The 120,895-nt window shown below is 44.3% G+C and overlaps 1 protein-coding gene across 5 annotated transcripts; it reads left to right on the top strand.

Moving 5' to 3' along the window:
• The first annotated feature begins 11,862 nt into the window (after positions 1 to 11,862).
• Positions 11,863 to 110,864, top strand: GPATCH1 (G-patch domain containing 1). Of its 5 annotated transcripts, none has more exons than XM_033942070.1 (20): positions 11,885 to 12,221; positions 17,258 to 17,392; positions 17,692 to 17,777; positions 20,785 to 20,945; positions 26,302 to 26,402; positions 26,523 to 26,581; positions 36,083 to 36,319; positions 36,790 to 36,937; positions 56,170 to 56,249; positions 74,696 to 74,900; positions 85,454 to 85,747; positions 87,268 to 87,446; positions 90,379 to 90,506; positions 93,437 to 93,573; positions 95,058 to 95,218; positions 98,869 to 99,082; positions 99,715 to 99,825; positions 105,636 to 105,751; positions 106,592 to 106,737; positions 110,601 to 110,864. In XM_033942070.1, the coding sequence occupies exons 1-20, from the start codon at positions 12,146 to 12,148 to the stop codon at positions 110,623 to 110,625; spliced, it is 2,799 nt and encodes a 932-aa protein (XP_033797961.1). In that variant the 5' UTR covers positions 11,885 to 12,145; the 3' UTR covers positions 110,626 to 110,864. The 5 variants fall into 5 exon arrangements, with proteins under 5 accessions (XP_033797963.1, XP_033797962.1, XP_033797961.1 ...); XM_033942068.1 differs by having other exon boundaries at positions 11,894 to 12,221; positions 99,712 to 99,825; XM_033942069.1 differs by having other exon boundaries at positions 11,896 to 12,221; positions 26,305 to 26,402; positions 99,712 to 99,825.
• Positions 110,865 to 120,895: the final 10,031 nt, after the last annotated feature.

Here is a 120,895-nt window from a genome sequence, read left to right as displayed (position 1 = left end):
CAAAGATAGAAAAAAAAATTTGATTTATTTCTTTTCTTTTTTTTCTTTAGGATAAAGTAGTAAGCTGTGTTTATAAAAATTTATAAACAAAGCCCTGCCAGCTGAACATCTCTTTCTCTAGTTCAACAGCCAGAACTTTGATTTATAAGGAAGCAATAAGCTAAATATTGCAGTACTAAGGCTTGTATGGATGCTGCGGGGTCAGGGACGTGGCGGGGACAATGGTCGCAGGGACAAGGTGGTGACAGGGACGGTGGTCACGAGGACGGGGCGGTGACGGGGACAAATGTTTTCCCCATGTCATTCTCTAAATTAAAACAATAAATTTATTTTACCTATGACTAATGTGTACGAGATTCTCACAACATATTTCATATATTATATATTTTCAAATAACATTGAAATTTTTTTAAATTAAATATTCTAATAAATGTTATAGCAGAAAATTCTGCCATCCTAATGAGAAACAAAGTTGTCTTACCTTCCAGAATTTTTTGGCAGTACTCACATGTGAAGTGAGGTGCTTGAGGTTTGTTTTGATCCCCAACTGGCATGCCCAAATATGCCTTGTGGGCACCACATATCTTAGCAGATGCTTCTATGGAATACTTTTTCCCTCTTGTCTTGATAAATTGGCTGCATTCATAGCAAAATGCATCTGCCGGATGTTTGCAATCTCTGGATGCCATCTAAAACAATGCAGATATATAGCACCACTTAGGTAGTTGGAAGTGAACTGAGCTGGTGGGTTCAAGAGCTCTATGCTTATACTGTACTACTATTTATATTGATGGAACATTCTAGAAAGTTCTTGAAGTTACTACAAGGGGCCCTTTTACTAAGGCCTATTGCCCAAATTAGTGCAATAGGTGTCTGCCACCTGCAAAAATGGTAAATTTCAAAATATCAATGTCATGGTCACAAAAAGTTTGAGGGGGAATGATAGCCATTTTCTATATTTTTATGTCAAAGGCAATTAAGAAAGAACACTTACTACCCAGTGTTCATAGTCTGTACTATAAGTAATATACGTATTCCTTATTCTGATGTCAATAGTTGCTAAGCAGAGTACTACTCAGCATTTAGATTATCCAGTTTCTTCCAGAAGGGAGGATCTAGCATAGTGGCATGACAAAAAGGAAGAGGGAGCTGTTTGTTGTAGCACTCCTCCCCCTTCCTCCAAAGTATAAAAATCTTGTTGCATGTTTGCATCACTGTCTTTGGTTGTTGAGCTTTCAGCCTCTAACCATATACATAAGGGAAAAGACTTCTAGAACAGTCTTTGCCATATAGACCAAAGAGTCTTATATTATAAGGCCTCATCTGGGGCAGCCTCCTTGGAGCGGCTGGGGCACGGGCAGTGTGTCTGGGAGGGAATGCATGGATGGGAGAACATCTCAGGGGAGGAGACATAGGCATCCTGGGACTGTCGGCCAAGTCTCTTCCCTGAAGAAGCCCTTTCTGGAAACGTCAATCGCTCCTCCTAAACTTACTTGCTCCACTTCATCATGCTTCTATTCCTTTCTCTCCTCTCTTCTACCTTCCAAAGTATTTAGATCAATGCTGTCTTGTTAAAATGTTTATTTTATTTTTATTTTTCCTCTAACTCTACTTTTCACTTCTCTATTACCCTCTAGGTACTTTAGTTAGATTGTGAGCCTTCGGGACAGTAAGGGAATTTTTCAAGTACCTTTCTTATTTCTAATCTTAATGTATATTTTCTGTAAACCGCTTAGAACCTAACGGATATAGCGGTATATAAGAAATAAATTACATTACATTACATATTATAATTATATTATGGTATTATAGGTCAATAAGTAATCCAAGAGCACACAAGAAAATTGACGTAATTTAAGCATTTGCCCTGTCTTGTGTCTTGAAGGAACAAAAATCTACATATCATCTATACTCAGATATAAACTTAGGTGACCTCCCCCCACCACTAACAGGAGGAAAAAAAGGTTGACTCAAATATAACCTGAGATTAGATATTTGGGTGATCCTGGTAAGAAAGACTACAAAGACCTTGCCATAAGTTTTTACACAATTTTTTTAACTTTAAATGTTTTTATTAGTGCAAAACCATAAAACATTTACAACAGCAGCAGTTTAAACAATATGGGGCTCATTTTCAAAAAAGATAGACATTCAAAAGACAGCATAAACCAGCACTTGGACATCTTACTAGACAACTAGTCAAAATTGATTTTCTGGATGTCTAGCAGGACTTCTAACCCACTATGTGTCCAGAGTAGAAATGGGTGTGTTGGGAGGTGGGGAATAGGCGGGATTTGAGCGGGCTTAAACTTGGATATTCTGCAGTTATAATCAAACCTTTCCCTGGCTATCTTGGATGGAACTTTAGATGTGTCACCTAGATCTGTTTGAGAAGCATCTAAGTGCCAAAAGGGTATCCAAACTGACCAGATCACCACTGGAGGGATTAAGCAATGACCCCCATACACTCCCTCAGTGGTCAATAACCCCCTCCCACCCCAAAAATCTTTGAATAAAACAGTACATACCTGGCTCTAGAACAGCAGCACGTGGTAAGGGAAAACCTAGCAGAGCATCACATAAGTGTCTTAATTAGTCAGGTGGGTGGGCTAGTGAACCATAGAGAGGAGGAGCTAGGCCCATAATCCACTCTAAACTACTACATTTATGGTGGACAGTGTGAGCCCACCAAACCCCTACAATACTGCTGTATAGGTGCCACTTACAGCCATAAGGGCTTTTGGGGTGGTGGATAGGTGGGTATATTAGGTTTTAGGGGAGTTTTGCAGGGCTCACCATACATTAGAAGGGGTTATGGCAGAGGTGGGCAACTCGAGGGCCGGAATCCAGTCAGATTTTCAGGATTTCCCCAATGAATATGTATTGAAAGCAGTGCATGCAAATAGATCTTATGCATATTGGGGAAATCCTGAAAACCCAACTGGATTCCAGCCCTTGAGGACCGGAGTTGCCCACCCCTGGGTTATGGTATGGTGAGATGTACTTCTGGCACTGTTTATGTGAAGTTCACAGCAGTGCCTTCTAGTGTGGCCCAATGTTCTGTTGGCATATCTGTATGGCCATTCCATTAGAAGATTGACCTCTCTCATGTACAAATGGCTTCATTTGGAAGTTTTCAACTTAGATAGTTTTGTGATCAAAAATGGGGTATAAAGTTAGACGTTCTGGTGGACAAGATGTCCAACTAGAGTCACTAGATGATTAAAAAAAAAAAAAAATTGGACATCCAGCATTTTCGAAAATGGACAGTTCTGGAGTCCAATTTTGGACATCTAGTCGGACTTAGAGTAAATGCTCCTCCACCTATTTAAACAATCCCTCCCACCATAATCCTCCTGTTCCCTACTCCCTATGTCCCCTTCCCAAGTTTTATTAACTTCACAGTATAGCTTTTAGTACCTCCAGTGCTTAATTACTTTTTATACAGGTTGGGAAATTGAACTCCCAGTTCAGGGATGGAATGACTAGCTCATCTTTCTGGGATTTTTAATCTACGATGCTTATCAGCCATCTCCCCAAGCCTAGGAAGCCTGTTTGCAGTGGTCTACTTCAGTCTGGGGACAACTAAGTTCAGGAATCCCATTTTCAGAACTATGCTGTTACAGCACCACATACCCAAACTAGGCCAGAAATGCAAGTCAATTTTATTTCACTCCTGAATGAGTAATTAAAACACAGGTGTCGGCAAGGGGGTTAGTAGCTAACCTCAGCAGCAACTACGGAGATAAGAGTATAAACAGTAAGCAAATTCTAACTTTTTCAAATGCCTATCACCTGGGCACCCTAGACAAACTTTCAATCTTGCACCTCATCCTCCTAATAACTTTCAGATCTCTATCTCTACCTACTCCAATTTTAACCCCCCTCCGCTTTTCTAAGCTATGGTAGAGGTTTCTACTGTGGCCCAGAGCGCTAAATGCTCCGACGCTAATAGGAATTCTATGAGCGTTGAAGCAGTGTTGGAGCATTTAGAGCTCTGGGCCATGGTAGAAACATCTACCACTGCTTAGTAAAAGAGGGCCTTTGTAATTAAACTCAGCTACCTGTAGGACTGTGCCAGAAGAATTTGGTACAATTTAAGCATTTGTTGAAAAGGCATTTACTACTACTATGTATTATTTCTATAGCACTACCAGACAAAGCGATGGGGCCAGATGGTGTACACCCTAGGATGCTGAAGGAACTTAGGAAAGTTGACTGACCTTTTCAACAAGGCTCTAGAGTTGGGAGTGGTACCGGAGGACTGGAGAAGGGCGGATGTGGTCCCTCTCCACAAAAGTGGAAGTAAGGAAGAAGTAGGGAATTACAGATTGGTAAGGCTGACTTCTATGGTAAGCACTTTTAAAACAGAGAATGGTCAAGTTTCTGGAATCCTGTGGATTACAGGACTGGAGGCAACATGGATTCACTAGAGGTAGGCCTTGTCAGATAAATCTGATCAATTTCTTTGACTGGGTGACCAGAGAATTTGATAGAGGATGTGCACTAGATGTGGTGTATTTAGATTTTAGCAAAGCCTTTGACAGTGTTCCACACAGACGTCTAATAAATAAACTGAGTGCCCTTGGGATAGGTCCCAAAGTGACGGGCTGGGTCAAGAACTGGTTGAGTGGAAGGCGACAGAGGGTAGTGATCAATGGAGATTGCTCTGAGGAAAGGGATGTTACCAGTGGTGTGCCTCAAGGTTCTGTTCTTGGGCCTGCTCTTTTTAACATTTTTATAAACGATATTGTTGAAGGGTTGTTGGTTAAGATTTGCCTCTTTGCAGATGATAACCAAAATATGCAATAGAGTAGACACGCTGGATGGTGTGAATAACATGAAGAAAGGCTTGGTGAAGCTTGAAGAATGGTCTGAAATTTGGCAGTTAAAATTTAATGCTAAGAAATGCAAGGTCATGCATTTGGGCTGCAAAAACCCGAGGGAACTGTACAATTTAGTGAATGAAGAACTTATGTGCATGACAGAAGAGCAGGACTTGAGTGTGATTGTATGTGATGATCTTAAGGTGGCCAAACAGGTTGAAAAGGTGACGGTGAAAACTAGAAGGATGCTAGGTTGCATATGGAGAGGTATGGCCAGTAGAAAAAGCACAGTTACTTACCGTAACAGGTCCAGGGACAGCAGGCAGATATTCTCAACATGTGGGTGATGTTATCCACGGAGCCCCGTTGCGGACAGCTTTTCAAGCAAACTTGATTGAAGATCTCAAAGTTTGTTAGTGCTGCCCACGCATGCGTGTGCCTGCTCCACTAGAGGGCGCATCCCCTCCTCGTGGTCTTCAGTTCAGATAGCCAGCAAAGAAGCCAACCTCGGGGAGGTGGGAGGGTTGCGAGAATATCTGCCTGCTGTCCCTGGATAACACCTGTTACGGTAAGTAACTGTGCTTTATCCCAGGACAAGCAGGCAGCATATTCTCAATATGTGGGTGACCTGCAAGCTAACCAAAAAAGGGACCTTGCAGTGAGAGACCAGCCTGAGCGTAGCAAAAGGAAATACAAGCAGCCAACCAGTTGGATAAGGTGCGCTTGGAAACAGGACGGCCCAACCGATTAGGATCAAAAGAGATGAAAAGTTGAGGAGCCGCCGATGAGACTCGGTGCGTTGCAAGTAAAAGGCCAACGCCCTCTTACAGTCAAGATTGTGAAGCGCCACCTCCCCAGGATGATAGTGGGGCTTCGGAAAAAACACCGGAAGAACAATGGACTGGTTGAGATGGAAATCCGAAACCACCTTAGGCAAGAACTTAGGATGAGTACGAAGGACCACCTTGTCATGATGAAATACAGTAAAAGGCGGGTCCGCAACCAGAGCTTGCAGCTCACTGACTCTGCGGACAGACGTGAGAGCAACCAGGAACACCACCTTCCAAGTGAGATACTTCAGATGAGCCTTATCAATGGGTTCAAACGGAGGTTTCATCAATTGAGCCAGAACCACATTAAGATCCCAAACCACCGGGGGGAAGGGGCTTGAGGGGAGGATGAACAGTGAAGAGACCCTTCATAAAGCGGGAAACCACCGGATGGACAGAGAGCGGTTTCCCATCAAGCAGCTGATGAAAGGCAGCAATCGCACTGAGGTGGACTCGAATAGATGTCGATTTGAGCCCAGACCGAGACAAGTGGAACAGATAATCCAGCACGGAAGACAAGGAGGCAGAAGAGTGGATCCATGCGGTGTTCAGCACATCACACAGCAAATCTGGTCCATTTCTGGGAATAGCATTGTCGAGTAGAGCTCTTCCTAGAGGCCTCGAGAACATGCCTCACCGACTGAGAGAACCCTAAGGAGGAAGGCACGTGGAGAGGAGCCAAGCTGTTAAGTGTAGAGACTGCAGATTGGGATTCAACAGTGAACCCCGACTCTGAGACAGCAGAGAAGGAAAAACATGTAGAAGCAGAGGCTCCCTGACACTGAGCTGGAGGAGGAGGGAGAACCACGGCTGCCAGGGCCACCGAGGAGCTATTAAGATCATAGTGGCTTGGACCGACTTGAGGTGCACCAGTGTTCTGAGAATCAGAGGAAAGAAAGGGAACGCATAGAGGAATCTGCCTGTCCAATTGAGAAGGAAAGCATCCGCCTTGAGACGATCTGGGGAGCAGAATCGAGGCAACTTGTGATTGAGGGGCAAAGCGAACAGATCTACCTGTGGAGTACCCCACTGAACAAACAATTGCCGCAGAGTGTGAGAATGGAGCGACCATTCATGCGGCTGAAGAAGGCGACTCAACTTGTCTGCCAGACAATTCTGCTCGCCCTGGATACACACCGCCCGAAGAAAGATGTTGTGGCATAACGCCCACTGCCAAAGACGAAGGGCTTCCCTGCAAAGCGACAGGGAACCCGTACCCCCTTGTTTGTTCACATAATACATCGCCACCTGGTTGTCCGTACGCACCAGGACCACGCAATCCTGCAGCAAATGACGAAAAGCCACCACTACATTGTAAATGGTCCGGAGCTCCAGAAGGTTGATGTGGCAGCGACGGTCCGCACTCGACCAAAGATCCTGAGTCCGAAGGCCGTCGAGGTGCGCTCCCCAAGCGTATGCCGAGGAGTCCATCGTCAGAACCTTCTGATGCAGGGGAACGAGAAAGAGCAAACCTCTGGACAGATTGGAAGAGCTGGCCCACCAACGGAGCGAGCGTTTCAAGGAGGGAGTCACTGCAATGAGCTGAGAAGCGGGGTCCCGATCCTGCCATCACTGAGACACCAGAGTCCACTGAGGAACACGAAGATGTAACCGGGCAAACAGCGTGACGTGAACGGTGGAGGCCATGTGCCCCAGGAGGATCATCATCTGCTTGGCTGAGACCGAAGACCTCTGAGACACCAGCTGACTCAGCCACAGGAGGGCGGCCTGCCGAGGCAGAGGTAAAAATGACCGGAGGCGGACCGTGTCCAGCACAGCCCCAATAAACTGCAGGGACAGAGAGGGGCACAATTGAGACTTGGGGAAGTTTATCTCGAACCCCAGACGCTGAAGGAAGATAATAGTCTGACGGGTCACTGAAATAATCCCCTCCCTCAACAGGGCTTTGATAAGCCAATCGTCGAGGTAGGGGAAAACCTGAAGGCCCTGCGACCGCAAGGCCGCTGTGACCAGCACTAGGCACTTCGTGAAGACCCATGGGGACGAAGCGAGCCCGAATGGGAGGACCTGATACTGCAAATGAAGGTCCCCCACCCGAAAGTGGAGAAACCGTCAAGAAGCCTGGTGGATTGGAATGTGAGTGTAGGTTTCCTTCAGGTCCAGGGAACACAACCAGTCCCCCGCATCCATCAAGGGATACAAAATGAGAAGCGAAAGCATGCGGTACTTCTCCCGAACTAGGAACTTATTCAGCTTCCGCAGATCCAGGATAGGGCGAAGGTCCCCGATATTTTTGGGAACCAGGAAGTACCGGGAATAAAACCAGTTGACAAGCCCCGTTGACAAGGGGGAACCACCACCACTGCCCGCAGGCGAAGGAGGGCCTGCGCTTCCAGAAGTAGTAAGGGAAGCTGCACTCCGTCGGAAAGAGACTCTCCTGGAGGCCTGTCTGGCGGAAAAGCCCGGAAGTTGAGGGAGTACCCCTCCCGAATGACGGAGAGGACCCAAGAGTCCGCAGTAATCTCCGCCCAATGCTGATAAAAGGCGCGGAGACGTCCCCCGATAGGCAGAGGGGGAACACCTAGGGAGGAGGAGGCCAGCCCCCTCCCACTGGGCCAGTCAAAAAGACGGCTGCTTAGGCGCAGCAGGGGTCTGAGGCTTAGTAGGAGCCCTCTGCTGCTGCGGACACCGAGGAGGAGGGCGAGGAAACGCCGGCGTGGACTACTGCGGATATCGCCGGGGAGGCAGCCTGTAGGACTTGGGCGGAGCGGGCTTCGCCTTAGCCCGGACCAAGGAAGCAAAGGAGCGTTCGTGTTCAGAGAAGTGTTTCGTGGCAGCTTCGATGGAATCATTGAACAGCTCATTCCCCAAGCACGGAAGATTGGCCAACTGGTCCTGCAGGTTGGGGTCCATGTCAACAATGTGGAGATACACCAGGCGACGCATGGCCACCGTGAAGGCCGAGACCCTGGACGACAACTCAAACGCATCATAGGAGGCCTGAAATATGTACAGCCGAAGCTGCGACAGAGTATCCACAAGTCTGCGAAATTCCGCACAGCGCTTGGCAGGCAAATCATTCTCGAAAGAAGGGACTTGATACACCACTTGAGATAGGACATGAAAGTAAAGTTGTAATTCAGGACTCTGTTCGCCATCATGGAGTTCTTATATAGGCGTCTCCCAAACTTATCCATAGTCCTGCCCTTCCGGCCCTGCGGGACAGCGGTCCAGGGAACACGGACGGGTCACACTTCTTGAGGGTAGACTCCACCACCAAGGACTAGTGAGAAAGCTGCGCCTTCTCAGACCCTTTGCAGGGCACCGTCCGGTACCGAGACTCCATTTTGGATGGAATAGCCAGGATAGCGTAGGGAGTCTCCAGATTGCGAAAGAAAGTCTGCTGCAACACCGGATTCAGGGGTAGCCGTAAGGACTCCATAGGAGGGTAGGGGAGCTCCATCTCTTTCCAAAACTCCTTGGTATACTTGGAATCTGACTGGAGGTCCAAGTTTCAAGTTCAAGTTTTATTAGGATTTTATATACCGCCTATCAAAGTTATCTAAGCGGTTTTACAATCAGGTACTCAAACATTTTCCCTATCTGTCCCTATCTGTCCCAGGGCTCACAATCTATCTAACGTACCTGGGGCTATGGAGGATTAAGTGACTTACCCAGGATCACAAGGAGCAGCGCGGGGTGTGAACCCACTACCCCAGGGTGCTGAGGCTGTAGCTTCAACCACTGCGCCACACACTCCTCCAAGTTTAAGGCCTTTCCCATATCCTGAACAAATCTAGTAAAGGAAGAGGGCCTGCTCTCAGAATGCCCCTCAAGGGGAGTGGTGGAACGAGACTGCAAGGCAGCTGAAAAGGAGGGAGAAGCCTCCCTGGAATACTGCGCCGGCACATCCGTATCCACAAGCATGGACGCCAAGGAAGCCCCGCTAAAAGAACGGGGAGGGGTCGACGAGAGCTTGTGCTTAGAAGTCCCCAGAGGGGAGAACCCCAGGGTCCGGGCTGCTGAGGTCCGATGACACCGCCTCAAAGAACCCCGGCCCGAAGACAAACCTCGGGAAAAGGAAGCAGGGTCCCCTGAGGTCGGCTCCTCTTGTATCGGGGTCCCCAACCGGACAGGCAACCTCAGCAGACTCGGGTTGGACAAGGTGAGGTCCGAGGTTTTAATGTAGTGTGCGTGTAGTGTGTAGTGCGAGGACCCAGGGACCTCCCCGCCTCGGGGGGGGGGGGAGTCCTGGGGGCACTTCGCAAGTTGCCTAGCCGAGGCCGGTTTGAGGGAGAAGCGTGCCTCGATGGAAGAGGCAAGGAGTCAGACGAGGATAAAAGGAGGTATTGATGCCCCTGTATCAGACTTTGGTGAGATCTCATTTAGAATATTGTGTACAATTCTGGAGGCCACACCTTCAAAAAGATATAAAAAGGATGGAGCCAGTCCAGAGGAAGGCTACTAAAATGGTATGTGGTTTTCATCATAAAGTGTATGGGGACAGACTTAAAGATCTCAATCTGTATACTTTGGAGGAAAGGCGGGAGAGGGGAGATACGATGGAGACGTTTAAATACCTATGTAATGTAAGTGCACATAAGTCAAGTAACATACATAGCAACATAGTAGATGATGGCAGATAAAGACCCGAATGACCCATCCAGTCTGCCCAACCTGATTCAATTAAAATTTTTTAAATTTTTTCTTCTTAGTTATTTCTGGGCAAGAATCCAAAGCTCTACCCGGTACTGTGCTTGGGTTCCTACTGCCGAAATCTCCGTTAAAACCTGAAAAATAAAAAATGAAAGTCTCTTTCATTTGAAAGGAAACTCTGCAATGAGAGGGCATAGGATGAAGTTAAGTCCAGAGTAATCTAAGGAAATACTTTTTTACAGAAAGGATGGTATATGCATGGAACAGTCTCCCAGAAGAGGTGATGGAGACAGAGACTGTGTCTGAATTCAAAAGGGCCTGGGATAGGCACCTGGGATCTCTTGGAGAGAGAAAGAGATAATGGTTACTGCGGATGGGCCAACTAGATGGGCCATTTGGCCTTTATCTGCCATCATGTTTCTATATTTCACATAGTGCTGTACATTAAAGGTTAGAGCCATTTGAACCACTAAACAATCTAATTTGACAAATCACCTCACGAAATGGTCACTGATCTTAAGAGTCATTTTTGTTCTTTCATTAGAAACAACAGGGTAGGATAAGATGCTGGGAAAATGGTAATACGTCTGGAGAAAGGATATCTGAAAATGAAAACCAGAGAATTTAGAAAAGCCATTTTGGACACACAAAAAAACAAAACAAAAATGGGGTATTAGACCAGGAAACGCAGCTATAAATGGCAACCATAAAACTGTAAGAAGCTGTCCAGCTAAGAACTCTACAGTCATTCTGAGGGCTTATATACAGATACTTTTTCTGTCCCTAGTGGGCTCACACTCTAAGGCAGTGGTCTCAAACTCGCAGCCTGGGGGGGCCACATGCAGCCCACCAGGTACTATTTTGAGGCCCTCGGTATGTTTATCATAATCACAAAAGTAAAATATAACAGTTTCTTGATCATATGTCTCTTTAGCTATAAATGACAATATTATTATTAAGACTTAGTCAAAAGGAAAGATTTATAAACTAAAAAGTTTTATCTCATGCAAAATTGTCATTTCTTTAATAAGACATTAACTATTTTTTTCTATGGCTCTCCAAGTACCTACAAATCCAAAATGTGGCCCCCACAAAGGGTTTGAGTTTGAGACCACTGCTCTAAGGGACCCTTTTACTAAGCAGCAGTTGCACCATGTGCTTACCACCAGTTAAAATCTTTGGCCACGGGGTGTGCTCAGGATGTCATGTGCTATTTTGGGTCATTTTTGGTGACAGAGAGTAAGTGTGCCTTAATCGATTAGCACATGGGCATTGGTCAACCATTTAGCAAGGGAATTCTTACACAAAATAGGTGGCGGTAAGGGCTCATGCGCTAATGGCTACACGTTAATTTCAAAATGAGCACAAGGATATTTTAGAGCTGCGCTAAAAAGTAGCCTCAGTGTGCAGGAAACCCATGCACTAAAAATAGCACAGGCCACTTTTTAGCACGGATTTGTAAAGGGACCCCTGGCCTACGGATTTTTTTTGTGTGTGTGCCTGCAGCATGGAAGGTTAAATGACTTTGCCCAGGGTCACAAGGAGCTGCAGAGGGAATCAAGCCCAATTCTCTAGGTTCTCAGGCCACTGCGCTAACCATTAGGCTCTTTCTCCTACATCTTTAAAGTAAACTAAATTAAACTTGGAAGAAAAAAGGAATAGTAATTCTAAATGACGGTATTCATTCAAGATAAATAATAGGAAGAAACACAGGCCGCCATTCCGTTTGCGCCAGGCTCCTTCTCTGGCTGTAAGAAATGAACAGCTCTAGTCAAGCCCAGCAAGGGTAATAGGAGGAGGACAGAAGGGGGATAACAATGCGCGAGCGGAAGCCATTTGAGCTAAAGCGGCCACCGTAGTTGAGCGAAAACAATGGCCGCGCTAGGAAGCGATAGTGACGAGGAGGACTTTGTCAACTATGGGACTCCTCTGGAACCGCTAGCGGAGGGTGAGTCGGTCGCGAGTGTTGTTGGCGTACCATGGGGTATGAAGGGGTGCAATTGAAGACCTGTTTACGTGAGCTCTTATCGCTACTTTGTTGTCTATACGTACTAAAGTGGTTTTCTGTGGGCGACTGAAAATAAAACTTGGTACGTCTAACCCTAGGTGCCCAATAGGTCCCCATCGTGGTATCGCTGAATCGTTGCTGGTGAAGTATGAGGGGCAGCCGCTTTTTACTCTAGACACCTTCCAGGGAATATCTTTGAGAAATGTACGATTAAGGAAGGTGACTATATCTAATGTGCTGTCGTCCTCTACCTGGAAATGTTTATTAAATAAAAATACGTGAATGCACTCATACGCGTGTTTTGAAAAACAGGCCAGATTAAGCTTCACTACAAAGTCATTATATACAGGACTTGGTGTTAAGACATGGGCCCAGGACAGAAATGTGAAAGAGGGCTTCTAAAATCCACCAGCAGGCTCTGTCTCCTTCGGTTTCAGTCGATTGGGAATCCCCTGTGCGTAAGGTGGGTTGCCAGATAGCCAAATATTTTCCAGCCAAACTCATGGCAAAAGTAGCCTAACTTGTGCTTGGAGTAGCCCATAAAAGTAGCTGCTGGAAACCTCTCTAATCCATCAAACAAATGCTTCATATAAATACAAATGTTTACTTATACACTGCACAGTCCATAATGGTTTTACAAAAGACCAAAACTCAAATACAAAACATTCAGGAAAAGCAAGCACTTAAGGTAAAACGGAGAGCTGTGACTGACTGACAGGCTAAAAATCAACATTTTCAAGCTCATTTTCTGAGGTACTGTAGATGTCCGATGAAAAACGTCACAACATTGATGCAGATGGCTCAAAATTGTTGCAGCACAAGTTGTGTTGAGACATGAATGCATGGATGTTCAATATTGATTCTAATAGTTCTTGATACATTCTGTTCCTGAGTTTAATCTTGAGATCATGTCCGTTCCATAGCTATGTTACTGAACGGGAGAGCCAACAAGGATAAGGCAAACTTCCCTATTTCATTGAACTTGCACTCGCCAGCTGCTTCTGTAGAATTGATAACATCCACCCAGAATTGTTCAACATCAACATCTTCCATGTTAGGCCAGGAAACAATATTAAGTTTGTTCCATTGTTGCTCAAGAACTCTGAGATTTCCTTTTCCTGTATTTAGTGGCAAAAACGAGAGCTGAGACAACATGGGCTTTTTTTATTCCAAGAACGACCGATGGACAGGCAGAGCTTCAGATGCATGGACAATGGTGCAGGGAGGAGGGTTTTAGATTTGTTAGGAACTGGACGACATACTGGGGAAAGGGGAGCCTTTTCCACAAAGATGGGCTCCACCTTAACCAGGTTGAAACCAGGCTGCTGATGGTTGATACTGTTTATTTGGATTTTCAAAAGGCATTTGACAAAGTACTTCATGAAAGACTTCTGGGGAAATTAGAAAGTCATGGCATAGGAGGTAGTGTCCCTTTTATGGATTGAGAACTGGTTGAAAGGCAGAAAACAGAGTGGGTTTACATGGTCAATATTTTCAATGGAGAAAGGTAAATAGTGGGGTTCCCCAGGGGTCTGTGCTGGAACTGCTGCTTTTTAACATATTTATCAATGATCTAGAGATGGGAATAACTAGTGAGAATTAAATTTGCTGATGACACAAAGTTATTAAATTGCAAGAGGACCTTGTGAAACTGGAAGACTGGGCATCAAAATGGCAGATGATATTTAATGTGGGCAATTGCAAAGTGATGCATGTAGGAAACAGGAATCTGAACAATAGCTATGTGATGCAGGGTTCCATGTTAGAAGGATCTAGGTGTCATCGTTGAGGATACTTTGAAACCCTCAGCTCAATGTGTGGCAGCAGGTAAGAAGCAAATAGAATGTTAGGAATTAGCAGGAAAGGAATGGAAAGCAAAGATGAGAATGTTATAATGCCCTTGTATTGCTCTTTGGAACGGCCATACCTCGAATACTGTGTGCATTTCTGGTTACTGTATCTCAAAAAAGATATAGCGGAATTAGAAAAGGTACAAACATGGGTGACAAACATGATAAAAGGGATGGGATGACTTCCCTATGAGGAAAGGCTAAAGCAACTAGGGCTCTTCAGCTTGGAGAAGAGATAGATATGATAGAGGTCTATAAAATACTGAGTGGAATGGAAAGGGTAGATGTGAATCATTTATTTACTCTTTCCAAAAATTCTAGGACTAGGGGACATGAGATGAAGCTTCTAAGTAGTAGATTTAAAACAAACCGGAGAAAATATTTATTCACACAACGTGTAAACTCTGGAATTTGTTGCAAGAGAATGTGGTGAAATCACAGGGTTTAAAAAAGGTTTGGATAATTTCCTAAAAGAGAAGTCCATAGGCCTTTATTGAGACGGCTTGGGGAAATCCACTGCTTATTCCTAAGATAAGCAGCCTAGAATCTGTTTTGCTACTTGGAATCTAGCTAGGTGCTTGGGATCTGGGTTGGCCACTGTTGAAAACAGGATACTGGGCTTGATGGACTTTTGGTCTGTCTCAGTATGGCAATTCTTATGTTTTTATTTACTCTTGCATTCTTCAGGCCACTGGCAGCATGAAATAAGCACACTGTCTTTGGCAGTCTAGAATTTTTTCCCTCTGCTACTGCTTCGCTCCTAAGTGGGGACAGGAAGCAGTAGCAGAGGGAAAGCTTCCAAGCAGCCATAAGCAGCATGTTTACTTCAGTGATGCTGCTGGTGGGCTAAAAAGTGTGAAAGAGCAGCTGCAGCAAAATGGGTCCCCCAGCCTCACCCTCTCTCCTTTTCTCAACTACTCTTTCATCCAACATCTCTCTCCCTCCTTCCCCACCACTCCAGGGTCCACCATCTCTCCCTTTCTCTTCCCAACTTTCCTCCTGTCTAGTATCTCTGTACCCCCCCACACCACCCCCTCAGTCCAAATTCTCCCTCTTTCTTTTCTCTCCATCCCATTGTCCACCATCTTTCTCGCTCTCCTCTGTTTCCAGGCCATTATTTCTTCCCCTTCACACCCCCATATTCCCTTCTTTTTGCATCCCCCTCTCTCCCCCCCCCCCCATGTACTTCAAGAAGGGTCTTTAGGGCAATCAGAGCAGTTGTCTTCAGCCCTGTGGTTTTAGGGCCGCTGCCCCTCCCTCCCCCCAAGACTGGCATGGTTCTTCCATGTTTCCGCCTTCATCCAGCATCTCCCTGGCTTCCTGGCCTAATAGAAGTTAATTACCGTCTGAAGAGGACTGCTAGCACTGGAGCATTTCTAACAGCTTCCGAATCCTCTCACCTCCTTCTGTTCACTGCAGTGCTCACACTGAAACAGGCTGCTGAATCCTCTAACCTCGTCCTGCCTGCCGATGCCATGCTCAGCAAAGGCTTTCCCGCCGGACCGGTCTTGTCAGTTTTCATTGGTTCAGTTGGGGCATAATGGACCAATCACAAACAACCTCAGAGTCCCTAAGGTCATTTGTGATTGGCCCGTTGTGCTGCAGCAGAACCAATGAAAAAAATCAGAAGTTTGCCAGCAAATCCATTACCCACCCAAAATATTTCAAATTCCAGAATAAAGTAGCCCAAAACCTGCCACCTGCTCAAGCCCTTTATTTCCACCGTGGGGCTTAAAAACTAGTCCAATGTAGCGGGAAAACTGCCGAACTGGCCACACTGGTGGGGCCCAAGATATTTGAAGGTAGTGTACCATATTTATGAAGACAAAAATAAAAGACACATGACCCCACCCACAGCCCTGCCACATACCACCCATTTCCTTGGTCCCCCTTCATATCCTCTGAGAGTCTGTTCTCTTTTAGTGCTTCTCTCTCTCCTCTTACTCCTTTCCTCCAACCCTCCTCCCTCACAGGTGCTTCTCTCTTTATCCTTCTAATCTCCTGCTCCTGTGGTGCCTTTCATTCATTCGTTCATTCTCTTCCAACGTCTTCTGGTGTTTCTGTCTCTCTCCTCCCATCCAGTACTACCCTACTCCATGCTCTTTTCTCCAGCATTCTCCTTTCCATAATGAATTTCCCTCCCTCCCTTCAGGTTTTTCTGGACAACTTTAATGCTACTATATGGATAATTAGTGTTGCTGAATATTCATGTAGTATATAGTGTGTTACTGGCTTACTACAGTTAGCACCTGCTATTCAGCAGGCATAAATTACATAGATAAGTTATCCATTTAGGCCTGGATTCTAAAAAAGGCACTGAAAGTTAGCCACCCGGCAACTAACTTAAAGGTTTAATTGGTTCTAAATGGTGTGATAATTGGTTACACCATCAAAACCCAATTAAAACCTAATAAAAAAAGTAGACAATGCTAGTTGGTTTCCGGGAAAGGCGTCTAGGTCCATGGCGCCTAGCATTGCCTAGTGACGTTGAAGCCCGGAAATGGGCAGGTTTAGGGGCGATGCCGGGTTTTGGTGCCACTAGGCAACACAAGCTGCAATTCAACAAGGACCTGAGGCACCATAAATGTAGACCTATAAAACTCTGGCCTACATTTCTGGTTCCTAAGGTCCTTGGGAGCCGCGATTCTAAAAGCCAGTCAGCCTGTCAGTGATTGACAGGCGGCAGGTGCCCATTTTGTAGGCACCTGCTGTGGCATGCGATGCTTTCAGAATCGGAGTTTTAGTGGCAGTATATTTCTGTTAAATGGATAGTACTAAGGGCCACCTCCGTAACTTAATCCATAATTATAGAGATAGCATTTGGTTGTTATTGATTTAAAGAACCCAATATTATTATTTTATTAATATTGATTTGTTGTGTTGGCTAATCAGTGATTAATTCATAACTCCCATTGAATATTGGGTGGTAAGTGATTTGATAACACCATTAAAAAATTAATTTTCATAAGCTGACATTTTTTTCCCAAAAATTTAGAAACTTCGGTCCTGATCATGCCTTAAATTAATGTTTTCATGATTTACTAAACTGAGCCTAAGAAATGGTGAAAGTCTTTTTAATCATGGAAATGTTTTTCTGTGTACATAACTTTTTAAATTTATTTTTAGGAGAGTCAATTAAGAGACCAATTCCTATTCAAGAACAGTCAGTCAAGGATGAGAAGGGAAGGTACAAACGTTTTCATGGAGCATTCACTGGCGGCTTTTCTGCGGGGTACTTTAACACTGTTGGTTCTAAGGAAGGTATGTTAGCTTCTGTACTTCTTTCTTCCAGTCTGAGTTTCTGCTGAATCAATAGCATATGGAAATTGGCATTAACTGGGATCACTAGAAAGAAAAGCTTTGCTCTAATGTAAAAAAGCTTCTTTCAGTTACAGTAGATATTACTTTTGTAATTGCTGCCTAGGTTTTTATCCAGTAGCCTACAATACCTGTTCAACACACCTTGAAACTCTCTTTATTGGATTTGTAATTAGTTTTCTATTTGATATTGGAATTTTGAGCAGTAATTTAAATATCTTCTTGGGGTGGGGTCTCTCTAGGATGGACACCTTCTACTTTTATATCATCACGTCAGGGGAGGGCAGACAGACAGGTGCTCAGGCCAGAAGACTTTATGGATGAAGAGGTAAGTTTTCTAAGTAGTACCATATAGATGCAGCATTCATTACTCCTGAGCATTCTAAAATACAAACATTTTTATGATTTTATGTATTTAATGTTACTTTTAATGTGTCTTAGCCTAGGATCATCCAAGGCAATGTATGTGAAAATTTGATAAATCATTAAAATAATTTTTGAAATACAGCTATATAGCTATTGTAGATACTGTAAAACTTTTAAAGTCAAAAAGAGGTGTTCTGTCACCTGATATATTTTCTCATACATCAGTAGAATTTGTCATTGATTTTCTTTTCCTTCTTTCCCATATATTTATTAATCCGACAGTCATAAGTTTTCCCCCCCCCCCATTCTTCCTGGCCACTTTCTCTAGATTAGATAAGGGCAACTCTGTTCCTCCAAGGCTGTAAAACTGGTTTACAGTAGTGCTGCCCGATTCACGATTCGAATCAGTTCATCGATTCACTTCAGGTGAATCGATTCGAAACAAAAAAAAATCAGTTCCCGATTCGGCTGACCCTCGCCCCCTAAAGCAGAAGCCAACTCTTACTGGCTGGCTGCTGCCACACTGGCTTTAGAGGGCGAGGGGGGAGGGTCAGTTGGGAAGTGCTGCTATCTGGCTTCCCCCCTGGCATCCTTTTCCCTCCACTGGCGTTTGGCTTCCCACCCTTGGCCTCCCGCTTCCCCCCAGGCCTCCCCGCATCGTTTACCATTGAGAAACAGCCTGCAGATAAGATCACGATGCTAGCAATCTTTCCACTGCTTCGGAGCTGTTTCCTCCCTGATCCTGCCTCTGATGTCAGAGGAGGGGCGGGACCGCGGCAGAGGAAGCAGCTCCGAAGCAGTGGAAAGATTGCTAGCATCGTGATCTTATCTGCAGGCTGTTCCTCACAGGTAAACGGTGCGGGGAGGCCAAGGGAAAAGCCGGACACCAGAGAAGGCCAGGGGGAACACACAGGCCTTCCGGGGTGGGGTGGGGGGGTGAGCAGTCCTTCGGGGTGGGGGGTGGGACAGGCCTTCAAGGGGAGCAGGCAGGCAGGCCTTTAAGGGGGGGATAGGCCTTCAAGGGGGGGGAAACAGGCCAGGGGGGACAGACCTTCAAGGGGGGGGACAGGCAGGCAGACCTTCAAGGGGGGGGACAGGCCTTCGGGGGGTGCAGGTCTTCAAGGGGGGAGGACAGGCTTTCAAGGGGGGGACAGGCAGGCCTTCAGGGGTGGGACGCAGGCCTTTAAGGGGAGGGAAAGCCTTCAAGGAGGAAGCAGGCCTTCAGGGATGGTGGCACATGCCTTCAGGGGGGACAGGCAGGCCTTTAGGGGTGGGGTGCAGGCCTTCAGGGGGAGGTGCAGACCTTCAGGGGGGAACAGACCTTCAGGGGATGGGGGCCCTAGTGTAGAAGTACACGGAGGGAGGGAGGGAAGGGGGTGTTCAAAGTGATGTGCATATGCTGGACTTTGGGGGGGAAGAAATAATGGGTCTGAAAATAGAGGAGAGGGAGAGAGATGATGGACAATGGTATTTAGGGAGGGAAGGAACAAAAAGGGAGAGAAGTTGGACACAAGGGATGGTGTGGAGGGGGGATAGAGATACTGGATAGGAGAGTAGTTGGGAAAAGAAAGGGAGAGATGGTGGACCCTGGGGTGGTGGGGAAGGAGGGAGATATGCTGGATGAAAGGGTAGTTGAGAAAAGGTGGATCTGTGGATGGAGACGGAAAAAAGGAAAGATGCCAGACCTCCTGGGGAGGGGAGGACAGAGATAGAAGATGGATGGTTAGCATGGAGAAAGAAGAAAGAAGGAGACCCTGGCAAGCAAAATATCAGGAAACAACCAGAGCCTGGGACCAACAAGATTTGAATAATGACCAGACAACAAAAGGTAGAAAAACTAATTTTATTTTCTGTTTTGTGATTACAATATGTCAGATTTGAAAAGTGTATCCTGCCAGAGCTGGTGTTAGACCACAAACGTGAGCTAGGATTTAACAGAGACAGGAAAAGTATTTTTTGTTCGTTTATTTTGTTTACACCACAGCACCAGTGTGGTTAGGAGAAGGCAAAGGGGGTGAAGAGGCTATAAAATAAACCCACCAGGATGTTTGAAAACCCCTCAAAACAAAACACCCAATTGGGCAGGAAAGGGGGCACTCGGAGAAATTAAAAGGGGGCAGGTTTAGAACAAACGCTAGGAAGTTCTTTTTCACCCAGAAGGTGGTGGACACGGGGAACGTGCTTCCGGAGGCCGTGATAGGACAGAGCACGTTACAGGGCTTCAAAGAAGGTTTGGATAGGTTCCTAGATGATAAGGGGATTGAGAAGTACAGATAGGAGTTGAGGTAGGTTATAGGAATAGTCAGGGACCACAGCACAGGTGATAGACTTGAAGGGCCGCCGCAGAGGCGGACCGCTGGGCAGGATGGACCTCTGGTCTGACCCGGCGGAGGCAAATTCTTATGTTCTTAAAATCAAATCAAAAAACCAATTCAATAGGCTGAATCGAATCAAATTTTTTTTTCCTGAATTGGGCATCACTAGTTTACAGCATATCATCAATTGATATTCATGAGATATTAGCATTTACCTTAATAAAATACCCTGGTTACAGTGCATCTTTTGGTTTTGAAAACCAGATCTAAATGGAGTTGCCATCATCTGTTGTTAATGAGGGAAAGGAGAGTAAGAGAACTTGAGAAACAAACGGAGACAAGTATTTCTTACTATGAGTAACTCTGCTTTTGGGGACTTTTAATTTGAAAAGAGATGTATGGGAACCTTATCTAAATGATATTTTCCATTCTCAATTGAAGTTATGTAGATTGAATATGAACTCATATGTGCTTAATAATGTGATCAATTTATGCATTCCATAGAATGATATTTTCCATTCTCAATTGAAGTTATGTAGATTGAATATGCACTCATATGTGCTTAATAATGTGATCAATTTATGCATTCCATAGAATTTTATTTTCCAATCCAATTTAAAATTATTTATTCACAAGTTTTAATATTTTTTTCAGGATCTTGGTGAACATGGGATAGCACCCAAGGAAATTATGACTACAGACGACTTTACTTCCAAAACCAAAGACCGAATAAAAGAAAAAGCTAAATTGCTAGCAGCAGTGACTGCTCCTATTCCTGGAGCTTCCATCCTAGAAGATCTAATTGCACCTGCAAAGTACGCTCTTAATGCTGTGTTAATAGAATGGCATTGGCATGATTATTGCAGATATACGAGGGTGGTTTGAAAAATTTGGTAAAAAAGCAAGTTAAACAACGTAGTCTCCATCGAGGGACTATAAACTTAGTCCAGTGAGCTTCAGTTTTTTGGGTTTTTTTTTTTTGTATCGTAGGAAAACTAGCTTTTGTCAAACTCTGCAAAATACTTATTGATGACGTTGATTACTTAATGGATTGTGGTGTCAACTCATGGAAATTTACCAAACTTCAAACCACCCTAGTACATGCATGTCTGTTGTTTATTTATTTATATCCCATCCTCCCAAAAGAGCTCAGAATGGGTTAAAAGTTACATACATAATAAAACATAACTTTTAATATTATATTTGAATGATGCAGGGCTAGATTCAATAAATTGCACTCCAACATAGGCACCAGTATTCTATAAAAGGCATTGTGTGGAGCATCCTTTATAGCATGTGTCAAACACAAGGCCTGTGGGGTGAATCTGGCTCGCCTGGCCGTTTTATGTGGCCTGCTGTGACTGCCGCAGCACAGGGCTGGCGTTAAGGGGGAGCTTACAGGGCAGTTGCCCTGAGCCCCAGGGCTCTGGGGGGCCCCTACTGGGTCAGCATGTCCACCCCCTTTTATCCATGCCGATCCAACGTCTTCCTCTCCTGCTCTTGCAGGCACATCCATTTTTGTTACAGGGGGTTTGCCGTCCCTGGTATCGATTCTCAACTGCTACTTGCGGCTCCTCTCTGTTCTTTCCTTTTGCCATACTTCATCCAGACGGAAACAGGAAGTTGCGTCATTGGGGACTGACCGCGGCAGAAGGAAAGCACTGAAAGGTGCCACATGTGACTTGAGAATTGCTGCCAAGGCTGGCGGTCTCCTGTAACCAAAATGGTTGTGTCTGCAAGACTGAAAGTGAGGACGACGTTGGACCAGCGTGGATAGAAAGGGGAGGAAATGCCAAGCCAAGAACCCCCTGGACAGCTTCTTAAGTAGAATGGGGGAAGCTGGGGTGGGAGAGAGGTGAAGAACTTATGATGTCAGAAACAGAAGGGAGAGAGATAGTGGGCAACAGTGCAGAGCAGGAATGGAAGGGGAGGATGGGATAGAGAGACTGTGAGGAGAGAGCAGACCATGGGAAGGAGGCAAATGGACCACGGGAAGAGGGAGAGAAGGAGGGAAGGGAAGAAGATGAGAGAGAGAGAGATGCCAGACTGTGGGAAGGAGAAGAGAGTGATACCAGATCAGGGAAGGGAGGATGGAAGGAGAGAGATGTCAGACCACAAGAAGGGGGTGGGAAGGAGGAGAGAGAGATGCCAGACCACAGTAGGGGGAAGGAGGGAAAGGAAGAAAGGGATAGAGATGCCAAACTGTGGGAAGGAGAGAAAAAATATGCCAGACCATAGGAAGGGAGAAAACAGAGATGTCAGAACACAGGAGGGGAGAGAGAGTGAGGAGATGATGCACAGGGATGGGAGGAATGAGGAAGGGAAAAGAGATGGAAGAAATATTGTTTAGGATTAATGGGGTTGGGGGAAAAGGAGGGAGGAAATGGTGCACATGTATGAAGAGGAGGGGAAGACATGGAAAAATAGATTGAGAAGGAAGCAGGAAAATGGAAGAAAGTTGAATGTTAAAAGGTTAATATCAAAGATGGATGTAGGGCAGAAAGTAAAGGAGAGAAAATCAGCAAATGGATAAGAAGGTCTTGGAAACAGAGTTAAGAGCACAGACAAAAGGAAGTTCAGCCAGAGACTGGTAAAAGATGATTAAAAAATAAAATCACCAGACAACAAAGGTAGGAAAATAATTTTTTCAATTCAGTGATTGAAATATGTTAGTTTTGAAAATTTACATCTGCTGTCTATATTTTGCACTTTTCAGGAAGAAATTAATTTGTTTCTATTTCTCTGGTGTTGTACTGCATGCGCTAGATGTGGTGTATTTAAATTTTAGCAAAGCCTTTGATAGTATTCCACACAGACCTCTAATAAATAAATTTGAGTGCCCTCGGGATGGGCCCCAAAATGACAGATTGAGTTAGGAACTGGTTGAGTGGAAGATGACAGAGGGTAGTGGTTAATGGAGATTGCTCTGAGGAACATGAGAATGTAAGAAGAGCCATACTGGGTCAGACCAATGGGCTTATCTAACCCAGAATCCTTCTACTAAGACTAAGTATCTTAAAAAAATATTCAGCCCGCTATTTAGCCTGTATTTTAGATTTTGGCCTCTTATGTGATTGAGTTTGAGACCCCTACTTTATAGAATACCAGTTTAATGGGCATTTTGCTCCTAATGCGAGCACTAATGCCTTCCAATGCTTTCTAAAGGCTTGTGTAAATGCTCTCACCCAACTTAGGGCAATTAGGTGCGCAAATGCAAGTATTCTGTAACATTGTTCTTAAATTCCTCCCATGGCCACACCCCCATTGGTGTTGCATGCTGTGAAATTTATGTGCCCATGGGGCTCATTTTCAAAGCATATAGACATCTCAAAATGGCCAAAAAAAGTCCATCTGCCCAAAACATACAAATTATGATTTTGGAACCGCAGAATTTGGATGTTCTGCACTCCAGCTCGTCCAAATAGCAAGAATGTGTTTTGGGTGGGCCTAGGGAGGGCCCAAAATTAGGATATCCTAGCAGTGATAAATAAAAAGAAATGTCCAAAAAGGATGTTTTTATTTAGATCTGTTTTCATCTTGTCCAGAGTACAAAAAAGTGCTCTAATTGAGCAGCTGACCACTGGAGGGATTAAGGCAGTGTTTTTCAACCTTTTTACACCTGTGGACCGGCAGAAATAAAATAATTATTTTGTGGACCGGCAAAATACTAGGACTAAAATTTAAAAACCCCGTTTCCGCCCCATCTCCGTGAGCTCGGTCACCTCAGTAACTATAGAAAAATAGACAAATATAGTGCAAAATATAGACAGCAGATATAAATTCTCAAAACTGACACGTTTTGATCACTAAATTGAAAATAAAATCATTTTTCCTACCTTTGCTGTCTGGTGATTTCATGAGTCTCTGGTTGCGTTTCCTTCTGTCTGTGTATTCTTTCTTTCATTTCTTTCTTTCTGTACTCAGGCCCAAGAATTGTCCCTTTCTATTCCCCCGGTGTCTCCTTCCCATGTCTTTAGTTCCCCCGGTGCCTCCTTCCCATGTCTTTAGTGCTCCCAGTGCCTCCTCCCCATGTCTTTAGTGCCCCCAGTGCCTCCTTCCTATATCCCTCTCACTGCCTTCCACACTTTGTCCCACCCCTACCCCCAGCCTGCCTGCCTATTTACCTCTCTCCCTTCCTCCCTGGCCAAAGCCAGCCTGCTTGCCTGCCTACCTCCTTCCCTCCCTGTCGCGCAAAAAAAAAAAAAGAAGCCTTCCTCCTTCCTTTCTCCTGCTCTTACCGCCCTGCCGCTGCTGCTAAAGCCGACAGGAAGTCTTCTTTCCGACGTCAATTCTGACGTCAGAGAGGACGTTCTGGGCCAGCTAGGCAGTGATTTGCTGGCCCAGAACGTCCTCTCCGACGTCAGAATTGACGTTGGAAAGAAGACTTCCTGTCGGCTTTAGCAGCAGTGGCAGGGTGGTAAGAGCAGGGGACCTGGGGAAAGGAAGGACGGAGGGACAGGATGTCTGAAAACAACCTATGGTCACCTTAATCTTGCCGGCCCTGCACGGATTGGCAGAAATTTCCTGCGGACTGGCACCGGTCCGCAGACCGGCGGTTGAAGAACAGTGGATTAAGGCATGACCTCTCACGAATTCTCTAGTATTTGCTGCTGCCCCCTCCCTCCGAAAGTGAAACCAAAAGGAATATCAGGTTCTATGAAACCATCAGATATTATGGACATTCTGAACAAAGCAGAAAGCAAGTCTGAGGAGTAGCTGACTGGTCAGTGCAATAGACTATAAAGGGACTTGGGTTCAATTCCCATGTTGGTTCTTTTTATTTTATTTTTTCTTTGAATTGTGAGCCTGCAGAAATAAACATTATCTGCTATCCTTAAATATTTATGACACCTACAAACTTAAGGCTATTGAAGTTGCATACAGTAGATCTTCCCTGTTCCTGGAGGGTTTATCATTTAAGAGTTGTAGGGTGTTATGAATCTGAGTGCCTTGTTTACAGGCCACTACATTAACCACTAGGCTGCCTGTTTGCTCTGGAAAGATGTCTGTGTGGCCATTTTTGGAGAAAAAAAAAGCTTTTCGATGTTTCTTTGGTGTTTTATCATTTTGATGTTTCAGTTTGTAAAATGGCAGTTAATTTGGGATGTTCTCACATATTTTCAAACAGTATATCCCAATGTATTTCCTGTTCAAAAATGGCTATAAACTGGACAATGTTTTGAGGTGTTATGAGCAAGAAGCCCCAATTCTGACTTGGACATCCTTTTGAAGATTCTCCTCCACATTATAGAATATGGAGTAGGGCAGATCTGCACTTAATTCCTAATTACTGCCAATTAAGTGCTTGTTATCTCCAGTAATTGATTGCTACTATCTAATTGACTAATTTATGTGTGGATTTGGGATCTGCATCCAAATTTGGGCAACCTATACAGAATCCGGGGAATAATATAAAGGGCAATGATCATTTCTCAATAAAAGTTGCACACATTCTTTGCTGACTACATAAAAGTGAAACTGTTAACTCTAAATCTAATAGATGCTGGCACTGTAATCTAGAAGTGGGGACATTGGATCATCTAATTTTTTATTGCCCCTGCATTAGGAATTTTTGGAATTCAATTTGGTCTCAAATTGCTTATTGGAAAATCATGTGGAAATATCATATGATACTGTTCTGTTCGGTATGTCTATGAGGAAAAAAAGTCAATTATCAGCACATAACAATAAGCTTTTGATGATAATGACGGGTGTTGCTATGCAACATATTACTAACAACTGGAAAAATTATAGTAATCTCAATTATACGTTTTAGTGGAATTCCCTGTGTCATATTTACAAGATGGAAAGAGCAATTGCAATACAGAAAGGAAGTTATAAAATTTTTTTTAAAGATATGGAGACCGATGGTTGATTTTTGTAGTGAATAGGCATCATTACATAGGGGGGTGGGGGGATTGGAAGATAAGATGTAGCGAAATTGAAATTTTGAAGGAATATGATAGTTTTAATGATTGTATAGAAAGATGGGAGGGGGAGGGTTTTTATGTAATTTATAATGTATAATATAATGTATGATGTTCAAGTGTTATATGATAGTATTTCATGTTGTTCTTTTTGTGCACTTGATGTAAGTTTGATAAAGAATAAAGAAATTTAAAAAAAAAAAAAGTGAAACTGTATTATGAAATCTGGTTTGTTATTTCCTAGTAGGTTAACTATTGGTGTGGAACTGTTAAGGAAGATGGGCTGGAAGGAAGGACAGGGAGTTGGTCCTCGAACAAAGAGAAAACCATGCAAGCAAAGACCTGGTATTTATAACAGTAATGTCATTGAAAATGGTTTGCTTTAACTTGGTTTGTAAGTGGCCAAAAGGATCATTTTCTAGTGTAGTGTTTTCATGTCTAATTAATCTTTCAATTCCCCTGCAGCTCCAGGTGTGAAGGTATATGGATGTGCTTTACCTCCACAAGGCTCTGAGGGATCTGAGGTAATGAGTAAACATAAATTGAAAACGCATCTTTTCTGAAATACTATGGTTGAGAGAAAGTAATTCCTTAGTGAGTTGTAGAGCTTAGTCCAGGGACTTAGAGTCTGAGTGATATAATACTTTTTATCTAAATCATAAGCCTAGACTACATCTATTCTGATCTGTATTTGTAGTGCAAAGGATTCTGGATGATGTGTCATTTCCCTCTTCCTGCGAACTATTTGCAGAAGGATGTCAATCACATCTTTCAGCTCTGCCTTCTTCCCCAGTGGATTGCACTGCTACCTTCAATTTTTCTTTCTGCAGGTGAGCTGAGAAGGTGTTTTTCTGATCTGCTCTGACAACTTTTATTATTTTGGGGGTTTTATCTCTGACATTTGAGTCTATGTGCTTAGTCACCTTCGATACCTCTAGGGCAGGGGAACTATAGGGGTCTCATTTTTCAGGGAAGAAATCACAGCGGAGCCCGAGAAAGAGCAAGCTGAATCCCTGAAAGGATCCTCTGGGTCTTCTGGAAAGAGCTATACACTATGTTGTGAGCTTAGTGTGTAAAGCCTACTTAAAATTGCCAGGTTCCCCTGGGCTGTCTGCGGGCATGCCAGGAGCTGTGGAAGAGAGTCTTCCCTCGCAGAGTGCTTTCTCCCCAGGAAAGGAGGAGGCTAATCAGGACCCAGAAGCCCAGTCAGATAGAAACTGGGAAGAATGGGGCCCAATTATTGTCCCAGAGTGTGTAGTCATTCCTAAAGTATTCAAGATCTCAGTTGGAGACAGTTGTCAAGGGACGGTTGTGGCCCTTGATAAGGGGGAGGATTCCACAGTGTGGCATCTTTTTAAGTCAGTGACACTGCTGAATATTATTACAGATTTGCTGCGGGAATTGAAGTTGGATTCTCCACAGACCCCGTCTTCTCAGTGCTCAGTTATGAGTGGCTCACTGCTACTCACAGAGCATTGGGACTTCCCAGAGGGCTCCATGCTAAGACTTTGTTGAAGTTTTACTCTATGGCTCCTGACTTTCAGCAGCTCTTTTAACATCCTAAAGTGGATTCAAGTTTCAAGTTTATTAGGTTTTTTATATACTGCCTATCAAGGTTATCTAAGTGGTTTTACAAACAGGTACTCGAGTATTTTTCCCTCTCTATCCTGGTGGGCTCACAATCTATCTAACGTACCTGAGGCTATGGAGGACTGAGTGACTTGCCCAGGGTCACTGTTGGCTCAGATTAACAAGCGTTCTTTCCTGCCTAGTGAAGGCCTCCTTCGTGGCACGCTTCTGCCATACTAGGTTACATCGGATTCCAAATCAGATGATGTCATATGCAACCAGTTTGTGCTGGCGGGAGTGTATTATATGGCAGATGCTCTCTATGATATAATTAAGAGTCCTAAGCAAAGCTTCTGCTTACTTAATTTCTGCCTGCAGAATTCTCTGGATTAGATAATGGGCAAGGGATTCAGCTTCTAAAGTCACATTGATCAGGCTTCCGTTTAAGGGCCAGTGTGGCAGATCATTGCCCTAAGGCCTTGCCAGACAGCAGATCTCAGGCCCCTAGTGGGTCTGATAGGGGTAATTTTCAAGGATCTTGGAGATCTCATCAGTACTATGGAGATTCCTCTGTTCAGACCGTATTAAGGGTCAAGACAGAGATTTGACAGTACTAGACAGCTCCAGGCCTCTGGGTCTCGCACTGCAGCAACCTTCAAGAAAGCTCAATGATACCAGGTCCCTGGCCATACCTCTGCAGGTAGGAGAATGATTATTGGCTTACTGGGATGCTTGGATGCAGATCCACGTGGACTGCTGAGTGCTGGATATTCTTTGGAAGGGTTATTACATTGAGTTCTGTCAACCTCTGCCAGAGACCTCTGTCAAAGGGGTTGCAGAGTTCTGTCAACCCTTTTGAAGACTCTCCAGCTGGACGACCAGAAAGAACGGTCAGGGTCTGGGCGAAGGTAAAAAATCTGTTTGATATTTGAGCCATAGAGCCCATACCTAGCAAAGAATTGGGTTAGGCAGATACTCTGTATACTTCATAGTGCCCAAGAAAGGCTTAGATGGCTGGAGGCCAACTCTGGGTCTGAAGTTGGTAAATACGGAGTTGAGTGTACCTCGCTTCTTCTGCATGGAGATTGGGCAGTCGGTCATTGCGGCAGTGGCATTAGGGAAAGTTCTAGCCTTCCTGGATTGGATGGAGGTCTGTCTTCACATTCCCATATTTCTGGAATGCAGGAAGTACTTGAGATTCCATGTCCTGGAGAGGCATTTGTAGTTCTTCAACCTACCCTTTGGGGTGGCAACAGGATCATGTACATTCACTAAGATGATAGTTCTAGTAGCAGTGCATCTTTGCAGAGTGGAGATGCAGGTGCATCCATACTTGGCCAATTGGCTTAGAGCCAAGTTCAGATCAGAAGGGGAAAAAGTGGTAACCCAAGACCTGGGCTGGATAGTCAGTCTCTGGAAGAATCGCTTGGAACTTGGTGCCTGTAGTATCTAAAGGTCTGTTTTAACATGGCAGAGAGCCATGTTTTCCTTCCAAGCCATGCAAGCAGAAACTCAGGAAACAAATTTCAGACCTTGACGATGTCAGCTCCTATAGCTTAGCACTGCCTACAGGTTCTGGAGTCAACGGTTCCTTGGGTGAGGGCACATATGCGTCCCCTCCAGGATTCCTTATTGTTATGTGCCACCTACTGGCACTCTTAGCAGCTCAAATAGCGGGAACAGAGAGTGCACAAGCCGACTATTTCATCTGGCAGACCTTGGACCCAGGAGAATGTTCGTTGTCTTAGAAGGTGTTCGACCTCATTGTTTGATGTTGAGGACAACCAAAAATGGATCTCTTGGCCTCAAACACAAACAAGAAGGCAGATCACTTCAACAGCCAATGCTTCGAGCCTGGAAACGCTGGATTGGATGCTTTGGTTCAACCATGGCTAGAGGAAGGAATGTTTTGTGTGTTCCCTCCATGGCCCCTGATAGACCGAGTCATCTGCAGAATAGGGAATTACCCAAGGCTGGTGATCCTAGTGGCTCCAAATTGGCCATGTGGATCTAGTTTGTTTCCAAAGGGACAAGAGCTTCAAGTTACAAGTTCATTTGGATCTACTCAGTCAGGGTCCAGTTCCCATAGAGGATGTGGAACACTTCAAGCTTATGGCATGGCTCTTGAACGCAAAGCCTTAGGGAAGAAAGGTTACTCAGTAGTTATTTCTACCCTCCTTAGAGCTAAGAATCCAGCAACGGTCATGGTCTAGGTCAAGGCTTGAAAGATATTTCAGCAATGGTGTATGACAGAGAAGATAGAATCCTTGTGAGCCCTGAGTTCTGTGGTCCTAGCTTTTCTGCAGCCTAGACTTGAAAAGGGGCTGTTGGTTGGTTCTTTTAAGGTGCAAGTGGCAGATATCTTGTGTTTTAGAGCTCATCCAGGTGTGTCCAGTTTCATTATTGTGTTGAAGGGGCTCAAGTAAAGCTCCATATGAGCCGCTACAGGAGGTGTAGCTGCTAGATCCTTCTGTTAAAACAGTGTTTATGGTGGCAGGTGCTTCTGTGAGAAGAGTCTCGGAGTTACAGATACTCTCATATAGTGAGCAGTTTCTTAACACTACAGAAGCGGGAATTGCTTTATGCACGGTTGTTCATTCCACCTAAGTTTTTGAAGCGATTATTATTTGTTATATTTGTTACAGAGCAGAACAGAATTGATTTGTCGAGAAGGTTCCCCATGCCCGTCCTTCATATTTTCTTACATAAGAATTCTTAGTGCTTTGGTACAAACTGAAAGTGACAGTACAGTTCACTGGGGATGGAGGCGGAGCTGAAAGATTTGATTGACATTCTACAAAAGCTTCTTGGGAAGAGGGAGTTAACCTATCATCCATAATCCTGTGCCCTTCTATTACAAAGAAAATTAGCAAGGTAAGAACCTAATTTTCCCATACCACATACTTCCGTACCTTCTTTATGCCTCTGTCATGCTTCATGTTTCTCTCATTTGTATATAAAGGCAGACAACAGCAAGTAAAGAAAACTAATTAGTATTAGGCATGCCTTTCTGCATTAGAAGCTGTTGTATTGAAATCTGGCATTAGCCTAATCATAATAGAAACCTGATGTTTGTAGTTCATTTAATATTTCATATTATAGTGACAGATAATCAGCATTATTTGTTTGGACATATTTTATTACTGTTATTCTAACTTAAGGTTTGGTTGGAGTAGTGTCTCTAAATGGGTTTGTTTTGCATGTGCTCTGACAGGAAAGAACCTTACTTATGAGCCATAATATAAATCTCTCAAAGTTCATTGTTTGTGCTCTTAATACTCGTTGTGCTGAAGAGAGCTTTTTACGGGAGCTCAGTACGACTGGGACCATGTCTTTCTTTCTACCTCTTTTTCATGGTTTCTGATTTGCATTTCTTAGTAAGTGATGGTCTTCCATCTTTCTTAAGCAAATACAGTGAGCAACACTTAAGTACTGAATCCCATCTGCCTCATATTTATCTACTCAATAAACAACTGCAAGGTGTGTTATATATCATTGAGATTTTGGAAAAATGATTTAACAAATTTAATACAATCAAAAATGCCCTTGGGGAGAGGGATGTAATGCTGCACATATTGTTCCCACTTTTATAATCGCGGAAAAAGCACACAATTTCTGACCTCTACATTTGTTCTGAAGATTTGTAAATGTGAACAGAAAGGGCCTGATTTTCAGCCGGCGGAAGGCAGCATGGTTAGCTGCCAATGGTGGCACTGACTCCGGATATTCAATGCCAGGCTGTATCCAGCACCCAACACTGAATATCTGGTTTCAAATTTTGTCTGCGGCAACTTAACTGGTTAAGCTGATATTCAGTGCTATCTGGTTAAGTGCTTAGCGGTTAAAGATAGGCCTGCTATTTAAGTGTCCTATCTTAATCGCTAAAATTAGCCAGTTTAGTGCTGAATATTCATGCTTAACTGGCTAAGTCACATGATAGCCAGTTAACAGCTATCTGCTAATCTCTAATATTCAGTGGAGATAACTGGCTAATTTGTGCTGAATATTAGCAATTATTTGGCTAAGCACTACTTAACCAGACAGGAAGGAATATATCTAAATTTTTAATATTAGTAGAAACAAAACCTAGCTGCTTCTACTGTGACATAGTAACATAGTAGATGACGGCAGATAAAGACCCGAATGGTCCATCCAGTCTGCCCAACCTGATTCAATTTAAATTTTTTTTTTTTTTTTCCTTCTTAGCTATTTCTGGGCGAGAATCCAAAGCTCTACCCGGTACTGTGCCTGAGTTCCAACTGCCAAAATCTCCGTCAAGACCCACTCCAGCCCATCTACACCCTCCCAGCCATTGAAGCCCTCCCCAGCCCATCCTCCACCAAACGGCCATACACAGACACAGACCGTGCAAGTCTGCCCAGTTACTGGCCTAGTTCAATATTTAATATTATTTTCTGATTCTAAATCCTCTGTGTTCATCCCACGCTTCTTTGAACTCAGTCACAGTTTTACTCTCCACCACCTCTCTCGGGAGCGCATTCCAGGCATCCACCACCCTCTCCGTAAAGTAGAATTTCCTAACATTGCCCCTGAATCTACCACCCCTCAACCTCAAATTATGTCCTCTGGTTTTACCATTTTCCTTTCTCTGGAAAAGATTTTGTTCTACGTTAATACCCTTTAAGTATTTGAACGTCTGAATCATATCTCCCCTGTCTCTCCTTTCCTCTAGGGTATACAAATTCAGGTCTTCCAGTCTCTCCTCATACGTCTTCTGGCGCAAGCCTCCTATCATTTTCGTCGCCCTCCTCTGGACCGCCTCAAGTCTTCTTACGTCTTTCGCCAGATACGGTCTCCAAAACTGAACACAATACTCCAAGTGGGGCCTCACCAATGACCTGTACAGGGGCATCAACACCTTCTTCCTTCTACTGACTACGCCTCTCTTTATACAGCCCAGAATCCTTCTGGCAGCAGCCACTGCCTTATTACACTGTTTTTTCGCCTTTAGATCTTCGGACACTATCACCCCAAGGTCCCTCTCTCCGTCCGTGCATATCAGCTTCTCTCCTCCCAGAAAAACAACTGCTTTTACATACAAGCAGCAGCGAGACCTACCGCAACCACCAAGAACCCACAGACCTGATCCTGCCAGGAGTGTGAACTCCTCCCCCTGCAGTCCATTGGAGAGATCAATCTGCCTGCTTTTAAATATCAGCAGCAGTGGAGATCAACTGCTTTTACACCTAAGCAGCAACGAGACCAGCCACAACCACCGAGAGCACACAGACCCGATCCTACCAAGAGTGTGAACTCTTCCCCCCATGCAATCCGCTAAGAAGATCGACTGTCGGCTCCGGGCAGCTTTACCGCAGAGGAGAGAATCCTGCATTCACCGTGGGCCTCATCTGTGGCAGCCTCCTTGGAGCGGCTGGGGCACGGGCAGTGTGTCTGGGAGGGAATGCATGGATGGGAGAACATCGCAGGGGAGGAGACATAGGCATCCTGGGACTGTTTATTTTATTTTTATTTTTCTTCTAACTCTACTTTTCACTTCTCTATTACCCTCCAGGTACTTTAGTTAGATTGTGAGCCTTCGGGACAGTAAGGGAATTTTTCAAGTACCTTTCTTATTTCTAATCTTAATGTATATTTTCTGTAAACCGCTTAGAACCTAACGGATGTAGCGGTATATAAGAAATAAATTACATTACATTACATATACGGTTCCTTCCTATTATTAATCCCCAAATGCATTACTCTGCATTTCTTTGCATTGAATTTTAGTTGCCAGGCATTAGACCATTCCTCTAACTTTTGCAGATCCTTTTTCATATTTTCCACTCCCTCTTCGGTGTCTACTCTGTTACAAATCTTGGTATCATCTGCAAAAAGGCACACTTTTCCTTCTAGCCCTTCAGCAATGTCACTTACATACATATTGAACAGGATTGGCCCCAGCACCGAACCCTGAGGGACTCCACTAGTCACCTTTCCTTCCTTCGAGCGACTTCCATTAACCACCACCCTCTGGCGTCTGTCCGATAGCCAGTTTCTGACCCAGTTCACCACTTTGGGTCCTAACTTCAGCCCTTCAAGTTTGTTCAACAGCCTCCTATGAGGAACTGTATCAAAGGCTTTGCTGAAATCCAAGTAAATTACATCTAGCATATGTCCTTGATCCAGCTCTCTGGTCACCCAATCAAAAAATTCAATCAGGTTCGTTTGGCACGATTTACCTTTTGTAAAGCCATGTTGCCTCGGATCCTGTAACCCATTAGATTCAAGGAAATACACTATCCTTTCTTTCAGCAACACTTCCATTATTTTTCCAACAACTGAAGTGAGGCTCACCGGCCTGTAGTTTCCTGCTTCATCCCTGTGACCACTTTTATGAATAGGGACCACATCCGCTCTCCTCCAATCCCCAGGAATCACTCCCGTCTCCAGAGATTTGTTGAACAAGTCTTTAATAGGACTCGCCAGAACCTCTCTGAGTTCCCTTAGTATCCTGGGATGGATCCCGTCTGGTCCCATCGCTTTGTCCACCTTCAGTTTTTCAAGTTGCTCATAAACACCCTCCTCCGTGAACGGCGCAGAATCTACTCCATTTTCTCGTGTAACTTTGCCGGACAATCTCGGTCCTTCTCCAGGATTTTCTTCTGTGAACACAGAACAGAAGTATTTGTTTAGCACATTTGCTTTCTCCTCATCACTCTCCACATATTTGTTCCCAGCATCTTTTAGCCTAGTAATTCCATTTTTTATCTTCCTCCTTTCACTAATATATCTGAAAAAATTTTTATCTCCCTTTTTTACATTTTTAGCCATTTGTTCTTCCGCCTGTGCCTTCGCTAAACGTATCTCTCTCTTGGCTTCTTTCAGTTTCACCCTGTAGTCCTTTCTGCTCTCCTCTTCTTGGGTTTTTTTATATTTCATGAACGCCAACTCTTTCGCCTTTATTTTCTCAGCCACTAGGTTGGAGAACCATATCGGCTTCCTTTTTCTCTTGTTTTTATTGATTTTCTTCACATAAAGGTCCGTAGCCATTTTTATCGCTCCTTTCAGCTTAGACCACTGTCTTTCCACTTCTCTTATGTCCTCCCATCCTAACAGCTCTTTCTTCAGGTACTTTCCCATTGCATTAAAGTCCGTACGTTTGAAATCTAGGACTTTAAGTATCGTGCGGCCGCTCTCCACTTTAGCCGTTATATCAAACCAAACCGTTTGATGATCGCTACTACCCAGGTGAGCACCCACTCGAACATTAGATATACTCTCTCCATTTGTGAGGACCAGATCCAATATCGCTTTTTCCCTTGTGGGTTCCGTCACCATTTGTCTGAGCAGAGCCTCTTGAAAGGCATCCACAATCTCCCTACTTCTTTCCGATTCCGCAGTCGGAACATTCCAGTCCGCATCCGGCAGGTTGAAATCTCCCAACAGCAGAACCTCCTCTTTCCTTCCAAACTTTTGGATATCCACAATCAGATCCTTATCAATTTGCTGCGATTGAGTCGGAGGTCTGTAGACTACACCCACGTAGATAGAAGTTCCATCTTCTCTTTTCAGAGCAATCCATATCGCTTCTTCCTCTCCCCAGGTCCCTTGCATTTCGGTCGCTTGGATATTGATCTTTACATAGAGAGCTACTCCTCCACCTTTATGACCATCTCTGTCCTTCCTAAAAAGATTATATCCCGGTATGTTTGCATCCCATCCATGTGATTCACTGAACCATGTCTCTGTGATAGCAACAATATCTAGATCTGCCTCTAATATTAGGGCTTGCAGATCATGAACTTTGTTGCTTAGACTGCGAGCATTTGTGGTCATCGCTTTCCAGCTATTTTTCAGCGATAATCTCCTTTTTCGTATGGATTTTTGTGTCGTTTCACTTTCCGCTGCAATACTAAGAAATGAGTTGCTGATATTGCTTTTGTTGCAGCCTTTACTACTATCACATCTTTTCTGTGCATAAGTAAAATCTGACACCAATTAATAAACTATATAATTAAATTATTAGTGTAACTTGTGATGATCTAACCATTATTTAAGTCCTAAAGCATTAGAAAGCAAGAAGCTTCACTCAGGACTAAAAGAACCTCCTTTTTTTAGGATGTTCTTGTACCTGCAGGACATGAAAAAAAAAAATCCCCCACTCCTTTTAGATTCCTCGAGCACAGTGACCTCTTAAGCCTTCTTTTCTTTTGGAAATAAGGCCAAAATAAGTCCTAAATCAAAAGTATGTGACTGATTATTTCTTGCAAAATGAAATGGAAATGAAACCTAAGAAGCTAGAATACATATCACTAATTAAGACGGAAAAAGGCACTTTATTTTTTGAGACCCCTGATGGATGCTCCTTATTTTATACTACTATCCTCTTTCCATGCTGGATCAGACCAATATCCATCATGCCCTGCAGTGTTTAATTTGATTTTGAAGTTCCCAGGTACAGGAAGTGATGTTTTATTCTTGTTTCCTTTTGAAAGGATGACGATGAATATCAGCCGGAAAATGTGACATTTGCTCCCAAGGATGTGATGCCAATAGACTTTACCATTAAAGACAATGTCCATGGCTTTGGCTACAAGGGACTGGATCCATGCCAGGCATTATTTGGAATGCCAGAACACATTAATCCATTCACTAATGAGTCTAAAGAGATGAATAATCTGCTAGGTGATACAGGATATAGTAAAGGAAGGAAACTGGGAATCACTGGTCAGGTAAATACATTTTCTGTGGATTTTGTTCTTAATGTAGAATATGAGTTCTTACTGACTTAATTATTATTTTTTCTTTCAGAGATAAAATAGGTGATGGTGAATTATTAGAAAGTGAATGGTTAGGATGGGACCAGCTATTTTTGTATGTTTTAGTCCCTTTGGAAGGGCAGATTTTGTCTTAGTCAGGATATTTTATGTTTTAGTAATCCTAATCCAGATTTTCCACTGAAAAATTTAAGCATGAATTGGCTGTAGTTGAGTATTTTCTGAATGCCGCAATGTTATCTGCTGCTGAAAAGGAAAGACCACATCCTGAAATCCTGACAATATACTAGTGTTGAAACACAGTGCTTATTGTAGAAATTTGTCTTGAAAGAGTAAACTTAGCTTGTGGTATCTTCAACTATAAAGAACCTGGCTACGCTTAATAATATATCTGTAGTTAGTGCTATCTATTGTACTCTTCAAAGGCCTTTGGTGTTGGAGCTTTGGAGGAGGAGGATGCTGATATTTATACAACTGAGTCTATGTCCAAGTATGATACTGTGATCAGTGAGGAAGATCCTGGAGATGGACTGTTTGGATGGACAGCACCAAAGCAATACAGGAACCAGAAAGGTAGGATTTTTGAAAATGTTTATCCTTTACATCAGTCTGTCTAAGTTCAGCATCATTACTCTGAAAGTATAAGAGCAATTACCTCTGCAATCCAAGGCCAGTAATTCACTGTTCTTTTAGAAATGAGAAGGGGACTTTCAGGCATGTGAGTGCATATCACTAAGGTTTGCTAGGGGAGCTCATCAGCACACACCTGACCCTTTTTATTTATTTATTTAATTTTTGGGTATATTTAAGTTGTGGGGAGAATTTTCAGTAAAGCTGACAGATGTAAATTCTCAACACCAACATAATTTGGTCACTAAACAGGAAAACATTTTTCTAACCTTTGGTAGTCTGGAATAATAAAATCACCAATCATCTTGTTCACAAACTTTGGTTCTGCTTTCCTCTGTGCTCTTAACTTTGTTTCCAGGGCCACCTTTCTATTTGCAACTTTATTTTCTCACTTCCTGCCCTGTATTTGTTTGATTCTGATCTTTCATGCTCAGCTTTCTTCAATTTCTCTGCCTCCTCGAATCTGTCTTATTTTCCCTCTTCTCTCTCCTTTTCCTTTTAAGTGCAGTTGGTATACTCTCTTTCCTTCCCTTCCATTTTCTCCTCTTCCCTTCCCTTTATGGGCAGCCTATCTTCCCTCTCTCACATGTCTAATCTGTTTTCCTACCACAGCTCAGGCCTCTCTTTCCTTTCTGCTCTGATTCTTCAAACTTTTGTGTTGTTGGCAGTTATTAGACCAGGCCTTCCTCTGGTATTCTGGAGGCTTTTCCTGTACTGCATCCCTCCTGTGCGGCAAAAGGAAGCAGTGTTAGAAAGAAGGACCCTGGGGCTGGCCAGAGGAAGACCAGCAACTGTAGAGTTTGAAAAATTGCACTCGGAGAAGAGAGACCTGAGAGGTGGGAGTAGGAAGATCTCATAATACCTATGATTGGGAGGGGATTCCCGGCCTCCCTGTGGCACACCAGTTGAAAAATACTGCTCTGGACAATTGTGTATTTTTTAGCATCCCTCCAGACTGGCACAGAAACAGATGGGTTTACGCTCTTCTGTCACTAACTTTTGGTTACAGTACAAGTGGGCTGTGCAGTCCCTATTACAATCATTCTTTTCTCAGTCTCCAGCAGGTGGAGTGTTAAGCTTGTGCAGTCTGTGCTGAGGTTTGCTTGGGCCTGTTGGATCTGATTTAGTGAATCTTTCTTGTCCCTTTTGCTGTCCTGACAGAGCTTGCGGTCCCTCTCAGGTGTCCTACCAACTTCGGGGGTGCCACACAGAAGGGTCGAGTCTCTCCCCCATTTCCCACACTTCCCCAGGTTTTCTGAATTTAGAGGAGCCATAACTGTACGCTGGCCACCTATTAGGCACAGACTACAGTTTAGAGTGCCAGTTGTGTTTGCTCTTTTGAGACAGCTGGTGAGCTATGAGAAGTTAAAAAAAAAAAAAAAAGTCACAAGAAATAAAAGGAGCATACAGTGGTCCTGAGGTCACCAGTTTTGTACGGCGTTGGTGTTTGTGGGTTTTTGGCGTATTCATTATGATTGCTTCAGAAAAGCAGCACAAGTGCATTTTATTTGGCTCCGAGCGGTGGATGCGGCTGGCGGGTGTACAAAATGTTCCAGCCTCCTTGGGGGGAACTGGCTTTGGGTGTCGGCGTGTCAGGCTCCCCATCGCACGTGCACTGCTCGTTGGCAGGAGGTGGTGGTGGTAACGCCTGGTCTTCACCTGCCACCCATGCTGGGGTTTCCTCATCACCCGGCGGTCTGGCAGATTTGGTGTTGCAGACTGCTGGGGAGGTTGGGGATTCCCTTACCACTGCAGCTGGGGTGGCTATCATTTTTTTTTTGTAGCGGCAGGGTAGAGTTTGTTTTCAGTGCCGCATATTATTTCAGGTGACAGTTTGGCGATGGCCCTTCCCTCTGTTTTGACGGGAAGTGTGTCCATTTTACCCATGGCCTCAGGCAACCTTCCTCCTGTCTTAGAGCGATAGGAACAGGTCTTAAATGTGTCTTCTGCTCCTGCTATGATTTCTGACTTGCCGCCGGAGTTGTTTTACCCTGATTTTGTGTTAGCCATGTGCAAGGCTTATTTATAGGCAGTTGAGGGTCTCGGTGTTGTCTGGGTTTTTTCCCCATTCTACGGCTATCCCCATTCAGTCTCCTGCCTCTATCCAATCCCCTCAGCCATCATCTAAACGGTCGCTGGTGTCTTGGGACGAGGATTCTTTTCTGGCTGATCTGTTTTCACCAGATGAGGACTTGGATCTTGGAGAGGATCTTCCAGATCCTTTAGGGGAGCCTGATGTTTTGGATGGTGAGGATGCTTTGGCTGTGTGCATATTTCATCGGGAAGAGTTGCAGGAGCTCATTCTTCAGGTGTCTTCAGTTTTACACTTTGAAGAGGAAGCTAAGGATACCCTCGTGTTGTGGACCCTCTTCTTAGAGGGATCCAGTCAGCATCGCACTCTTTCCCTATGCATTCGGGATGTAGTGCACGCTCATTGGAAAGTTTCAGATGTGCCTTTTCATTTGACGCGGTCCATGACCAGACTCTACCCCATTCCTGATGGGGATAGAGATACCTTAAGTCTCTTGTGGTAGATTCAGTGGTCTCGGCTATTGCGCGCAGACATACTGTGCTGGTGGAAGTTGGCTCTGCCCTGAGAGACCCTCAGGACCGTAAAATGGAGGCTCTACTTAAACAAAGTTTTGATTTGGCTGCTGTTATGCATATGACTAGGGGGTAATTGAAACTACGTAATATGTCTCCTCAAGTCTGCTTATCTGATCTGGGTGTTGCCAAGACAACATCAAAGGTTTCCACAACAAGTATCTTGACCTTTTTGACCTGGGAGTTGCCCAAACAGCATCAAAAGGAAAACCAGATAGGAAGCTGATTTCTGTAACACCTCCTGGATAACATCAAAGTCTGCTTCTCTGACATCCTGACTTCCTTTTGCCTGCGTGTCTCTCAAATAACATCAGTAAAGCCAGATGGGCCGGTCTTTGCAACACCTCCTTGACCTAGGTGTTGTCAAAACAAAGAACAAAAGACCTGAATCGTAATAGCAGGACCAGCTGTTTATGCTTTTACTATGAACTCCGCAGTTTGCATCCTATATAAGACCGGAATTCTGAACCTAACATTAGAATCCAAGACGTCTCCAGGGATACAGAATCCAAGAAGTCTAAAAGGGATAGTCTCCCGTTTTTCTACCCACCTATCAATTGCAGGGGTTCCCAATTGTGAAGGAGGTCGATGCCTGGAATTACGGTGAAGTTATTTAATTCTTATACAGTGGTGCCTCACACAACGAACTTAATTCGTTCCAGGAGCAAGTTTGTTATGCGAAAAGTTCGTTATGTGAAACGCGTTTTCCCATAACAATACATGTTAAAAAAAATAATTCGTTCTGTAGCATAAAATATGCTAAGGTGACATAAAAAAAGATAAATTTTTGGTTACTATTTTTATTTAGATACATCTAAAAACATAATTGTTTTTTAAAACAACACACATTTTTTAAATTTAAAGACAGACTAAGTAGAGTCTAATTTTACAGTGAGAGAGGGCAGAGTCTCAGCGGCAAAAACTGGGACTTAACTGTTCATTTTTTTTTTTTTTCTACCGTGTTTCCCCGATGATAAGGCAGGGCCATCAAATAAGACAGCCCCCCCTTTTTAGAAAAAAATGTAAAATAAGGCACCCCCCCCGCAAATAAGCCACCCACCGATACCTGCGCTTACCCGAATCGGGTGGTACGGTGGGTGACTCCGTGTGGTCCCTGGCACCCCCGACACGATCGGGGCAAGAGGGAGCTCAAGCCCTCTTGCCCCCCCGACTCCCCGACACGATCGGGGCAAGAGGGAGCTCAAGCCCTCTTGCCCCCCCGACTCCCCGACACGATCGGGGCAAGAGGGAGCTCAAGCCCTCTTGCCCCCCCGACTCCCCGACACGATCGGGGCAAAAGGGAGCTCAAGCCCTCTTGCCCCCCCGACTCCCCGACACGATCGGGGCAAAAGGGAGCCCAAGCCCTCTTGCCCCGCCGATTCCCCAACTCCCCGACAATATCGGGCCAGGAGGGAGCCCAAGTCCTCCTGGCCACGGCGACCCCCTAACCCCACCCTGCACTACATTACGGGCAGGAGGGATCCCAGGCCCTCCTGCCCTCGACGCAAACCCCCCCTCCCCCCAACGACCGCCCCCCCCAAGAACCTCCGACCGCCCCCCCAGCCGACCCGCGACCCCCCTGGCCGACCCCCACGACACCCCCAACCCCCTTCCCCGTCCCTTTCTGTAGTTGGCCGGACAGACGGGAGCCAAACCCGCCTGTCCGGCAGGCAGCCAACGACGGAATGAGGCCGGATTGGCCCATCCGTCCCAAAGCTCCGCCTACTGGTGGGGCCTAAGGCGCCTGGGCCAATCAGAATAGGCCCGGGAGCCTTAGGTCCCTCCTGGGGGCAGGGCCTGAGGCACATGGGCCCAACCCGACCATGTGCCTCAGGCCCTGCCCCCAGGAGGGACCTAAGGCTCCCGGGCCTATTCTGATTGGCCCAGGCGCCTTAGGCCCCACCAGTAGGCGGAGCTTTGGGACGGATGGGCCAATCCGGCCTCATTCCGTCGTTGGCTGCCTGCCGGACAGGCGGGTTTGGCTCCCGTCTGTCCGGCCAACTACAGAAAGGTACGGGGAAGGGGGTTGGGGGTGTCGTGGGGGTCGGCCAGGGGGGTCGCGGGTCGGCTGGGGGGGCGGTCGGAGGTTCTTGGGGGGGGGCGGTCGTTGGGGGGAGGGGGGGTTTGCGTCGAGGGCAGGAGGGCCTGGGATCCCTCCTGCCCGTAATGTAGTGCAGGGTGGGGTTAGGGGGTCGCCGTGGCCAGGAGGACTTGGGCTCCCTCCTGGCCCGATATTGTCGGGGAGTTGGGGAATCGGCGGGGCAAGAGGGCTTGGGCTCCTTTTTGCCCCGATCGTGTCGGGGAGTCGGGGGGGCAAGAGGGAGCCAGGCGGAGAGAGGGCAGTTAAGCGCAGTGCCTGCGCGGAAGGATGCAGCTCAGGCGACTTCGTTGTGTGAAACGAAGTTCGTTGTAGGGAGCAAGACATAAAGTTCGTTGTGCGCAGCGTTCGCTGTGCGAGGCGTTCGTTATGCGAGGCACCACTGTATATATAATAAAGGGTTATTGTTTATGCTTTTATATCGTCTGTGTGCTTTTCTGAGTGTCACTGATCATCCCATCTGTCAGAAATAAGTGGCGGAACAGCTGCCCTGGCTGTCCAGCAGCGATTTGTGGTGGTCTGGTAGGACGGGTTTGTTTCTGGTGTTCTGAGAGAGTTCTTGACCACGAGACGGCTGACTGGTCCTTAGTGGATCAGGAAGTTGCCAAGATTGAGCTGGGAGCTTCTTATCTCTCTGATGCCATGTATGATCTGTTGCGTGCCTCGGCCAAGTCTATGGCTCTCGGTGTAGTGACCCGCCGTACCCTGTGTCTTCGAGGTTGGTCGACGGATGTTACATTTAAGGCTAAGCTCAGTGAGTTTCCCCTTCGGGGCTCCTTTCTCTTCGGGGAGGAGTTAGATAAGCTGGTTCAGGCCTTGAGTGACTCTAAGGTGCCTTGGTTACCGGAGGACTGAACTCGCCAGGTTTCGCGAGGTGGTTCTGCTCGGGGATGTTTGAGTGACTTTCGTAGGTACTGCCCTGGCCGGGGTGCGACCTCTTTTCCTTCCAGAGGACGTTTCTTCCAATGCATGCAGTCCTTTTGGGAGGCCCGCTGGGGGGTGAGGGGTCGCAACTCATCCAGAGGTTCCTCCGCCTGTCCGGCCCAGTGACTCATTGCGGATCCTTCCACTGGTTCCACTCGGAGCTCGGTTGCAGGAGTTTTACCGGGGATGGGCCAAGATCACAACGGATCAGTGGGTCCTAGAGGTGATTCAGGACTATTATGCTCTGGAGTTTTCATGACCTTTGCCAGATCATTTTCTCTCCTTGTTAGGCAACTTGGAAGAGGAAGCTTTTCAGCAGACTCTGTTCAGGTTGCTCGACCTCAAAGCAGTAGTCCCAGTAGCTCCTCGGGAAATTCGCACCACAGGTACTCCATTTATTTTGTGATGCCCAAGAAAGAGGGTTTTTTTTTTTTCCCATTTTGGGTCTCAAAGGTGCCCGTGGTATGCAGTTTTGGTTCATCTGCTAGTGGCAGATTCTCTCCCACTGCTCCTCTTTTTTTTTTTTTTAAATGAAAGGCTTTTATTGAAAAACACTCCAAACATTACCATTTCACAGGAAATGCAATAACAGAAAATACATGGAGCAAAGTACCACACTCCAAAATAACACACAAAGTTAATAACAACAACATCATAGACATGTGCAAGTCCTACAAACTAATAAGAACAAGCTAAAATACCCACCAAAACACAGCTAATACCCCCCCACCCACCCCCCCAGGGACAAAACTCAATGCCTACAGCTCAAAATATGGTTGAGAAACAGTCAATTCCAAACAAAAACCAAAAATTGAAAAAGAATATGGTTATGGGATCCCCCCAAGCATCGCTCATCCATTCCAACTCCAAGGCCAACTCAAAGCCCCTGGCCACCCCTGCCACAAATCCCCATGGAAGCCCGAAAACTACGCCAAATATGAGCATAGCCATGTAGTTTACCATGTCTCAAGGCTGTTAAGTGATAAAGGTTCTGCCAATTAAGCAAACGTTGCTCCACCAGGGCCCACGTGGGAGGGAGCGCCTGATTCCACAAAGAGGCAATGGCTAATCGAGCAGCAGTGAATGCCAACTTACAAAACAAAGAGTCACCCCAAGCCAGATCCAATTGATGCCAAAACAACAAGGCGTGTCGCCAATCGGCGGGTATCTGGACATCCAGGATCCGGGACACCCAAACAAAGACCTCAGTCCAGAATCCACACACCTGCCTACACTGCCACCACATATGAAAGTAGGTACCCACCTCCCCACAGCCCCTCCAACATAGGACACTCGCACCTCCCTGCCAACGAGCCACAACCTGAGGGGTATAGTACCAACGAAAGAGGACCTTGTATCCATTCTCGATCAGCAACGCAGCCACACCCGCCGAGGAAATCTCCGACCAGATGTCACCCCAAGTATCCCAGGAGATAGCAGAACCACAATCACCCTCCCAGGCCCTCATGTAGGGAAGGGGAGCCCCCCGACAATTAAGACACCTGTATACCACAGAGAGAACTCCCTTCCGGAGCACTGGACCCAATAACAGCTCAAAGGGCGTCTTACCACCCCTCAAGTCCCCCAGAAGGCCCGAGGTCCTGATATAATGGAGAACTTGTAGGTAGGGGAACAGATCCCGTACTCCAAACTCAAACTTGCCCCTGAGTTCTGCGAAGGGTCTAATACTGCCCAGAACCGGATCCCACAACTGTCCCACACAGACTAAGCCCCGAGACTCCCAGTCAGCAAACACTCCCCTATCCCTTCCCGGAGGAAAGTCAGGATTATGTCTCAACGGTATGTACCAGGAATGCCGCCTACGCCACAATAAACTGGCTCGGGTCTGATTCCAAACCCTCAGAGAAGTCGCAACCGAGGATACCTCCCCCACTAGTCGCATCCTACCAGGCACCCACGGCCGATGTAACAAAGGCACCCCATCACTTAAGCTTTGCTCAATTTCCACCCACTGTTTCGGCGCCTGCGTCTGCCACTCTAAAAGGGCGCGCAGCTGAGCAGCCTGATAGTATTTTACCACATCAGGGACCCCCAACCCCCCATCCCCTCTCCCCATACATAAGACCTTCCTACTTACTCTGGGCCGCCGACCAGCCCAAATAAAATTAAAGATATGTCTTTGAACCCCCTCCAACGTTCTCCTACCCACCCAAAGAGGCAATACTTGGAATAAGAACAACAGACGAGGCAGAATCATCATCTTCACAATGGCTACCCAACCCAACCAAGAAAAATACAGATCTTTCAAATTGAGCAAATCCTGGCGAATACGCCGAAAGAGCGGAGGAAAATTAAGGTCATATAAATCCACTCCCGGCAGTCCAAAATAAACTCCAAGATATCGCAAAGAGCGCTGAACCCACCGAAACGGATACCGGTCTCGGAGATAGGATACCCGATCATCAGGCAAGTTAATATTAAGGAGCTCTGATTTGCCAACATTGACCCGGAATCCCAACACCTCACCATACATATCCAGCTCCCGTAATATAGCCGGTAGGGAAGTGGTAGGGTCTTCTACCGTAAACAGAATATCATCCGCAAACAAAGCCAACTTATAATCCCTTCCCGGCACCGTAATCCCCTTAATATCCTGATTCATCCGCACTCGCTGCGCCAGGGGTTCCACCGTCAAAGCGAAAAGGAGTGGGGAAAGAGGACACCCCTGGCGTGTACCCCTTGCCAGAGAGAAAGTCTCCGAATAACCTCCATTCACCTTGATACAACTAAGAGGTCCAGTATATAGAACCCGAATCCAATCCCGCATTCATGGACCCAAACCCACCGACTCCAGGACCCGAAATAAGAAAGACCAAGATACCCTATCAAACGCCTTCTCAGCATCGATAGACAAAAACACCGTTTCCCGCACCCCCCCCTGGCCCGGTCATACAAATCATAAACCCGACGAGTATTATCACCCACCTGTCTGCCCACCACAAAACCCGACTGATCTGGATGGATCAGCCGGGGAATCCATCTCATCAATCTGTCCGCCAAAATCCGCGTAAAGATCTTAGTATCAACCCCCAACAAGGATATCGGCCTGTAGGAAGCACATTGAAGGGGATCCTTCCCCTCCTTAGCCAACACTGTCACACCCGCCAAGCGCATGAAATAAGGAAGGGCACCATTCCCTTGTAAAGAGTTAAGAAAACGCAATAGAGGAGGTAGCAACAGATCCTGAAAACGTTTGTAGTACCGAACGGTAAAACCGTCCAACCCAGGTGACCTACCAAGCTTCATAGAACGCAGCGCTCCACGAGCCTCAATCAACGTAAGAGGGCGGTCCAACCACGCCACATCAGCCTGTGCAATCCGGGGCAACGCTGCAGAAGCCAGATAAGCGTCCTGGGCCTGTGAGGGCCCCGGTGCTTCCGGAGTATAGAGTTGGGAATAATATTCCACAAAACGGGCACGGATAGCATCCTCAGTCTGCAACAATTCCCCAGAGGCCGCCCGAAGCGAAAAAATCTGGTTACTTGTCTGTCGGACCTTAAGACGATGGGCAACCAGTCAACTAGCTTTGTTAGAAAACTCAAAATATCTCTGTTGGAGAAGCTGTAAGTTATGGTGCAATCTGTCCAAGTCTAAAGCCTGGAGATCCCGACGTGCCTGAAACAAGCGCTCCCGCAGCTCCGCATCCCAAGGACAACGCTTATGCATACACTCCAACCTACCAATCACACCCAACAGGACCGCCGCATCCTCCCGTCGTTTACGCTGCCGGGCCGACGACAGGGCAATCAATCTGCCCCTAAGGGTTGCCTTCAACCCCTCCCAGACAGCTTCCAAAGAAACTCCACACTCCACATTCACACCCAGATATTCTTGTATCCACCCTTCAATCTGTGTGCCCACCTCCGGGTCATCTAGCAGACTATCATTAAAACGCCAGAATTTCTGTCCCGAGCCTCCACCCACCCCCTGGATCCGCAACCATACCGGGGCATGGTCCGACCACGTAAGGGACTCAATCCCCGCGGACTCCACCCTCCGGAGTAGTCCCCACTCCACAAAAACATAATCAATTCTAGAATATGAGGAATGTATTCCCGAAAAGTAAGTATAGTCCTTAACCGAAGGATGTAGCCACCTCCAGCAATCCACCACATTCAGAGTAGCCAATGCCTCACGCAACAGTTTACGATCCCTTCTTCCATAATGATCCGCCCTCCCTGAGTTATCCAAATGAGGGGTCACTGTAAGATTAAAATCCCCACCAAAAACCAGGGCTCCCCCCTTAAACTTGAGGATCCGAGGGACCAACTCACGGAAGAAGGTCCCCTGACCCTCATTAGGGGCATATACATTTACCAGGGAGTACAAGACCCCCTCAATCAGAGCCTCCAACATAATATATCTGCCCTGAGGATCCCGCACCACCCTACGTACCTCACAACGAATCCCCTTATGGATAAGAATTCCCACCCCACCCCTCTTAGAGGTGCCCACCCGGGAAGCCCAAAAGACCTGCGGGAACCTATGATCCCCGACCAAGGATTCATGGGACTGTAGTAGATGTGTTTCCTGGACAAAGCAGACATCAGCCCTCAAACGGAGCAATTCCCTATAAAAAGCTCTTCTCTTATTGGGGGAATTGAGACCCCTAATATTATAAGAGACCAATCTAAACGCCCCCATATTCCAAATGAAATAAGAACAACACAGACCCAACCCCAGCAGACATGTCCCCACATCCCCCCCTCTCCCCCCCCATCCCTCCCCTCCGCCCCACCTCCCCTAAAGTGAGAGTCCTCGGATCTCCCACCAACATACAAAGAAGTGAACCATCCCCATGGCCTCTGACACATATCCCACAATCAAACATCAACTATCAAGAACAGTGTTTATAAGAATCCCCCTAATCCTACCCACCCACCCCCCAAACTCCCACATCACATTTCACACTCCCCCTTCCCCCATGCTACGATACCCCCCATATAACACAAACACAAAACCTTCAACTTCCCCCTCCCACCACATCCCAAACCTGTCAATGTATGACCCCCACAAAACACCCTCCCAAGGAGCAAGACCCAACAGTCCATTCCCAGGGAGGGGAGTCCAAAGACCCCCCACCGAGACATAAATAATGACAGTGGAAGGAAAAGAACAAGTACAGTCAATCAGCTTTCAGGGGGGAGCACTCGAAGAAGAAGCGGCGGCCTGAAGAGGGGGTCCACCCCCTCGGTCACCCCTCCCGCTCTGGGATCCATTCTCCACTCGTTGCCAGTGGGAGGAGGCAGGGCGTCTCGCTTGGCTAGGCATCACACCCCCCGCCGGAGCAGCCTCCTCAGGAATCTCAATACCCGCTTGTTGCAACAGCCCACGAGCCTCTCGAACAGTGGCAACTCTGGTGTGGACTCCATTGATGGTAATAACAACCCCAAAAGGGTAAGTCCAGCGATAGCGTAAATTGCTGCGCTGCAAAGCCTTAGTCACTTCTTTGAACGCCCGACGTTTCTGGAGCGTGCCAGCAGCTAGATCCTGATAGAACTCCAGCCGGTGACCCTCCCAGGTGACCGTTCCCATCTCCCGGGCTCTGCGGAAGATCCGCTCTTTAAGAACAAAGCTTTGGAGGCACAACACTATATCTTTAGGTTGATCCAGTGTCCGGGGTCCCAGCGCACGATGAGCCCGTTCCAATCCCAGCTCCAGTGTGTCATCCTGCAGGAGCCACCTGATCAGCTTAATTGTGGTAGCACAAACATCTTTAAACTCAGGCAGGTCCGGTAGGCCCCGCACCCTCAAATTATTACGCCGGGTGCGGTTCTCCAGGTCCTCGACCTTATCCAGAAGAAGTTGGTAATCCGCAGACACCGTCTCCAATGATCTCTGCATACCAGTTACACTGTCCTCACAACTATCCAGGCACATCTCCACCACCTCGACCCTCGTGCCCACGTCCTTCTTCCCCCACTGCTCCTCTTGCCTGATCTTCTGACTCGGGGGTCACATTCCAGTGTTCAATTCAGGTTCCTTTTGACTTACGGTTGGCTCTTGAAAGGGCTCGCCTAAAGAAGAAGGGATATTCGGATAAGGTGACTTCTTGGGCTTATGTCCATGTTTGGCGTCTTTTTGAGAAGTGGTGTTCATGTGAGGTGTGGTTCCCCTTAATTCTGCTTTGCCTCATGTCCTGGAGTTTCCTGGAGCGAGGCCTTGCCTGGTCCTTCATTCAGGTGCAGATTGCCGATTTGTCTTCCTTTTACGGTCTCTTGCATGGTAAGCGTTTTGCCCCCTCTCCGGATGTGATTTGGTTCTTGAGAGCTGCAAAATTGCTTTGGCCACCAGTTCAGATATCGGTTCCTGCCTAGGATCACAATCTAGTTCTCTCTGTGCTTGTTCGTCCTTCGTTTGAGCCTCTCAACACCTGTATGTTGAAGGACCTTACATTTAAGATGGTTTTCTTGGTGGCCTTTATTTCCGTGAGACACGTTCAGAAATGCAGGCTTTTTCATGTAGGCCTCCTCTCCTGGAGTTCTCTAGGGAGTGGGTCATTCTACGTTGGGTTCCCTCCTTTCTTCTTAAGGTGGTCTCACTGTTTCATGTTAACCAGTCTGTGGTCCTCCTGGTCTTGGGTAATCGGGAGGGCTCATTGGAGCAGAGGCAGTTGTGCAAGTTAGATGTCTGTAGAGTCCTTCGCTCTTTTGTTCAGCGGACCCAGGAGTTCTGTAAGTTGGATTGTCTTTTTGTCCTCTTAGTGGGTCCTCATAATGGGGGCGGTGCTTCTACCATTGTATACTGAATCAAGGAATCTATCGCTTCAGGGTACCTTCTCCAAAAGAAGCCTGTTCTGGAATTTTCTAAAATCTCATTCCACTTGGGGTCATGCAGCTTCTTGGGTTGAATTTTCTTTTGTACCTCCAATGTATATCTGTAAGGCTGCGGTTTGGTCTTTTCTCCATTCCTTTGTTCGACACTACCATGTGGACATTCAGGCATGTCGGGATGTGGTGTTCAGTGAGCGTGTTTTTGTGGCGGCCCTTCAGGGGTGCTTTGGTATATCCCATGCATTTCTGTGCCGGTCTGTGCTAAAGAAAGAGAAATAAGGTCCTTCCCTGCTAATTTTCTTTCTTTTAGTCCCTCCAGACTGGCACAGAACCCACACTGTCATTTTGTTCAGTGTTCACGAAGAGAATGGGTTTTTCTGAGGGAATTGGTTGTTTTGGTTGTTCAAGAAGTTTAAAGAGCAGTGACGTTTGGTTTCTGCTGGTTTAGCTGATGAACTGTGGGGCGTTTCTGAAAGGTTCTTGCTCTAATCAGTTTCTAACAGTGTTTTCTCCTTGTGTCTTCTCCTTGTAAGTAGGGAGTTGGGATGTTCTCGTTTTTTCAGCCTTGTTGTTTTCTGCTTGGCTATTTATTAAGACTGATTGTAATAAGGACTGCACAGCCCACTTGCACTGTAGCCAAAAGATAGTGTCTGTCTCAATCTGCTGGCAGAGGAGTGTAAACCCATCCGTTTCTGTGCTGGTCTGGAGGGACTTAAAAAAAAGAAAATTAGCAGGTAAGGACCTAATTTCTCCCTACTTTATGTATGACTTTTTGGGTATCAGCGCTGACAGAGACAACAGTACTTTTAGTTTAAGGTTAACATTTTCAAGGGGCCTAAAGTGTATGTATTTCTTGATATTTTTAGGAAATCTCAGAAGAGGCATTGGCAGTTTTTGTTTTTAAGAACAGCTATACTTCAATTAGGAGCTGCGTTTTACCTAGCGTTCTCCATGTCAATCTGTAAATATGTAGATTGGAGCTTACCACACTTGTTGGCTTTTTTGGGCTTGTAAAAGAGCTGCTGGAACTTGTTCACAAGAGAAATAAGGGTCTGTAATATGTATACTTCTTATGGAACAAAAGTATTTTGCTTTAAATTAACTAAAAATAAGGAAATTTTCTCTACTTTGACTCCATAATATGTTATTGGATCCTTCCTATTGTTGCCTTTAACTGAAACAGGAAGATAAGTTTTGTTCAGGGATAAAGTTTTTGCCTTTTTAAAATTGTATGTGAAATAGTTTCCTTTCTAGTTTTACTGTACAGGTATACTGTGAATGGTTACTTGATTTTTATGCTATAAACAAATAAAACAGTAACAATTCAGAAAAGCAAGGAACAAGCACAGAAGATTTAAGTGCATAGAAGTAGAGGTAGCCAGAGATCAGCTGGGAGTCTATGGAAATTGTAACAGGAAGTAATTTAGGCAGAGACCAAACTGGCTTTATGGCCCTTATCTGTCGTCATTCTTTTTCTTTATTTAGCCTTAATCTTCTAGCTCCAAATTTAGAGCCCTAAATTGTAGTGGGTGGACTCTTTGTTTTTATGATTATGTCTGAGCTTTGGTACTATGACTCATTACTATACTATGACTATTTCTTCTTTTGGAATTTGGATTATATTCTGATTCACACTTGCCTACGTCATATTTGGAATTGAAGGTCATTTGTTGCACTTGTGCAAAAGTTGGATCTGGTTTCCATGTGGATTGTATTCCTTGAAGATGTTGGGCATTTTCTTCTCTATGTATTGATCTAATGTTATATGAAAATTGATTTTAGAATTTGATATTTGTTTGATTTGATTTACTTCTAGGGGTGGGGGTTGGGGGTTGTATAATAAGCTATGTGATCTACTGTATTTTTCGCTCCATAAGACGCACTTTTTTCCCCAAAAAAAGTGGGTGGAAAAAAGGGTGCGTCCTATGGAGCGAATACCCTCCCCCCCCCCCGGCCGTTACCTTATTTCGACCACCTGCCGCTGCTCCTGGTCTCTTAATGCTGCCATAAGTAAAGGAAAGGCCAGGCAGGTGCAGCGATTGCACGCTGCCGGCCCAGAAGCCTTACCCCCAACGTCAATTCTGACGTCGGACTGAAGGTCAGCCTGGACCTTCCCAGCAATTTGTTTCATGCCTGCTCCCTGCTCGTCCCTTGACCCACTGCTGAGCTAGGAGTCCAACCCCCACCCTGCCGCTGCTGCTTCGTTGACGTATCCTCACATCAACAACAGTGGGAGGTAATTAAATTCAGCGGGCGGGCTTGGGGGGGGGGTGGAAGAGAACAAAGGCTGGAAGGCAGTGAGGGAAACATAGGAGGAAGGGATACCGGTAATTGTTGGGCCTGAGTTGTGGGGAGGATAGGACAAAGGCTGAAAAGCAGTGAGGGGAACATAGGAGGGAGGGAAGAAGGGATATCAGTAATTGTTGGGCCTGAGTGTTGGGGGGGGGGAGAGGACAAAGGCTGGAAGGCAGTGAGGGGAACATAGGAGGGAGGGAGGAAGGGATACCAGTAATTGTTGGGCCTGAGTGTGGGGGGGGGGTAGAGGACAAAGGCTGGAAGGCAGTGAGGGGAACATAGGAGTGAGGGAGGAAGGGGCAATTGTTGGGCCTGATTGGGGGGGAGAGGACAAAGGCTGGAAGGCAGTGAGGGGAACATAGGAGAAAGAGAGAAAGGGACAATTGTTGGGCCTGAGTCAGGGGGAGAGGGAAGAGGACAAAGGCTGGAAGGCAGTGAGGGGAACATAGGAGGAAGAGAGAAAGGGGCAATTATTGGGCCTGAGTCGGGGGGGAGGAAGAGGACAAAGGCTGGAAGGCAGTGAGGGGAACATAGGAGGAAGGAAGGGAAGGGACAGTTGTTGGGCCTGAGAAAGGAAAAAAAGAAAGAAATCTCCAGGCAATGGGGGGAGGAAGAGGACAAAGGCTGGAAGGCAGTGAGGGGAACATAGGAGGGAAGAAGGGACAATTGTTGGGCCTGAGGAAAGAAAGAAAGAGAGAGAAATTACCAGACAACAGGGGGGGAGGAGGAAGAAGAGGACAAAGGCTGGCATTGAGGGTGGGGGGCTACAGGAAGGAGGGAGGGAGGAAGGGACAATTGTTGGGCCTGAGGTAGGAAAAATGATTTTATTTTCAATTTAGTGATCAAAATGTCAGTTTTGAGAATTTATATCTGCTGTCTATATTTTGCACTATATTTGGCTATTTTTCTATAGTTGTTACTGAGGTGACATTGTATATTTTAAGTCATCTGCCTTGACATCTGTGCCCTGTCCCTGCCTACCACTAGACAACCAGAGGGGGGACAGGGTACAAAGCCTGTCAGGGAGGGGGGACAGGGTGCAGAGCCTGACAAGGAGTGTGGGTTGGGTGCAGAGCCTGGCAGGGAGAATTTGGTTCAGAATGGGTTTTTTTCTTGTTTTCCTCCTCTAAATTTAGGGTGCATCTTATGGTCAGGTGCGTCTTATGGAGCAAACAAATACGGTAAATATGCTGAGATTCAAGTCCACATTCCCAGTGTTCATTGAGTCTGGAATCCTTGTGGCTAAAAACTGCATTGAAAGAATAAAATATATACTTAACATTTATAATTGTCTTTACTACAAATATTTTTTTGCTCATTGTACATAATTTGCACTTAAAATATTAGGATGTATTATGAAATACATTCATTAATTTTTTTTAAAATGTGGGTTTTTTTTTCCTTTGTGCTTTTCCATTCTTCCCATTCTTACACTTTATAACTCATGTATTGAATACTTTTGTTTTGTATATTATTTCATGCATGCCCCTGTTGTATTACTTTGTATATTGCTTAAGAGCTCTTTTATTAAAGCTTAGCACATCTTAATGGACAGTAGCATGCGCTAAGTGCTGCATGGCCATGTGGCACATAGCACATGCAACATGTGTGCTAATGACTAGAGAATGACACAGGGACAAATTTGTCCCCACCCCCACAGGAACTCAATTTCTTCTTCCCATCCCTGCAAGTTTTGTCGCTTTCACTGTCCCTGTCCCATTCTTGTAAGCTCTACCTAAAGCGCAAAAGCCTTGAACACTTATGATTTTAAAGTGTTTGAGGCTTGTGCAGATGAAGACAGAGCTTTCAGAAATGGGGCAGGGACAGGACAAGAACTTGCAGGGACGGGGTAGGAAAATGAATTCCCATGGTGACGGGGAAAAATTTGTCCCCATGTCATTCTCTACTAATGACATTAGCATTAGTGGAAGATAACCCCTTACACTTTCACAGACACCATTTCAAATTTGAATTTTTAAAGCCAAAATTGGTTGGTTATTGCCTACCTTTGAAAATGTAGCCATTGAGGACAAGTTACAGAAAAATGAAGGCAGATAAAAACTATCCAGCTGATATTCAGCCAGTGGTGGTCAGCATTTTTATATCTGCTGCCAGCTCTATTCCTGGATATTTAGTTCTAGGCCTTGTCCGGTCAATGGCATTGAATATCCAATTTTAGTTTGGCCACTAAAGCTTATGCAATTAAGTGCAATATTCAGTTCTTGACCTCATAAGCTGAACTGCTTAAAGATAGGGTGCTGTTTATGAGAGTCATTTTAAGCAGTTAAGGGCTGAATATCGGCACTTAACCACATACCGTATTTTTCGCTCCATAAGACGCACTTTTTTCCCCAAAAAAAGTGGGTGGAAATGTAGGTGTGTTTATGGAGCAAATGTAACTTTTTTTTTTAAACATCCCCCTCTCCCCCGGTACCTTTTTTAAATTCTGGCGGTTCAGCGCTGTATCAGCAGGAGCTTTCCGCGCTCCTGCCTCTCCCTTGCTGGATGGCTGCTTCCTCATATCTTGCGGCAGAGTGATGCACAAGGCAGGTGCTAGCTTTTCACGCTCGTGCCTGGCCCTTCACTGCTCCTTGAATGGCTGCCATAGGTTCTCACGGGACTTGTGAGAAAGAACAAAGTAAAAAAATCAATACCATAGCCTAAGAGGAAGTGCGAGTGGCGAAATATACTCTTTAACAACTTGTGTTTGATATACAAAAGAGTGCCGCTTCTGATGGCTTTGGTTAAATGCAAAGAAATGCTTTAATGTAAAGGAATATGACTATGCTTATAGAACTATGCTGATATGAGACAACAGATTTAAAAGAAATATACAGGTCTTGGGTCTGAATATCGGCAGGCAAGTGGCCCTAGGCCAGGGGTGTCCAATGTCGGTCCTCGAGGGCCGCAATCTAGTCGGGTTTTCAGGATTTCCCCAATGAATATGCATTGAAAGCAGTGCATGCAAATAGATCTCATGCATATTCATTGGGGAAATCCTGAAAACCCGACTGGATTGCGGCCCTCGAGGACCGACATTGGACACTCCTGCCCTAGGCGATTTAAGTGGGGAGGAGCCTCTCCTGTCTACTTAAATCTCTTTGAATGAAGGCAGGCATATGACCTATCCAGTTTCCATTCAAAATAAGGTGTGCCTTCTTCAAAACAAAGTTTGCTCTTTGTCCTATTGCCATTCAGCAATCCTAGCTAGGAATGAAGGCTTAAATGTGTGTGTGTGGGGGGGGGGGTATTGCATATGCCTAGTAATGCTATAGCTTTGGTCTTCACTCTGAGCCTTCAAGGGCTACTATCATAATAACATTTTCAGGACTCTAAAGAATTATGAACAAGAGAGATTTACATACAGTAGAGGTAGTAGGCATGCGAATCTTAAATGCAGATTCCTTAGAGATATTCAGAAACCCTGATCTGTTGTCCTAGAACAGACCAAAGCATTATTGCAACGGTAAGCAGTAGAAGTAGTAAGGGATAAGAGATGGAAAATAAAAACTTTTTTGTTGTTTTTTGCAAACTATGAGGACTGAAATTTGTAGGTTCGTACTTTAGAATTGCAGCTATATTATATTCAGTAAATGAGATAACAGAATTTACCTGAGTAAATCATCAGTCTGAAAATTGCTCACCTGGTATGTTGATAAAAGTTTGCACCTTATTCTATAGCATTTACCTGTATTGGATTGTAGGTGTTATTGGGTGAAAACTATAGCATTGATTGGGAAAGAGTATGCAGAGAAAAAAACAGAAGCATTTCTCAGTGGGTACAGTACTTTTCTCTTGGGCAGCTTTCAAAGTGAAACCACTTGCTTACTTTCATTCTAAAAACTGATATTAAGGCTAAAAAGTACACATGGATTTTGCAGTAATATGGTTGGCTTGAATTTTATGCCTTAACTACTAACTTTATTAAGCTTTTCCCACTTTAAAGCATGTTTTATAGGCAAACATGGGTTCTTACAAACATAGAAACAGAGAAAAATGAAGGCAGATAAAGATCATATGTCAAAAGCAGCAGATAAGTCATGCAGGATGAGTTTTGGCTTTGGCTTCAAAGAGATCACTTAGAATCTTTTGCACTCACTGCTGTGTCCTAATATTGGTGTACAGACGAATGCCCTGGAACGTACTCTGTGTTCTTCTGAATGCTGGTATAGAGATGAGCATACAAAATGTGCTCTGTAGTTCATCTTCTAAATGGCATGCATGCTTGTATGTGAAATGCAGTCTGTGTCACAATAATTATGTTTGTAAGGATGTGTTTTATTTTGCTGACTTTTACTTTGCTTCATAGCAGATTCCGGATACTACTTAAGCAGATTTCACATGTTCTATATTTCCTTTTGGTCATACAAGTAAATCTGTCTCATTTGGCTCTTTTGGATGTTTGCTTGGTACTTCTAGACTTTCCAGCTATCACAGTTTTGATTTAAAATGTTTTACAGGGCTGAACAAAGACGTTAAATATGTTGGAAAAATTTTGGATGGGTTTTCCTTTGCTTCTGCACCTCCCTCCTCTTGCAAGGTAAATAAAAAAATTATTTTTATGTTGTATGAATATCATTTTGTTTTCTCTTTGACTTCCTACATTGTATCATTGAAACTCATTGTGTTCTTTCCTTTATATTTAAAAATGTTGAGGTCAGTGTTAAAAAGAATTATTTAGGTAACTTAGCTGGACAAATTTGCCTCCTCCTATTTTATCAGATACATTTTTTGAGTGTTTCACATTGCTGGCCAGAATGTGTCCATTTAAATCAAAGCTTGGAGGCCAGTTTCAGTTTAACTGGACAATGCTTATATTTAGTGCTATCCAATTTAAACTCAGCTGGGTCAGCTGGGATGCACAATTACATAAGAACGGTAATACTGAATCAGACCAATAGTCAATATAGCCCAGTTTCTTGTATCCAACAGCGGCCAATCCAAATTGACAGAAACCCAAATTGTAGTAACATTCCATGCTACTGATCCAGGGCAAGCAGTGGCTTCCCTCATGTCTGTCTTAATAGCAGATTATGGACATTTCCTCCAGGAACTTGTCCAAACATTTCTTAAACACAGCTAACCACTGTAACCACAACCTCTGGTATCGAGTTCCAGAGTTTAACTATTCATTGAGTAAAAAAAATAATTTCTCCTATTTTGTTTTAATAGTATTCCCATGTAATTTCATAGTGTCCCCTGGTTTTTGTACACCACTCAGAATTTTGTAGGCCTTAATCTTATTCCCCCTTAACTGTCTCTTTTCCAAGCTGAAGAGCCCCAATGTCTTTAGTCTTTCCTTATATGAGAGAAGTTCCATCCTCTTTATCATTTTGGTCGCTCTTCTTTGAATCTTTTCTAATTCTGCTATATATTTTTTGAGATATGGCGATCAGAACTGTGCACGATATTCACAGTGAGGACACACCATGACATTATAATATTCTTGCTCTTATTTACCATCTCTTTCCTAATAATTCCTAACATCCTGTTTGCTTTTTTGGCTGCAGCCATACACATGGCAGAAAGTTTCAGTGTAATGTCTACAGTGATATCCAGATTAGAGAATGACACGGGGAGCGATCCCCGCAGGGAGCTGCGACGTGGCTGCGGTTTGGCTGCGGGTTATGGAGACTCCAAAGCCAAATCGCTGCAGACATGGGGACAAAAGTTTTCACCGCCCGCAAAAACGGTGAAAAGATTTGTCCCCGCAGGCCAATGTACCCCCTTCTAGGAACCGCTATTTACCTGTGTTTCACCTGCCAATAGAACCCGCCCCCCCCCCCCCCCCGACGATCGCCGGCAGGAAGGTGCTCAGCCCTTCATGCCGACAGAACCAGCCCTCTCCAACGATCGCGGCAGGAGGGTACCCATCCCCTCCTGCCTACCCCAACAGCCCCCCCGACGATCGCAGCAGGAGGATATCCAACCCCTCCTGCCAGCTCCCCTTAGTCTTACTTTCCAAGTTGGACCGGACAGCTCCTCGCTCGTCTGGCCAGCAGGCCTGCCTCCGTCCAAATGAGGCGGGCCCGCCCCTCCCCTCCCCTGCCTAACCCACAGGATCCTAGGGCCTGATTGGCCCAAGCACCTAAGGCCCCTCCTATAGCGGGAGTGGCTTTAGGTGCCTAGACCAATCAGGCCCTAGGATCCTGTGGGTTGGGCAGGGTAGGGGCGGGCCCGCCTCATTTGGACGGAGGCAAGCCTGCTGGCCATACGTGTGAGGAGCCGTCCGGTCCAACTTGGAAAGTAAGACTAAGGGGGTTCCGGGGTGGGAGGGTTCGTTGGGGGGGGGTCCAGCAGGAGGGGTTGGGTACCCTCCTGCCGGCGATCATAGGGGAGGCCATTGGGAGGACCGGCAGGAGGGGTTGGGTACCCTTCTGCTGCGATTGTCGGGAGGGCCGTTGGGGGGGGTCTACAGGAGGGGTTGGGTGCCCTCCTGCCGTGATCGCTGGGGGGAGGGGAGACTTGCAGCCGTAGCCGCGGTCACTATGCTAATCACGGCAGGGAGATCTTTGCCGCGATTAGGTACAGCGGCCGCGTCTACTTACCATGTAGGCTAACATTGTAAGCATTAAAAGTACATGTCGTGTTTGTTTTTGTATAGTTATTAACTAATATTTAACTAAGTTTTAAAGTTTTAAAGAATGTTTCCTTTATACGTAAATAAAGAAAAGTATTTAAAATCGTACCCGTTTGAGGCTTTTATGTATGCAGCGGTAACGGTGACGGGGCGGTGAATGGGGTTGCAGTGGCGGTGACGGGGCGGTGAATGGGGTGGCAGTGGCGGTGACGGGGCGGTGAAGGGAATGGCGGTGACGGGGCGGTGCAGAGGATGGTGAGACGGGGACGGGGCGGTGACGGGGACCAATTTTTTCACCGTGTCATTCTCTAATCCAGATCTTTTTCTTGGGGTGCTGACTTCTAATATGGACCGTAGCTCTAGGCAACTGTGATTTTGATTATTCTTCCTGATGTGTATCAGTTTGCATTTGTCTACATTAAATTTCGACTGCCATTTGAATGCCCAGTCTTCCATTTGTTAAGGTTTTCCTGCAGTTTTTCAGAGTCTTCATGTCATGACATCTTTGAATAGTTTTGTGTCATCTGCAAATTTAATTACCTCACTTGTCACTTCAATTTCCAAATCATTTATATATATATGTTAAATAGCACCAGTCCCAGTACAGATTCCTGTTGCACTCCACTATTTACCCTCTTCATTGAGAAAAATGGTCATTTAATCCTATCCCTGGGTTTCTGTCCAATAACCAATTCCTAATTCACAACAGAGCATTGCCTACTATTCCATAACTTTGATTTTCTCAGGAATCTCTCATGAGGAACTTTGTCAAAAGCTTTCTGAAAATCTAGATACACTGCATCATCTGGCTCACCTTCATCAAATGATTATACACACTTAACAAGAGCCCATGGTTCCTTTTCTCGCCTAAATTATTTATTGTCATCATCCTGCCGTTGTATCGGGCGATGGTGCCCCCGCATCTGGAGTATTGCGTCCAATATTGGTCGCCGTACCTAAAGAAGGATATGGCGATACTCGAGAGGGTTCAGAAGAGAGCGACGCGTTTGATAAAAGGTATGGAAAACCTTTCGTACGCTGAAAGATTAGAGAGACTGGGGCTTTTTTCACTGGAGAAGCGGAGACTTAGAGGGGATATGATAGAGACTTATAAGATCACGAAGGACATAGAGAAAGTGGAGAGGGACAGATTCTTCAAACTTTCGACAACTACAAGAACGAGAGGGCATTCCAAAAAATTAAAAGGGGACAGATTCAGAACCAATGCTAGGAAGTTCTTCTTCACCCAACGGGTGGTGGACACGTGGAACGCGCTTCCAGAGGGAGTGATAGGACAGGGTACGGTATTGGAGTTCAAGAAGGGATTGGACAATTTTCTGAAGGAAAAGGGGATAGAAGGGTATAGATAGAGGGCTAGTATAAAGGTCCTGGACCTGATGGGCTGCCGTGTGAGCGGACTGCTGGGCATGATGGACCTCAGGTCTGACCCAGCAGAGGCATGGCTTATGTTCTTTACACAGGTGAACATCAAAATATTTTTCTTGGTGCCTTGATTTTTTTTTTTTACCTGTTCCTGGGATTATTTGGGGTGATGATTCAGAAAATTGCATTGGAAAGACCGCATCAGCTCTAGTTTCTTAGATATGGTTGAATTTATTAATTTTTTTTTTAACTGCTATTTTAAATCTCTTCTGCAGAATTGGGATGTCATAACAAGTTTTCTTTTTTGAATGGGAAATTTATGTATTTAAATTAGCCACATTTTTTGTGTATAAATGACCTTTGTTTCACAAGTACCGTATTTTCATGCAGATAACGCGCACCCGTGTAAAACGCGCACACGGGTATAGCGCGCAGAAAACACAAATTTCTTTAGCACTCTCCAGACCAGTAGAGGTTAATCTTTACGAATGGGTATATATCCAATCATGACCAGCAGGTGGAGACTGAAAACAAAACTGTGGGACAGTATATACCAGTGATGGCGAACCTATGGCACGCGTGCCAGCTGTGGCACGCGAAGGCCTTGCAGCTGGCACGCGGGAAGGTCCGCAATAGAGAGCTGCACGGGAACGGGGCTGGATGTATTAAGTCGCCCGGATTTTCTCCCTTCCTGCTCTACTTGCAGCACAGAGCCGAACGGAAGTCTTCCCGACGTCAGCGCTGACGTTGGAGGGAGGGCTGATGTCGGGAAGACTTCCGTTCGGCTCTGTACTGCAGGCAGGGTAGGTAAGGAGGAGTAGCCTCGCAGCTACTAAGGGAGGGAGGCGGTGCGCCCCGCCCCGTGTGCAGCACAGCAACGCCCAGCAAATTTAGATGCCCGCCCGGCTGTCATCTGCCGAATCCTGCTGCCGCCACTGCTTAATGCGCAGCCTGAAGAGCCGCCGAAAAACCCGCCGGACTTTAAACAAAAAAAAACCCCCAGCAAGCGACTCGAACCCAGCTTCCCTCCGAAACCGGAAGTTACGTCGGGGGGGGGGGGGTAAAGAAGAGAAGCCGGCACAGACCATTAGAGCCCCGGAGCATGCGGGAGATAGGCCAGCCACGGAGGGAAGCTTACTTGCTCTTGCTTACTTCGGGCCTTTCTCGCTGCCGGGTCCTGCCTACTTTCTGTTTCCGTGAAGGCAGGACCCGGCAACGAGAAAGGCCCGAAGTAAGCAAGAGCAGCAAGTTGTAAACTTCCCTCTGTCGCTGCCCTTTGGGAGATAGGTCAGCGACCAAGGGAAACTTGCAACTTGCCTTTGTCTGTAGCGAATCTGCCGGGTGTGTGAGACGGGGGGGGGGGGGAATGGGTGGAGTAATGCTGCTGCACCCAATTAGGGGGAAGAGGGAAGAGAAATGCTGCTTCTGCTGTACCCAATTGGGGGGGGGGGAAGAGAAATGCTGATGATACTGCTGTACTCAGTGGGGGGAGGGGGAAGAGAAATACTGCTATACCCAATTGGGGAGAGAGAGGGAAGGAGGGAGAAGGAAGATCAGGAAAAGGAGGAAAGAGATGCAAAGACCATGGGACGGAGGGAAAGGAGATACCATACCACGGAGTGGAAGAGAGAGATGTCAGGGCATATGAGGGGGGGAAGCAGGGCCAGATTAAAGGATAGGCCCTGTAGGCACAGGCCTAGGGCCCAAAATAGTCAGGGGGGCCTGCCAGTGCTGTGCTTTGGGGCCTCACCCTTGCTGGATTCGCTGGCAGCAGCAGCAGCCTCATCATCATCCCGGGCAAACCCCAACCCGATCCGACCCTCCTATCTCTCCCTCCTTCCCTCATCAGTGACGTGCCAGAGGGAATCATGGCAGGAGAAAGTCCTGAAGCAGCCTGCTTAGAGTAGAGCAGTGCTGTTTAGAGTCTTGTGATGGGAGGGAGGGAGAGTTAGGAGGGTCGTGGGGGGGAGAGTAGCAGTCTGCCCCGGGTGTTCGACCTGGTGTCATGAACTTCTTTGGCTAGCATCAGCATTTAGAATTCACTGCTGTTGCCAGCTTCAGGCCTTCCTCTCCGCCGGGTCCTGCCTACTTCTGTTTCCATGAAGGCAGGACCCGACAGAGAAGAAGGCCCGAAGCTGGCAACAACAGCAAATTGTGAATGCTGCTGCCTGAAGAAGTTCATGACGCCAGGTCATGGGTGACAGAAGGAGGAAAGGGAGCAGAGGGAGAGAGACTTGCTGCACCCAACTGGAGGGAGAAAGAAGATGAGGGAGGGAATGGAATGAGATGCCAGGGATTGGAGGGAAGGGAGGGAGGAAGAGATGCCAGGGCATGGAGGGAAGGAGGAAAGTATGCCAGACCAAGGGAAAAGGAAGGGGGAAAGGAAGGAGGGGAAGACAGAGCATGGAGGGGGAGGGAGAGATGGAAGAAAAGGAAAGGAGTGAGATGCTAGAGAATCAGGGAAGGGAAGATACCAGACTATGGGGTGCGAAGGAAAGAAAGGAGAAGAGAGAGATGCCAGAGCATAGGGGACGGGATGGTGACAGAGAGAGAAAAATGGAGAGGTGGCAGAGCTGAAATCAATCATGTACAAAGGAGAAGAGAAGGGGCACAGGATAGACAGTTTATTGAAGGAGCATAAAAAGAGGGAAGATGCCATATGGAACGGGGAGAGGGCAGACAGTGGATGAAAGGGGCTGATGCTGTATGGAAGACAGAGCGGACAGATGCTGGCTAGAAAGAAGAGTGAAGACAAGATGATTAAAGCAAAAACGACAAAAGGTAGAAAATTTGTTTTGTTGCTTTACGTAGAATCAAGTAGTATTGTATCTATTGATTAAAGTTTATAAATAGGAAATAGAAATAAGGCAGTTTTTGGGGGACTAAACCCCTTTCCTCAGGTCAGGACAGGATACCATAACAGCAGGGGTGCCCAAATGGTCGAGTGCGATCGACCTGTAGATCGCAAAGGCAATGTGAGTCGATCGCGTTGCCTTGGCAATCTTTTTCTTCCTGCCTTCCTGAGCCAGGCCAGGCGCGTAGAAGCGCCGGACTCACAAGACTTCACTTCCGACATCAATTCTGACATCAGAGAGGAAGTTCTGGGCCAGCCAATCTCTGCCTGGCTGGCTTGGAACTTCCTCTCTGTCGTTAGAATTGACATCAGAGATGAAGTCTTGTGAGTCCGGCGCTTGTACATTCCTGGCCTGGCTCATGGAAGCAGGGAGAAATCGGCATGGTGGCTTAGGGGGTAGGGAAAGAATCGGGGAAGTGGAGAAATTAGCGCGATGGCTTGGGGGGGGGCGGGGGGAGAGAGAAAGAAAGAGACAGAAAGAAAAGGGGAGGGGCAGAAAGAAAAAATATTGGATTTATAGTCAGAAGAAGGAAGTGCAAACAGAGACTCATGAAATCACCAGACAAAAAGATTTTATTTTCAGTTTAGTGATCAAAATGTGTCTGTTTAGAAAATTTATATCTGCAATAGCGGTTTTTAGCGCAGGGAGCCTATGAGCATTGAGAGCAGCACAGGGCATTCAGTGCATCTCCCTGCTCTAAAAACTGCTATTGCGATTTAGTAAAAAGGGAGGGGGTATATTTGTCTATTTTTGTATAGTTGTTCCTGAAGTGACATTGCATAGAATCGTCTGACTTGACCTCTTTGAAAACCCACGGAATATAAATGATAATTAACATTTTCTCTGCATACAGTGTGCTTTGTAGGTTTTTAAAAAAATTTTATTGTTGGTAGATCATTTTGGCTTGGTCATTTTAAAAGTAGCTCGCAAGCCCAAAAAGTGTGGGTACTCCTGCTGTAGAAGCAAGGGCAAAGTGGAAATGTCCAATCAAGATGGTGCACAAAAACAGTGTCTTTCAACTCATCTGATAAATCCAATGGTCTTTATTAATCCAAAACAAAATCGTACATCCAAAGCAACTCAATGACTCGACATGATCACGTTTCGGCCATCCGGCCTGCATCAGGAGTCTTAGAAGTCTTTGGGTAGCAAGTAGTCTTTAAATGGCAAATGGTCAAAAGTGAAACAATCATACCATTGCTCCAAGTCTGTAAATGCTGCAAAACCACACAACCTCATGTTCTTTACAGATTTTACTAACCACTTTAATGTACTAAACAAAAAATTACAAGGCATGGGAAAAACAGCTGAAAGCATGTTTAGTGACATTAAAGCTTTTGAGAGAAAATTGCATGTTTTTGAAAAAGACCTTGAGAGTGGACAGCTAAAATATTTTCCCAACCTAAAAATACATTTGGATAATTCTACAACATTTGTGGACAGTCATAAAAAACACCAGGAAATCCACAAAGCATATTCCACCATTGTAGCCGAAGCAAAGGAGAATTTTAGTAAAAGATTTTCTCAGTTCCGTAAGATGGAGACAACCCTTTTATTTATAACTTCCCCAGAAAAGTCCACATTTGAAGATCTTGATCTTTCCTGCTTACAGTGGTTGGATATTCAAAATTTGGAAATGGAGCTACTGGAATTTCAAGAAAGCTCTATCTGGAAAAGTAAATTCAATGACCTGCGTGCGGCTCTTGAACGTATTGAGTGTGAAAGGGTGACAAATGAAATCACTGCTAGCAGTTCTGAAAATGAAATCCTAAAAGCGTGGAATTTTCTGCCAGACAATTTTAAGTCCATGAAAGCACTTGGGATTGCTCTTCTTACTTTGTTTGGGTCATCCTATGCTTGTGAGCAGCTGTTTTCGGTTTTGAATCATATAAAATCAGATGCTAGAAACAGATTAACGGATGACATGAGTGCTGCATGTGTTGCTCTGAAATTAACGCACTATGAGCCAAGTTATCAGCATGCATGCAACAACAAAAATCACATTAATTTTTTTCAGAGCATGCCCAATGCATATGTTTACATGAAGCAGCGTTTTCAGTTTACAGTTAAGACACTTTCTAAGTTATTTAAATATTATTTAAAGATGTTATTTAAAAAAGGGACTTTACATGGCCCTGTTGTATTCCAATCTGGAATTTCCAATAAAAACGGTTGGTTTAATTGAAAGCTCTTTTGTTTTCTTTACATCATATTATTAGAAATGTAATGATTTAACTATTTTCTAATTTGATTGTAAATTTTACAAAAAAACATGTATAGACTCTTTGGGAATACACACCGAGTCTTGACACAGTTAACAGTTTTAAGAAGTTTTATCTTTTTTTTTACTCAGGATACATTTGACATGTTATGTGAATAATACATTTAAAATATATTGTGTAACTGAATCAAATTCTTCCTAAATTCATTAAATTGAATGAAATCATTAAAACATTATAAATTGCCAATAAATTGAAATGAAAACCAAAGGATTGTGAATCAAATTGATTCTCTGACAATACAAAGATTCCAACCTTTAAAAATGATGTTACATAGTTCAGGCAACTTTATAAAGAATTTTTAGATACTAAAATCTTGTTATTAAGGTTTAATTGACGTGCTGGCACTTTGAGGAAATTCTTTGGTTTTGTGCGGCAGTTTGGGCACTCGGGCTCAAAAAGGTTAGCCATCACTGGTATATACTATACTCCCTTCTCTATTTCCCTCAGTCTTCTTTCAGTCTCCAGCAGGTGTTGATGTGATCTGTACCCATCTCCCTTGGTAGGGCTGTTGGAATTTGTTTAGGGGGTTTATAGTCCCTGTTTTTGGCCGGACGGAGCTTGGACGAGCCCTGTTTGGGGGTCCGTCCGACCTCGGGGGTGTCAAACCCGGCGGGTCTCGAGCGGGGTCCCTCCCCCCACTTCCTCCACCTCCCCACATTTTTTTAGAGGAGCCTCAGCAGTAAGCCTTGCCCCCTAAATCAAGCAAGGCATATTGCTTCGAGAGCCTGTGGAGTCTGTTCTGTAAAAAAAAAAAAAAATCCTGAGGTAGTGCTGGTCTGGAGGGTTGTTTCCCTTTAAGAAAACTGTATTTTACTGTATTTTTTCAACTAACCGGCACTTTTTTATAGTTAGGTCGCGTATGGAGCAATGAGCACTTCTAAAGGGAAAAAGTGCTCATTGTGCTCCAGACGCGAGGCACTCGCGGCCGGCCTGTGCAAGCGGTGTTCAGGCCGGTGCGGTGGAGGAGCTCCGTCGGCAGCGGCTGCAGGCGCCCAGAGCTCCCCGCCGATGGTGCCTCGCGAGTCAGCAGGGAGCAGTGGGGAAGCCCGGTCTTCTCCATCCGCCCACGGAGGGATTCCCCGAGCCGCCGACGGTCGGGTTTTTGAGGATTCTCTCTCAGCTGATTTTTTGACAGCTGATGCCGGCTTGCCTGTTTTAGCGGCTGAGACTGTTCAGGTTTCTCAGCCGCTACAGGCTATGGAGGGAGCTTTTTTGGCGGGAAAGTCGCCATCTTCTCTGTCTGGCCCCTCCATTTTGTCTTCCACCTCAGGTGACCTTCCCCCTGTGTTGTCTATGCAGGGGCAGGTTTCTGCTGGGTCCCCTGCTGTGGCAGGGAGTCCCTTGGGACCCTCGGGGGGTTTTTCTCCTGATTTCTTTTTTTCCTTATGCAGAGCCTATTTTCAGGCGGCTGGGGGTCCCGGATGCGCCCAGGGGGTTTCGGGGGGTGGGGTTTCCTCAGCGCTCCCTGCGGCTTTGCCTCTCTCATCTGGTGTGGCGTCCCCTCCGCCGCCTCCCTTGTCCAAGCGTCCGCGGGTGTCGTGGGACGAGGATTTATGGTCGGAGGAACGGGTCGGTCTGGAGGAGGACCTGGACCCTTCTGAGGAATTCCAGGACCCTCTGGAGGGGACGGAAGCTGGCGGCGGGTTGTCGGGTTTCCCGTTCTCCGGTGAAGAGGCGTCCGTGGTGCGCCTTTTTCAGAGAGATGAGCTGCCTGACCTTATTCAACAGGTTTCTTCGGTTTTGCGTTTTGAGGACGCGCCGCCGGAGACTCCGCGTGTGGGGGACCCTCTGTTACGGGGGATCCGTTCCGTTTCCCGCTCTTTTCCTATGCATCAGGATATTCGGGATATTATTCTAGAACAGTGGAAAACGCCGGAGACGCCGTTTCGTCTGGCGCGCAGCATGGCTCGCTTGTATCCCATTCCAGAAGGGGATCGGGCTACGTTAGCATCGCCAGTCGTTGATGCGGTGGTCTCGGCAATTTCCAAGCGGCATACCGTGCCTGTTGAGGGCGGTTCTGCCTTGCGGGACTCCGAGGAGCGCAAATTGGAGAACATCCTTAAGCAAAATTTTCAGGTCTCTGCCTTTGGGGTCCAGGCGGCTATTTGTGGGGGACTGGTCGCTCGCGCCGTGTTTCGATGGGCTGAGCGTGTCCTGGATCGGGAGTCTGATGACTGGTCTCTGGTGGATCAGGAGGTAGCGAAGATTGAGATGGCTGCCTCATTCCTCTCAGATGCTCTATATGACTTGGTGCGGATCTCGGCTAAGTCTATGGCTTTTGGCGTGGCCGCAAGGCGTGTTTTGTGGCTGCGCGCTTGGGCGGCAGATGCTGCGTCCAAAGCTAAGCTTACTAAATTTCCCTTTCGGGGGTCGTTTTTATTTGGGGAGGAATTGGATAAGTTGATTCAGACTCTGTCGGACTCGAAAGTGCCCCGTCTGCCGGAGGACTGTGCCCGCCCTGCGTCTAGGGGTGGTGCGGCCCGGGGGCGTTTGCGGGAATTTCGCAAGTATCGTCCTGGGCGTGGGGCTGCTTCTTTCCAGTCTCCGGGGTTTTCCCGGGGTCGGTTCTTCCAGCGCATGCAGCCCTTTCGGGGGGCCCGTCGGGGGGCAGGGAATCCCTCCGCCGGTTCCCCCGCTTCCCGTCCTGCACAATGACGCCTTGCCGGCGCCCCCTTTGGTTCCGGTGGGGGCCCGGCTGCGCGACTTTTTCCCCAAATGGGCCGAGATCACGTCCGATCAGTGGGTCCTGGAGGTGGTGCGGGACGGTTATGCCCTGGAGTTCGCCCGCTCTCTGCCGGATTTTTTCCTCACTTCTCCATGTCAGACTCCTGGGAAGACGCAGGCTTTTCGCCAGACCCTTCAGCGCTTGCTAGATCTCAAGGCAGTTGTTCCAGTGCCCCCGCCGGAGTGGGGCACGGGCAGGTACTCCATTTACTTTGTGGTGCCCAAGAAAGAGGGGACTTTTCGGCCCATCCTGGATTTGAAAGGGGTCAACAGGGCTCTCAAGATTCCTTCTTTCCGCATGGAAACCCTGCGGTCGGTCATTCTGGTGGTTCAGCCAGGGGAGTTTCTCACTTCTCTCGATCTGACGGAGGCCTACTTGCACGTTCCCATTCGGGCCTCTCATCAGCGCTTCCTTCGCTTCGCGATCTTGGGTCGGCACTATCAGTTCTGTGCACTTCCCTTTGGGCTGGCCACGGCTCCCCGGACGTTCACCAAGGTGATGGTGGTCGTCGCGGCAGCCTTGCGGTCGGAGGGCATCCTGGTGCACCCCTACCTGGACGACTGGTTGATTCGGGCAAAGTCGTTGCAGGAGAGCTCCCGGGTTACGGCTCGGGTGGTGGAGTTTCTCCGGTCGCTGGGCTGGGTGGTCAACCTTTCCAAGAGTCGGTTGGTCCCGGCTCAGCGTCTGGAGTATCTTGGGGTTCTGTTCGACACCTCCTTGGGGAAGGTCTTCCTCCCAGAGGCCCGGGTGAGCAAATTGCAATCTCAGATTCGCCTGCTTTTGGCGTCCCGGTGTCCTCGGGCGCGAGATTTCCTCCAAGTCTTGGGGTCAATGGCGGCGTCCCTGGACGTGATGAGGTGGGCGCGGGCCCACATGCGTCCTCTTCAGTATGCTCTGCTCCGGAGGTGGTCTCCCCAGAGGCACGGTTTGGAGGTTCCTGTGCCCCTGCGAGGCATGGCGCGCTGCAGTCTGCGCTGGTGGCTCCGGACCCCTCACCTGGTTCAGGGGGTGGGTCTGGATCTCCCGCAGTGGACGGTGCTCCTTACGGATGCGAGTCTCCTCGGTTGGGGGGCTCAGTGTTTGGGTCACTCAGCTCAGGGTACCTGGTCCACGGAGGAGGCCTCCTGGTCAATCAACGTGTTGGAGACCAGAGCGGTCCGGCTGGCGCTGTTGGCTTTCCACTCCCTTTTGTTGGGCAAGTCGGTCAGAGTCCTGTCGGACAATGCCACGGCGGTGGCTTATGTCAATCGTCAGGGGGGCACCAAGAGCACTCAGGTGGCGCAGGAGGCGGCTCGGCTCATGGTTTGGGCGGAGTCCCATCTTCTGGACCTCTCGGCCTCTCACATAGCCGGGGTAGAAAATGTTCAGGCGGACTTCCTCAGTCGTCACTTCTTGGATCCAGGAGAGTGGTGTCTCGGCGCCGTGGCATTTCAGTTGATAGTGCAGGCTTGGGGGCAGCCCCTGATGGACCTGATGGCCACGAGTGGCAACGCCAAAGTGCCCCGCTTCTTCAGTCGTCGCAGGGACGGTCTGGCCGAGGGTCTGGATGCTCTGGTTCAACCGTGGCCAACGGAGGGGCTGTTGTATGTGTTCCCTCCTTGGCCATTGGTGGGCAGAGTACTGCTTCGTATTGTTCGCCATCCAGGGCTGGTGGTTCTGGTGGCTCCGGATTGGCCTCGTCGTCCGTGGTATGCGGATCTGGTGAGGCATCTGGTGGCGGATCCTCTTCCTCTGCCTCTCGTGTGCGATCTTCTGACGCAGGGTCCCATTCCCATGTTCGACCCGTCTCCCTTTTGTCTTACGGCTTGGCTCTTGAAAGGGGTCGCCTTAGTAAGAAGGGATATTCAGATAAGGTGATCTCTACACTTTTGGGGTCCCGGAGGCTTTCTACCTCTCGGGCTTATGTGCGGGTTTGGCGTCTTTTTGAGGAATGGTGCCGGGCGCGAGGAGTGGTCTCTTTTCGCGCTTCCCTGCCTAACATTCTAGAGTTCTTGCAGGATGGCCTGGATAGAGGCCTGGCTTGGTCTTCTCTCCGGGTTCAACTTGCGGCCCTGTCGGCTTTTCGAAGGTTGGTGACAGGTCAGCGTTTGTCGGCCATTCCTGATGTAATTCGCTTTCTGCGGGCGGCCAAGTTGCTCAGGCCTCCCCTACGGCCCTCGATTCCCTCTTGGGATCTCAATCTGGTTCTCTCTGTTTTGGTGCGCCCGCCTTTCGAGCCGTTGGATGGCTGCTCGTTGAAGGACCTTACTCTGAAGGCGGTCTTTTTGGTGGCCATTACTTCCGCTAGGCATGTTTCTGAGCTTCAGGATTTCTCTTGTAGGGCTCCCTTCTTGGAATTTTCGAGGGAGCGGGTTGTCTTGCGGCCTGTTCCTTCCTTTCTGCCGAAAGTAGTTTCTCCTTTTCATGTCAATCAATCGGTGGTCCTCCCGGTCTTGGGTAGTCGGGAGGGCTCTTCGGAGCAACGGCAGCTGCGCAAGTTGGATGTCGGTCGGGTCCTTCGCACTTATGTGCAGCGGACCCGGGAATTTCGGAAATCCGATCATCTCTTTGTCCTTCTGGCCGGTCCTCGTCGGGGGGCTGGCGCTTCTAAGGCTTCTATTGCGCGCTGGATCAAGGAGACGATTGCTTCCGCTTATCTTCTGAGACAGAAGCCGGTTCCGGAGTTTCTCAAGGCTCATTCCACTCGGGGTCAGGCGGCTTCTTGGGCTGAGTCGTCGCTCGTGCCTCCAGTGGATATTTGTAAGGCTGCGGTTTGGTCCTCCTTGCATTCATTTGTTAGACATTATCGGGTAGATGTTCAGGCGCGTCGGGACGCGGTGTTCGGTGAGCGTGTTCTGGTATCGGCCCTTCGGGGGTCCCGCCCGTGAGAGGGACTGCTTTGGTACGTCCCATTCGTAAAGATTAACCTCTACTGGTCTGGAGAGTGCTAAAGAAGGAGAAATTAGGTTCTTACCTGCTAATTTACTTTCTTTTAGCTTCTCCAGACCAGTAGAGGTCCCCACCCTGTCTGTTGTTGTTGTTGGGGGCTGTTTCGCGGGCAGTTTTTGTTTTTTGCTGCGGGTTCTAGTATTTTTCTAGGGCCGGGGAGAATTAAAGAACAGCGGCTGTGGCTTGGCTGGTTTAGCTGGCGAGCTGTGGGGACATTTTTCCTTCGGGTATTTCTCCTCTGCATTTTCCAACAGCATTTGGGTATATTACTTGTTACTCTTATTCGGAGTGTTGTTTTCTTTCTGTCTTTCCAGTTCTTGGTTCTGCTTGGCTATTCGGCAGACTGAGGGAAATAGAGAAGGGAGTATAGTATATACTGTCCCACAGTTTTGTTTTCAGTCTCCACCTGCTGGTCATGATTGGATATATACCCATTCGTAAAGATTAACCTCTACTGGTCTGGAGAAGCTAAAAGAAAGTAAATTAGCAGGTAAGAACCTAATTTCTCCTTATGTACAAAAATTTTTATATACCGCGCACACCCGTATACCGCGCATGCTGCCTGACTCTCCTTTCGCCCGCCCCGACTCTCCTCTCCCCCTTGAAGTCCTGTCCCCACCCTGAAAGCCTGATGCCCCCCCCCCGACGTCCGATTCACCCCCTCCCCCTGCAGGACCGCTCGCACCCCCACCCCGAAGGACCGCTCGCACGCACTCCCACCCGCACCCCCACCCTGAAGGACAGCTTGCATCCCCTCAGCCTCCCGACCCCCCCCCATCATGTAGAAGCTCCTACCGGTGTCCCGCTGCTTTATCTTGGCGGTCCTGGCCCTTCCGTGAGCCCTGCGCCTGCGCTGCTTCCTCTTCCAGCGGTTCGCCCTTTCTCTAACGTCAATCCCTCTTGCCCCACCGACTCCCCAACACGATCGGGGCAAGAGGGAGCTCAAGCCCTCTTGCTCCAGCCAACCGCGGCACCCCCGACACGATCGGGGCAAGAGGGAGCTCAAGCCCTCTTGCCCCAGCCAACCGCGGCACCCCCGACACGATTGGGGCAAGAGGGAGCCCGAGCCCTCTTGCCCCACCGACTCCCCAACTCCCTGACAATATCGGGCCAGGAGGGAGCCCAAACCCTCCTGGCCACGGCGACCCCCACCCCGCACTACATTACGGGCAGGAGGGATCCCAGGCCCTCCTGCCCTCGACGCAAACCCCCCTCCCCCAATGACCGCCTCCCCAAGAACCTCCGACCGCCCCCTCAGCCGACCCGCGACCCCCCTGGCCGACCCCCACGACACCCCCACCCCCCTTCCCCGTACCTTTGTGTAGTTGGCCAGAGAGACGGGAGCCAAACCCGCCTGTCCGGCAGGCAGCCAACGACGGAATGAGGCCGGATTGGCCCATCCGTCCCAAAGCTCCGCCTACTGGTGGGGCCTAAGGCGCCTGGGCCAATCAGAATAGGCCCGGGAGCCTTAGGTCCCTCCTGGGGGCGGGGCCTGAGGCACATGGGCCCAACCCGACCATGTGCCCAAGGCCCCGGTTCAGCCACGTTCAGTGTGTAAGAGCCACTGCCTGTGTCCCTGTGCGGCTGAAGGCCAGAAGGAGCAGCCCAGCTGGATGGCCCTGAAGAAGGTAACGGGGATCTCCTGCTGACCCAGAAGGATTCCCTCCGATCTCAGCTCTGACATTGGAGGGAAACCTTCAGGGTTGGCTGCAGTATTAAACTGCAGGAAAGTGGTAAAAGCCCATATTTTTATTTAATTGCCATCCACAGGAATAACTCCTAAACCTAAACCAATTCCTATATGTTATCTCAGGAACTCTCCACAATGACTTATAAAGAATAGTTACAACTAACTCGCTACTGAAATAATACCCAACTAAAATGTTAGATTTCTCACACTGAGTATAGAAACTGTTTTACTACCGTAAGCAGTCTGTGCCTTTACTGTTAAAATTGACTTATCTTTATTTTGAAGTCCTCACTCTACCTGTCTTATCGCTAACTCATACTGTGCTTATATTATATTATATTATATGTCTTATCCTTATTTGTAGTTCTTACTCTACTATCGTATTTCTAACTTATGTATATAAACTTGTAACCTATTTTGGGCTCTTTTGGGAGAATAGGCTAAAATATTGAATAAATAAGTACCTTCTAGGCAAATTTGGCAATCCCATATGATCATGATATTGCGATCTCTGCAGGTTGTAATTAGTTTTGAAAATGAGACCGGGAAGTCGGACGAAGGTGGGAAGAAGGGGAAAACATGCTGGTCCTTGAGGAACTCCCTAAAGCTGCGGAGCACTTCCGAACCGATACCCCCATCTCCGTGAACTTTGACATCGGGCCTCCTAAAGCAGGAGCAGCAGCAGCGCTTAGGACAGCTTTTCGCTGCCAGAAAATGAATCGATTTGAATTGGTGAATCGATTTGAATCAGCAAATTGGGCAGCACTGCTGTTCACCCCTCAGGAATAAGCAGTTGCTTTTCTCAGGTCTATCTCAATAAAGGTCTACTGACGTTTTCTCCAGGAACTTCTCCAAACCTTTTTAAATCTCAGCTATGCTACCACTTTTACCATATCCCTTTGCAACAAATTCCAAAGCTTAACTATGTGTTGAGTGAAAAAATATTTTCTCTTATTTACTTATTTCTCTTATTTACTACTTAGTAACTTCATGGCCTGGTTCCTAGATTTGTGTTTACCTTTTGCACTCCACTCAGGATTTTATAGACCTGTTTCATATAAACCCTCAGCAGTCCCGTCCCTTCTCCAAGCTGAAGACCCCTAACCTCATTAGTCTTTCCTCATATGAGTCATTTTATTCCCTTTATCTTTTTGGTTCCCTTTCTCTGTACCTTTCTAATTCTGTTAGATCTTTTTTTTTTTTTGAGATGCAGACTATAGTTAAGATATGGTCATACCTTAACTATGTGATACATAGCATTATAATATTTATTTTATTCTGTGTTCTTTTCCCAATAATGCCTAACATTCTGTTTATTTTCTTAGTATTGTTCCATTCTAGGTATTTTTAGTTTTGCAATAAAATTGCTGTTATGTTTCATACTTTATTGGAATTGGAGGTCTCAAGCCCCTGTTTTTATAGTAGTTTTTCTTGAATAGCCATCATTGTTCATAGTACATGTGATTTCTTTTAAGCTACATACATTGTAGAAGATTTTAAAAATGAAACACGCTATATTATTTTCTTTTGAACAGTGTGTGCTAGAAGTGTCTGTGTGGGCACTCGAGATGGAACAGAACAGCGAATATAATTTTGAAAACTAAATATACATGCACTTTTCTCATCCCAAACTAAATACACCAATGGGAATGCATGTATATTAATGTTAAAATTTTTACATTCAGTTCTTTTGTGTTTCTTAAAATCTAAATCTAGAAAAGTGTAAATGAGAACTCTGCCATCTCATGTATGTATCAGAACAATTTACCTATGAAAATGTCCTTTCACATTAACACTGTTCACAAAAATACTTTTGAAAATTACTCTATGAATCTAAATGGTATGATCTGAGTGGCTAAGCAGGAAGTGCTTTCAAAACCTATATGCAATATTATCCCTTTTAGTAATGCCTTAAAAATTAGAATGAAGAAAAGGAACATTAAACAATCTCATTGTGATGGTTTTTTCAATTTTAGGGCTCCTTTTACTAAGGTGCGCTAGCGTTTTTAGCGCATGCAGGATTTTAGAACATTTCTAGAACTAACGCCAGCTCAATGCAGGCATTAAGGTCTAGTGCGCAACAATTCAGCGTGTGCTATTCTGAGCGTTAAAGCCCTAACACACCTTTGTAAAAGGAGCCCTTAGTCTTTTGATGAGATTGATATACAGTATTAGTTCTAATTTTGTTGTTGGTGGTGGTGATGCTTTTTTGTTGATTTTTTTTTTTTCAAGTTAAAGAACCCCATCCAAAACATTTTCTCTTTCAAGCAACCAAGCTAAAACTATTGTTGGAGCTGAAAGGCAAGTACTACTGGTAATTTATGTCTGCACTCTATTATCATTTGACTGGTCCTAGGACACAGTTGAAAAGATGTTAATTAACAGGTAGCATAGTATGCCAATGTGGTTTATATATTTTAATAAATATTCAGCATGGTACCTTGGGATGCTTACCTACCTCAAAGGAAGTAAAAAATAACAAAATCAAAAAGTACAGGGAAGCTGTACTAAACAGACACCTGTTTTTTGTTTGTTTTTGGCAGATATATCCACCCCCTGAACTGCCAGGAGATTACAGACCTTTCCATTACTTCAGACCAGTAATAGCAGAAAACATCAGAAACTCTCAGGTCCTTCAGTCTTTACTGGAATCTTCAAGTGGACATCAAAATGACACAGCTCCACAAAGCAGACACGGTCTAAGTTCCTCTCAGAGAAGGGACTTGCTAGGAGAAATAGCTTTACAAGGTAAAATAATAATAAAAATTTTATTTTTATATACCGCCAAAGCCATAGTAGTTCGAGGCGGTTTACAACAAGAAGAGGTGGACAGTCAGCGAAAAAGAATAACAATGAAGTTTTATGCCCAGCAGCACCTAGATGCAGAGTTTCTGATGAGCATTACCCTGCTTTGTCAGGCCCTGTCCAAGTAGGTTTGAATGAGTCCCCAGGGTAGTGGCAGCAGAGGCTTCTTGGTATAAATGGTCCAGAGGTGGCATGATCTCTTAAGCCCATTTGGGTTTAAGGAGGAGAATGGAAAGTAAGAAAGCTCCATGAATGGGATGCAGAGAGAGGAGTTGGAATTGGGGGGGGGTATGGTGTTAAGTACCTTTTTTCCCCTGGTAAATAATTTTCAAATCCCTGCCCAGAAGTCTGGGTATGCTGTTCTGAGTTCTTAAGTCTTATCACCAATATCCATAGTTCTTGTATTGCCATGGTTGTATGTCAACTTGACATTGTATTACCTCCTGAGTGAATTTGTGATGCTGTCATAAAATTGATCTGTAACTGAAATAACAGCTTCAATTCATGATTATTGACTTCTGGAAAAGAAAACAAAGTTGCATACCTATAATGGGTGTTCTCTATGGGCAGCACGATCCTATAGTCACACGATTGTGTTATCGCATGATGGCACCACTCAAAATTGGTTTCCATAGCTTTAGTGAACTTCAAAGGTTCTTGAGTTTGCATGGGAATTTCCATGTGTCACAAGAGGCTGTTATGTATTTCAAAAGCACGCTTCATCTTGGGCTGGATCAGGCAAGAGTGTGTGTCTGTACTGTGACTGCATACTTGTAACTTGTTCTCCAAGGATAGTAGGATCCTACATAGGATCCTACTATCCTTGGAGAACAAGTTACAAGTATGCAGTGTCATTTTCTTTATGGACAGCATGGATCCATACATTCACACAACTGGTGACTCCTTAGCTGAGGATTGCAAGACACACAAATTTTTATATAAATAGGATTCCTTTTTTGTTTATTCCATGCATTTTTTAATTCAGTTACTGTTTTCATCACCACCATACCCTCCCACGGGAGATAGTGTTGATGAAAAATGGCAACTTAATTTAAAAAAAAAATACATGGGATAAACATATAAAGAAATTTTATATGGAAAGCATGGAAACAAACTTAGCTTTGATTAGATGATAACACTAGTATTGAGAAGCAAAGCCAATTCTGGATAGACTTCTATGGTCTGTGCATTGACCCATCTGTTCAACCAGAAATTTCTACAGTCTGTGTCCTGTATATGGCAAATAACCAAATCAACTGAGAGAATATTTCCAACAGTTTTGCTGAACTTCATTCAAACTAATTTTAGTAGATGTTCACTGGTCCTCAGCGGGCCACCATGCACTCGAATGCTCTCATTGTGAATGGCTTTACGCTCCCACTCGTCATAGGAACCAGCCCGACTTTAAATTTGCATAGAAAATATAGTGATACTTAAATATACGCTAAAAGTACTTAGCTTCAAGTGAAGTAGTGTAGGGAGAATGTATTCTTAACAGGATGTCTAGCCCAACAGGATGTTAAGAATACATTCTCCCTACACTACTTCACTTGAAGCTAAGTACTTTTAGCATATATTTAAGTATCACTATATTTTCTATGCAAATTTAAAGTCGGGCTGGTTCCTATGACGAGTGGGAGCGTAAAGCCATTCACAATGAGAGCATTCGAGTGCATGGTGGCCCGCTGAGGACCAGTGAACATCTACTAAAATTAGTTTGAATGAAGTTCAGCAAAACTGTTGGAAATATTCTCTCAGTTGATTTGGTTATATGTTTAGTCCTTCATTCGCATATAATTTAGTGCAAGAGTTTACATACACTGTATATGGCAAAGACAGATCAGGATGGCTGGAGTTAGCTCTGATGGCAATTCCAACAGTGGGGCCATGAAAATGGCAAGGACAAATCAAGTATGCATATGTAGTATTACATCATACTTTATGAATTTATCTTGTTGGGCAGATTGGATGGACCATACAGGTCTCTTTATCTGCCATCATCTAGTATGTTGCTGTGGGGCTCATTTTCAAAAAAGATATACAGTGGAACCTTGGTTTACAAGCATAATTAGTTCCAGAAGCATGCTCATAAACCAAATTACTCGTATATCAAAGTGAGTTTCCCCATAGGAAGTAAGGGAAACTCACTTGATTCGTTCCCCCCACCCCCCCCACCCCCGAGGCCAGTGGCGCTACTCCACCCCCCCTGAGAACTGGCATCGCTCGCGAACTGGCATCCTCCGCCCGCCCAAACAGAAGCCTTACCCCATCTGGCACCGGCACGCAGCCCCAGGATGAGCTGGTGCCAGTGAACGAAGATCCTTCCTGTTGCCTGGGCCTTGAGCATCTGCGTATGCTCAAGGCCTTCTGGCTCTTGCGCTCTCTGAGATTCTCAGAGATCTCCAAGAATCTCGGAGAGAGTAAGAGCCAGAAGGCCTTGAGCATGCGCAGATGCTCAAGGCCCAGGCAACAGGAAGGATCTTCGTTCACCGGCACATCCTGTGGGCTGCGTACCAGTGCCAGATAGGGTAAGGCTTCTGTTCGGGTGGGAGGGGGGGAGTGATGCTGGTTCAATGCTCGGTTTGCGAGTCACAATTTGCGAGAATGTTTTGCTTGTCTTGCAAAACACTCGCAAACCACGTTACTCGCAAACCGAGGTTGGACTGTACATCCAAAAGACAGCATAAACCGGCACTTGAAAGTCTTACTAATGAGTCAAAACATCCCAGTGACCATTTTAGCAAATGACTTTTTAGATGTCTTTCTGGTTGTTTTGTCTCCAGTGCATCTAAATCTTAAGGGGGCGTGTTAGAAGTGAGCTTAGGACTTGGACATTCTGCAGAGATAATCAATCTTTTAACAAAATGTCCAGGGCATTGTTTAGGCGTTTTGGGCTAGACCTGTTTTAAAAACGAATAAGTTTCAAAAAGATGCCCAAATTGAACAGATGAGCACTGGAGGGATTAAAGCATGACCTCCATACTCCCAATGGTTACCAACCCCCTCCCACCACACAAAGATGTGAAATAAACAGTAAGTTCCAGCTTCAGATGGCCACACAGTCAAAGCTCAGCAGATCAGAAGGGTACTTTAGAGGGTACTGTAGTCCCAGGTATATAAAAAGTCCCAGGTACACATATCACTATAACCTGCTTATATTGTATGGTGAGCAGCCCTCCAAAACTTACTCAAAACCTATTGTAGTGTAGGTGGGTACAGTAAGTTTTGGGTGGGTTGTGAAGGGCTCACCATACAATATAAGCAGATTGTAATGATGTGTACCTGGGACTTTTTAATATGATGTTCACTATAGTATCCCCTAGAGTTCCACTCTGTTCAGTTGTTTGTGTGGCCAGTTTGCTAAGAATTTTGGCTGCTTGGCTTATTTTTGTGTATTTTTCATTTTGGACATTTTGGTATATCTTGAGATAAGGAGACCAGAATTGAACGCAATACTCCAGATGAGGTCATACCATGGAGCGATACAGGGGCAGTATAACATTCTTAGTCTTGTTAACCATCCCTTTTTAAATAATTCCTAGCATCCTGTTTTCTTTTTTGCCACTGCCACACATTGGGTGGATGATTTCAGTATATTGTCTACGATGACACCTAGATCTTTTTCTTGGGTGCGGACCCCTATGGTGGACCTAGCATCTGGTAACTGAATTGGATTATTCTTCCCAATGTGCATTACTTTGCATTTGTCCACATTAAATTTTATCTGTCACTTGGATGCCCAGTCTTCCAATTTCCTAAGGTCTGCCTGCAATTTTTCACAATCTGCATGCATTTTAAGAACTTTGAACAGTTTAGTATCATCTGCAAATTTAATCACCTCACTCGTCATTCCAATTTCCAGATCATTTATAAATAAGTTAAATAGCACTGGTCCCAATACAGACCCCTGCGGTACTCCACTGTTTACTCTCCTCCATTGAGAAAAATGACCATTTAACCCTCTCCCCTCGGTTTTCTCTCCGATAACCAATTCCTAATCCACAACTGAACTTTGCCACCTATCCCATGACATTTTAATTTTCTTTGGAGCCTCTCGTGAGGAACTTTATCAAAAGCTTTCTGAAAATCGAGATACATTATATCAACCGGCTCACTTTTATCCACAAATTTATTCACATCTTCAAAGAAGTCAAGCAAATTGGTGAGGCAAGATCTCCCTCGGCTGAACCCAAGCTGACTCCGTCTCATTAAATCATGTTTGTCTACGTGTTCCACAATTTTATTTTTTATAATTGTTTCTACCATTTTGCCTGGCACTGAAGTGAGGCTTACTGGTCTGTAATTTCCCGGATCTCCCCTGGATCCCTTTTTAAAAATTGGTGTAACAGTGGCCACCCTCCAATCTTCCAGACGATTTTAGCGACAAGTTACAGATCACTAACAGTAGGTCAGCAATTTCAAGTTTGAGTTCTTTTAGTACCCTGGGATGTATACCATCTGGTCTTGGTGATTTATCACTTTTTAACTTGTCGATTTTGGCTTAGTACATCTTCCAGATTCACCGAGATTTCTTTCACTTCCTCTGTATCATCACCCTTGAAAACCATTTCCAGTAGATCTCTTATATCTTCTTCTTCCATATAAACCGAAGCAAAGAATTCATTCAGTCTGGCCTTATGCTCCCTGTATTATTGTTGGCGTTTTTATTTTTTATTTCTATTTTTTTCATTTTTACCCTTATTTTAATTGTAAACTTGCTTAGTATTTTGATAAGCAATAGAATCAAATTTTAATATAAACCTTTTGCTCCTTGATCATCCAATGGTCCCACAGATTCCCTCACAGGTTTTCTGCTTCTGATGTACCTAAAAAAAATTGTTATGAGTTTTTGCCTCTTTTGCAAGTTTCTCTTCATATTCTTTCTTAGTTGTCTTTATCATTGCTTTGCATCTAACTTGCCAGTGCTTGTGTTTCTTCTTATTTTCTTCATTCGTATCTTTTTTCCATTCTTTAAAGGATTTTTTTTGCTCTAATAGCCTCTTTCACGTCACCTTTTAGCCACACCGGCTCTTGTTTCCTCTTCTTTCTACCTTTTCTGATATATGGAATACATCTGGTCTGGGCTTCCACGATGGTATTTTTAAATAACATCCACGCCTTTTAGCTTCTTCTTAACCATTTTCCTCATTTTATTATAGTTGTCCTTTTGAAAATTAAATGCCCCTACAGTAGATTTCTTTTGCGATGTTACTCCCAGTATCAGCTGAAATTTGATCACGTTATGATCACTGTTTCCCAGCGGACCCAACACAGTTAACACCTATACTATGTCTTGCATTCCACTAAGGACCAAATCTAAAATAGCACCCCCTCTTGTCGGTTCCCAGACAAGTTGCACTGATTAGCATAGAAATGCCCACTCTCCACCACCAGACATACACCTTGGCCAAAAAATTTAAAATATTTATTGTTGCATGCACATTTGAAACTCACCAAAGGACATCTCTGCGCCCCCATGATAAACCCTGTTAAGCTGCCATAAGCACATGTTAGTGCTTACTGCAGTTTAGAAAAAGACCCCTAAATTAATTTATTTGAAATTTTTTTTTAGCTCATCTTCCCAAAAGAGCTCAGAATGGGTTACAAATCATGTATTCAAGCATTTTCCCTATCTGTCCAGGTGGGCTCATAGTCTTTCTAATGTACCTGGGGCAGTGGTTGTTTGTGACTTGCCCAGGGTCACAAGGAGCAGTGCGGGGTTTGTTAACAAATACAAACTACAATGGAGCTCTATTGACCAACAATTGTGTAGTGCAACAGGACTGGTAGTTTTGACCTTCGGGTTAAATCCCCCATTAGTTGCGAGGGTTGTAGAGAACCCATTGTTTGTTTTCATGTTCCATCTCCCATCACGCTGGGATGAGCACCACCCCCTGTGTCTTACTTTTTACAAGCGAAGAGTAGGGAGCTTGTCTGTTCTGCTCAAGTTTAATCTTTATTATCGGAGGCTTTCGGTGCTGTAGAGGATTCTGGTTACCCCAGGGCATCTCTGGCTGTGAGAAGATAGACTCTCGGGGCTGAGGTCTGTTCCCACAGACACATGCCTCACATGATTCCTGTGTGGCCAGTCTGCATCAATAGTTCTCAAAGCTCGGGGCCCTTACCCTTGGGAGCAATCTCGCCCCAGGTTCGTCTACAGTAGGCTTGAGTGGATCTCCCCAGATTCTGTCCACAGTGGGCTTGAGTGCAGAGTGAGCTTGTCCTGTGGTGGTTTATCCAGGATTAGGCTGACTGCATTCCTCACCCCATGATGTCACACAGCCCCAGTGGGGGTCTGGAGGGTCCAGTTCCATGTTGGAGGCTGGATGGCAGTCCGAAGAAACAAGCCACCTGTTGAACTCCAGGCTTATCTGAGGCAGAAATCCTCTCTCACCTTTTATCTGAAGTTTCTCTATGCAGCTCCAGCCCAGCAGGACACAGTGAGTAAGGCCATTGCAGTCTATGGGAAAAATCGGGGTGAGAGAGGTCCTTAAGTTATTTTTGAAGGTTTCTGAGGTTAGGGATCAGGTACCCTACCTCCCGAAACCCCTTCCCTGCTTTGTTTGAGTTTGCATTTTTCTCCGCAGGCTATTTTAGGCACCAGAATTGTTATTGCATCAGCCATCTTAGATTACCCAAATTTATTTTAAAAGCCTCTATTTTCCTCAGTACCCCTTATTTTTGACAGAAAATGGTATAGATGGACTCCTAAGGTGGAGACACTTTGGATTCCAGTCAGATTTGCGGCAGATACCAACCATTCCGGAAGCAGCTGAAAACCTGGCTTTTCTCTAACATATAACATCTCTTCTCCTGTTTACATCCCCTCTCTTCAAATGCTCTTGTAAATCTTTCTCCTCTCTCCTCCCATATTTTTAAGCTCTGTAAACCGTGTCGAGCTGCACTTCCGTGGAGATGATGTGGTATATAAATTTAAGGCTTAGTTTAGTTTAGTTTAGATGCCTATCTGATAGGGGTGGTTGTTTCATGTGATTTCAGGAGCTTTGGGCTTCACCTTGCCTTTTGCTTCTGGTGGCTTAGGTACTCAGTTGGAGCATTATTCTGGGCCAGATATTCCAGCAGAAGCTGGAGAGAGTTGACTTGGCGTCCCCAGTGAAATGCAGCCACGTTTCTGTGGACAAATGCAAGAAGCCAGTGTGAGAGACCCTGCCAGGCCCTTCTAGGCAACCTGTGCAGTGGTTCATTCCCAAATTTGTACACATGATATATGAAGCCTTTTAGGTTTCAAAAGTTGACCTAGCCTCGGGGGTCCTTGGTGGAAGTAGCGCCAGGATTTTTGGGAAAGGTGCAGGGTCCACCCCAAGGAGCCATGCAGATTTCATGGGGACCCAAGCTCTGGTGGACTCAGAAGACAAAAGTTCAGAATCCATGCCTTTAATTTCTCATTCAGGGTTCTCAGCTCTGGTAGATTAAGCATTCCAGCTGGGAGGGGCCTGCCACGATGAGGTGGCAGCCCTGGATCTCAGAGAGGATCTGAGGGTGTAATGATTCACCAGTCTGCATTTTAAAACTTTTACTCAGATGATTTCTTAAAAGTAGTTGTTCTTGAATCAGTTTTTTATGCTGATTCTAAAAATGACTTCCATTTTTGCCTATCACATTTGGTTTTTACACAAAATAAGAAGTTATGTTTTCACGATTTTAACTACTGTAAGCACAAATGTATTCAAACACCATTTCACATGAGGTCAATTTTTATTACAAACACATTTTAAAAAATACTGTAAAGAACTGCCCTAATTTATTTCTTGACTACCCTGTAACAAAACAAAAAGCAAACAGTGTTCCATTAATTTTCAAACTTTCTCCTCTTTGACTTCCTTGCAGATCCTTGAAGATTCTTGACTGTCCCTCTTCAACATCCAACAGTAGTTGGCCATCATAGTTTCATTCCATCTCCCCTGGTAGCTCCTCTCCATCTCCTTAATATCTTGGTGAAAACGTTCACCTTGCTCTTCACTATAATGTCCCAAATTTTCCGGAAGGTAGTCTATGGGAATGTATAAAGTGAACTTTTACACCCAACTTATTGAGATTTTCTAACATTGTTTCAACAATGGCCCTGTAATTAGGATCTTTGTTATTCCCTAGAAAGTTTTCAGTAACAGATCGGAAGGCGGTCCGTGCGTCTTTTTCTCGCTCATTTATCAAAATCTTCATCCTTCATCAGTTTCTTTATTTAAGAACCAACAAAAATTCCAGCTTTCAATTTTTCTTGTGTGTTGAAGGGAAATTTCTTAGAAAGGTACTTTAAGCAGGGCCCATCCTGTGGTAGAGCCCTTACAAACTGCTTCATCAATCCCAATTTGATGTGTAGTGGTGAAAGCAGGACTTTTTGGGGTCTATAAGTGGTTCATGCAGGATGTTTTTAATTCGAAACACAAAATTTTGCTGCTCTGGCCAAACTTTCACACGCCAATGTCTTTGCTTTGTCCAACTGTCCCATTCACACAGAAAACAAGGCATTTTTGTGAACCTAGCTGCTTGTCCTAATAGTATTCCTATAACTTTGAAGTCACTGCAGATAAGCCATTTGTGTTCTTCTTACTGGATACTTGTTAAAAGTAGCTTCATGTTCTTGAATGTCTCTTTCATTTGAACTAAATGGGCCACAGGAATGGACCCATACACATTCCCATTATGCAGTAACATGCCTTTGATGAGTCTATAAAAAGTCTCCACTGAGTAGAATCATGTATAGTTACATAGAAGTTCATTAACTCATTTATGTTATAGCAGTAAGCCAAGGAATCGTTCTGTGAGAATAAAGGAACTAGTTCTTTTTCTCTGTGTCTGTACCATGAGTAATGTGTTCCTGGTTCCAGAAGATTCTCACTTTTAAGCCGGGAGCCAGGATTCCTTAGGCCTTTTCCATCTTGGAACCTTAATCTGGTCCTGCTGGAATTTGAGAAAGCCTCGTATGTGCCTTTGGAGGAGGTGTCCATGATAGATCTGATGGTTAAGACCAGTTTTATTAGTAACTGTGATGTCAGTGAGAAGGGTGATGGAACTGAAGGCTCTGTCCTGCAGGGAACCCTATCTTAGCATGTCAGAGGCTAACATCTCAATTCGAACGGTCCCTTCCTTCCTACCAAAGGTGGTGTCCAGTTTTTATGTGAACCAGGATGTGCGACTCCCTGCCTTTGTACCTATGGGAAGCGTTGAAAGTTCTGGATGAGCGACAAATTTTGATTTGTTACTTGAGGTGACCAATGAGCTCTGGCTGATTGATCACTTCTTTGTGCTTACGAATGTGGCACATTGGGAAAGACCAGCATCTAAAACGTCCATATCGTCTATCTATATTGGAAGTGGAAAGCAGTCTCTAGTGGCAGTGAAGGCGCACGCTACTTGCAGCATTGCATCATCTTGGGCAGAGTCTAGAGCTGTCTCGCCTTCAGAGATTTGCAGGATGGCAGTTGGTCCAATCTCCACACGTTCACTAAATTTTACAGGATGGATGTGGCAGCCAGGCTGGACACTGCTTTTGGCTCCTCAGTACTGTCAGCAGGCTTATCTTTCCCACTCTAGGAACAGGGGACTGCTATGATGCATCCCAGTAGTCAAGACTACCAGTCTTGTTGCACAAAAAGGAAAGATTAGGTTCTTACCTTGCTAATCTTCTTTCTTGTAAGCAGGAATGGTAGTCTTGACACCTGCCCTGTCTGATATAGACTAACCTGCTTTCTGTTTCAGACGTTCCTGCTTAGTTGGATGTCTTGTTTCTATCACCAGCCTGGTAGGGTCAGCAATGAAGAAGAATTCACTCATAGGAACAACAGGTATAGCACAAAGATAGGTGGTTGTTTTTTACCACCTTGTTTGTTTCGTTTAGTTGTGGTTAATCAGCATTGTTCTTTAATGTTTGCATTTAGAGCAGAACAAACTTATGTAGTTACAGGGAGTTTTCCTGCACCCCTCTCTTGTGTTTGCACTCTAGGACTCGCTAAAAGCTGTAACAACTGAGGAGGTGGAGCTCATCCCAGAGTGATGGGACGTGAAGCATGAAAATAAATTGTGGGCTCTCTACAACCCTCGCAACTAATGGGGGTTTAATCCGATGGTAAGACTACCATTCCTATTTACAAGAAAGAAGATTAGCAAGGTAAGAACCTAATTTTCCTTAATGCAATTCAGTAGATACTATTTTTCTTTTCATGTGGGTTAAATATTATATTGAAGCAAATTCAAAGTATATATATGAAATGGTGATTTGTGGAAATAAGTTTCCACAGAAAAATAAAACCCGGGAAAAACTTTTCATCTTGGAAAACATTCCATCCTATGTCTCTGATAATCAGAGATTTGAATATTTCTGCTCTTTGTAATGGGAGATAAATTGATTATGATAACACTGGTTATACTGGAATATTTTTGAAGTCTGGGAGTGGTTTAGCTATAGCTAACATTCAAAATAGGCCGTGAAAATATTTGAAAAATCTTGTTACTGATATATTCCTCTGTTCTGCTGTTAGGCCCCACCTCTGTTTTGGAGCTTCTTTCAGAGAAAGACAGAGCACGAATTCAAGAAGTGAAAGAAACCATGGAGCAGGAGCAGCAGCAAGTGAAGACAAAACAGGTGGAGCAACTGGCCCTGACCAGCCGGTTTCAGCCTGCAGCAATAGATCATACTCCACATAAGCATCAAATAGTGGGAGACAAGGACATGGCTGCCACAGTCACTGGTGAATTTCAGCCATTTGCAAAAAACCCAGAAAAGCAAAAGAGATATGAAGATTACCTGGGAAACCTTAAACACGGAAATAAAGGTATTTAGCAATTAATTTAATACTGGCCTGTGTTTTTGCAGAAAGGGAAACATTATCGCATGCATGAAGTAGTTGGCAATGGACTGCATATGGCATTACCAGAAAATTGTTGTTATAGATTAGAAGTCAGACAGGATATAGACTAAGTCAACACAATGCAGTGTCAGGGAGGATTCTAAGTTTAAATATAGAGATCAAAAAGAGTTGATACATAATAATGATCCCTATTCAAAATTTCATACTGTCAAATAATAATTGTAAGTGAACTTAGCTAAGTGAAAATACTCATGAAGAAGACAAAAATCCTTCAAAGTTTGAATAGACATAATGCCTATGCCTACTACAGGAAACTCACTTGACAGCACATACACATAGTAAGCTATATGCCTGGTGGGTTGGAGACTATATAGATTAACCTACAATTTCTAGAAAAGCAGAAGTAATTATATTACTTCATAAAGGTTTAATATTGGAAAAACTTTACATCCACACAGACCCCTCGGGTTGTTTTGTGATAGCTCAGGTAAAAATTAATGCAGTTGAAATGGTTCATTGTAACTTATATGCACCTAACACATATCACAAGCGATTTTTCAAGACTATCCTGACTTCTTTACTGAACCAGGACAAATGCCCTTTATTGGTAGGGGGAGATTTTAATAGAGTTGCAGATCCTACCGTTGATAAGTCCACCCCTTGCAACTCTGAGCCAATAAAAAAGGTATTATTTTTCCCTTTGTGTTTTTCTTTTATTCCTGCATATTACCATAAGATGTACTAGATAGCTTTGTTTGTAGGTATGATCAATGTTAAGATGATTTTTTATTGTTAAATATTGTTTAAATATCTGGTTTTAGGCTTTACATAATGTAATATTTGGGATGGTCTACTCTCTGTATTGTATTGATCCCTGCAATTTATTATCCACCTAGAATCCAATTGATTAATGCAGTATACAAATCTGTTAAATTAAAATTAAATTACCATAAGAGTTATCTTACTTATGAATAAAAAGGCAACTTTCAGTTGAATGGAAGCTTTGGAACGAGGGGCATATAATGAAGGTGAAAAGAGATAGACTCGGGAGTAATCTAATTGATATGTGGAACAGCCTTCCAGTGGAGGTGGTAGAAATAAAGACAATTCAAGAAAGCATGGGACAAACACAGAGGGTTCCTAAGGGAGAGGAAGAGATAATAAAGATTAGTAAGTAGCATGGATAGGCATTGTGGTCTTTATCTGCTGTCATCTATCCTGTCTATACCAAATTTTAAGACCTATCAGGTTGGCCTGAGGACGCGAACAGTATTTTTCTTTTCTTTTCTCTCTCTCTTTTTTTTTTTTTTGGGGGGGGGGTCAAGGCATATCTGTGGAGACTCATTTAGTTATATGGAACATCTTGTTCCAAATTATATCACCTATACTATTACATGCAATAAATAAAATGCCCTGTATGAATTAAACTTTGTCACAATATTGTAGACCTTGCATGATGAAACTAAAAGACGTTTCTGTTGTAGATGCTTTGGAGCAGTGTTTAGACCCCAATATGACAGAATGGGAGCGAGGAAGGGAACAGGATGAGTTTATGCGTGCAGAAATGCTATACAGATCCTCCAGCTCAACACTCTCTTCCAGATTTACACGTGCCAAATATGAAGATGACACAGAGAAAATGGATGTTCCTAGGGACCAAGAGGTACTTCCTAGAGATACTGTAGTGGTCAGTGAGTAGTCAGCCTCCATATGAAACAGGATTGTTTGCTCAGATCTTGATGTTTTACACTGGAGATGTGTCGGTAGGCAGTTGAACACCAGCCAACCCAGCACCCTGGTTCCTGAGTATGGGTTTATTTAATATGGTCTTTTTAGTGTGTGAGCCCCCCCACCCACCCAATCTTACTTCGTAGCAAATGAAATGCACTAGTTCTGATATGATGCTTGATACATTAATAGATATTTGATATCAATTTTAAATATTGTAACCAAATGTTTATCACAGTACCCTTTAGTTATTGCGATGTTGTCCATTCACCATCCCTAGACAACTGCTGCTGCTCCTATTGCACATCAAATACTATTCACACACCACCAGTCAATATAGATCTATATATTTTTCAATGAAAAGCCCATCTACACCCTCCCAACCATTGAAGCCCTCCCCAGCCCATCCTCCACCAAACGGCCATATACAGACACAAACCGTGCAAGTCTGCCCAGTACTGGCTTTAGTTCAATATTTAATCTTATTTTCTGATTCTAGACCCTTTGTGTTCATCCCACGCTTCTTTGAACTCAGTCACAGTTTTACTCTCCACCACCTCTCTCGGAAGCGCATTCCAGGCATCCACCACCCTCTCCGTAAAGTAGAATTTCCTAACATTGCTCTTGAATTTACCACCCCTCAACCTCAAATTATGTCCTCTGGTTTTACCATTTTCCTTTCTCTGAAAAATATTTTGTTCTACGTTAATACCCTTCAAGTATTTGAATGTCTGAATCATATCTCCCCTGTCTCTCCTTTCCTCTAGGGTGTACATATTCAGGGCTTCCAGTCTCTCCTCATACGTCTTCTGGCGCAAGCCTCCTATCATTTTCGTCGCCCTCCTCTGGACCGTCTCAAGTCTTCTTACATCCTTCGCCAGATATGGTCTCCAAAATTGAACACAATACTCCAAGTGGGGCCTTACCAATGACCTGTACAGGGGCATCAACACCTTCTTCCTTCTACTGACTACGCCTCTTTTTATACAGCCCAGCATCCTTCTGGCAGCAGCCACTGCCTTGTCACACTGTTTTTTCACCTTTAGATCTTTGGACACTATCACCCCAAGGTCCCTCTCCCCGTCCGTGCATATCAGCTTCTCTCCTCCCAGCATATACAGTTCCTTCCTATTATTAATCCCCAAATGCATTACTCTGCATTTCTTTGCATTGAATTTTAGTTGCCAGGCATTAGACCATTCCTCTAAATTTTGCAGATCCTTTTTCATCTTTTCCACTCCCTCTTCGGTGTCTACTCTGTTACAAATCTTGGTATCATCTGCAAAAAGGCACACTTTTCCTTCTATCCCTTTAGCAATGTCACTTACAAACATATTGAACAGGATTGGCCCCAGCACTGATCCCTGAGGGACTCCACTACTCACCTTTCCTTCCTTCGAGCGACTTCCATTAACCACCACCCTCTGGCGTCTATCCGACAGCCAGTTTCTGACCCAGTTCACCACTTTGGGTCCTAACTTCAGCCCTTCAAGTTTGTTCAACAGCCTCCTATGAGGAACTGTATCAAAGGCTTTGCTGAAATCCAAGTAAATTACATCTAGCATATGTCCTCGATCCAGCTCTCTGGTCACCCAATCAAAAAATTCAATCAGGTTCGTTTGGCACGATTTACCTTTTGTAAAGCCATGTTGCCTCGGATCCTGTAACCCATTAGATTCAAGGAAGTACACTATCCTTTCTTTCAGCAAAACTTCCATTATTTTTCCAACAACTGAAATGAGGCTTACTGGCCTGTAGTTTCCTGCTTCATCCCTGTGACCACTTTTATGAATAGGGACCACATCCGCTCTCCTCCAATCCCCAGGAATCACTCCCGTCTCCAGAGATTTGTTGAACAAGTCTTTAATAGGACTTGCCAGAACCTCTCTGAGCTCCCTTAGTATCCTGGGATGGATCCCGTCTGGTCCCATCGCTTTGTCCACCTTCAGTTTTTCAAGTTGCTCATAAACACCCTCCTCCATGAACGGCGCAGAATCTACTCCATTTTCTCGTGTAACTTTGCTAGACAATCTCGGTCCTTCTCCAGGATTTTCTTCTGTGAACACAGAACAGAAGTATTTGTTTAGCACATTCGCTTTCTCCTCATCACTTTCCACATATTGGTTCCCAGCATCTTTTAGCCTAGCAATTCCATTTTTCATCTTCCTCCTTTCACTAATATATCAGAAAAAATTTTTGTCTCCCTTTTTTACATTTTTAGCCATTTGTTCTTCTGCCTGTGCTTTCGCCAGACGTATCTCTCTCTTGGCTTCTTTCAGTTTCACCCTGTAGTCCTTTCTGCTCTCCTCTTGGTTTTTTTTATATTTCACAAACGCCAACTCTTTCGCCTTTATTTTCTCAGTCACTAGGCAGAACAGAAATGTTTTAGCGGGGATACTCTCCGTTTCCCCTCCTGCTTCTTATTTCTCTGTTTTAATGCTGTTCATTTGCTTTGGTACAAACTGAAGGGGGCTTTACAGCACTGGAGAAGGAGGCAGAGCTGAAAATGTACATTTCATACTTCTGTAATCAACTAGTGAGTAAAGGAATATCACCTATTTTCAGGACTTCATATGTCCTTTTTCTAGAAAGAAGATTATTGAGGTAAGTATCTAATCTTCCCTTACATGTACAGAATAACGGGTCCATAAGGCCAGCACAGCAGTCTTCTCCATTCTTCCATTTACTGAGATAATTAGTAGAGGAGCTCTCTAAAAACAATCTCCTCCAAAAATGAAATTAAAACTAGAAGGAAAAATAGGGATTGTAAAAATTTGCTTTAGATGGAGACATGATATTAAAACAAATTAATTTGTAATGGATGTAAAGAGCTGTAAGTTTCTTTCCATTCATTGTTTCAATTTTAGAGTGATGTGTCTGACAAAGCAGCTGCTGTGAAGATGAAAATGTTTGGCAAGCTCACAAGAGATCAATTTGAGTGGCACCCAGAAAAGCTGCTGTGTAAGCGGTTCAATATTCCTGATCCCTATCCCAGGTATATTGATTTAGTCATTCAATATTTTCTATCCATGTCATCTTTTTCTCTTTTATCTCTTGTAAATTGTGATACTCTTCTGCTGCACTAATAACAAGAGAGTGCAGTGATGGTTTTTTATTTTATTGTATTTCTTTTGTATATTTTTGGATTTTCACAAATCACTATTTTATGTGATGAAAATTTTAAATTCATTAAATGAAAAGTTAAGAGAGTGCAGTAGTTGACAACCTTTTTTTATTCTTTCTAACCCAAAAGAAGTTGAAAAGAATTGTACAAAAGGGGTTGAAAAATATCTACCCATCTGTCTGTCTGGGAACAAAATAACTGAAAATTTAATAGATGGGATGAAGCTTGGTGTATGGGAAAAACCAGAAATAGGATGCATGAAGTTAAAAAAAATGGGCCATATTGAACCAGTAGTTCCAGAGAAATAAACTGCCCCTACCTCCCAAATATGGCCTGGTCCATTTCTTTGGGAGGAGTTCAAACTTCTGTAGCATAAAAAATAGTGAAACATAAGGAAGGTCTTACTTTTAAGCTGCCTCTCCATTATGTACTAACTCGGTCCCTTTCAAATGTCCCATCTCTAAAACCCTACTCCCCTTCTACTGTCCACCTCCCAAAACTATTGACACATATACATTTGTAACTTGCCAATCTGAAGGAAATATCTATCCTTGGTAGCTAACAACATAACATAAATGATCTTAGAAACATAGAAATATGATAGTAGATAAAGGCCAAATGGCCCATTTAGTCTGCACATCCGCAGTAACCATTATCTCTTTCTCGGTCCCTTTCAAATGTCCCATCTCTAAAACCCTACTCCCTTTCTACTGTTCACCTCCCAAAACTATTGACATATATTGTCACAACCCGCGAGCTCCTGATAACTGCAGCGAGCCGGGTTCACCGTGACTGTACCTGCTCTCAGCGTGTTCCCTCCAACCGGGGAATCCACCAGGCCTTTAGGCAGATGCCTAAGGTAAAAACAATAGGGTCAATGTCCTTGGAAAAATCAGGCAAGGGAAACAGAAAACCACACCACTTCAAGCATGTCCAGAAAACAATAAAGGTGTATTTTATTTTTATACTTCTGATTACTTTGTCCAGGTATTTATAGTGAATAGCAGTATTTTCAATACAAGTTGTAGAAAAAGCATAAAGCTTCAGGCCAACCTGGCCACTCTGGCTTTACACATACCAGCTTAGCTCTAATTTCCAAAATACCAAATCAAACAAATACTTTAGGCTGGACTGTAGTCTTTTATATCACAGTCCTCTTCACCAGCCTCCTGGGTGTTAGGATAACCACAGCAGAATTCCCTCAATAGGAAAAAGGTAGAAGGTAGAAACAAAATTAACACTCCTGTAATCAAAGCAAAATACAGTTTTACAAAACAAGACAAAAACTGCTAATGTTGTAGCTCTGCTACAAAGTGCCTGTAGATAAGGAACTTCTTTCAAAAAGGAGCTCCCCTGTGCTTGCCGTTCTGTCACAATCTTATCTGTCCCTAATTAGTCTCCAGCTGGGTTGAGAGAGAGAAAAGACAGCTAATGTCCAGGTTCAAGTACTGCAGTGCTTTAGAGATTAGCTTTGCTAAGCTCACAGAGTTTGGCATACAAGCACTGTTCCACTCAAAACTATTAAGCAACATGGCCAAATATTCCCCACCTTTGCTCAGTTGAGGTCCATTGCCTCCAAACCCTCGCTGGGCAGACTTGAAACTCCAATGTCCATGGGTTCACAACTTTGTAGTAGCTGTCTCTCAGCTTCAGTCTCCAGCACATCAGACATATCCACCATGTCACAATCGGGGCTCAGTTCTCCAGGTTCCAGTTGAGGAGCAGTGTGCTCCCTCTCGAGCTCCCACTGAAGCCTCCTCGGCTCCTCCTCCTTGTCTCTCAGCTGCCCTGTTTTAACAGTCTTCGCTTCGCCCCTCCCTGTCCTGAAGAGGGGGAAGGGAGAAAACTCTCCCTGCAGCTGTGCCTGCCTCTGTGACCACTTCCTGTTCTGACTCTGGCCTTCTGGGAGCTGTAGTTTCTTGGCTCCTGAGTTCCTTGGAGCCCTAATAGCAGGTTCTGGAGAATAACCTGACACAGGACTAAACTCCCCCTGGTAGTCCCTGTCTGGCTCCTCAAGGTTAGACCAAGGGAAGTCAGCGCTTCCATAATCAGCAGGGCCCACCTGGTCGGCTCTCCTGCATAGGGGTTTACGGAACTCCTTATCTAACCTTGTGCCAAAGCTAGGAAGAGAGCTAGATTTGTCACAATATACATTTGTAATTTGCCAATCTGAAAGAAATATCTATCCTTGGTAGCTAACAACATAACATAAATGATCATAGAAACATAGAAATATGATGGTCAAATGGCCCATCTAGTCTGCCCAACCACAGTAACCATTATCTCTTTCTCTCTCTCTCAGAGATCCCATGTGCCTATCCCAGGCTCTTTTGAATTCAGACACAGTCACAGTCTCCACCACCTCTTCCGGGATACTGTTCCACGCATTTACCACCTTTTCTGTAAAAAAGTATTTCCTTAGATTACTCCTGAGCCCTATCACCTTTTAACTTCATCCTATGCCCTCTCATTCTGGAGCTTCCTTTCCAGAGCTTCATCCTATGCTCTCTCATTCCAGAGATTCCTTTCCTGCGCATTTATGCCAAATAGGTATTTAAATGTCTCTAGCATATCTCCCCTCTCCCTCCTTTCCTCCTACACAGCTACAAGCTGTACAAACTGCTGAAGCTGTACAAACTTTTACGACTTAATAGATCAAGATCTTTTCCCATAAAGACACAGAGGGTGAAAATTTTCAATGATCTGGGCCCTTTGCAAATGCATTTTTGTATGCTCAAATATTTATACTTTTCTTTGCAAATTTTAATTGCTATTTCACGCTCTTGTGTTTCTCTCCTCAGTTCAACTATTGTTGGGCTACCAACAGTGAAACGTGATAAATATTCGGTTTTCAATTTCCTAAGCATACCAGAGACGCCCCCTTCGAAGGCAAGTGAAACACAAAGTGAAAACGTGCATTCTGGGAACAATTCAAACAGTAAGTGGGGGAAAAGCTAATTTGTTAAATGTTTTTATTTTGTAAATTGCAAACTAGTACACAGAAACACAAACTGATAAAGTAACAATAATCTCTTCTTATGCTATTGTACCTTTTATCATGCATAGGCAGTCTTTATGGAACAACTCTTGGTAAACTGTAGGCTGGTGATTTCACGCTAAACCTGATTTACAGGCTTTCCATATTGAATATACATTAGATATTTGCTTTCATTGCACACCTGGTATATGCCAATAAACTCTTACTCATTGTGGCTGTCCTGGAAACCATCTTGGTTATGTGTGCCTTCAAAACTGGAGGAATCATTGCCTTAGATGATAGGAATTTTCCTCTTAATCACTTTTTTAAAATAAAATAACAATTTTCACACTTCTATCTTGTGCACTGAAATCTGTAAGCCAATTTTGTTTTTATTTTAATTTAAAATATGATATGCAAGTATCGTACTTGAGAAGCAAGATATGCATATAGAAGAAAATGCCCAGCAATTCAGGATAGAAATAATAATAATATACAAAAGAGAGTTTTTGTGTTCTGAGTGGTACAATAAAGAGGGAAGGGAGACTAAGAGAGAACTCTATGAGTTGGGAAACTTAAAAATATAAAATAAGGTAAACATGGGAAAGACTCATCCTGCCTTTACTTATAGCAATTACTTTCAGTTTCCATAGTATCAAGGCTGACCATCCTAAACCTTTGGCTGTTCCAGGGAGGACTGATGTTTTTAGTATCCAGGAGAAGTCTAAGATTAATGTTCAAGGAATAAATATTTAGCATCAGGCAATCAAATATTTATAAGGAAAATGAAATGGGTCCCAATGATAGGGTTTCTTTTTATACACCAAAACCATTTTTTCCCTCATTTCCTGTTGACCCCTAAGTTTACGCCTCCTGTCCTCACTCTTGTCTTTATTCAGAGACGCTCTTCATTTTGATTAAATTGCACCAAGTCTTAAACAAGTGATGTCTTACAAGATTTTTTTTACTGTTTTATATACTCCTGTGTGGGTTCCTCAATCTGTTCCCTATAGTATATATACTCCTGTGCCTAATGGTTAGTGCAGCGAACTGCAATCTCCAGGAATGAACTGGCTTCAGTTCCCACTGCAGCTCCTTTTGACCCAGGGCAAGTCACTTAATCTTCCATTATCCCAGGTACAAAAACCCCTTAGATTGTGAGCCCAGTAGGGACAGAGAAAGTACCTGCATATAATGTATATAGTGCTGAATATATCAAGTAGCGTTATAGAAATAATTAGTAGTAATAGTAGTTCTGTGAATTTTTGTGTGTCTTGTCATTTGTGAAGTAGAAGGTATTGCCTTTGAAAGCTAACCCAAAAAAATGTATTAAGTTTAACAAAAACGTATCGGTTCTTTTCTTTGTTTTATTTCTGTTTATCTACTGATACTTAAACAGTAGTAATAGTCTAGCATGATTGGGTTTTATTCTACTATATTCACAGAGCCCAAGAAACAATCACGATGGGATGTACCAGCTGAAGATAAGAAAAAAGATTCTATTAGTGAGTTCATAAGCTTGGCCAGATCCAAAACAGAGGTCCAGATGCAACAAGTAGGCACATCAATAGACAAAGGTGACATAGTGGAGCAAGTGGTCACTGAGGTAAAAGATCTTAAAAGAATCCCGACATTTGCTTTATATTGGATTTTTCAGGTTATTATAAGAGAGATATACCAAAGGTAATGCAAAAGAGAGCATAACTTTTTTTATTAACTGACTTAGGTCATTCAAATTGCACATGTTGGTGGAGAACTCTTCTTTTGTACAGGTGTTTCAGAATCTTTTTCTTCATTGCAGGTGAATAATGGAATCCAAGTACCGCCCCAGACATCCTGTAAAATCTCTTGCACGAATACAGGATGTCTGGGGCAGTACTTGGAGAGAGAGACCTCCCAAGAAAGGGACTTGGGAGTTCTGATCAACAAGTCGATGAAGCCGTCCACATAATGTGCGGCGGCGGCAAAAAGGGCAAACAGAATGCTAGGAATGATAAAGAAGGGGATCACAAACAGATCAGAGAAGGTTATCATGCCGCTGTACCGGGCCATTCTACGCCCTCACTTGGAGTACTGCATCCAGCACTGGTCACCGTACATGAAGAAGGACACGGTACTACTCGAAAGGGTCCAGAGAAGAGCGACTAAGATGGTTAAGGGGCTGGAGGAGCTGCCGTACAGCGAAAGATTAGAGAAACTGGGCCTCTTCTCCCTCGAACAGAGGAGATTGAGAGGGGACATGATCGAAACATTCAAGGTACTGAAGGGGATAGACTTAGTAGATAAGGACAGGTTGTTCACCCTCTCCAAAGTAGGGAGAACAAGAGGGCACTCTCTAAAGTTGAAAGGGAATAGATTCCGTACAAACATAAGGAAGTTCTTCTTTACCCAGAGAGTGGTAGAAAGCTGGAATGCTCTTCCAGAGGCTGTTATAGGGGAAAACACCCTCCAAGGATTCAAGACAAAGTTAGACAAGTTCCTGCTGAAAAAGAGCATGCGCTGGTGGGGCTAGTCTCAGTTAGGGTGCTGGTCTTTGACCAGAGGGCCGCCGTGTGAGCGGACAGCTGGGCATGATGGACCACTGGTCTTACCCAGCAGTGACAATTCTTATGTTCGTAAGCAAAGTGCTGACATTGAGTACTTGATGAAGAAGGAAGGCAGGCTGTCCGATATCCACAGAAGACTATAGAATTTTTATGGAGATGGAACATTAACAAGAGCAATGTGCACAGATGGATGAAGAAGTTTAAAGAAGGGAAACCAGTATTGAGGACGAACCATGCAGTGGGAGACTATCAACTGCAATCACTGACACGAATCGTCAGCAAGTGGACAGATTGATTTGTGCGGACAGATGAGTCACAATCCGTGAGCTTGCTGCACAACTGGACTGTGGTTACAATGCCATACAGAAGATGGTGGAAAACTTAGGGTATTGGAAAGTATGTGCAAAGTGGGTACCTCGGTAGTTTGCACCCGATTTGAAGGAGAGAAGGGTGGAAGTCTGCTCTGATCTGCTGGAAGTGTTTGAAGCCAATGAAGACACAATTTTTTCTTATCTGGAGACAGGGGATGAAACTTGAGCATATCTTTATGATCCAGAAACGAAGAATTAATTCATGGAGTGGCATTACATTTCTCCAAAACTTAAAAAGTTCAAGAGCTAGTGATCAGTACAGAAAGTCATGGTGACTGTTTTTTGGGATGACATTCTCCTTGATTTTCTGGAATGTGGCTGTACCTTGATCAACGACACTCAAGAAGCTTAGACAGGAAGAAGAGACCAAACAAGAATCTGGAAACTATCCACATTCACCATGACAATGCATGATCACACACATCTTTGTCAACAAATCAGGTGATTGGCAAATTGGGCTGATATGTGGTCCCTCATCTGGTGCCTTCCTACTTACACCTGTTCAATCCAGTGAAGAACAGTCTCCAGGGAAAACAATTTGATGACACAGAAGAGGTGAAAGTGGCTGTGAAGAAGTGGGTAAGACAGTGCACACCTGAATTTTTCCACAGAGAAGTCGAGAGTTGGGTTCAGCAATGGTGCAAATGCATCTCTTGTGATGCAGACTATGTTGAGAGTTACTCTATCAACATGTGCAATTTGAACGACCTGCGATAGTTAATAAAAAAAAAGTTATGCTCATTTTTGAATGTTCCTTTCAGTTAATATTTTGTATGCACTTGCTTGTTTTTTAAAATCTGGAATTTAAAAAAACAAAACCAAAAACTTGTTAACCCATTAATTGGCAGATGGTGAAAATGGATGCTTTAAGTAACTTGATATTGAACGAGAGCAACAGTGCCAAGTAACAGGCATTTGAAGATGCAGATCTCCCATAAGAGCCATAGAAACACATGTTGCTTTTGAGCAACAATGCCAAATTAAGGGCTAAAGGGAAAAAATGTGCCGTGGAATCTTTTTATTTTTTATTTTTATTTAATACATTTTTATTGAAACATTTTCCATTTTATCAAAAAAATATACAACATCCCCCTAAAGGGGCAAGAATAAAGAATAACTTTGAACCAACAAATATACAACATAAATGACCCTGACCAAATTTATTAAACTTGGCCCATCGGACAAAAAGTTCAGTTTCTTTATCTTCCCTCCAAACCGACACAGATGGATGGGTTTACACTCCTCTGCCAGTAGGTGGAGACTGAGAACACATTGACTTTTGGCAGTAGTATAAGTGGGCTGTGCGGTCCCATCTACAGTCTGTTCTCAGTCTCCAGGTGACACCAGCAGGCATCCCCTTCTCTCACATCCTTATTCTCCTCTCTTTACCCACTACCCAGCACCAGAGCCCTCCCATCGTTTATCTTTCCCAATCCAGCAGTTTTTCCTCTTGTTAGTTAGGGTCTGTTGGATCTGATTAGTGGCCTTTTTATTGTCCCTTTTTTGTAGTCTGGACAGAGGTTGGGGGACCCTTTCGGTGATCCGTCCAATCTCGGGGGGTGCCACACTCAAGTGGTGGAGTCCCTCCCCCCATTTCCCCACCTCCTCAAATTTTGATTAGAGGTGCCTCAATTGTACGCCTTGCCACAGTCAGGCAAAGACTACAGCTTTGAGAGCTTGTAGGGATTGCTCCTATGTTAAAGTTTTTATTAAAAAAAAAAAAATCCTGAGGCAGTGCCGATCTGAAAGGAAGCCTTTAATTGTACTTAATTGATTTTTATTGCTAACCGGCTCTTAGTTTTTCCTCCCTAGTGGTTCACAATGAGCACTTTAAAGAAATTGAAACAGTGCTCATTGTTCTCCCACCGAGCAGTTGATGCAGCCAGTGTCTGCATGAAGTGCTCCAGACGATGTGAAAGGGAAGGGACAAGAATAAAGAATACCTTTGAACCAAAAAATATACAACATTAATGACCCTGCCCCCCCATAAGGATGTGGAATTGTTTTGCCTAATTTGTTAAACGGCCCATCAGGCAAAAAGTTCAGTGTATTTTGCACAGAAATGCTGCTTGTTCAAAAGTATGCCATTTCCTTGTGCTTGCTTTATTGTACTTTTGCTAAAGCTTAAATCTTGTCCTGATTGAGAGAATGTCTGCTTTTATTTTCTTTAATCTGCTGAAAAAGCACAGTTTGGAGTCGAGCTAGGGGAAAATCCAATTGGCAGTAGTTTGCAGAGTTCTTTATTCAGTGGAATAGAAAATGTTTCTAGTGAATATTGACTTTTTGGTTTACTTTATGGATGTGACACTGTCCCATGTAATTATAATATTGTTGTACAGGCAGCTGGCGAGAGCACAGATCATAATGAGGAGGAAGAAAGCAGACCACCAATGGATCTGTTCAAAGCTATTTTTGCAAGTTCTTCAGATGAAAAGTCGTCGTCCTCTGATGAAAATGAAGAAGAAGAGGACAATGAGACCATGCAGTCAAATGCAAAAAGTCCCGAAACTTTGGAGAGACCAATACCAGATACCACAATCGCCAATGTGGAAGGTACTTAACTGAAGTTTATATAATGAAACATTCTCTAAAGGAGTGGCTTTTATGATACCCCTCAAATGTAGAGAGGAGATAGTGGAAAAAAATCTTTGCTTTATATTTACTGCCCTTTGATTCCATTATTTTCCAAATTTTAAATCAGACCTTCATTAGATAATTATCAAGGGATCATCATTTTGGTTTTGCCCAAGCAGTGAAAAGCCTTTATAAAAACTATAAAGAATGAGCAGAGGAAAGCTAGTATGTGTACATAGAAGGAATAATTTTATAAGGATGTTTATATCCAAGTAGCAAAACCTGCCTGCTTCAGGCTAATGTGTTTTTATAAAACAGGCACCCAGCATGAGCCCCTATAGAATACAGATGCCGATATACACATTTCACCTGCTCTGTAGTTTGAGTAAATGTGTTTATTGATGACACAAATGAGGTGTACCCTATTTGTTAAAATGCGTGCAATGCCGTCTGAATTATGCTTTTGGGAATGCTTATATGTATAATGGTTGTACAAGTTTGTAAAAGGCCTTAGCTGCATGTAAACATAATATAATATAACCCAGTGATGCAGAAAGTTGGTTTTGGCATTCAAAGAGCTCAAACCTGCATTTTTTTCTTATACGAAGAAGATAAAACTGCTACAAATGAACCAGTTCTTCCTGTGCCACCTCCTGTAATGCAAACTCAGGAGCCAGATTCTGAAGAGTTTGGGCCCCAGCTGCCTCCACTATTTTCTTCTGGTAAGTGCTGTACAATAAAGTAAAAGTGAAAGCCTACCATCTGGCCCTTCTCAGCAAATTCTGGTTCAAATTCTTCCTGCAATTCTTTACAGTTCAGGATATAGAGGAGTGCTCCATTAGAACAATGGACACCTTGCATGCTAATTTTAAAAGGCCATTTATATAACATACCATTGAATATAACATTTTTAATATGTGCTGAGTAAGGTATTTGTGCAAACTAAACCATCAGGGGTGTCCATTTAACTGTTGTATAAGGTAAACTAGAGCTTATTTGTGATTCTTTCAAACGCCAGAGTGAGTGGGTAAGAAACAGTATGTTTATGGCACCCTTCTTCAGCATATTTTCTTTTTGTGGAAGTACAAGGGAAGTTAATTATCCTCTTACTCCACACTGGGAATTATCAAGCTGAACACCATATACCTCTAAACCAGTGGTTCTCAACTTTTCTTCTGTTTTAACACACCTGACAAACGTTCACCAATGTGATATCACTAAACGCTTCATTTCACAGCTGGTCAAAAATTCCCTCAAACTATATATCATTTCATTGCTGCTAACAGTAATACAAGGGAAATACAGAAGCAATAGTAGTGACTATAACAAGGAGAGAGAGTGATGGACTGATTTCAAGAAAGCCTGGGATAGGCATGTGGGATTTCTTAGAGAGAGGAAGAGATAATGGTTACTGCGGATGGGCAGCCTGGATGGGCCATTTGGCCTTTATCTGCCATCATGTTTCTGTTTCTAACTCCAGTTGGGGTTCCTGGCAGTACTAATTATGGAGATTTCAGGCACCTGAATTCTAGTATCAACTCTCCCCAATCTGACACACCTTTCTGCTCTTGGTGACACACCAATGTGTACCCACACACTGGTTGAGAACCACTGCTCTAAGCTAGTGGTCTCCACATGCAGTCCCTGGCATTTCGCCTTTGTGGTCCTCAAACAGTCAAGAGAAATGGTCAACACCTTTCCTTCTGTAATCCACATCCTCTCACTCGGCTCCGTCTGTCTGCCTGTCTCGGCCCTCCAAACTTCCCTTCAGCACTGCACCGCTGAAGGCATGCTACTTTTCACAATCTGAAGCCTCTCTTTGTAGCATCTCACTTCCTCCAAAAGAATTTTCTGTTTCCAGGCAGGATGCTACAGAGGGCAGTGAGAGAAGCAGCATGCCTTCAACACGGCAGCTAAAAATTGATCATAAGGAAATATATAGGCAAATAATTAAAACGGGCAGGAGAGGCTCCTGCCCACTTAAATCACTTGTCTCCAGCTAACCGCCAATTTTCAGTGGTGCTTAACTGGTTAGCACTGCTTAATATTTGTGGTTAGTGCCTGCACTGAAGCTGGCTAACTTGGTGTTCTGGAGAAGAATTGTCCTTTATGCAGTTAAGTGCTGATATTCAGCCCTTGACCACATAAGATAATTGCTTAAATTCTGGTACAAGGATATAGGAATGTAGATTCCAATTTTTCCTTCTGCAAGCAAATTGAGACGGTGTCTTTATGATCTGTTCTGCATAGTTTCTTATGTTGTAGGGGGGGTTCCTCAAAAAGTGAAGCTTCTGTGCCGAGAGGACCACAGTTTCTGGGGTAGCTCTGCTTGGGAGAGGACTCAGACTGCATTAGAGCAATTTGCAACTAGGAGGGCAACCCTTTGATGTACCTGTGTAGCCAGCCTGCACTAACATTTAGGAGCTTGGGGTCCCTTCCCTGGAAGCTGGCTCACCTTCTGATTTATCAGAGGCTTGAGTGCAGGCTGTTTGGCCCCAGTAAAGGTCCGGTTGAACTTTAAGGGTGCCAGCTGTATTTTTTTCCTCTCTCTGTCGCGGCTGCGCATAGTTTCATAGGGGTCTGAGGTCTCAGTCTGGCTTTGCCCGACTGGCAGCCTGAAGATCTGAATTTTTGGATCTGTGGAATCTTTTTTGAGGCAGTGTTTTTTTCATCTCTCTCAGCTACGAGAAAAGGAGCTGAAGCAGGCAGGCATCATCATGGCAGCCCGAAGATCTGGATTTTTGGATCTGTGGGATCCTTTTTGAGGCAGTGTTTTCTTCATCTCTCTCGGCTTTGGGAAAAGGAGCTGAAGCAGGCAGGCACCGTCATGGCACAGTGAGTAAGGCTATTATAACCTATGGGAAAAATTGAGGGGGCCAGAGATAGGGTCTCCCACCTCCAAAACCCCCTTTAATTTTTTTGAAGTTAAAGGTAGCTTCCTCGGGCCATTTTTGCCATGAAAATGCTGCTGCAGCGGCCATCTTGTATTTTCCCGGTTTGTTTTTAAAAGCCTCCCTCTGCCTCAAAACTACTTTTGCTGTTCTGCCCCTGTATCATGCCAGTTCTGCACTGAATGTGTGGCGGAGGAGAGTGTGTACTGCATTCTGCGGAGCACACAAGGGAGGGGTGGGAGCCATGAGCTTAGCCTCTTCTGAGACCTCTAGGGCTGGGTAACCACAGGGGGACTGGGTAGTAGGGATCCCTCCTGAAGCCTCTAACTAGCAAAGTCTCTAAACAAAAGTGTGTGTGGACATTGGAGCCCAAGAAAAGCTAGTCTGAGTCCCTGCAGGGGCCCTTGCTGACTTTGCTAACCTCCTGTGGCATTCTTACCTGATCGGTTGACGCTCTCTTATGCCACCTGTGAGTGCGCCGGTGCAGGATCAATGGGATATTTCCCTTCTGAGTGCCCCTTCCCCAGAAAAGAGCCTTCCTCTGGGCCAGGGAGACCAGTCAGAGAAGGACTAGGAAGACTGGAAATCAGAATCCATGCCTTTATTGTCCCACAGTGAAATTTTGCTTCTGGAGGATTCTGGTTCCCTAACAAGGTCCAGAAGCCAAGAGGGAGTGGTGGCCCTTGAACAAGGAGAGGACCAATAGCATCTATTCCCTTTTTTGTTAAAATCATGGAAGGTCTGGTTCATATCCAATTGATTGAACATCTTGAGCAACATACTCTACTCCATGATTCACAATCAGGATTTAGATCCTACTTCAGCACTGAAACGGTGATAGCTGCATTATTGGATTATTTAATAAGCCTTCTAAGTAAAGGCAAAAGCGCACTAGTGCTTCAATTCGATCTTAGTAGCGCCTTTGATTTAGTAGATCATCCTACTTTATTAATTTGTTTGGATACTCTGGGCCTTCAAGGAAATGTTTACTCCTGGTTCAAAGGTTTTCTGGAGTCCAGATTGTACCAAGTTAGGTTTAGGACCCACCCAAGTGATGTTCCTTAGGGTTTTCCGCTTTCACCTACACTATTCAATGTTTATCTTTCATCATTGGGCTCATATTTGAGCAACCTGGATATAGAACTGTTTAGTTACGCTGACGACATTACTCTTGTCATACCTTTTACTTCAGCCCTATCCCAGATTACCACTAAAGTTGAAATCGTAATGAAACAGATGGATTCCTGGATGCAAAAATTTAAATTCAAACTAAACTCTGGCAAAACAAAGTTTTTCCTGGCGACTGCTAATAATATTTCTTCTGAACCTTCTATTAGTATAAATTCAACTCAGCATGTAATTCATCCAACAATTAAAATTTTGGGAGTTATTTTAGACCAGAATCTTACAATGCATGCTCAGATAGATGCTGTACTGCGTAAATGCCACTTTATGATATGGAAATTGCAAACAATTAGATCTTATTTTGAATTTGCTGCTTTTAGATTACTGGTTCAATCGTTGCTACTGAGTCTTCTCGATTATTGTAATATTATCTATCTGACAGTTCCCAAGAAAAAATTAGCAAGACTTACAATAATAGAGAATACAGTGGTCAGAATGATTTATGGCCTGAAGAAATTTGATCAAATTATACCCTTTTATCGCGAATTGCATTGGCTGCCCATGGAGGCCCGGGTATTGTTTAAACTAGGCTGTTTCTGTTACAAGGCTGTTTATGGTACAGCTCCTTTTTACTTAGTCAATAGGTTTTCTTTAGCATCATACTGACATAGTAGAAGAACTCATCCTTTGTTTAATTTTCCATCTGTCCAGGGTTGTAGGAGTAAGAAATTTCTGAATCATACTTTGGCATCTCAGGCAGCTCTTCATTACAACGAATTCCAAATATTCTTGCTTACTACCCATTCCTATGGCCATTTTAGAAAACAATTGAAGACCTATCTTTTTTCTAAATATTTGACTGTTTAACGAATCATCTTATTTCATGTAACACATTTACTTTTATAACTTTTTGTAAACCGTGTTGAACTTCTGGTTACGCAGTCAAGAAAAAAAAAGACCCCTCAGTATGGCGTCGTCTTAAGTCAACAGCCGTATTGCATATCATTACAGACTCGTTGTGGGTGTTGAAACTAGTTCCTCGGCAGCCATCGACTTCATAGTACTCGGTCTTGAGCAGCACAAATTTTCAGACCACATTTTTTCCCACACATCCAAACATCATTTCGTTAGTCACGAAGCAGTGGGAGACCCTGGAAGGGTCTAGGCTCTACCCCATGGCTTTTGAATTTCAACAGCTTTTTGTTCAGCCGAAAGTGGATTCAGCAGTGGCTCAAGTTAACAAACATACCTCCTTACCTAGTGAAGTAGGAGTGATGTTAAAAGATGTGCAAGGCTACAAAATGCATGTGGTTCTAAAAAGACAATTTGAGGCCCTAGCTTTGGGGATCAAAGCTGCAGTGGCGGTCTCATTTATGGCATGTGCATGCCACACCAGATTGCATCAGAGTTCAGTAAAAGATGATGACTTATGCCCCCAGCAGGTACTGTATAGGTTGGGTTATGTGCAGATGTTTTATGACATCATACTAGTCGTGAGCAAGGTTTCTGCTTATGCTATTTCTGCTCGCAGAATGCTCTGGATCTGGCAGTGGGCAGGAGATACAGCTTCTAAAACCACGTTAAGTAGAGTTTCCTTTAAAGGGCATATGCTCTTTGGTAAAGATTGGATGACCTTATGACCAGTGTGGCAGATCACTGCCCTAAGACTTTGCCAGACAGCAGACCTCTGACCTCCAGAGGGACTGGTCAAGGTAATTTTTGTAGCTTATGAAGATCTTGGCAGTACTACGGAGGTTCCTCTGCTCAGATCTTTTTCGGGATCCAGGCAGAGTTTTGGCAGTACCAGGCGCCGCAAGCTTCTGGTTCTTGTGCCAATACAGCCTCCAAGAAAGCACAATGATGCCAATGACACTAGCTGCAGACTGCTCTCATGGAGTCTGCATCCTGTCCCAGACAGAGCTGCCCCAGAAACTGGGGTCCTCTTGGCAACAAAGTCTCGCTACTCAAGAAAAAAACCCTGCAAAATAAGAAACTAAGCACAGCAATTTAGAAAGACACCTTCTCAGTTTGCTTCCTATATCCTTTTCCAGAAAGAAGATTATTGAGGTACTAACATAATCTTCCATTAGACCACATAAATAACTGTCCTATCTTTAAGCGATTCAGCGTATGTGTTCAAGGGCTGAATATTGTATGTAACTGCATAAGTTTTGGCGACTAACCTAAAACTAGATATTCAATGCCAGTGTCCTGACATGATCTAGCATTGAATATTTGGGAATACAGCCAGCAAATGCTGACCATCACCTGCAGAACATTGGTCGGGTAGCATTTAAGTCGACCAGGACATAATTCCTTTTACTTGGCTATGCAAACTACAAAGTAGAACTAGAAATAGGATTATAAATCAATATAAGTTATGACATTGCTATAGAAGAAATAAATTGAATCTGTGCACTACATCTTGGGGTGAGAAGCATCACAAAGTGGAATCCCACCACTTCACCTATTGGTGCAACTGTTGGCCATTGGTTTTTCTGTCTGGTGTCTTTCAGTTAGTCATCTGAAACTAGAAGCTGAGCTATCAAACCCAGCTGAAGCACCTCAAAAACAGAAGAAAAACAGAGACAAATCCAAGAACAAACGAGAGCACAAGCACAAGAAAGAAAAGGTATTTTAAGAACAGACCATAAACCTTTGCTTCTGCACATTTTTGCTTGCTACAATTAAGACTGATTTACAAAAGTATGCTATTGGGTATGCTACTGGAACTCAAATTATAATACAAGTTTGTAGAAAAAGTGATTTGAAAATACCATCGTGGATCTTTTCAGTTTTGTGGATATTCGTAAAAGGAAGACCATGTTTTAGAGGGGTTCCACATGATTTTACTTTTCCATTTTGTTCATACTTCCTTAGCTGTAAAGAATAGCTACAATGAAACTTTGAGAAAGCATGGCAAAATAGCACTATAAAATACCAGATCTGGGTGGGCCCTGCAATGCTGCTTTAGAAATGTCTCATAGCACTTGGTCTGCTGTTTCAAAGACAGTCTGTGAGGGGGAAAATATTTTCTTTAACACTTTCTTATATGGTTTCTAGAATTCCTTTTAGTGTATTTAAGTTATTGTTTTTGCAGTTTATTTTGAACTATAGTCAGTCGGTTGAACTGCTGCTGAACCAGTGTTAGTGTAGGTCAGGTGTGTCCAACCTTTTGGCTTCCCTGGGCCACATTGGCTGAAAAAAATGTTTCTGGGGCCGCACAAACGCTGCAACAAGACAAAGGAGGGAGCCAGCAAGACGGTAAACACCCAGGGGCAGCAGAGGAAAACACTGCATTGCCCTCGACTGGGGCCACACAAAATACTTCAAGGGGCAGCAGGTTGGACACCCCTGATGTAGGTCCATTCACCTGATTCCTTCATTACTACCTGGGTATGCTGCCACCTACCTTTATCTGGAACAATTAGTTGTCATACTAAATGTGACAAGCTTTTTCTTTTTCAAACAGAAAAAGAAACATAAGAAGCATAAACATAGAAGCAGACACAAGAAAAAATCAGAGAACAACAGCAGTGAAGATGCTGCAGATAGCAGTGACATCCGTAGTGATACAGAAGAAATTGCAAAATTATCCCCCCATGAGCTACTGAAAAGGTAAACCTTATGAAAGATATTTTTTCTTTCAATTTAGCATGCACATATAATTGAGAAACATTTAGAACTGGATTATCTGTGCCAACAGTGAGTGTTTGTCATAGCACTTAATAAATACATTCAGCAGCATTAAACTTATGTATTTACTGCCGATTGCTACTTCCTACACTAAATATATAGTCAGGCTGGCGAGAAAATTGCTGATTAACCCCGTGCTCTCCTTGTGCATTGTACATTTCAAATATCAATGCCAAATAACAAAAAAGATCCAAAATCAAATAAAACTTTTATGGGCCAGCTATCACTCTCCCCTTCCTTCCAGCTGGATTGTCACGTTCATGTGATATCAGGGTGTCGCTAGTGGTTGCTACGTGCTTCACAGCAGATACAGCCGCACAGCCTCCTGGGATTCGTAGGCTGTATATAACAGCATGTGATATAATAATAATAATAACTTTATTCTTCTATACCGCCATAATCTTGCGACTTCTAGGCGATTTACAATCAAGAGAGCTGGACATTCAGCGAAACACAATATGCAGATATACATATGAAGTACAGATAGCATAGACTGTAAGAAATCAAGAATATTGAAATACAATTTGCTTAGCAAGAATATAAGATGTACATTTTGGTAGGTAATGTCTGAGCGGACCTGTTTGGAATAGGCCGCATGTTTTAGAAAATAACGAAAAATAACGATATTATAAGGATGATAGATTACAGTGTATATATCTCAGTTACGTGAGATTCAGGTGGACTTTGCGGTAGGTGCATTCGGAGCCCGCAATTAAGCCACGCCCCATTTCTACGCAGTGAAGTCCTAAAGAGCTAGCGCATGTGTTATGAGCTTCAAAACCAACAAGGATACAGTATGCCTGCGAGTCGATCGATATAAGCTCATGTAAACCTTTTCCTTTCTCTTCTTATATTTTAAGTTCTTGTAAACCGTGCCGAGCTCCACTTCCATGGAGAGGATGCGGTATATAAACTTAAGGTTTAGTTTAGTTTAGTGTTTACGATTGGATCATTTGTATGGACAAGCTTTACTGAATCAATCAGCTACAATGACTCAGAAACGGATAGGACACAAATCGGATAGATTTCGGGACTTTAGTGAATCCTGCCCTATGTTAGGAGTCACTGCCCAGGAAAAGGATCTAGGTGTCATTGTTGAGGATACATTGAAACCCTTAGCTCAGTTTACGGCAGCTAAGAAAGCAAATGGAATGTTAGGAATTATCAGGAAAGGAATGGAAAACAAAGATTAAAATGTTATAATGCTCTTGAGCTCTATGGTACAGCCGCACCTCGACTACTGTGTGTAATTCTGGTCACCGTATATCAAAACAGATATGGCGGAATTAGAAAAGGTACAGGGAAGGGTGATGAAAATGACAAAAGGGCTGGGACAACTTCCCTATAAGGAAAGGCTAAAGCAGCTTAGGCTCTTCAGCTTGGAAAAGAGATGGCTCAATGGTGATATGATAGTGGTCTATAAAATACTGAGTGGAGTGGAAAGGGTAGATATGAATTGCTTGTTCACTCTTTCCAAAATACTAGGACTAGGGGGCATGCAATGAAGATACTAAGTAGTAGATTTAAAACAAACCAAAGAAAATATTTCTTCACACAACATGCAATTAAACTCTGGAATTTGTTGCTGGAAAATGTGGTGAAATCAGTTAGCTTAGTGGGGTTTAAAAAAGGTTTGGAAAATTAGGGCGAGTATGGCACAGTGGTTAGATCTTTTTTTTTTTTATATATTCTTTATTCATTTTCATATTTTACATGAAGTGTACAAAATTTTGAATTACAACTAGAGAATACACAATATCACTTTTATATCTATTACATAATATTCTAAACATATTTTTATCCCCTCCCCCATCCCCCACCCTTCAAGTATTTTCCAATCACCTTATACATATTTTATACCATATTATAACATGTTGTGTAAAATTATTTTCATTACCCCCCCTCCATATGTGCCATAAAGAAGACATCGAAAAGAAGAAGATAAATCCTACTATTCATTCACTACAATATTTTGTTAATGGCCCCCATATTTTTATAAATTTAGGATACGTCCCTCTTTGTATTGCTATTGCTCTTTCCATTTTGAATATATGACAGATTGTATTCTACCAAAATGTATAATTAAGGTTTCTATGATTCTTCCAATTATTGGTTATATGCTGAATGACCACCCCTGTCATGACTAATAAAAGCTTGTTATTTTCTGGTGAAATTTGACTTTTTTTCCTCATCATCATTCCAAATAAAACTGTATCATATGATATTGCTACATGATTTTCCATCAATTTATTAATTTGTGGCCAAATTGCATTCCAAAAACTTTTAATGTAGGGACAATGATACAGTAAATGATCCAACGTCCCAGGTTCCAGATTACAGTGCCAGCATTTATTGGACTTAGAACTATCTAATTTTTGCAAACATGTAGGGGTCCAGAATGCTCTATGTAATAAAAAGAACCAAGTTTGTCTCATAGATGCTGACACTGTACATCTCATTCTCCAAGACCAAATTAGTAGCCATTGAGGTTCAAATCCCACGCTGCCCCTTGTGACCCTGGGCAAATCACTTAATCCCTCATTGCCCCAAGTACATTATGTAGAGTGTGTGCTCACAAGACAGATAAGGAAAATGCTAGACCACTTAGGCTATAAGTGATATATAAATACTAAAAATAAATAATAAATGAATATATTTCCTAAAAGAGAAGTTCATAGGCCATTATTGAGATGACTGGGGGAAATCCACTGCTTATTCCTAGGATAAGCAGCATAACATCTGTTTTACTACTTGAGATCTAGCTAGGTATTTGGGACCTGGGTTGGCCACTGTTGGAAACAGGATACTGGGCTTGATGGACCTTTGGTCTGACCCAGTATGGCAATTCTTATAGTCTTATGATTTGCAGGTGTAGTTTCATTTGCATGTTGGACACACAATTTAGCAACAGGAAGTTTTAACTATGGAATTAACTTGAAAATTTTTCCCCTAAGCAGTGACAGAATTGTAATGAAGGGCCCCTATAACAGTTCTACAGCTTGGGTTGTCCATCTCCAGGAGATAAGCAGCTGCAAGGGGTTCCCTCTGAACCTTCTAGACTGGTTGGAATTTATGCCGCTAACCTTAATGAATTCTGTTCTCTCTCTAACTTCTAAAACATAATAGGCTGACTGACCTGTCTTATCATTCTTAGTACTCGTACTGTATTGGTCTTTAAAAATACTACATGACTCTTCTATGCATGTTTAAAGTCTTGCATAAGTATCAATTCATGACTTCTTTTCTCTTGCACCCTGAAAACCAAAGTGGCCTCTAAGAAATTAATTTTCTACTAACATAATTTGGCAGCCAGAAAGTGTTTCTCAGTAATATTTATGCAAACGTTTATTCAAAAATAACCTATTAAAATCACTGCAGATTAGCATTTAGGATCTATGCTCCCTTTCCTCCATTTCCTGTAATACATCAAGGATAGTTGTTCATCTCTATGATCGCCTTAATATATGCTCTCCTTGGATTGCAGAGAACAGAGAATCTAAGGAATTTACAGTAAATATAGATACTTAGGTGGGTCTCCAGTGTTTCATTTAGAATCTTCTAAGCAGAACAATTTTATTTGTAACTGAGCTTGTGCTATATTGATATTAATCGGAAAAAAAGCATGATTTGGTTTAAATTCTATAAAACATGCCAAATGTAGCTATTGGCAGATTCAGAGTCCAGTAAATTTGGAATTTTGTTTTGAAAAACATCAAAGCTAAACAACCATAGTTCTTGCCTAAGACATTCCTTGTATGATGATTTGAATTTGTTTTATTTTTCAGACTGAAACATCTTCCACTGCCATAGTCATTTGGACTGAACACTGAATTGTTTTTGATACTGAATCTGAAAACATGATCTCCTCCATGATGGCAGATCAGAAATAGAAGGCATATTGTAATATAGTGTAAATCTAGTATTTCTTACATTTGTCTGTGTATCGCTAACTTAAAACTCTGGAATGTCATATGTGTATATTTTTTGTGACTGGCACTGTAATAAAAGTGAAAGTTTATGTGTATAATAAATTGCTTATATTCTAATGATTTGAAATAGGAATGTATGAATTTATATAAAAAATTTGTAAATACAAGTTGTAGTTGGGAAGGTACCAGGTGAATTTGTATTAAATTACTCACCATTTCAGTCTAGCGCTCAAAGAGATCTGCAGTCAGATACAATGGAGAATTTGCTGCACCAGAGGGTTTAAAGCAGTGATTTCCAAACTACATTCTTTGTGGGGGTTTTTTTAAATTAGATATACAGTATGGGCCTGATTCTGGAAGCGGTGCCTGCTGTGTGTCAGTCACCGGCAGGCACAGAAAAAGAAGTGGGGAAGGGACACTGGTCAAATCACTGTGTGGACAGATACATTTATTTTAAATGTCAAACAAATTTCAATTAAAATCACTCAAATATATAAATAAAATGTGGCAGCATAAAATCCTTTGTAATAAAACATATACTGGACCCCAACACAGTCTGTGTTTTGGCCACAACAGCCTTCTTCAGGGGTGTAAAAAGTAGCCTAACAGAACAACACAATAAAAATAAAGATACATGTAAATGTAAAATATAAAATATACTGGAGGTTAACCCTTAAGAAAACATGAAGGTGTACACTTAGAAGGCATTGCATAAAATATAAATACATATTAAAAATTTTAGTAACATTAAAATGTCAGAATAAAATATAAACAAATTATGAAACATAAAAGCCATAAAAACGTGAACAATGTAATATGCATAAACACTGTGAGCAAGAAATAAAATAAGACAAGAATACCATAAATACATGGGCAATGCAAACATATCAGGCTCTCTGCAGAGACAGGACTTAATATTGTCTTTGTCCATGCCTTGCCAATTGGGGAAGGCATCATGCAAGAGAGCTAAAAAACACAAACATTCCTCCCCTTCTAGGCATGGCACAGTGTCATCACACACAGCCATCTCTTCGATGTATAGTAAGCATTGATGCACCGTAGGCCACTCTCCATCGCTGTAGATCATATCTCTTCCCAGGCATGCCTTGACATTGAAGTCTCCCATGCCTAGACAAAATGCACCGTGGACTGCTTCCATGCCAATGTCTCTTCTGGAACAGATGCTGTCTCTCCATGAGGAAATCTAGGCTATGCTGCAACAGCTTTCAGGGCTACTGCTTGATTCAGTCTACATAGGCTTTAAAGGCGTCCATGCCTGCCTCAGTCCAGCCTGAGGATACGTTGAGGTGGTGATAAGAGGATGAAGTCATGTACCCCTGTTCGATGTCGAGCATCTGGTTCAGCACTGACCCATTCCACACATGCACTGTCATCAGCAAAGGACTTATCTCCTGGGTCAGATCATCAACCCATGCTTCAACACATAGTTGACACTCTTCTTGACACATACTCCCTAATTCACCTAGAAGGGAATATTTTGAGGAGTCTGACTCGGATATCTCTAACCATTCAGATGAGGGTTTGCCAGCCTACTCAGCAGAAGAATCCTATGGCATACCCTCTGATCCTTCTTCTCCACCTCAAAAGCATAAGTCTCCACCAGAGAGCATATCTTTTACTGGCTTTGTAAGACAAATGAGTCAAGCTCTACCCATGAAAATGGATACAGAGGAAGAACCCTCTCTGAGCTTTTTGAGCTTCTTGACGATGCGTTACCACCAAATGACTGTATCAAAGTGCATTTGCATAGGGTCATGCAAGATACCCTATCTAAGAACTGGGAGATTCCTCTATCAGTCCAGGTAGCCCCTACAAAAAGTGACATAATGTACAGAATACAAAAGTATCCAGGGTTTGAGAAAACACAACATCAACATCATTCTGTAGTTGTGGAATTGGCTCTAAACTGCTCACACAGTTCAAGATGTTATGCTTCTGATCCTCTAGGAAGGGAAGCCAGAACACTAGATTCTTGGGTAAATGCATTCTTCAGCCATTCATGACCATAAATAGAACCAAGGACAACCAGTTCTATTTATTTAAAATCCTTCTTTAAACAACTTTCAGTGAAACTTAATGAATTCCAACTGTTATCCCAGAACTTGTTCACTGCAAGAGAGTTCCTAGCTAGAGGCATAGTTGATACATTTGATGTATCTTCCAGAACTAGGTTGCCATGTTCTATTTGAACAAACAAGGAAGCAAGAGATCTTATCCCTTTTGTATGGAGGCATTCAAGATTTGGAATTGGCCAACTGCTCATGATATACTTTTCAGGAGGACTGGAGAAGTAAGGAAGAAATAGGAAATACAGGCTAGTAAGTCTGACTTCTGTGGTAAGTAAATTAATGGAAACGCTCTTAAAAATAAGGAAGTTTCTGGCATCCAGTGAATTAAGGCAACATGGATTCACTAAAGGCAGGTCTTGTCAGACAAATCTGATCAATTTCTTTGACAGGATGACCAGAGAATTGAATAGAGGGAGAGTGCTAGATTTGGTGTATTTAGATTTTAGCAAAACCTTTGACAGTATTCAACACAGGTGTCTAATAAATAAACTGAGTACCCTCAGTATGCACCCCAAAGTGATGGACTAGGTCAAGAACTGGTTGAGTGGAAGGCGATGGAGGGTAGTGGTCAGTGGAGATCACTCTGAGGAAAGGGATGTTACCAGTGGTATGCCTCAAGCTTTGCTTTTTGGGCCTGTTTAACATTTTTGTAAGCAATATTGCTGAACAGCTGTCGGGTAAAATTTGCCTCTTTGCAGATGATACCAAAATCTGATGATGTGAATAATTTGAGGAAGGACCTAGTGAAGCTTGAAGAATGGTTTGAAATTTGGCAGCTAAAACTTAATGCTAAGAAATGCAAGGTCATACATTTGGGCTGCAAAACCCCAAGAGAACGATACAGTTTAGGGAGTGAAGAACTTTTGTGCACAAAAGAAGAGTAGGACTTGGGTGTGATGGTATGAGATGATGATCTTAAGGTGCCAAATAGGTTGAAAAGGCATAAGATGTAGTTAAAGAGTTGATAGGCTTAGGTGTAATTTAAGGAAATACCTTTTTACAAAAAGGGTGGTAGATGCATGGAATTCTGGTAGAGGTCTGAATTCAAGAAAGCATGGGGCAGGCACATGGGATCTCTTAGAGAGGAAGAGATAGTGGATGCTACAGGTGGGCAGACTGGATGGGCTATTTGGCCTTTAATTGTCATCATGTTTCTATTTAGTAGGGAAGCAGAATGTATTGGCAGACAAGTTGAGCATGATAGTCTTGCATCCAATTTTTTCTCAGTGGGAAACATCAGACACAGATGTTTCCCAATGAAAAACTTCCCCTCAGAACAACAAACTTCCACAATTCTGTTCCATTCTTTGCTCCCAATTGCATTGCATCTGATGCCTTTTATGCCTTTTCTATTTCATTGGAGAGACAAGTTCCTCTATGCATTTCCTCCAAACCCTCTCTTAGGGAAAACTCTACTTAAACTTTGTCAAGATTGGGGCACCATGATTTTCATATCGCCCCTTTGACCATGCCCAAAGCTTTTGATCAGGAAACTGGAAGCATTGCTCTATCCCAACTCCTGCTCAATAACACTAACAGCATAGTTTCTTTCACCAAACAAGTAAATGCTTTCTGCCTCTTGGCTGCAGTATCTGCTGTCATAGAAGCTTCTAGGAAATGTTCCTCTCAGCACTGTTATGGTTTCAAGTGGACACTATTTTCTTACTGGTGTGCATTGCATTTTCTGGAGCCCTTCACCTTCCCACTTCCATTCATTCTCAACTACCTTCTGGGCTCAATACCAATTTGGTTTGAGTTCATCTCAATGCTATCAGTTCATTTCACTCCCTCTGGACAAGAAGCCTCTTTCTGTACATCCCTCAGGAGCCCATTTCATGAAAGGCCTATTCCACACAAATCCACCTATCAAGCTGCTTCCTGTTGCTTGGGATCTTAATGTGGTCTCTCTGCTCTTATGAAATCTCCCTTTGAGCTGCTTACGTCTTACTCTTTCAAACTACTCGGAACATCGTTTTCCTCATGGCCCTCATGTCTGCACACTGTATGAGTGAACTTCAAACCCTTGTATTGGATCCTGCCTGTAGAAGATTCTATCACTATAAGGTAGTCCTATGAACAAATCCAAAATTCCTTCCTAAGCAGTCTTTGAATTTCACCTCAACCAATCCATCATTTTGCCTGTTTTCTTTCCAAAGCCACATAATCATTGTGGAGAAGCAGCCCTGCAACTGTGCTCTGGGTTAAATTACATAGAAAGTTCTCCTAACTTTTTCTCGCCTTTGATCCTAATGGCCTAGGAGTTGCTGTTTCCAAGAGAACCATTTCCACTTGTCTAGTGGACTGTATCTCTTTCACCTATACTCAGGCTGGGCTGATGCTGCAAGCCTATGTTACAGCCCATAATGTACGGGCTAAAGCTGCCTTGGAACCTTCTTTTCACTCTACATCTGTTGAAGAAATCTGCAAAATGTCTACTTGGCCCTCAAGCCATACATTTACTTTTCACTACTGTTTAGAACACAAGTCCAGAAGAGACAGCTGGTTTGGGCAATCAGTTCTGTAGAAACTATTCTCAAAGCCAGCTTTCCATACAACCCTGTAGGGTTTCCCTGTGCTCCTGTGTATTCAATGTTTAACTTCTTCCAGAAACATGATCCTGGCATCTTGGAAGTCCCACATATAAAAATATGCCTGCTTGTCCTCAGAGAAAGCTCAGTTACTTACTGTAACAGGTGTTATCCAGGGACAGCAGGCAGATATTCTCATGAATGGGTGATGTCACCGACTGAGCCCCGGTATGGACCACTTTAAAAGTGCATTGCCACTTTAAATGTTTAGAAAGTTTGCGATAGCCCAAACTGTGCATGCGCGAGTGCCTTCTTGTCCGATGTAGGACGGGGGGGTGGGATGTGAGAATATCTGCCTGCTGTCAACACCTGTTATGGTAAGTAACTGTGCTTTATCCCAGGACAAGCAGGCAGCATATGCTCACGAATGGGTGACCTCCAAGCTAACAGAGATGGGATGGTGGGAGTATTGGGATTAAGAAAATAAATGTAATACAGATTGGCCGAAGTGCCCATCCCGTCTGGAGAAAGATTCCAGACAATAGTGAGAAGTGAATGTATGAACTGAGGACAAGGTGGCAGCTTTTACAGATTTCCTCAATGGGCGTAGATCTAAGGAAAGCAACAGAAGCTGCCATAACTCTAACTTTGTGGGCTGTGACACAACTCTCCAGTGCCAGTCCAGTCTGAGCATAACAAAACGAGCTGCAGGCAGCCAGCCAGTTTGAAATCGTTCTCTTGGATACAGGATGCCCCAACTTGTTTGGATCAAAAGAGATGAAAAGTTGGGGAGATGTTCGTTGTGGTTTTGTCCGGTCAATGTAGTAGGCCAAAACCCGCTTACAGTCCAAAGTATGCAAAGCAGTTTATCCAGCATGAGAATGAGGTTTAGGGGAAAAAAACACTGGTAGAACAATTGACTGATTGAGATGAAATTCAGTGACAACTTTTGGAAGAAACTTTGGAAGTGTTTCAAATAGAAAGAGAAATGGAAGGCATAGTTGCTGGACTGGTTGGCAAGCATGGCATTTTGATAGAATCGTTTGCCAAAGTGGTCTATTACTTTGCCCTCTCTGCCAGGAGGGGCAGAAGCATAGACACTGGCTCCTTCAGATTTTTTAAGTGTGGACTCCACCTGGAGAGATTCATGGGGGAGCTGAGACTTTGTCAAAGCCCAGAATGGGAACTACCCTATATAGCAAATCAAGCTTGCGAAGAGCCCCAGGGATGGTCAAAGGAGTTTCTAAATTTTTGTAAAAGGTCTCCCACAAGATGTCATGGAGGGGGAGCCAAAGAAACTCCTTAATCTAATGCATCTAAAAATTGTATAGATTTTTTTTGAGTCAGCTTCAAGGAGTATAGAAAGTGTCTGACATTTCTTTCAAAAATTTGGAGAAAGAAGACTTATCTGTTTTTTGAGAAGGCTCTTGAGAAGATGGGAATTGAGTCTTCATTGGAAGAGACTTCATCATCAGAAAGAATAGGCTCTTCAGAATCACCCCAGAAATCAAAATTCTGTGTGGGTGGAAGGCGCTGTTGAGCACTGGGTGTTGATGGTTCCATATATTTCATCTTTTTCAAGGCCTTACCCGATTTGACTGACACTATCTCGGGAGATGTTTGTGAAGAAGAATGGTACCGAGCTGTCTCCGACATCGAGTCTCTAACCAACCCAGACTGCACCGATGAAGATTTTTGTAATGCCGATGCTGAGTCTGTAACTGTCTGTGCCGATATGGAAGACTCATACCTGACTGTGGCTGGCACTGGAGGAGCCAGCGTTGCCATAACAGGGAGTAAGAGCTGTAACTGCTCCCTTAACTCCTCCCACAGCAGTTCTTGAATTTGCTGCTTGGGAGTGTGCACCGGTACCGCTGGCGTTTTTGCCGGTACCATCGGTGCGGATCTGCACTCCGGTGATGAGACCGATGTTGAGGTACTCACCGCAATAGGAGCCGAGCGCTTCTTGGGTCTCCTCGACTTGGCTCACTGCTGCACTCCTGCAGGACTTGGCTCACTGCTGAAGTGACCTGAGGACCCGAAGGGGTGGGGGTAGGCTTCTTAGCTGGCTTACCCACAGCATGCAACACCAAAAATGATTCCATCAACATCAGATGTTGCAGTGTCAACTTCGGTGCGGACCCCGACGCCGGTACTGGTGTCGAATCACCCTCCATAATGGGACCAAAGAGATGTTGCTGAATCTGATGATTTTTAAGGGTCCTCTTCTGGAGGGAGGAATGAGTGCAAGAATCAGCCCTGTGCTCTGGCCCCAGACACTGGAGGCACCAGCGATGCAGATCTGTGATGGAAATTGGGCGAGCACACCATCCACACTTCTTAAAACCCGTTTGAGGACGGGACATTGAGGGAAAAATCGAACGTTGGCAAAATCAAAGGTTGAGGCTTGAGGATTGGAACAGGCCCCGCCGGGCTGAATTCGCAAAAGCGAGAAAGTAAAATTTTTTTTTTTTTTACTGTATAAATGAAAGAAAGAAAATGAATACTGACAAAAAAATCAGAAAATAAGCTGCATGAGTGGGAAGGCAGCGAAAAACTATCAACGGCCGTTGTGTGACTTCTTAGCTCCGCGGAAACTAAGAAACTGAGGGACTACGCGCTCTACGTCGGGCAGGAAGGTACTCGTGCATGTGCGGTTCTGGAAACTTTCTAAACACTTAAAGTGGCGAGGCACTTTTAAAGTGGTCCTTACCGGGGCTCCGTTGGTGATGTCACCCATTTGTGAGAATATGCTGCCTGCTTCTGGGATAAAGCAATAATACTTACCTTTAGCAGGTATTCTCTGAGGCAGCAGACATATATTCTCACAACTCACCCATCTCCCTTAGTTGGCTTCTTAGCTTTGTTACTGAATAATAACAGTTTATATACCGCAGGACTGTGAAGTTCTATGCGGTTTACAAAGATTAAAAGATGGTACAAATTGATTGAACTTAACAGGGTGGAAGCTAGTGATTAACAGCTCAAGGGATCAGTTATTGAGGAGAAAGAGTTGTATGGGTCAGCTGCCTAGATACGTCAGGAACAGATATGTTTTTAGGCTTTTCCTAAATTTCCCATAAGTAGTAGGCATAAGCAATTGTTCTAGATCTTTATCCCATAATGCTGCCTGATGTGAGAAAAGGTGTTGATGGTGTCTTTTGAGTTTACATCTTCTAACTCAGTGGTCTCAAACTCGCGGCCCGGGGGCCACATGCAGCCCGCCAGGTACTAGTTTGAGGCCCTCGATATGTTTATCATAATCACAGAAGTAAAATAACAGTTTCTTGATCATATGTGTCTTTAGCTATAAATGACAATATTATTATTAAGACTTAGCCGAAAATAAACTATAAAGAGTTTTTACCTCATGCAAAATTGTCATTTCTTTAATAAGACATTAACTATTTTTTCTGAGGCCCTCCAAGTACCTACAAATCCAAAATGTGGCCCTGCAAAGGGTTTGAGTTTGAGACCACTGCTCTAACTGGAGGGGAAACAAAGTTCAAATGTGAGCTTCTCTTATGTCTGTTGGCTGAGGAGAAAAGGTCAGTTATGTATTTAGGGGCTAGACCATATAGTACTTTAAAGCAGAAACAGGTGAATTTAAACTTTACACGTGCCTCCATCGGTAGCCAATGCAGCTGTCGGTAGTAAGGTGTCACTTGATCAAACTTCTTCAGCCCGAAAATCAGTTTGACAGCTGCATTTTGCACTAAATGTAATCGTCACATAATCTTTTGGGAAATTAACTAATGGTTCCGTGATCCGATGTTGGACGAGTAGGACAGTATGGGCACAGCCTAAAGAAGTGGCATTGCATTTGGCAAGGTCCCATACTGGGTTCTAAGGATGACACCACGCACATGAGAATATAAGCTTGCTGACCCCGGAGGACACCTGCTTTGAAGACCACAATTACTTATTGGTTAAAGCAAGCAATCAATTTGACCTATTTTCAACGTTAGGAGCCTCCTTTTTCACTCAAGGCACATTTAACTAGAGATATGGTATAGTTGGCAGAAGCTTATGTGGTTTCTTTGCTGTATATTTGCAAAGCCATCACTTGGTCATCTTTGTATTGGTTTTCAAAGTCTTTCATTGGTTGGATGGTCAAGCTAGAAAGGACACTGCCTTTAGGGCAGCAGTCCTGGTATCAGGGAAGTCCTAATCTTGCTTAGTGTAAGGATTGGTTTGCTACATCCCATGAATTCTATACTGACCTGGTGGGATGAAAAAGGACAATTGTAGTCTTACCTGCCTAATTTTTTTTTCTTGAGTCCCATTCAGACCAATCTACATACCCTACCCACCCTGTACCTTGGATTTTATATGATTTATATATATATATATATATATACTCATTCTTCTCACTTTCTTTTTGCCCTGGTTCAATAGCATGGAATGTTACTACTTTTGGGGGTTTTGCCAGGTATTAGTGACCTGGATGGGCTACTGGGCTAGATGGACCATTGGTCTGACCCAGTAAGGCTATTCTTATGTGCTAAGAATTGAAGCCCTGCATTTCCTCCAGGGTTGGTGGTTTCAATTTTGGCTTTGTTACAGGAATACTGGAGCACTCCACCTATACAGTGCATATCTTTTATATCAGGGGTGCCCAACGCGTCGATCGCTCAGGCGACCCCAGTCGATCGCACAGCAGGTTCCCTTCTTCCCTTCTCTTTTTTTCCCCTCCTGACTGGCCCGCCTCTTAAAGAACGCTGGCCAATCAGAGTGCTGGAAGGGCGGGGTGAAGGTTGGTGGGGGACGGAGCTCAGCGCATCACAAGAAATAGAAGCGCCTGTAATGATTGAGGTAAGAGCGAGGCCTAATGCTGTCCGATATACAATTTTAAAACACCCAAAATCGGCCTCCCAATCAGTGGCGTACCGAGGTGGGGCGGTCCGCACCCACCACGGGTGCACGGCTTGGAGGGATGCACAGCCGTCCGGGTCCTCCTGCCCTTCCATTCCACCGGTCTGCGCACGGGGCTCGCACCTGCCGCCCAAATGGTGCTGTTGGTTATCGCGAGACTCGCGGGAGTTGACGGCACCATTCGAGCGTCGGCGCGGGACCAGGCAGGCGCAAGCCCCGAGTGCGGACCGGGGGAAAAGAAAGGCAGGATGACCCGGACCTGGCCGGCTGTGCACCCCTCCAAGCCGTGCACCCGGGCGGATCGTCCCCCTTCTAAATCCATTGTACTTGTCTTTTATTCAGTTCCACTAATGAGCATTGTGACAGGCAGTTCTTGGAAGTATTTCTTTGTTTTTCTGTGCCTAAGTATTCTATTAATTTAACTTCCTTATTCCTGTGGGGATCTCCAAAGGGGACGAATGGGAGACGGCCGGTGGCAGGTGGTACTTTAACAATTCTTACAGGTTGCCATAGGCCTCAGGAGCTGTCTTCCCTCTGCCATGGTCCTGCCCCTCCTCTAAGTCAGAGACAGGCTTGGGGCAGAGGGAAGACAGCTCCTGAGGCCTATGGCAACCTGCAAGGATCGCTAAAGTACCAGCGATCCTCTCTGCAGACTGCT

Source organism: Geotrypetes seraphini, chromosome 4 (genome assembly GCF_902459505.1).
Source record: "Geotrypetes seraphini chromosome 4, aGeoSer1.1, whole genome shotgun sequence".
NCBI lineage: Eukaryota > Metazoa > Chordata > Amphibia > Gymnophiona > Dermophiidae > Geotrypetes > Geotrypetes seraphini.
This window is presented reverse-complemented; position numbering and strand designations above follow the sequence as displayed.

Bases quoted from the DNA above. Each gene is read 5' to 3' on its own strand.
- GPATCH1 (XM_033942068.1), top strand. From the start codon at position 12,146: ATGGCCGCGCTAGGAAGCGATAGTGACGAGGAGGACTTTGTCAACTAT. The intron at 20,946-26,301 runs GTACGCTCTTAA...GTTATTTCCTAG, and splicing joins GATCTAATTGCACCTGCAAA to TAGGTTAACTATTGGTGTGG. The intron at 105,752-106,591 runs GTATTTTAAGAA...TTTTTCAAACAG, and splicing joins ACAAGCACAAGAAAGAAAAG to AAAAAGAAACATAAGAAGCA.